This window comes from Pelophylax lessonae (genome assembly GCF_965119305.1).
Source record: "Pelophylax lessonae genome assembly, chromosome: 2".
NCBI lineage: Eukaryota > Metazoa > Chordata > Amphibia > Anura > Ranidae > Pelophylax > Pelophylax lessonae.
In genome coordinates, this window is record NC_138769.1 from 680,287,943 (window position 1) to 680,432,121 (window position 144,179).

Consider the following 144,179-nt stretch of genomic DNA (forward strand, 5'->3'; position numbering starts at 1 on the left):
ATACTGTGGGTGATCAAGGGGTTACATTTAAGCCTAGGGGAGTGATTCTAACTGTGGGGGGGGGGGGGGGGGGGCGTGGCTTGTGAAATGATCATAGAGACCTGTAAGCCTATATAGAAGGATCACAGGGGCTCTATGATGATTCCAGAGAGAAGAACGGTCAGCTGTGTTTACCACAGCAGACTGTCCTCTCTCGGCGGGGAGCGATCGCGGGTGTCAGGCGGCAATCGGAGCCGCCTGCCCCCTGCATCCAATCCCCGATGCTGAGTGGGGGCGGGAGCACGTCAGTGCGCGCTCACCCTCTAGCTGCAGGCGTACGACCGACGTATACCTACTTCGGTTTGCGCAGGAGGGGCTGCCTGCTGCAGTATAACTACGGCGGGCGGTCCTTAAGTGGTTAAGTAAAATCAACAAATGGGTGTAATTATGATGAATACCTGCATACAGCTAGAATGCATTACCATGGACAGCTGTAAGCTACAAACGTGTCTTTAGGGTGCCAAAATACACCCGCGGAGTATGGCCCCAGATACCCATGTACATGAGGCACACAGGTCACAGTAGTGGTATAGCGGACAGTAAGAGAAACCACAGCACTAAGTGGCGGATTTGCTCGCTGACACACCAGGAAAACGCCAGAACTTTTTTAGAAGTGGCCATACAGATCTTTTCATTTCATATCCATGGTCCCTATGTTGTGCCACCATATGGCTGTAACACACTTCTTGTTAAACTGAATGCACATCACTGTAGTATTATGAACAGAAGTATTAACAGAGAATGGTTTCGTACATACATCTTTCCCCAGTAGAGGCGTTCTTTTTCTTCCACCAGGCACTAATGTATGGATAATTTCAGTCCCAAATGATGGGCAGATAAAAAGTACTGTATAGCGGATTCTGTATTTGTATGGAAAAGTAAATAGAAATACATTCATAGAGATCGGTGGTTCTCTCCCTGAAACTGCCTAAAACCCAGACAAAATGGCAGATGCTTGGTGAGCCCCCCCTCACATCCATCACTAGATATGAAATAAAGTCATTCATATGCGGTATAGAGGGGGGGCATGTTCTGGAAGAAAACGGTCCCTGAGATGGAACAGGTTTGAGGGAGTCGGTTAGCTCCAGTGCAGGTCCTCCCGTTGTAGGGAACTCTGTAAAGTCTGCATGTCTCGTAATAACTGGAGGTTCTTCTTGCTCTTCTCTCCTGGGCTGCCTCTGCCCGGACGGATCTTTGCTGGTGGTTTATCCTTCCCCCGCTGGTGAGACTTCAAGGCTTGCGTAGATGGCTCTCTTTTCGGTCTCGATTCCCTCAGTAATTTTGCAAGCTGTGTAGGGGTAAAGTTGTATGAGTGAATAGTATTTCCAATATCAGTTTTATAACAAGATGGAAGCTGATCAAAAAAAATAAAAAAATCACATGAACCTTTCCTGCACTGTGCATCCTCCGAATGCTCCAGATGGGTAAGAGATATTGGGGGAATGCACAGCCTGTAAAGCTCTGCGGTTTTCCTACATTTTCCCCAGCAGGATTTCATACATGCCCTTTAAATGGTCAGAGCTGGTCGCTCTGCATTGACGTAACCCCCCCAGCAGGCCACAGAAAAATGATCAAATGTTGACCGGTCTGCGGCGATAAAAAGGTTGGGGAGCATTGCTTTAGGGGTTGCAATGAGGTTGGCGATGTTAAAGTGGATGTATAGTCCCAGATTTAATGCGAGCAGCCAGCATCTTTATTGCTAAGAGACACACAATAATGGAGATTTACTAAAACTGAAACTGGTACAGCTGTGCATAGTAACCATTCAGCTTCCAGGTTAAATAGTCAAAGCTTATTACCATGTTACCATGCAACCACTGCTAGGTTGGCAGTTTGCTGAATACAGTTCCAAGCCCTAGGATCACAAGGCCACTTTTTATTCACTCGGCTCTCATCAAGCAGAAACCCTGCTGTAATAAGATGAAGACTGTACCTTCTATGCTGTGATCCCCACATATTTCTATGTTCTACTTCTTTTTACTTCTCTTTGTTTCAACAACAAAATTAAAATTTTTGCAATGAAGAAGAAAAGTAAACCAGCTTTTGCTGCAATATTCACCATCAATCCTGAAATCCCAGCAGTACCTTTTTTTTTTTTGCAATTAGATGTCCTCAGTCTTATGGCCAGCCTCATTCAACCCACTTTCCCTGAGCCCAGGTTGTCTTAGACCCACCCAACTTTGGACAGGGAAAGGAGAAGCAGCACAGGTATGAACTCATCTCTGTCACTGCTCACTCCTATCAGCATACTTCTACTAAGCACATGAACTTAATGGCTCCTTGCGCTGCATCTTCCTCTCACACATCAGGATTGCTGTAGAAAAATTTCAAGAGGCTGATACCAGGTCCCATTCAGATGCTTGCATTAAAAAAAAAATCCAGATGTATTAAAGTACAATTCTGTGCAAAACATAACACAAGGCCATTCTGTTGTTGGCACTTCCTCCTTTTCCCTCCAGCAGCCACTATCTGACAAAGGGGAGACCGATCATGTGACCGGACCAGAGTGGCCTGAAGATAGGCGAGTATATACTGTGCATCCAGAAAGTATTCACAGCACTCAACCTTCCACATTTTCTTATGTTACAGCCTTATTCCAAAATGGATTAAATTCATTATTTTCCTCAAAATTCTACAAACAATACCCCATAATGACAACGTGATAGAAGTTGGTTTGAATTCTTTGCAAATTTATTCAAAATAAAAAGCGAAAAAAAAAATCACATGGACATAAGTATTCACAGCCTTTGCCATGACACTCAAAATTGAGCTCAGTTGCATCCTGTTTCCACTGATGATCCTTGAGATGTTTCTACAATTTGGAGTCCACACGTTGTAAATTCAGTTGATTGGACATGATTTGTCTATATAAAGTCCCACAGTTAACAGTGCATATCAGAGCATAAACCAAGCCATGGAGTCCAAGGAATTTTCTGTAGACCTCTGAGATAGGATTGTATCGAGGCACAGATCTGGGGAAGGGTAGAGAAAAATTTCTGCAGCATTGAAGGTCCCAATGGGCACAGTGGCCTCCATCATCCATAAATGATAGAAGTTTGGAACCACCAGGACCCTTCTTAGAGCGGGCCACCCAGGCAAACAGAGCAATCGGGGGAGAAGGGCCTTAAGCCTCGTACACACGCGTCGAAAATCGGCAGGGAATTTTTGTCCGACGACTGATCTGCCGATTTTCGGCTTGTTAGTATGATGCTTCTGACAACCGACTCCGACTTTTCGGCCGAAAAAATCCTGGTGTGCAGTCTATAAAATTTTTGTCCTCCGTCAAAACATGTCCGATTTTCGTGCAGTCAGTACAGATTTCGACAGGGAAAAAAATCTTATGAGCAAGACTGGGCGTGCTCAGTGAAGAAAGAACACAAAGAAAGCAAACCAACACATGACATCACTTCTGAAGTAGAATTTTGTCGGGCGAGAAAATTTGTGTGCAGTCTAGGCACCTTCCAACCAACAAAACACCACTCTGGACAAAAGACGGACGATCGGTCGGCCGATTATCGTTGCGTGTGTACTAGGCTTTAGTCAGGGGATGTGGCCAAGAACCCGATGGTCACTCTGACAAAGCTCCAACATTTCTCTGTGGAGAGGAAAACCTTCCACAAGAACAACCATCTCTGCAGCACTCAACCAATCAGGCCTGTATGGTACAGTGGCAAGACAGAAGTTACTCCTAAGCAAAAGGCACATGACAGCCCACCTGGAGTTTGTCAAAAGGCACCTGAAGGACTCATAGACCATGAGAAGCAAAATTCTTTGCTCTGATAAAACAAAGATTGAACTCTTTGGCCTGAATGGGCAAGCGTCATGTCTGCAGGAAACCAGGCACCGCTCATCACATGGCCAATACCATCCTGAAAGTGAAGCATGGCGGTGGCAGCATCATTAAGGTTGGGATGGTATTCAGCGGCAGGAACTAGGAGATTAGTCAGGATTGAGGGAAAGATAAACGCAACAATGTACAGGGACATCATTGATGAAAACCTCAGGACATCAGGTTAGGAAGGTTCATCTTCCAACAGGACAATGACCCTAAGCACACAGCCAAGATAACAAACGAGTGGCTATTGGACAACTCTGTGAATGTCCTTGAGTGGCCCAGCCATAGACCAAAGCTTTAAGCCCAGACTTGAACCCAGTAACATCTCTGGAAAGAACGGAAAATGGCTGTGCACCGACACTCCCCACCCAACCTGATGGAGCTTGAGAGGTCCTGCAAAGAAGAATGGGAGAAACTGCCCAAAAGTATGTGTGCCAAGTTTGTAGCATCATACTGAAAAAGACTTAATACTTTGTTGAATCACCTTTTGGCGCCAATTACAACCTTAAGCAAAGGCTGTGAATACTTATGTACATGTGATTTTTTTATTTTTAATAAATTTGCAAAGATTTCAAACAAACTTCCTTTACGTTTTTATTATGGGGTATTGTTTGAATTTAATTATTTTTTTCCTCAAAATTCTACAGTTTGGAATCAGGCTGTAACATAACAAAATGTAGAAAAAGTGACACGCTGGGAATACTTTCCGGATGCACTGTACATCTTTCTTAAATAGGTCAGCACAGGTGTTAGGAGGGAGGGAATTTTTTTTTTTTTACTATTAGGTAGACTTTGCCTGGAATTCTACCTAAATGATTACAAAACTGCAATGATCTGTGTCTTTTAGATCTATCAAAAAGTTATCAGCTTTGAAGTTAATCTCATTAAAAATAAACATTTTCACTTGACTTGAACAGTATGGCAGAAGTCTATCCTTAAGCCAGGCTATCCTGAACTAACAGAGCTATCCTGAGAGGGAATCAGACACTTTAAAATTCTACTCAGACTTTTTTAAATTACATATTTTGGTCCATCGTCAGTAGATGTATTTATAATTTGTTATTGATTGTACAAAGTGTGTGACCCACCCTTGCTTGGTGTTTGCGTACTTTGGTTATCTGGTCAGCTTTTGCTTCCATCCTCCTCACTAGAGCAGCCAATTCATATTCAAGATCCGTTTTAAGGTGATCGGAATTTGCTTTATGAATCTGCTTCAGAAGCTCCTGGTGGTCGCTGAAAAAAAATAAATAGATATTCATTTATGTTATAGAACAGAGTTGGTTCTTATCTGCATCTTCTACACAAAGGAGGCAAAAATGAAAACAATCCTATAGCAAATAACCAGCAGTACATCAACAATTAAAACAGACACAGCAAAAAAGAAACAAAAAAAAAAAAAAAAAAAAAAAAAAAAAACACACTCACCCCTCAAGCTGCAGACAGGGATGTAGAGCGGAACCCTAGAGCTGCACATACCATGTTTCCCAGAATACTAATTTTGGCTACAAAAAACACACTAGGGCTTTTTTCAGGGGATGTCTTATTTATTTACGGTATGTACAATAATCTACATTTGTTCAAATACAGGTATGTCATCATGACGATCTTAAATTGGTTGTAACCCTAAAAAAATAAAAATATCCAGATCATTTAATAGACAGCACAGTGCTTGTGCTGTGTCATTTACCCCCCTTTATGTTCTAAAAAACCTGGAATAAAACAATAAAATGTTTTTTTTAAAAAGTTCCTGTGTTTCCCGTCTTCTCTCCCTCTCTCAGCTCAGGAGTCAGCATTATGACATTCTGTAATCCCAAAAATAAACCTTGGTTAACGTATCGTAAAATGATGTAATCAGTTTTGTACAAAGATTACATAATGTGCAGCGTGTCTCCTTTTGTAACTTTATAGTGAAAAAGACCTTATTTACAGCGCTGCAAGGCGCTCACGTGACCCACCGGAGTGCTTCTTCCCCGTCCTGAGCACTGAAGAGGGAAAGGCCGTCACGTGAGCGCCCAACTGCAACCTGCATAGGTATGAACCAGGCCTAAGGCTCGGTTCACACCTATGCGAGTGACTGTGGGAATTGCTGCCATTCCCACAAACCACTTGCAGTGATAACACACGGGGCTGCCATTCATTCTGAATGAATATGGCGTGTTTGCGAGTCCAGGAAACGCAGGGAAATTGAATGGTTAACATGACCATGCGATTTCCCTGCGGGCCATATTTTGATAAAAGGTGTGAACCTAGCCTAAGAGGGGATTTCCCCCACTTCCCTCTGTGTCCACAGGACAGGAAGATATGAGAAATCTGCCTGTATCCAGATTTTAGGCAGAAATGTTTATAATGTCACCTGTATCATCTGTTACTCACAAGCTCATTTGGCCAAACTCATCTTCTAGAGTAAGTAAAAGTTCAGAGAGGTCCTGATGGGCTCTGGAATCTGTATCATTCTTCAATCTCACTCCGTACATTTCCCTGTCCATAGGCTGGTCACTGACCACACGATCATTACATAGGACCTTATTGTGCTGTTTCATGAGATGTAGAACATGTTGAACATTTGCCCCCACTGAATGGCTTGGAGCGGTTGACTGAAAGACAAAAGCACACAAAATGAACATACATAAGTGATCTCATTAAAATGCAACACAGACTAATCCCACGTTCACATTGGTACGATATGACATGTCAAATTGGAGCCAATTGCACCGTCCGAAATGGTGCGATGCCGACTTTGTGGCGCCACACTGATTCCCAAAAGTAATTTCTGTACAACTTTTGGTGACTTCCGGGGGCGATTTCAATAGACATTTGTGCAGGAACCCGCATAGATATCTGAAATCACCCCCAAAGTCGGACTGAAATGCCGGCTTGAAATTGTACAAGTTCAGCTAAACTCTCACGATTTTAAAAACGGCCTCAGTGTGATCCTAGGCTAAAGCTTATTTTCGGAAAGATGTGGTCAGGTTTTCATGGTTGTCCCCGCTGAGCTCCTCAAGTCCCGTTTGTGTCACTGATACAGGGAGTGAGAGGAAATCAGAACTAAGCTAAAATTTTTACTTAGCACAACACATACACTATATGACCTGACCAGACCATTACCCCAATAAATGAGCTTCTTAGAACATCCCATTCCAAAACCAAGAGGCAAACCATCAGCCCTAACATTAAAGATCACTGTGACCCAATAGAAGATATTGTGGTGCCACTCAGGTAGGAGGAAAAGTCCACGCTAGTCCGCCGTGAGTGCCAGCTGGGAAAGGAGGTTGTCCTAGCTCCAAGCTGCAGCAATGTCAAAAGGAAGATCCAGAAGCCGCACATCAGACAGCAGACCCATGGGAAGAGTGAATGCCAGTCTCAGCCCAGACTCCGACCATGGCCCCTCGGAGCCTAATCATGGGAAACATACGAAACACATTGGGGGCATGGCCCAGTCAGAGTCCAGGCTGACGCTGTCATTTACTCTTCATATGGGTCTCCTATCTGATGTACGACTTATGGGTCTCTCTTTGGCATTAAAGATCACTGACAGGTAAAGTGAAAAACATTCATTATCTTGTTACAATGGCATCTGAAAGTGGGTGGGATATATTACGCAGCAATGCACATGTCCATGAAGCAGAAAAAATGGGTAAGCGTAAGGATTTGAGCGACGTTTACAAGGGCCAAATTGTAATGGCTAGACAACTGGGTCAGAGCAACTCCAAAACTGCAGCTCCTGTGGGATGTTCCCAGTCTGCATTTGTCAGGACCGACCAAAATTGGTCCAAGGAAGGAAAACTGGTGAGTGAAGGGTGGCCAAAGCTCATTGATGCACATGGGAGTGAAGGCTGGCCTGTGTAGTCCAATCCAATACATGAGCTACTGTAGCTCAAATTGTGATAGAAAGGTGTCAGAAGACCGTGCATTGCAGTTTATTGTGTATAGGGTAGCATGCTGACCCGTATAGTTAATTTTCCCCACAATTCCTTTGGAAATGCAAAAATGAATTTTTTTTTTTACACAGAATTGTCATAATAACAAGTTATTTCTCTCACACAGTATATGCATACTTGCAATTACACCTCAAAACACATTCTACCACTCCTCCTGAGTATGGCGATACCACATGTGTGAGACTTACACAGCCTGGCTACATACAGAGGCCCAACATCCAAGGAGCACCGTCAGGTGTTCTAGGAGCATAAATTGCATTTCTAATTTCCGGATGACCTATCACATTTTTGAAGGCACGGGAGCACCAGGACAATGGAATTACCAACAAAATGACCCCATTTTGGAGAGCAAACACCCCAACATTTATTCTAGGAGGCATAAAACGTCTTTTGAACATGTCATTTTTTTCCTCAAGTTTTTGGAAAATGTAGGGAAAAAAAATGAAAACTTTTTTTTTTTTACACAAAGTTGTCAATTTTTAAGATATTTCTAACACATAGCATGTACATAGCAAAAATTATACCCCAAAATACATTCTGCTACTCCTCCTGAGTATGGCAATACCACATGTGAGACTTTTTTACAGCCTGACCACATACAGAGACCCAACATGCAGGAAGCACCTCAAGGCGTTTTAGGGAGCATAAATTACAATATATAATTTTCTGACTACCTGAGCACCAGGACAATGGAAATGCCCACAAAACTACCCCGTTTTGGAAAGCAAACACACCAATGGATAATGTAGGAGGCATGGGCTGCAGATAAGTACTCAGATATTCTGATGGGCTAGTGACAGGTACTCGGGTACGCCGATGGGCTGGTGACAGGTACTCGGGTACGCCGATGGGCTGGTGACAGGTACTCGGGTACGCCGATGGGCTGGTGACAGGTACTCAGGTATTCTGATGGGCTGGTGACAGGTACGCTGATGGGCTAGTGACAGGTACTCGGGTACGCTGATGGGCGTGGGCTGCAGATAAGTACTCAGATATTCTGATGGGCTAGTGACAGGTACTCGGGTACGCTGATGGGCTGGTGACAGGTACTCTGGTACGCTGATGGGCTGGTGACAGGTACTCGGGTACGCTGATGGGCTGGTGACAGGTACTCGGGTACGCTGATGGGCTGGTGACAGGTATGCTGATGGGCTAGTGACAGGTACTCGGGTACGCTGATGGGCTGGTGACAGGTACTCGGGTACGCTGATGGGCTGGTGACAGGTACTCGGGTACGCTGATGGGCTGGTGACAGGTACTCGGGTACGCTGATGGGCTGGTGACAGGTACTCGGGTACGCTGATGGGCTGGTGACAGGTACTCGGGTACGCTGATGGGCTGGTGACAGGTACTCAGGTACGCCGATGGGCTGGTGACAGGTACGCTGATGGGCTGGTGACAGGTACGCTGATGGGCTGGTGACAGGTACTCGGATTAGGAAGGGAGAGGTACTTGATTACTCGGATGAGCAAGTGACGGGTACTCTGATTAGGTAGTGACAGGTACTCCGGTACTCCGATGGGCTGTTGACAGGTCCTCTTTATTTGGGGGGCAATCGGGGCACATCACTGTACTGCTGCAACATTTTTATTCCTGGGCTCCTCCTCACACACTGAGGAGGAGAACCCGGTAACTGCATTACAGCCCTTTGTTGATGTTTGTGACCTGCTATGAGTGGACACTGCCGGTCACGTGGTAAAGAGCCAATTTTATTGGCTCTTTACCCTGATCGGGGATGGGCTGTGTCGGAGGGACATGACTCATTACCGATCGCCGTGCTACGCATTCCCGGGGGTGCGCAGGAGCGGCGAGAATGGGCAGACATCATATTATGCTCGCCCGGAGGGAGAAAGTGTTCCTGCCGGCGTCATTTTACTATACGCTGGTAGGGAACTGGTTAATGTAACCTATTCTGGTACAAAACTCCTTTTCTATTAGCACTAGCCTTGAAGTGATCATATTGTGAGAATTGCAGCTTACCTTGCCTGCCACAAACGGAACATCGCCAAGGCTCAGCCTGTAGTGGGGTTGTGTCTGTTTGCTATGGCTTAAGGAGCTGGCCTTCTATATTAAAAGACAAAGTGAGAACACTTATTACCACCAGCAGTAATAGCAGATCTCCCAATACATGCTGAATGCTGCCAGATTGTCTCATCTTCACATACTGGCCATACACTTTAAACCCAGGAGTTGCTGTGTGCTCTTTTAAAAAGTACCTAAACACACAAAAAAGGGTCACAGAGAACTCCCGTCGAGTGACATGGGTAGCAAGATTAAAGTTCCCCCCCCTTTTTTTTGCATTTACTGTTTAATGGGTGACGGGGTATGAGTTGCCCAGAGATGGGCTTTAACACCTTAAAAAAAACCAGCGTGATTTAACCAGTTTAAGACCAGAAGGATTTGCCCCCTTCCTGACCAGGCCCTATTTTGCGATTCGGCACTGCGTTACTTTAACGGACAATTGCGCGGTTGTGCGACGCTGTACCCAAATAAAATTTATGTCCTTTTTTCCCCACAAATAGAGCTTTCTTTTTATGGTAATTGATAACCTCTGCGATTTTTATTTTTCACTTTATAAACAAAAAAAGAGTGACAATTTTGAAACAAAAAAAAACATTTTTCACTTTCTGGTATGACATTCTCAAAAAAAAAATTTTTTAAAAAAATCAAAATTTTTTAAATTTTTTTTTGCCAATTTGTTTTCTGCTACATATTTTTGGTTAAAATCCCAATAAGCGTATTTTGATTGGTTTGCGCAAGTTATTGCATCTACTAACTACGGGAAAGATTTTTGTCATTTTTATTGTTGTTTCTTTACTAGTAATGGCGCCGATCTGCGTTTTTTTTGTGGGACTGCGACATTGCGGCGGACAGATCGGACCCCTGACTGACATTTTTGACACTTTTGGGGGTACCAGTGACATTACTACAGTAATCAGTGCTAAAAATTTGCACTGTTACTGTAATAATGCCATTAGCAGTGAGTGGGTTAACCCTGTGGGTGATCAAGGGGTTAAATGTGAGCCAAGGGGAGTAATTCTAACTGGGGGGTGTGGCTTCTGAATGACCACAGAGACATGTCATCCTATATAGAAGGATCACAGGGGCTCTGTGATCATTCCAAGGAGAAGAACGGTCAGCTGTGTTTACAACAGCCGACCGTTTTTCTCTCTCAGCGGGGAACGATCGTGGGTTTCAGGCGGCAATCGGAGCCGCCTGACCCGTGCATCAGCTTCCCCGCTGCCGAGTGGGGGCGGGAGCGCACCGTCAGCGGCTCGCGCTCGCCCCCTAGATTCCCGCGCGAGGTTTGCGCAGGAGAGCCACCCTGCCACAGTAAAAAGGCGGCGGGTGGTCGGGAAGCGGTTAAAGGAAAGTGGTCACCAAGTTCCAGAATTTTTTAAATGTTCTCTACTGCCTTTCCAAATAAATAATTGCACAAAAAAAAAAAATGTATGTATATTAATAAGGTAAATTGATATACACCCCCAATTCACAAAAATGTGGGTAAAAACAGAATGCAAGGATTTGCAAATCTCATAAGCCCATATTTTATTCACAATAGAAAACATATCAAATGTTTAAACTAAGAAAATGGACCATTTTAAGAAAAAAAATTAGGTCATTTTGAAATTGATGGCAGCAACACGTCTTAAAAAAGTTAGGATTGGACAACAAAAATCTGACAAAGTAAGTAATACTAATGCCTCGTACACACGCAACGATTATCGGCTGTCTTTTGTCCAGTTGTGTTTTGTTGGTTGGAATGTGCCTAGACTGCACACTAATTTTCTCGGCCAACAAAAATCTACTTCAGAAGCGATGTCATGTGTTGCTTTACTTTCCGTGTGTTTTTTCTTCTCTGAGCATGCCCAGTCTTGCTCATCAGATTTTTGTCTGCCGAAATCTGTACTGACTGACGGAAAATCGGCCGTTGTGTTGACGGCCAACAAAAATTTCATAGCATGTACACCAGATTTTATTCGGCCGAAAAGTCGGAGTCGGTTGTCGAAAGCATCATACTAACAAGCCGACAATCGGCCGATCAGACGTTGGCCGAAAATTCACGGCCAACAATCTGTGCGTGTGTACGAGGCTTTAGAGAGTCGGAGTGTCTCAGAAGTAAAGCTGGGCAGAGGTTCGCCAATCTGTGAAAAGCTGCGTCTAAAAATTGTCAATTTCAGCATAACGTTCCTCAACGTAAAACTGCAAAGACTTCAAATATGTAATCATCGATTTCCCAGTTTAAACATTTGATATGTTTTCTATTGTGAATAAAATACGGGTTTATGAGATTTGAAAATCATTGCATTCTATTTGCATGTAGATTTTGCACATCGTCCCCCTTTTTTTTGGAATCGGGGTTGTATTAATATATTATTACCTTCTCAGTATAAGATGTGGGCTTTGTGCTCTTTGCATCTTTTGCGAGTGATGTTAAAGATTTGAAAAGGATTCTGTTGGTTTCCAGACTTGATTGCAGCTGCAAAATACAAATCAACCGATTTAATGAGTCAATGCAAAGAGAAGGATGATCTCAAAAGTGTAGTATTCAAAAGCAACAGATCAGATTTTACTTTATTGTATTCACATCAGCTGGAGTTAAATCAGACCTAAATTCCCAGGTATACTCACCTCCACCTTCCAGCAATGGGGCGGTTGCATTGCTCGCCGGCAGCGGTCATCATTTCTCCTTGGGAGAGGGGGGGTGACGTCATTTTACACATGTGCACAGGGGTTAAGCATTCTAGCATAGCCAGTCTGTCGGGGAACGCTCGCTGAACTGCGCACCTCAATGTACATTCTGTAAAAAGCTGCAAGCAGCAGGTAAGTTTGTGTTATTGTGGATGAGACATTGCATGTCTTTTCTGCAATAAAAAGCTGCCTGCCAATTTCTAAAAGTTAGGTTTAGTTCCACTTTAACCACTTCAGTTCCAGAAGATTTTACTCCCTTCATTACCAGGCCATTTTTTGCTATTTAGCACTGCGTTACTTTAACCACTTAAGCCCTGGAGGATTTGGCTGCTCAAAGACTAGGCCCTATTTTGCGATTCTGCACTTTGATGGACAATTGCGCAGTCGTGCGACGCTGTACCCAAACTAAATTGACGTCCTTTTTTCCCACAAATAGAGCTTTCTTTTGGTGGTATTGGATCACCTGTGCGATTTTATTTTTTGCACTATAAAAAAAAAAAAAGCGACAATTTTGAAAAAATAATGTTTTTCACATATTTTTAAATTAAATTCTCAAAAAAAAAAATGTAAAAATCAAAATTTTTTTAACATTTTAGGCCAATTTGTTTTCTGCTACATATTTTTGGTAAAAAAAATAATCGCAATAAGCGTATTTTGATTGGTTTGCGCGAAAGTTATTGTGTTTACTAACTGAGGGAAAGATTTATGTAATTTTTATTGTTTTTTTTTTTTTTTTTTAACTAGTAATGGCGGCGATCTGCGATTTTTTTGCGGGACTGCGACATTGTGGCGGACAGATCGGACCCCTGACTGACATTTTTGACACTTTTGGGAGTACCAGTGACATTACTACAGTAATCAGTGCTATAAATATGCACGGTTACTGTAATAATGACACTGGCAGGGAAGGGGTTAACTTTGTTGGTGATCAGTGGGTTAAATGTATCCCTAGGGGCGTGATTCTAACTGTGGGGGGGGGGGGGGGGCGTGGCTTGTGGCGTAACCACAGAGACATACGATCCTACATAGCAGGATCGTATAGCCTCGGACAGACGGCTGTGTTTACATCAGCCGTCTGCATTTCTCCCTCTCCTGCGGAGGATCGTGAGTGGCCGGCAGACATCGGAGCCGCCGGTCACACGCGTGGGGATGCCTGTGGACGAGCGGGGGCGGGAGCGCACCTCGCCCCCTACAGGCTCCTGGGCTAGCGACGTAGCACTACGTCGCTTTGCCAAGGAGCGGCTGACTGCCGCAGTAAATGTACTTGCGGCGGTTGGCAAGTGGTTAACTTGTAATGGCACAGTTACATTTGGTATTAGATCACCACTGGGTTTTTATTATTCAAGTGAAAAAAGTTTGAAAACTATTTTTTTTACTTTCTGCTACAAAACATATCCAATAAACAAATTTAAAAATGTAAATTTCTTTATAATTTTTGGGCAAAATGTATTCTGCTACGTCTTTGATATAAAAAATTCCAATAAGTATATATTGATTGGCTTGCGTGAAAGTTATGGCGCCTACAAACTAAGGGATATATACTTTATTTTTTAAACTACTAATGGCGATTATCAGCCACTTATAATGGGACTGCGATAGTGCAGTGGACAATCTGACACTAACTGCCACAGACAGCCAGTGAGATTAATACAGTGATAATACTATACACTGTCACTGTACTAATGACAATGGCTTGAAAGGGTTTAATTTCTAAGGCAATCAAGGGGTTAAATGTGTGCCCAACTATGTGTAATATACGCAAAATGTGCTACTTTTACGAACCAATCTCTTTGCAGGGTTGAGAAACAGAGAGATCGTTCCTTCTGTACAGAGCTCTGTGTTGATTGTCCACACAGGGCTCTGGGCTGTGATTGTACACAGCTGATCAGCAGGTACAGGCTGTGAATCATTGGCTGGGACTTGCTGCCAGGCTCTGGCTGTGTACAATCACAGTGTGTGCCGTTAGCACGCGCCCCAAACCCCGAAGCAGTAAGTGATGCAGGAAGTGATGCATGGGTACGTCGCTTTGCCTGTGCAGGCCGCTTGTCCGCAGTACATTGTGGTTGGGGGGTTCGCAAGTAGTTAAGGTGAATCTCTACTTGTTTTAAATGTAAAAGTCCTGCCTCTACAAGGGGACTTCTATTGCCTCTTCGCTGTCCCTCTTTGATCTTGATTGCCACAATAATGGGACACGGATTTCCCAGACTTTATGGTAAACGCTCCAACAGCTGCCATCCCTTCTTTCAATACAACTTCATGGCTTTGTGGCCATATAAAAGGCAAATTGCAGTAACCGAGAACAACCAATTTATAATTTTACATTGGGCTTGGTGTAAGCAAGAGTTATGGTTGCCATGGGTAACTGTAAATCACTGGTCTTTGTGCAGATATTAACACAAAAGCCCACAAATCCGGAGAGAGGTCATGTGACCAGGTCATGAGGAATTGGAACATCTCAATCGTGCGCAGATCTGCAGGTTTTGCTGAACATACCTGCGTTGCTTTCTCTTCAATCCGTTTCCGCTGGCGTTCCTCTTCTCTTAATTTCTGCTCAATGTCCCGAATTTTGTTCTGGAAGGGAAAAATTAATGCATTTTGTGGTGTCAATGAGATCTTCATTGAAACAATGTTGAGTTGTATTATGTATTGTAGGATCCCCCCCCCCCCCCCATCTTTTCAGTTTATTTGCATTCTTTGATACTTCTAAGGAAGGGAGTAGAATTACAGAGTATCAATGCATAAATCCTTCACCCTTTTCAACCACTTTAATAGACAATGGTTAGACACGACTTACCTCTGACACAACTTGTATTGTAGTAAGCTTCAAGTATTCTTGTTCCAGCTTATCTAGCTTTTCTCGCATATTAATTTTCTCAAGTGCTTTATCACTTTCAAGGGTCACCTGCAGAAATAACAATGATGATAATATTTCAGGTTAGCATCAGGGCTCGGGTCCGGCGTTCCTGTAATTTTTCCACAGTAGGAACGCCGTTCCCGTTGACAGCCGTGTCCTGCATGACTGGCCTTTAAAGCATGCGAGCTGAGGTTGGGGGGGGAGGGCAGAAGCTCCAGTGGCACTGCCTGCTCGCTGCCTCCCTGGGCATGGCACACTGATGCCCAGGATCGGCCTTGCTGTGTGTGAAGGGAGGGCATCTGTGCTAATGGGGGGGCGTTCTGCCCCGGGTGCCACACATTAGAGGGGGGGTGGTGTCATCCCAGCATGCCCGTCTTCCCTTCCCTCTGTCCTCCCCTTCCAGCGGCCACTGTAACAAAGTCCCGCCTATTAGACCGGCTCCAGTCATAGGCGGAACACTGATCTAGTGGCAGCAAATTGAATCATGTGTGACGTGGTTTGTAGGAGCCGATCTAGGGGCGCGACCCTGTTACAGCAGCCCCTGGAGGAGGAGGACCGAGGGAGGGGAGGGGAGGACAGGCACGCCGGGATATTCAAATCCAAGAACCGCGACACAGCGGGAAATCGCCACTGTGTGTTACCCATCCAGACACTAATGAGGCTGCGTTGATGGGCACTGGCAAGGCTGCTGCATCTGATGGACATTGAAGAGTGAGTGGACCACACTTTGCAAAATCAATACAGGCAGCCTAAAGAAAAGGGCCCCGGGCCGACGCACTCAGCACTCCCGGCCTCACTCCTCCGCACAGACCGACATGTGTGCAGACACCTTGGGGCAGGAGGGGCCTCACATATCGGATCCTGCATAGAATCATAGTGCAGGGGGGCCCCCAGACCTCAGAAAGACTCTGCATAGAAACATAGTGCAGAAGGGGCCACCAGTCATTGCAACTTGCTTTAGAAATTCCCTGCCAGGGAACCATTATCACACATTGTGGTGTTTTTTTTGTTCATATACAGGTTAAATTATTTTGTGGTTACTTCTGTGGTCTATTTGTGTGTTTAATGCATGTGAATTTTGGAGGTGTCCTTGTAAACTGGCACAATAAATGTGTGTGTGTGTGCACACACACACATACACTTTTCTTATTTTTGAGGTGGGGGGGGGGATCTTGAGTGAGTTCCCACACTTTATTTCCCAGGACATGATATATTGTATGTGGGAGGTTCCATTGGATGGAGATGGAATAATCAGTGTGTGTTTGAGCAGTTAGATCATATGAAAGCAACTGGAGAAAACCCGGCCAAGCATGGGGAGACCATACAAACCACATGCAAAAAGTGTCTCATATTTACAATACACATTTTGAAAGCTATTCAGAAGGGTTTTTAAAGATTGCAGATAAGAAGTAAAAGCTATCAAAGAGTTGCTTCTATGCTATTCAGGTTTTGGATAGGGAAGGTGAGGAAACAGGGGTATTACTTTGATATCTGGGGTTGGGCTTTACAGCGTAACTTAGGTGTTATGGTAAAAGACTCTGTATGTCTCTCCTGCCACCAAATATCTTCGCTTTCTGTTAAAAATGTTTTATTAGTTGCACACGGATTACCGCATAGACGGGTGTTGGGACAATGGAGCTCTTGAGCACATGATGGCCAACCAATGGATAAAGATTAAATAGTCCAGACCTGGAAAAAGATCTGGAGGGGGGGGGGGGGGGTGGCAGGGGTGTCAATAAAGCAATGAGGGGGGAGCACAGACCTCGCACCCATGGCACCCTAAGAGCCGGTTCACATAGGCGCGACCCGACTTGCCGGGGCGACCTGTGAAGTTGCGGTGCGCAGCTCGCACCGCGACCTCGGAGAGACATGCACGGACTTCATATCATTGAAATCAATGCATGTCGCCCCAAAGTAGCTCAGGACCCTTTTTCTAGGTCGGAGTGACTTGTGTCGCTCCTATTAGAACGGGTCCTGTGCTAATCTATGGCAGGCGACCCGCGGCGACTTGTCAGGCGACTAGGTCGCCTGACAAGTCGCCCCAGTGTGAACCGGCTCTAAAACATAAGTCAGCCATAATAATCAAGCATGCAATATATAAGTATATGGGGCAAGAGATCAGGAGGCCCAAGTTCAGTACAGCTCTGCTTTAACATAGTTGTAAACCTCAGAAATGAAATAGGAACAAAGCATATCCCTCTATAGTGTGCATTTGATTTAGGTGTAATTTCTGTCTGTGGTCCCCTTCCTCTGCTATCAACATGAATCACTTCTGACAAGTTTCCCTGACAGACGAAAAAAGGTGACAGGGGAGGGATCTCCAGCATGCAGCCTGTGATTGATAGCCTCAGGTCTGTTCCTGTGTGCTACATGAAGGGGGGGAGGGGGGTTGCGTTCCTTCCCTCCAATCAGCTACCAGCACTCTACTCATTAAGCTCTCATTAAGCTCTGCAGTGTGTAATTTCTGCTCTCCACCCTTCTTTTTCTGAACTCAGAAACAGACAAGCTTTATCAATTCTGGACTTTAAACAGATGTAGAGAAAAGAAGACATAGAGATAAACAGGTACCACTTACGTAGGAGAATTTGTTTAATCTCTGTGTATCACCTGGGGCCACATCACTGGGGACATGTGAGGGTTTACATCCACTTTAAAGTGATTGTAAAGTCTCGTTTTTAAAAAAAAACAAAAAAAAAAAAAAACATGTTATACTCACCTGTTCTGTGCAGTTGGTTTTGCACAGAGCCACCCATATCCTCCTCTTCTCGGGTCCCTCTTCTGTGCTCCCGACCCCTCCCTGCCATTGAGTGCCCCCACAGTAAGCAGCTTGCTGTGGGGGAACCCGAGCCGAGTCACAGCTCCCTGTGTCCATTCAGACACAGAGCTGCGACCCGGCCCTACCCCCTCTTTCTCCTGATTGGCTGACTGATTTTGATTAGGATAAAAAAAAAAACCCTTCTGCCTTTACAATCCCTTTAAAGTGTATTTTCATTTTTAAATTGGGATATCACCTACTTTACATCTGTTACATGTTTTTAGTCACATGGCGCAACTTCTACTCCTACTTATATGTTTATGAGGGGACTGGGGAGCGGTGATTGCCATCATTAACCCTGTCTGTACTGTGCTGGCAGATCTCATCTTATCAGTTATAAACTAGATTTAAACACTGCCTGTCCTAACAAAGGGTTACAAATTTGGAAGTTGGGCTTCGCCATTGTATTTTAAAGAGGAAGTAAACTTCCATCTGTTGTTTGTGCCTATAGTAAGCCTTATTATAGGCTTACCTATAGGTACTGTAAATATCTCCTAAACGTGCACGGTATAGGAGATCTTTACTGTGCATGCAGCCAGTGATGTCATCCACGCATGCACTCTAAAAGGAACGGCCACCCGTGTAATTTCTTCAGAGCCCTGTGCCGTGACTGGCGGTTCCCACGTGCATGCGCAGGAGTGACGTCACGTGGCTCAAGCCAGTCACACAGCCGGAGTCTGCGGACCCAGAAGGAAGATGGGTGAAGATAGATGGGGCCTCCAGCGGTGACAATGAGGGCTTTGTTTGCAGGTAAGTTTGTACAGAACGTGCTAGTATGTGATGCATACTAGCACATTATGCCTTTACTTTGTAGGTCATAAAAAACAAAAAACATTGCTTTACTTCCTCTTTAATAAGAGGGAGTTCATTCTGTCCTCAGCTTGTCTATTGTGACAGACTTAAGCCTAGTACACAGGGGCCAAATGTCAGGCGGCTTTGGCTGGTTCAATAGAAACCAGCCGGCATTCGGCCCGGGTTTACTGCAGCTGGTCCAAAAGGGGTCTGTTGAAGGGACATGATCGAAAAAGGTCTGCCGATCAGCGCTCTCAGCCAATGGCGGAGAGTACGGACCAGAGTGTTCTGGTGGTGATGGGTGCCCCACCTGTCCGATCACAATAGAACAGCAGGGGAGATCGCTGTATTAACATTGCATAGTTCGTATAATTGGCTCCTACTGAGCTGTTTTTTTTTTCCAGCCTGCTGGATTGAAAAATATAAAAAAAAAAAAAAAAAAAAAAAAAAAAAAAAAAGAATGTACTGGGCTGTAAGCTGGCCATACATGGATCGGAATTCGTACAGGTTAAGCAGGGACAAGCTGAATTTTGATCCATGTATGGGCTAGCTGATTGTACACAAGGCGATCAATCAACTTGTGTACAACCAGCCTGTCAGGTTTTTTCCCAAACATTCAGTGCCACTGGCTGTAGCTGGCAGCACTGATCATTGTATTCTGCCCAGCAGGAAAGGCTGCCCGCCAGCAGAATATAATAGCTCAGTGGAGTGATTTCCCAATCCACATCGAATAAGTGGATGGGGGAAATCAGTTAATTTTTTTGTTTAAACCGCTAGTTCAATGAAAAAATGAATAAAATAAATAAATCGTGTATAGCCAGCCTTGCATTGAACTTGTTCACAAACGCTTGCAGTCAGCCATGATGCTTTCTCCTAAGAAACATCTAAAAAACATTTTTAAAAAGGTTTTTTTTTTTTTTGTATGTTGCGTGAATGGGAATACACAACAAATAGTGGGGTTTCCCCAATTTGGCAATTACTTTTTACTAAAGATAGCAAGGTAATACAGATTTGTTGATTTAACCTCCCTGGCGGTATGATTCTGTCAGGAATTCTGTACCAAAAGCGGTACAATTCTTTCCATGGAAATTTGGCGTTATGTATTAAAGGCCTACAATTCTTAGTAATTACTGACTTAAACCTTACCAAAACAAGACTCTAGTAGACATCCCAGATGTAATGAATTTGAAACACAAACACATGAATTATAATCCAATCAATAATAGAATTTTATTCAAGAAGGCAAGGAAAAATAATGAAATTTGTCAAAGAAATTCAATACACATCCTGAGTGTGAAAAAGTTTGAAGCAGGGCACTAGACAAAGTCCGACATTGCAATCTGGGCAATAGTACCTTGTTTCCTTTCGGACTTTTCTTCCATTGCCATCCTTTTTAGAACAGCAGACGACGCACATCCTGGTAGGCGCCAACTTTTTTGGGGTGGGCGGTACAAAGTCCACAAAATGACGGCCTGTCAGGCGCTCTGGATTGCCAAAAGTCAACAGCACGTCGTCCGGGTCTGTTAGCAGATACTGATGATGGTGTCGGGTGGTTGATGAAAATCTGCTCAGCCACCTTCCAGATAAAGTCCGAATGAACGAGGGGTATGGCAGTGTTGGCTTTGTAAAGAATATAGGCGTTCCTGTTCAAGGAGATGCCTAAAAATCTTTTTATAATACTTTTTTTGTTGCTTCCGCATCGCCGGGTAAAAGGTCATTGCCTGATCGGCTCGATCGACACCTCCCATCGTGTGATTGTAGTCGATCACGACTTGCGGCTTCTGCATATCTGTTCCATGTTTTGTGCGGACCATGGCAGTGGAGGTGTTGTGCACGGTGCTCATGAGACACACGTCCTTTTTGTCTCGCCACCGCATTGCCATCATTTTACCCTTTTGAAAGGCAACCATGTCTCCTTTTTTTAGCTTTTTCTTGCTAAACATGGATGGCATGTCCCGCCGGTTTGGCCTAACAGTACCATACCCATCTGTTTTGTTTCGGAGCAAAACTTCAAAAAGTTCCGGAGAGGTATAAAATGTATCTGTTGTAACGCAATATCCCTGGTTCAAAAGGGGGTCCAGCAGTGAAAGGACAGAGGATGTGGCCATCCCATAGCCGCTGTACTTGGGATCGAACTTTGTACCTTTCCCGGTGTAAATTACAGCATTCCATATATATCCTGTGGACGACTCACAGAGCATGTAAAATTTGATCCCGAACCGCGCTCTTTTAGATGCAATATATTGGATCCAGCTCAGGCGTCCCTTGTAGGCCATGAGACTTTCGTCCACACAAACATCCCTGTCTGGCACATAGGTCTGCTGGAAATTGGTGACGATCATTTGGCTCACCTCCCAGATTTTCTTGAGTTTGGGCGCAGGATGCGTGGCCTCATCAAACTCCTCGTTGTTGGCAAAATGCAAGTTTTTCATTATCAGAGAAAAACGGTACTCGGACATCACTGTGCCAAAAAATGGAGTGGCCAGCATCTTATTTGTGGTCCAATACCATTTTTGGAGTGGTTTCCCCACCACCCCCTGAAGGATGATGAGTCCCAGAAACTGCCAGATGTCCTCTTTACTGACCGGTTCCCATTTTCTGGAACGGGAAAATTTGGCGCGCAGCGTAGCGGACTGCTGCTCATGGTAGCGGTTGATTTCAGCGACTATTTTTAGAATAACCTCATCCGTTAGAAATAACTTGAGGTACGCCAGGGGGTTGTCTCCCTCCACGTCAATCTTCATCCCCGGAGATCCAGTGAAAGGGAATCTCGGGGGCACTGCCTGGTCCGCATCGCTGTCTAAAGGGCACCAAGTGCGCACATCACTTAGGTCAGGTGCGGGATCATCGGCGTCACTTGCGGGATCAGTGTCGGTGTCAGTCAGATGACAGATCTCCGCACGACTCACTGTCCCTCTGTTCTGCGAGCAGCTCCGTGTCGCTGCCGCTGTCGCTCATCTCATCCAAAAGCGCATATGCGGGACAGCGCTTTTTTGATGCCATTTTCCAATTATTTTTATTCACGCAAAGGACAAAGGCAAGGGGGCACTGAGAGGGCACTGTGTCTTTTACCACTTTTACCAAAGTGATACAGTGTAATCCTCTCAGATTACACTGTATCACCTCCCTTTTATATGTTTGTGTTTGGTGTTACTTTGATTTTTACTCCCAGTTCCGCTCCCATGCAGCATTGCTGCTGCAGGGAACGGAACCAGGAAGTCCTCAGACCGACAGACGAGCGGCGGAGATATTGCTGGCGGTCACAGCAATGAGAGCTCATCGCTGGATCGCCAGGATAAGGTAAGAGACGCTCCGCTGCGCTGTCTGCATAGCTCTGCCATTCACCCCGAGCGTGACTTGGGGATACCGATAGTAGCAGAAAATTCCTACCCCGAGTCACGCTCGGGGATACCGCTAGCGGGGTTAAGGACAAGCATAGCTTCCTTTTCATAATATTGTCTTCCAACAATCATTTTTTTCCCCTGCAATCCTTAGACAATAAAACGCAAAAAAAAAAAAAAAAAAAAAAAGCCCACTTTTTTATGAGCAGTGTTAGTTTAAAAAAAAAAAAAAAAGTCTTACTTTTATGTAAAATTTTAGTTTGTAATTTGTATGGTTTAAAATCACACAAAAAATTTAATTCTGGTATAAAGCATTGCAAAGTTATTTACGGATGAAATATAGAATTATTTCAATATTGCGCTTTTTTAAAAACGAAGAAAGCGGAGTTGAACACACGTGCTCTGTACAACCAGAAGTGGCTGCAGCTGCTCTGTCTGAGTTCTCTTCTTTCCAGTGCATTCTTGGATACAGGAACCTCCACTGTCTCTCCCCTAATGCCCAGCTAACACTTTATAAATGCTTCACTAACACGCCATAAATGCTATAGGTGCTGTTAAGGTACGAGGTTACTGAGCATTACCATTGAAATAAATGGAGGCGGCTGACAAGCATCAATACCTCATAAAAGCGATATACTGCTTCATTTTTAACACAACCGCTCCTGTGTGTACAGCACAATGTGGCGCTCATTGTAATATTCATGGCAGGCATTGAAAGGCAGTTATGAGGTTTTAAAAATGCTAAATAAATGCCGCATAAGAACACAGGGTACTTACACACACGTGAACGAGCCCTTAAAACAACCTGACAAGTAAAAAAATTATTTGTTAGTTGGAGTTGCTAATAATGTTTTTTTTTTTTAAAGTCTCTGCACAACAAATGCGTTTCCCGCACGAGAATGCGATTCCCTTGTTAGACACGCGGGGGTGCCATTACTTGCAAAAAAACATCTAGGAAATGCCCACACGCAGTGTGGACACCAAACTGTATGGTACCACAGTACCAAGCAGTTTAGTACGGATTGGTGCAGCACGACTTATAAAGTTTATATGCCGTATTTTTGCATGTTTGGCAGCTTGTTGAAATCAATGGGCTGTAGAGAATACGCAAAAACACATGCGTGTCCCTGTTTCGGTGTGAACTGGCTCTTCATGCAAAAAACGTAATGGCTTTGGGTGTTAAACTGATTCTAATGAATAAATAAAGCTATATATATATATATATATATGTGTGTGTGTGTGTGTGTGTGTGTATATATATATATATATATATATATATATATATATATAAGACACTAAAAGTTCCCTTAAAGCCCTTAGTACACATTTGGATTTACCTGTGTCTGGAGCACAGTTTTCCTTTCACTCTCAGCATTCTGTATCGCCTTTTTCATGTATTCCAGCTGTCTTTCCAAAAGGCTGCATCGGGACTGTGCTGTCAACAGCTGTCTGGTGAGATCTAGGAGGAGCACAGAGAAATCACGACCATGTATATGACCAGACTACAATGCATGAAAACTGAGGGCTTCTGGGGGATATTTGCTTGACCATTGTTCTATTACAGCAACTGTGTATACAAACTGCAGCGCTTACACCAGCATTTACTGGTCTAATTAGGTAAAAAGTATAGTGTAGGAAAAAGGTATTAAATTATAATAGGAGCCTATCAAATTAAAGGATAAATTAAAAACTTTAAAATAAATGCACATCTTAATAAAAAAAAAAAAAAGAAAAATGTACATTTATTATTTTTTCCTATTGGGAGCCTGGAAAGCATTGCACCCACGATCAGCAGATCATGGGTGTAATACAGGGCTCTTGCAGATAAGCTGTTTATTTGTATATCGCTGGAACCATCAATGAACTACCACAGCACTCAAAAGTGCCATGTTAGTTCATTGAGAACTACAAGCCGCCAGCTGCAAAGGCTGTCGGATTTTGTGGGGGAGGGGGGGGTTCTTGGGTTGGTGCATTTGTAACATGTTACACCCTTACTATGGGTATAACATTTTACAAAAGGTAATCTTATCCTTTAAATTTTATCTAGGGCCAAACACTTTTTTTTTTATTTTGGATAGAGTAAGGAAAGGTTGAAATCCCTGTCAGGATTTACTGCAGTCTGTGTCCCATTGGGAACATTTCCCTTTAAAGCAAAACAAAAGGTAAAAACACCCCTTACATCTGTACAATGCCTGCTGACTCCCTGGCCGGAATCTTCTTCTTGGCTTCTTCTGGGTGCCGGTCTACAGCCAACTTGATTGGCAGGCGTAGGATGACATAATTTGGGCGCATGTGCAGCAGTGCCGTCATCCGAACACGCAGGCAGTGTGCCGAAATGTAAACTGAGCTGCACATGAGCAGCTCAATGTACATTCACAAACAGGCAGGTAAAACCTAGTACACATGGGCCAAATGTCGGCCAGTTCAAAAGAAACTGGCCGAAGTTTGTCCCTTGTGTATGGCAGCCGGTTCGGCCGGCTTCTGTCGCAGGCTCATGACTGAAAAAAAAAGGTCTGCTGACTGCCTACAAATCAGCGCTCCCAGTCAATGGCTGAGAGGGCTGACCAGAGTGTTTTGGCGGGGGGGCCCATCACCCTGTCAGAACACAATAGCACAGCAGGGAAAATCGCTGTACTGTCATTGGATTGTTCTGCAACTGAATCCCATGGAATTTCTGTACCATGTGATCCTGCGCAGGCAAGCACACTGCGTTTGCGACCTGCATTTGGGGTGTTAGCATTGCATTGGCACCCACTGAATATTGCAAGGGGCGCATTCTGGTGTGAACTTAAAGTATGTTACACCACAAAGTAAAATTTAATAAATGTGTTTGGTTAAACATGTATTTTTTTTTTTAAATTTAACTTTCTAACTTTTAATTTATTCTACCTCTTTAAAAACCGTGCTGATTCCGCCATTTCCCCAGGGTCCCTGTTTCAAACTGACCATAGCAAGCACGAGAAGATCTGTGGTCAGCCTGTGTCCCTCTGATGACTGTCAGGCGTTACAGGACAACGCACCGACTGCTGGCGTGCCTGTATCTCCCATGGTCAGCTGTGTGGCCACGCCCCTTCCAATCTTTTAGTAAGTGGGTGGGTGTGGCTTACCTTACACATAGCGGGCGGGTTTATGAGCTTAGATCACACAGCGGTGGAATTACTTCCCCGTCTGTGTGCTGCATTGCAGGGCCAGCATCAGTTTTGACAGAGGGTCCAGCTGGAAAAGGCTGTTAAAACCAAACCTGGTTCTGCAATGCAGCACACGCACACACACACACACACACGGGAAGTCGCCTCTCTGCTGTGTGTATGTATTATGCCTACCCGCTTTAGCTCATAAGTTGACAACCAATGGACTAAGCCATAGATGGAGACTTTTCCACTGTGTCCACCCCATCTAAACAGACACACACCCCTGCCACAAAAGAGACTGGTGAGGCTTTGACCTCATATGCCAATCAAAATAAAATAAATACTCACCATAAAATCCTTTACTCTGGAGTTCATTGAAGGACACAGTGTCTTCTATTCTCAACCTCTAGGATGCCTGCCTACACATCCCCATCTGTGCTGGGCACCAGCGTTTCCACTGCGACTTTCTGGACGACCTGCTTCTGAGGGCAGAGTCTCGCTTGGCCTTGAGGAACAACATCGCAATCACAATCCGCACCTTGCAAGAGTTTAGGTGAACTTGCAGGAATCTTCTCTTCTTCTCTCCTCTTCTTGAAGAAGTCCTTTGGTGATAAAACCGGTCGGACGGAGTTACACATTTCTGTAATCGCGTTACCCGAATTGCCATCTGATGAATTGGAACATGTTTTTATGCAGATTTTTTTCTGGAACCATGTAAGTGCAATATTTTACAAAAAATATAGCTCATAAAGAGGGTTTACATAATTAGCATATATATCTTTATTGGGATTATTGACATTGATATGGACAGTTTGAGAACAGAGGACGGACGTTACCCTGCGGCCTGTTTGGAACTGCTTCCATTTGTTTTTCTATATGTAACCAGTGCTAGAGGAGACATTATAGCTTGTGTGACCTTCCATAATAGGAGGTCCATGCTCTTTGGTAAGAGTACATCCTTACATGTGGTGGCAGTGAACTTACATGGTGGTGAAATTTTACCTTGATTTTGGAAGGCAAGATTTCCTTTCAACTATTATCACTTATCTGGGATTCATTGTTTATGAATTGACTTAGACACTGACTTTTTTGTTAATTTGATTTATAGCGCAACACATGTACACAGAAATTCTGTCTGTCCTGTCCAGGAAACTGGACTATCTGGGCTTGACCCTCGCTGCGGCATTGGCCAAGGTGCTCCTACCACTGGACAAGCTCCAGAAGCATGAATCAGCGGGTCAACTGCTGCGTTCCACAGACGGTCCTCCGTTCACTGTTGCATGCAGGTCGTGGGATTGCTGGTATCTACCGTCGAGGCAGTTCCATATGCTTAGTTCCAAAAAGCACCCTTCAGAAGGAAATCCTGTGATCCTGTCCAAGTGGGACAAGTCCCCCAGCTCCTTGGACACCCTGATTTGCGGATTTCTGTAAGTTCAGGATCCACCCGAACTCTTGCAAGGTGCTGATTGTGATTGGCATTGCTGTCCCTCAAGGCCAAGTGAGACTCTGCCCTCAGAAGCAGGTTGTCCAGATAACCAATCCCCTGTTGTCTCAGCAAGGCCAAGACTGGAGCCAGCACCTTTGTGAAAACCCAAGGAGCGGAGGCGAGACCAAAGGGCAGCGCCACAAACTGGCAATGTTTCTTTCCCACCGCGAAGCTTAGCAAACGCTGGTGCCCAGCATAGATGGGGATGTGTAGGTAGGCATCCTAGAGGTCAAGAATAGAAGACGCTGTGTCCGTCAATGAACATAAGAGAAAAACAGTTTATGGTTTTTTTTTTTTAAATGTACTGAGAAATGTAATTCTATATACTAGAGCTGCACGATTCTGGCCAAAATGAGAATCACAATTTTTTTGCTTGGAATAAAGATCACGATTCTCTGTGTAACATCTTTTACATTATAAAAAAAATTGGCATAACTTTACAGTTTTGTTTTATTTTTTTATTCATTAAAAGTGTATTAATTGCGTTTGAAAGACTGCTGCGCAAATAGTGTGACATAAAAATTTACAACAATCACCATTTTATTCTGCAGGGTCTCTGCTAAAAAAAAAAAAAAAAAATATATATATATATATATATATATATATAAATGTTTGGGGGGTTCTAACTACTTTTCTAGGAAAAACAAACTGATTTAATTTGCAAGCAGCAAGTGTAGGAAAAAGTTTTAGTCTTTAAGAGGTTAAACTTCCTTCCTCCAGCAGAGGGAAAGAAAAGATACAATGTAATCATTTGTGTTTACAGTTCAGTGGGAGACTAATGCTGATAGGCTTTTGCGGGAGGCTCTGTTTTTTTTTTTTGACAGCTGCTCCCTCATGTAAAGAATCGAGCAAGTGTCATGTTAAGATCGTCAGGGGGAGTGATGTGTACTCACAAATACTTTCATTGGTGCTTTCATGGCAAGCAGAGCTGTTGCCAATAACAACATATATGTGATAAAAATAGGGTTTTTTGCGGTCTCTGTATCTTGAGGACACCAGTTTCCATCATTTAAAGTTCTTGGTGTCACTGGACTGAAAGTATATCCCCCTTATGGGAGTCACAGAAACAGTAACACTCTGAGCAGAGGTTCCCCTACAGTTAGCAGAATACAGATCAGGATAGCAAACGTGGACAGGTGGGGAAGAACCTGTGTTTTAGGTAGTGAATACACATTCTGGTGAATTTGCAGTCACCAGTAAATAACAATTTAAAAAATACACTCCGGCAAACGTGAAGGTGAGAGAAATGCTTGGTCTGCCCTCCGCAACCAATCCTGTGCTAATTTTCCCACTGTAAGCTAAAATAGAAGAGGGACCTGACTGATGGTCCATGGCAGGAGAACCTGTACTGTACCTTTATTCTTTGTAGACACATCATCCACCAGGCTGTCCTTAGACTGTTTTTGCTCATCCAGCTGCTGTCTATAATCCAAAGACTCCTTTGCCAGTTGGTTTATGTTCTCCTCTGCCTTCTGCCGATCCAGTTCCAGCTGCCGGAGCTTTTCCTGAAGATTCTTTAAAGCTGAGATTATTGCTGTAGAAATGAAAAATACGCAACAAAAATAAGAAGGGAAGGGTATTGGTGGTGGTGCCTTGTGCACACTGAATGTTTTTGCAGCTGCTTCTAGGTGCATCTGGCCATTTTTTTCCCCTGCATGTTAGCATATGGGTCTATGCACACATAGGCTTTTAGCAGTGTTAGTGGCAGGGGTTTTTAGAGGTAGAAAAAAAAACCCACTGCCGATGCGTCCAGGAGCAGCAGAGTTTTGGCAAAAAAATGCTTGACGCTGCTAAATGCATCTAAACACACCTAAACACTATGTGCATTTAACGTTGAGCATGAATTAATTTTAATGCCCAGAATAATCGGATTTTTGACTTACCGTAAAATCTATTTCTCTGATGTTCATTGACGGACACATCCGTAACCTTTGGGTTATACTGCCCCCTTCAGGAGTAGGTCTGGCTACGCCCATGGGCAGTCCCAGGGGGTATACTTCCTCTCTCTGCTATATACACTCAGTTTAGTTTCAAGCAGTGTAAGAAGAATTACAACTTTACAGGGGGTGCTGTGTTCATCAATGATCATCAGATAAATGGATTTTACGGTAAGTCAAAAAATCCCATTTTCTCTTTCGTTCATTACCGGACACAGCTCCTGATCTTCTAAACCATCGGGACGTCCCAAAGCAGTGTTAAACATGCGGGGTGGGAACCGCAAAAAAATTCAAGGCTAAACAGTAGCCAACCAGGCAACAGGAGCTCAACTAAAACAGAAGCCAAAATGAAAAAACAAAACAATACACCCTCAAAGAGGACCAGGCCCTCTCAACAGCAGCCTGCAAAACCTTGCGGCCAAAAGAAGCATTCGCAGATGCCAACACATCCACTTTATAAAACTTTGTGAAAGTGTGCACCGACGACCAGGTGGCCGCCTTGCAAACCTGCGTTACTGACACCTGATGATGGAAAGCCCAGGAGGCACTAAGAGCTCGAGTAGAGTGAGCCTTAAGAGGGAAAGGACGAACCTGACCCTTGATGGAATAGGCCTGAATCACCGTCTGTCTGATCCATCTGGAAATGGTCGCAGATAAGGCAAACAACCCTTTCCAAGGCCCATCCGTGAGCACAAATAGGGAGTCTGACTTCCTAAAAGACTCCGTAGCTGCCAGGTACACCCTGATCGCCTGGACCACATCCAAAGCAATTTCCTTCAGATGTTTAGGTCTGGGACACAGGGAAGGCAACACAATGTGTTCATTCATATGAAAATCAGAGACATTGGTGCTCACCGCACAGGGTAGGAAGGAACAGTACTCCAAGACATGGTCCTGCTGGAATATGTTCATATTCTCTGATGAGGGGTTGGCACCTCAGGGCAGGAGCCGTGATTGGCAGCGAGGTCACCCGCGCGGGAGGGCATCGGTGAAGCCCGACTGGCTTTCCCTGCTAATCCACACCACGTTCCGTTTCCCTGTCTCCCGGCATAGTGCCGGAGCTACCCCCACTGCTTTCTTTCTCACCCTTCCTCCTTTTACCCTAGATGCTTGCAATTATCCCTCTACTCTCTCTCTCCTGATGTTTGGTATAAAAACCTTTAGTTGTCTGAGATCCCATGTGCGTGAGGTGTGTTGCATTTCCCCAGTACACCTCGAGACGATCGCAGTGATTGTCCTGAGCTTGGTTGGTTATACTCTACTTGACTCGAAAAGACGGGAATGTTTACCTCATATGGATATTATACGGGTATGATGTTTTCCTCTGTAGACTCTATCTCCGATGTCATGCACTTTCTGGGATTGCTGTTTACTGATACCGTTGTCTGTACCTTGAAGTATTTTTTGCTACTTGTTTTGTTCTTTTGTATGACTTAAATAAAGAATTTGAAAAAAAAAAAAAATCAGAGACAACCTTTGGAAGGAACGACGGACAGGGGTGAAGAACCATCTTATCTCTGTGAATCACCAGGTAAGGTGATGGGACACAGATGCCAAAAAAAAAAAAAACTGACAGGGGTTATAACCCTCTCTTACTATCCAAAATAAAAAAAGGTTCTGCCTATAGTTCTACTTTACCAATGAAACACCTCAGAAAACGATAAAATAATGTGCATAATGTCAATTATCTGAAGAATTTCGTAAAAAAAAAAAAAAAAAAAATTTGTAATCAAAGTAAATAAAGCAGATCTCAGAAAATACTGTCTGCCATGCCTTAGGGAAGTGAGGCTAAGCTTGTATTTCTAAGTATAGTTTGTAACTCTCCTACACCCAGGCAGCCTTATTTGCATACATGTTTTATGCATTACTGCTCTCTCTCACATATCTACGAGTGTGCCAACCCGCTGAATAATAAAAATAATTAAAAAAAAAGTAATTACCCCTGAGGGCAAAATCATAGCAGTGGATGAAATATAAGGGTGTAGCTTTATCATGAAAAAAGTTAATTTTTTTTTATTTGTGTGCCATAATAATCGCACGGGTCTTTAGTGGCTGAGAATTACATCTATGGACTCCTTACAGAAACCTTGACAGGATCTCTCAATAATCCTTACAAATTCTACAGTTCACTGATGTAGGACAGTAGGCAGTCCGGGGATATCGGTTTCAATAAACACAGATGTTACCAACAAGGCAACTCATACATAATTCAATCAGTATCCAACCTCTGATATTATTTACACTGTTCAAGATCAAATGTAAAGTTGACTGGCAATCAATCTAATGGTATATAAAACTGGCAGGAGACAATAACAATTTTAAAAAAATATTATTATCTTAAATTATCATAGTCTATATGCATATTACTTTTATTTCAGTCAATCTCCAAGGATAGTGAGGAGTTCGTCCACCTTCAGACTGCTGATAGAGAGCAATTTTTTAAAAAAAACTGAAATTGCCACATGCAGATCACTCGAGCTGATGAGTTTTTTAAATATTGTGTTGATTATTTTTAATAAATTATTTAGCAGTAGATTATCTTCTTAATAACTCAGATCTTTTTCTTACACAGGATGTGCAGAATAGGTAGGTGAGAGGAGGGAACACTTTAGGAATAGTTAGTGTTTGGCTTTACTACCACTTTACCACCGGAGGATTTTGCTGTCTTACGTCTGGGCCACTTTTTGCGATTCGGCACTGTGCGATTTTAACTGACAATTACGCGGTCGTGCAACGCTGTACCCAAACGAAATTTACGTCCTTTTTTTCCCACAAACAGAGCTTTCTTTTGGTGGTATTTAATCACCTGTGCGATTTTTATTTTTTGCGCTATAAACAAAAAAAAAGAGCGTGAATTTTGAAAAAATAACAATATTTTTCACATTTTTTTTATATGAAATTCCCCCCCAAAAAAATGTAAAAATCAAATTTGTTTTAAATTTTTGGTCAATTTGTTTTCTGCTACATATGTTTGGTAAAAAAAAAAAAATCACAATAAGCGTGTTTTGATTGGTTTGCGCAAAAGTTATTGTGTTTACTAAGGGAAAGATTTCTGTCATTTTTGGTGTTTTTTCTTTAACGAGTAATGGCGGCGATCTGCGATTTTTTTTGCGGGACTGCGACATTGCGGCGGACAGATCGGACCCTTGACTGACATTTGACACTTTTGGGGGTACCAGTGACATTACTACAATAATCAGTGCTATAAATATGCACGGTTACTGTAAAAATTACACTGGCAGGGAAGGGGTTAATTTTATTGGAGAGGAAGGGGTTAATGTATGCCTGGTGCTTACTAACGTGTGTGGGGGGAGGTGACTGAGTGACACAGGGACAGATCGCGGGTTCAGCTATGCTGAACCCTGCAATCTGACCCTGCCTGTCACTTAGGAGATCCGCCGGCTTGTGTTTGTGTTTACACAAGCGGGCAGATCTCCACACTCTATTCCCTGACGATCGGGGAAGAGCAGCGGCGATCGCCGCTGCTCCTCCCCTGGCCCGACTCCCGCTGTGACTGAATACAGCGGGAGCGAGCTGTGTTTGGGGAGGTCTACGTCGTCAGACCTACAAGAGCCACTTTGCCGCAGTACAGCTCTATCGAGCAGTCGGCAAGTGGTTAAGCCCCAAACACTCAGGCCGAATGTCAGGCAACATCGGCCGGTTAAATAAAAAAACGGCCAACATTTGGCCCTTGTGTAAGGCAGCCGGTTCGACAAAAGTCACCTGTTTGGCCGGCTTCTATCGGACGAGCATGCTGGAAAACCAGCAGCCAACCAGGTCCCAATCAGCACTTGGATCAAAGAGCTCTGGCATGTCCTCCTGTCAGAGCACAACATCTCAGTGGGGGGGGGGGGGGGGGGGAATCACTGTACTAGCAATAGATTGTTAGTACAACGGCTCCGACCAGAGCTGAGTTTTTTTTTTTTTCATTCAACTCGCTTGTTTGAACGAAGACAGGTTGCCTTAAAGTGTTACTAAATACCAACAATTCTTATAAATGTTCCCTCCCCTCTCCTCTCTATCCTGCATACCCTGTGTGAAAGAGATCTGTGCACTTACCTTCTTTTATTCGGGTTCCCCTGTGTAAGGGCATGCTTGACAACAGATCTAAATGCTGGAAGCAATGATTGGACTCCCTTGCAGCAGCCGCTCACTGACACATGGGAGATGGAGCTAAGGATCAGGTGACCGGACCAGATTAAAAAATATGCACCGTATTTTCTGGCGTATAAGACGACCCCCCTATTTTTCAAGTTAAAACATAGGTTTTGGGCTATACTCGCCGTATAAGACTACCCCCCTTCCGAAGCAATGCAACACCATTGAAAAACATCAGATTTCTCATAGATCTCCAAGGTACCCCAAGTACTGTAATACATGTAATCTCTCATAATATCTCCAAGGTACTCTAAGTATTACCAGTAGATGTAATCTCAAGACGCTGGCTGTGCGGGAATCCTGTACCGGTATACCGTATGTCCCATAGCTTCGGCTACATACAGTATACCGCGCTGAGCCAATCACAGTGAGCGATGTATTCTATTATTGAATGCAAAGCCTGCTCGGATTGGCAGAGTCAGAGAGGCCGGCTGATGTTACACCGCCAATCCGAGCAGGCTTTGCATTCAATAATAAAATACATCGCTCTCCCTGATTGGCTCAGCGCGGTACACTGTATGTAGCCGAAGGTATACCGGTACAGGATTCCTACACAGCCAGCGTCTTGAGAGATTACATCTACCGGTAAAACTTATACTTAGGTTACCTTGGAGATATTATACTCGGCGTATAAGACGACCCCCAATTTTTGGGGGATTTTTTTGAGGTTCAAAAGTAGTCTTATACACCAGAAAATACAGTAAATCCACACACCTTTTTCCTTTTTATACAGAATAGGGAGATGAAAAGTTATTAAGAAAAACCAATGGGAAAAAAAAAAACAAAAAAAAAAAAACACGAAAGTGCTTGGGAGCAGCCGCTGTACTATCTGATGTTAGTATAGCGATCTCCCCCGCTGAGATATTGTGTTCTGACAGGGGGGGACCCCCCCTGCCCCCACCAGAACACCACGGTCAGCGATGAGAGCGCTGATCAGATGCCGATCGGCAGACCTTTTGCGGTCATGCTCCTTCAACAGAAGCCCTTCGAAGCTAAACATGTTAAAGGCTCATTAACACGGGTGTCAAAAATGCTGCGTAATGCATACAGTTTTGTACGGAGCAGTATAGAAGGCTACGGCACATTTGCACAGATTCTCTGTATAAATGTTGTTCTGTAATGAGCAGCATTAAAATACAATTTTTTTATATATACTGCATATATACACACACTCAATTTCCAAAAAAAATGTGACGCTGTGTAAAATCTACCACAAAACAGAATGCATGGATTTGCACATCTCATAAACCCATATTTTATTCACAATAGAAAACATATCAAATGTTTAAACTGAGAAAATGTATCATTTTAAGAAAAAAAATATGCTCATTTTTAAAATTGGTTACCACGGTATAGAATCCCCTCCTCTTTTACCCAATGTCTGGGAACTGAGGAGACCAGTTGCTGGAGTTTTGGGAGAGGAATGTTGTCCCATTATTGCCGAATATAGAATTCTAACTACTCAACAGTCCTGGATCTTCTTTGTCATACCTTTCGGTTCAAGAGGTGCCAAATATTTTCAGCTGGTGGAAAGGTCTGGACTGTAGGCAGGCCAGGCAAGCACTTGGACCCTTCTACCATGAAACCATGCTGTTGTCAGATGCAGTTTACCATTGTCCTGCTGAAATATGCAAGGCCTTACCTAAAGACACCTTCTGGAAGGAAGCAGATGCTGCTCTAAAATCTGGATATATCTTTCATCATTGATGGTGCCTTTCCGGATGTACTAACGCACCCCCATACCATCAGACATACAGGCTTTTAAACGGAGAGCTGAAAACAAGCCAGAAGGAGGTCCTTTCCTCTTCAGTTTGGAGGTACTCGGCACCCAAGGTTGCCAAAAACAATGTAAAATTTTGATTTGTCTGACCACAGAACAATTTTCCACTTTGCAACAGACCATTTTAAATGAGCTATGGCCCAGAGAAGACAGAGGCGTTTCTGGATCATGTTCCGATATGGCTTCTTCTTTGCACCATAGAGGTTTACCTTTACCTACATTTTTGGATGGCACAGTGAACTGTGTTCACAGACAGGGACTTTTGGAAGTATTCCTGAGTCCATGCAGTGATGGCCATCACAGAATCATGCCTGTATTTAAATGCAGTATCATCTAAGTTGCCTGAAGATATTGGGTGTCCAATATTGCATTTCTGTCTCATCCCTTGCACACACAGATTTCTCCATATTCTCTGAATCTTTTGATATTATGTACTTTAGATGGTGATATATTAAAAGTCTTTGCAATTTTGCATTAAGGAACATCATTCTGAAAATGTTCGACAATTTAGATGCACCTTTTTACAGATTGGTGAATCTCCGCCCATCTTCACTTCTGAGACACTCTGACACTCTAATGACCTTTTTATGCCCAATCATGTTACTGACCTGTTGCCAGTTAGACTAATTATTGCAAATTGTTCTTGCGGATCTTCCTTGTTAGTACCACTTAAGCCCCGTACACACGAGTGGAAATTCGGCCGGGAATTTTCGTCCGACGACCGATCTGCCGATTTTCGGCTTGTTAGTATGATGCTTCCTACAACCGACTTTTCGTCCGAAAAAATCCTGGTGTGCAGGCTATAAAATTTTTGTCGACCATCAAAACACGTCCGATTTTCATCTCATTAGTACAGATTTCGATGGGGAAAAATCTTATGAGCAAGACTAGGCATGCTCAGAGACGAAAGAACACATACAAAGTAATCCAACATATGACATCACTTCTGAAGTAGAATTCTGTCGTGCGGGAAAATTCGTGTGCAGTCTAGGCACATTCCAACCAACAGACACCACTCTGGACAAAAGACGGCGACCGGTCGGCGGACATTCGTTGCGTGTGTACTTGGCTTAACTTTCCCAGCTTTTTGTTGCCCTGTCCCAACTTTTTTGAGAAGTGTTGCTGCAATTAATTTCAGTTACCTTCTTTTCTCTTAAAATGGTAAATTTGTTCTCAATTTTATCCATTTTATATGTTTTCAATTTTCTATTGTGAATAAAATATGGATGTTGTGAAATGTCTTCAACACTACAGAAGACGTCCAGCTGATTATGACTAACTACTATTAGCTGACAGATGACCTGTACATCAAATATTACCTCTGCCATTACTCTCTGGATAGGCGTGACCTGGTCTGTCTGGAGACCTCTGGAAATAAGAATTTATGAATGGCCTGCCATCGGGGTAAGAGATATATGAAGTGCCGGACTGTGCACTTTTGGAAGATCCAGCCAAGGGCCTGTTCAGCTAAAAAGAGTAAAACAAATGAGAAGAATAATATTGCTTACTGGTGAAAAACAACAGAAGTAGAAAAAGTTAATGTATATCAATAGCCTTTTTATTTTGAAAAGCATACATATTGCTTAAACATTGATCAGGTTTTTAATTTTGCCATATAAATCCTATTCACTGCCTGTCTTATAAAAACAACAGGCTGTAGGAGAAAATCTCTCCATAGTGAGGCAAGTCCTGTCGTAGGTGATTGTCTCTAGAACAAGAGAACCCACTGGGAGATATTTTCAGAACAAAAATAGAGGGAGGAACCTAAAAAAACTGCATTCTTCCTTACTTCTACGGTTACCGGGAAAAAAGAGAGTGAATATCACTAAGAGGGACATAGCACAAAAGAAAACCTGATAGGGGCTCTAAATGCTCATTGATCTAGATAAAACTATTTAAAATATTATTTAAAAAACCCATACATTTAGTTCTCAGTAGGGATCGACCGATTATCGGCAATGCCGATATAGCGAGGGCCAATATGCACTTTCCCCGATACATTGGAATCGGCCCCCGAGGTTACCGATATTGCCGATATTTAGGAAAAGTGCTGTACTGGAGTGATGCCTGCAGCTAGAGGCATCACCCCGGTACCGGCGTCCATAGCCGACGGTCGGCTGTCTTGTAATGACAACTGATGCGGCTGAAAGGCCACTCGGCTGTCATTACAAGGAGCGGGAGGGGACGTCCTCCCCCTCCCGTGGCTCACCCGGGTTTCCTGTCCCACCGGGAGACCCGGACAACCAGCCTGCATGGCCTCCGAAGACCCGATCAAAGCCGCATTCAGCTCTGATTGGGTCTCCATGTAAAAACCCGGAAGTGATGTCATGTCATCACTTCCAGGTACTGGGCACAAAATTCAAACAAATTACAGCATTCAAAACAGCCAAACTTGGCATTTTGAATGCTTTTAAGTGCAGAGGAGGGGTTTGGGGTCTTTTAGACCACCCCAGATCCCTCCACCACAGTACCTGTCAAGAAAAAAAAAAAAAATACATTTTTTTTAAATGTACAAAAATATCGGCCAATACCGATATTCAATGGCCAAAATATCAGTATTGGCTTTAAAAAAAAAAAAAAAAAGATATTGGTCGATCACTAGTTCTCAGCAGCAAGTAATGGGAGGCAGAGTACACTGTATATAAACAACAGAAAAGACACAAAGAAATTTGGTATCAATAGAACGTTTTAGGCCTATTGCACGCGGGCAAATAAAAATAGGAAGCATTTTTTCTCCCAGAATTTGGCATCAAAAACACCTCTATTATTTGAATATGTAAGTGTGTTTATATAATATTGGCGTTTGAGCGTAAATGCATTCTGCTGGCTAGAATGGTAATTTTTTCCCGCCCACTGGAACACCTTTACATGCATAAGTGCCTGTTTAGGTGCATTTATGTGCGTTTTTTCTGCTCAAAAATACCTTTTACAATGGGCCTTAGGTGGGTTTTATTTTCTACTTGCAAATGCTCCTGTTCTATTTCTCCTGTAAATGTCTATGTATGCATAGACACATAGGATAACACAGAGGTGCTTTTACAGGCTGAAGAAGAAAGACAAACACTGAATACCTGTATAAGCAGCATTTTTTAAACTCTGTGCGCATGAGGCCTTAAGTCCCGTTTCACATATATGCAATGCAGGAACCCTGCAAATCCACTGCGGGTTCCCACATCGTACTCAACTCACAGACAGGTCACACTCCCATAAGTGAATCGCTGGGGGTGTCAATAGAAAGTTAACGACACCCCCAGATCAGTTCGCATACCGCAGTGAGAACGGTCAGTTCGGATATGAATCAGATCACATAGGTGTGAACAACCATGCTATCCGATTCTGGTGTGGACCCAAAAAAAAAGTCCTGTGCGAGCTGTCTCAAAATGTATGGCTGAATTTGCATCACACAGACATCGCATTTGATTTGCAGAGCAGTGCGCTACGAATCACATGCAAGGTCTGTCACTGCACATATGTGAACTGGGACTAAACAGCACAGGAGGTCAAATCACCACTTACATGTACAATAAGCTCACTACTGCGCGTAATCAGGTAAATTCTAGATATCAGAGAGCTTACACAGGGTGAACACTTGGTGAGAGGGTTCGCCAACTGTTTGGGGGAGGGGGTTTAAATGGACTCAAACCATACCCAACCCTTTATTTGGAATGGTGCATTGTGGTGACTTTCAACACATGCACAATAAAGCAGCAAGTTATTGTTAGGCAGAGGTGTGCTCCCAGTTCATGATCATTTCATAAAATGAAATAAAAAAAAACAGCAACCACTTCTAGGAAGTTGTGTATTAATGTGAAGAAATAAAACTACCCCCCCACAATCACCAGGCAGTTACAACCATGCCCGGTGTGTGTAAATAGGTCTGGTCTCCATGAGCATATGACTTCACATCTTACATGCAAGTACGTGTGCTGCCATTATTGGCTGATTGGAAAAGTGCAAGCTCCTCACCTATCATGCTTTTTCCTGTTTTACTGCTTAAACTCTTTCCCTAGATAACATGTGCTGTCTGCCTGTGCTGACAATCATCGTTCTGTTGCAGGGCTAAGCCTACGGAAAAATATCCTGTACTGGACAATTCCAGGAGAGTTGGGTGCCCGGGATCCCTGCTGGATGCTGTGGTTTCATCCACCACCCCTAATGTCACTACTGTGTCCTGTAGAGGTGTAGCAGTCAGCGGGAGAAACCACAGCTTAAAGAGGGGAGTAACAGGCATACGACACTCCTGAACGTCCTGTCGTGATGCAGAAGATTCCTCAGACAGTAGCTCTGTAAAAGAAAGAAGATCTGGTCATGACAGGTTAACTACAAAGTGCTTATATTTATGTCTAACCGGAGTTCCACTTTAGGACCAGAGCATGCCTTAAAATGCACAACACGTGCATTCACCTGCATGTATTTTTTTGAACTCACTCTTTTTTAATGCAGGTTTCCATGCATTTATTAGGACACCCACTTTTAACTCTATGCTTTTACCATGCACTGTGATGCATTGCATGGTATTGGTGCACCGAAATTTCGGCGGCCGAAAACGGGTCATATATGCCGAAAATTAATGGCCGCCGCCGCAGTATTCACTTTAACTTCTATGGTGCATGACTGGGAGCAGCCAGCACCCGGGACCCGCCGTTTGTACCTTCTCGCCCGCCCTGTGCTAGACTGGTTGCTAGAAACCCCAGCCGCCTGGTGTCTAGCAACCAGCGACGTCACGGTCCCCAGATGAAAGCGAGGCCGAGAAGAGGACCCAGCATGCAGAGCGGAGGAGGATCTTCCTTGTCCTCCTCCGCGCCTATGACATGATAGAAAATAGATAGAAATTATAGAAAAAACTATTTTAAAATCATTTAGGGCATGAAATGGAATCAGTATACAGAGGATTACTTCTTCTGAGAGATATTAAAGGAACACTCTAACCACCATGACCACTTCAGTGATTTGAAGTGGTCATGGTGGTAGGGCTCACATCCCCCCCTCCCCCCCTCCGAGGCAGCCTCTGACCCAACTTCCTTCCTCCCCAGCAAAAATAAAATTGTCAGGGGGCAGTGGGCCGCATTGCCTGGGGTTCTGGGCCGCATGTGGCCCCCGGGCCGCAGGTTGGACATGCCTGATTTAGGGGAAGAAAGTCATTTTCTGTTTTCTGCCAAGGGCATTCTGAATTTTCGGTTTCTGTTTCGGCCCAGAATTTTCATTTCGGTGCATCCCTATTGTATAGGAATGCGCTGCACAAAAATGCTTTTTTTTTCTCCAGCATACACCATCACTGCATTAGCATCAATTGAACCTACAGGACAAAAGGCTAAGTGCCTGTGTGTGGGAATGCAACCCAACACTGATGGTGTGATCGAGCCCTCAGGGCAGACTGACAATCTGCCATTCTTGTGCATTGTGTTATATACCTTATGTCATGTGGTAAGGCAACCCATTCCTTTTACCTGGACAACCAACGCACCAGAATGGACAAACACAAAACAAACATACATACATGACACCACAGCACCCTAATGCACTAACACACACATTCCTGCAGTGTAATGGTGTGAATCCAGCCTCAGTCAAACCCAAATGTGCAAAAAAGAGTACATTTAAGTTTTAATGAGGCTGGATTTGCAGCTTTTACTACGGGAATGTGTAGGTTAGCCCATTGGGGAGCCAGGCTGCCATTCATACTGAAAGCAGAACTAAACTCCCAAAAAGGAGTTAGTTACACTTCTGCTTGGGGGAGGACTGGGAGCGAATGTAAAACTGCCACTCCACCCCCCCCCCTCAATTTTTACACCCATGTCACTATTCTGGCCTAGGCCATAATGACATGTACCTGATCCAGCCTGATCCAGCAGCTTCCTGTGATACTCACATCACATCTCCCAGGAGGCTGCAGGACTGGCATACAGAGTAACCACTGACACTGGCTAGTTGCACCTGAAAAAGGTAGTCAGCTAAAGAGGACCAAGATGGTGGTGTGGGGCCCCACTGTGTGACACCTGAACAGTGGATGGCAGTGGGACAACACTGGATTCGCTATGTGGTGAGTGTGTTTTGAAAAGAACACTTTGGGGGGTCGTTGAGTACCTCTTTAATGGTACCCCAAAGCAGTTTACTCTTATGCCCCGTACACACGTGCAGATTATCTGCAGACTTTTGTCTGCAGACTTACCAAAACCATATAATATGAGGTCAAACCTAAACACTTTCAATTTGTATGCAATCCGGCAGGCCCTTGTACTACATAGAAAAGGTAAGTCTGCAGACAAAAGTCTTCAGATAATCTGCACGTGTGTATGGGGCATTACACACACTATGGTGCATTGTAGTGTGCTACCTAATAAAAACAAAAAGTACCAAACACTTATTGGTGCGTTTTACTTCAGCTGGGAGACATAGGCTGCTCAAGCACAACACATGAAGTAATGCATGTCAGCCCGCTTAGCGTTAACATGCCGCAGAGATGTGAAACCAGCCTGAAAATGAATATTACTGCAATGTGCCTGAATGTAACACACTGAAGTGTAAAGCCTCGTACACACGCAACGATTGTTGGCCGACCGATCGGCCGTCTTTTGTCCAGTGTTGTTGTGTTGGTTGAAATGTGCTCTAGACTGCACACAAATTTTGTCGGCCAACAAAAACCAACTGCAGAAGTGATGTCATGTGCTGGTTTACTTTCCGTGTGTTTTTTCTTCTCTGAGCATGCCCAGTCTTGCTCATCTGATTTTTGTCTGCCGAAATCTGTACTGACTGACGGAAAATCAGCCGTTCTGTTGACGGCCAACAAAAATTTTATAGCCTGCACACCAGATTTTGTTCGGCCGAAAAGTCGCAGTCGGTTGTCGGAAGCATCATACTAACAAGCCGACAATTGGCCAATCGGACGTTGGCCGAAAATTCATGGCCAACAATCGTTGCGTGTGTATGAGGCATTAGTAACAGGGAGTGAGTGACTAAAACTGGAGCACTCAGAATCTGGTGCAGCTGTGCATGGTAGCTAATCAGCTACTAACTTCAGCAATAAAACCGGATTGGTTTCTATGCAGAGATGCACCAGATTTTGCACTCTCCAGTTTTAGTAAATAATCCCCATTGTGTCCTCACGATGTCAGTTTTAGGCCCCTTTCACAAGGGTGCACCGCCCGAGGGAGTCCGTTCTGCTTAGCGGGGGATCGATCTGCCGATCCCCGCTGAGCAGGCGGATGACAGCTCCGTCTCCGCTCTATGTGCAGAGACGGAGCTGTCAGATCCCTGCTGTCCTCTATGGGGAAATCGAATGAGAACGGGCCACCTGTCTGTTCTCATCCGATCCTATCCTCGAGACGGATGGATAATAGGGTTTCCATCCGTCCGTATTTCATGGACAGGATCGGAATCGGATAGCAGTGGGTGTCAGTGGAAACGATCTGATCCTCGAGACAGATGGAAAATAGGGTTTTCATCCGTCCGGATTTCACAGACAGGATTGGAATCGGATAGCAGCGGGTGTCAGCATAGAGGTCTCCGCTGACACCCGCAGCCCCATAGGGATGCATGGAGCATCCGATCAGGTCCGCCTGAAAAAATTGTCAGGCGGATCGGATCGCCGTATAAAAGGGCGCCCAGCTGTGCTGTCCGTAAAGTCTCTGGCAGGCCAAAATATGCTGTAGCTAAATGCTGTCCTGAGTGGTTCTCGCTGCGTTCAGGGATGTACAACACTTACATTACCAGCTTCCATCCCTGAACAACAGTACACCATTCAGCCCACACAGAGCATGGCTTGACCCCGCCCCCTCTCTCTCCTCCAATGAATTAGAATTCAAGAAAAAGAGTGCCGTAATTGTTTATTGCTGATTAAAGCCTTGATCACACAGGGTGTATGAACCCGTATGCCCGTGTGAGGGGCCAGGTTTACCTGCAAAGGTGTTCTATGAATCCATGAGTTAATTGGGACTGCATGGACACAGCCACTGCTCCCAATGGGACATCCTTACTGGTGCGGGTGCACGACACCAAACATACCCTGGGTGGGATTGGGGTGGTGCACCTGCCTGGTTATCACATTGGGAGAAGCGGCTGTGTTGCAATGGGACTGCCTGCCTAGGGACACATGGAACTGCAGGGCATCTCTGTGCCGTAACAGTTTAAAACTTTCCATTCTATCATATAGAACGCTTTTCAGGAAGCTTTGTCCTGTGTAATCCCTGATGAAGGGGGGCATGTCCCTGAAACACGTCTGCTGACTACTATAGTCCGGTTATTTCCACTGAGGCCTCCTTCACATGGAGTGCATGGACCCTTACGCCTGTGTGATTTTACCGATGTTCTGTCAGAATATTATTATTATGGATTTCTATGGCGCCAGCAATTTACGCAGCGCTTTACAATATTAGAGGGAGACAGTACATATACAATACAATAAAATACAAGAGGATTTAGAGGGCCCTGCTCAGAAGAGCTTACAATCTAATGAATATCGCTGACATGCGGACTAGAACAACTTACTGCGCATGTGTTCCAACATGGCCGCTGTGCGTTTCAATGGCTTCCCTAATGTGACAGAACACGAAGCAGAGGCGGACATCTTCTTACACCCACACAAGTCCTACATTTTACATTTATTTTGGTAGTAAAATCACCTTATAGACTGAATCACAGTATTAGATTTCTATTATTATTGTATTCTAGTAAATAGAAGTAAAAACCTGCAGGTAGAAGGTGGTGACGGCCATCTTGGTACACCCAGCACTGCTCAGCGACAAACTGATTATATCGTGAAATAGACGTTTTCACTCGGTCGCTGTGATATAGTCTATAAGGTGAGTTTACTGCTAAAATGAATGTAAAATCCAAGACTTGCGTGGGTGTAAGAAGATGTCCGCCTCTGCTTCGTGTTCTGTCACATTAGGAAACCTATTGGATAGCATGGCGCATGCACAGTAAGATGTTCTAGTCCATACGTCACTTCCGGTAGCAGAATCTGATAGGTAGTGATATTCTGACAGAACATCGGTAAACTCACACAGGTGTACGGGTCCATACACTCCATGTGAAGGAGGCCTCAGTGGAAATACAAGGAATATAGTAGACAGCTGACGTGTTTCAGGGACATGCCCCCCTTCATCAGGGATTACGCAGGACAAGGCTTCCTGAAAAGCGTTCCATGCAATAGAATGGAGGATTATAGGGCACAATGGTGTAGGGGGGCACTCAGGAGTCAGTGATCTGTGTAGAAGGGATACAATGGGGGGGCTTTGTATAGAATACACAACAACCAGAGAGAGCAGAGCCCCATAATACCCTCCCCCGCCCGATGACAGCTCCCCATCACAGCACACATCTCACCATCCTAGGCTGTAGCGCAGTACTGCTCATCTCTTTTCCTCTAAGCAGGCAGAGACCCGCCCCCTCCGCTCACACAGGTTGGCCAGGTGACGTCATCAAAACACGGCCATCAGCCCGTTATTGACAATCACACCGACCAATCAGAAAACGTTTCCTCCACAAGGCTCCCTTTTTGCTGTCTACAGACAGATAGATAGATGACGGCCAGGGCTAATCCTGCTTCCTATATGGACGTTGGCTGAGCCATCACAGCGACACACAAAGGATTCCGCCTCCACACATTGCCGCTGACCAATAATAACCACATGTGGGTGAGGCCTATTGCAACCCGCCCCCCGTCGGCGATTTCATTGGCTTCAAAATCAGCCAACTGCCGTCCAAGCTGTTCGTTTTTTTCTTGCATCTTCTGATTGGGTGAAGAGCTACAGTCTCATTTAGCCATTGGCCAGCCTGATTCAAACGAGTGTTTCCCGCTCCGAGTCAGGGAGCTCCCATTGGCTAGCGCTGTCCTTCCTTTGTGGTGATGCAAGAGTGATCCGCATCCGGTTGTAGAGCTCCGTGTTTTTTTCTCTTTTCCACGCAAATTGTCTTATTGTGGAGTGTTGGAGTGGCGCCGGCTGACTGTTTACGGCGAGGACGGGCGAATACAGAAGAAGCTCAACCGAGAGGATAAAGCCACGAATCACCGCCGCCTCTCCCCGGGCTGGATTGTGTAACACGACGGAGAAAGGAGACGGGCGGGCGCCAGACACAAAAAAAGGAGAAAGACTATAGATAAAGGAGACGGGCGGGCGTCGGACGCTGAAAATAAAAAGGGAGAGAGAGGACTGTGCTGGGAAGAGACACGCGCGGAGCCCGGGAAAATCTTGTGGTTGACCCCCTGAGCGGTCGGCCAGATTCTCTTCCTCGCCGATTGATCCTGTGGTGTGACCCGGAGCGGTCGGGCAGTTTCTCACCTTTTCCCTTCTCAGTGAAGCGAGCGCCAGCGGATGATGGCCTCGGCTCTGTACGCGTGCACCAAGTGTCACCAGCGGTACCCGTTCGAGGAGCTCTCCCAGGGCCAGCAGCTGTGTAAGGTGAGTACGCCGGAGCGGAGGGGGCCTTGTGCGGCTGCGCCATCCTCCTCCCTATGGGGCCTGGTCGGGGAGTCGCAGTGCTGAGGCCTGTGGGTCACCAAGGACACTGCTACTCCGTAACTAGGGCCAACATGGCGCCGTTGCCTATAGCAACCTGTCAGACTTTACCCTTAAAGGTGCAGTTCATTTTTTTTTTCTTCTAACCACTGCCTTTGTAGGTGAGGGGCCTCTATAGATAACAAGCTGTACAGCTCTGACTAAGGATGAGTAATGGCCTTACTATAGGTGTAGGCCATTTACATATCCTGTGAGGCCTGACTGGAATACTCCCAGGATGTTGCTAAGAGAGGCCTAGCACTGTTCACCATCACAGGAGTCTCTGATTCAGACCCCCTCACATCCGCTTTCTCCCCCCTGAGTACCTCACTCCTGGGAAGGTGAACTGTAACAGCTAGGCCTCTCTATGCAATGTTGTGGGAGTTTTCCAGTCAGGCTTCAGAGGTATGTAAATGACCTACACCAGGGGTCTTCAGTTGTTCAGAAACTACAATTCCCATCATGTCTGTGAATGTCAGTTTTACAATGCCTCATGGGACGTATAGTTCTGTAACAGCTGGCGAGCCGTAGTTTGAGGATCCCTGGCCTACACCTATAGCAGGGGTGTCTAACTGGTGGCCCTCCAGTTGTTGCGGAACTACAAGTCCCATCATGCCTCTGCCTGTGGGAGTCATGCTTGTAACTGTCAGCCTTGCAATGCCTCATGGGACTTGTAGTTCTGCAACAGTTGGAGTGCTGCCAGTGGCGGTATTCCCGAGTGTGGCCCGGGGGTTTACTTTCAGTACCAACAGCAGTAACCCCGAGCCACACTCAGGATTACCCCCACAATGTTACTCACCTTCCCTGCGATCCCCCGGCATCCTCACACTCTCTCCCCGCTCTGTGAACGGCAGATTGCCGGCACTGCCTTCCGGTTCCCTTCCATGTGAGCGTTGTGACGCAGGGGGGTGGAACCGGCGGCAAATTAAAAAGTGTAAATACACTAAATGAGATGATACAAAGCTGTGATCCTAACGGATTACACTGTATCATCCCATTTCACCACAGGATTTCACCTGGTGACTTTTCCAGTGCCCTGCCTGTGCTTTTCCAGTGCTTTGTGTCTGGAAAATAGAGAACGACCATGGCATCCAAAAAGCGTTCTTTTTGCGCAAAAGCGCTTTTAAACGAACTGGAAAACAGCGTCAGCGAAACAGAGTAACTTGAAGAACTGAGCGATAGCGATTCGTGGGAAAATCCGTCATCAGGTACGGAAAGTGACGACAGCGAGGATTCTGATGTCTCTTTCTGGCAAATGGCTTGTGGAATTTGGGAAGTATATCAAATGATTCTTCAGAATTTCCAACGGAGCCATGTGCCAGAAAGACATCAGAATCGTCACTTTTCGTACCTGATGACGAATTTTCCCACTAATCAGTTCTTCAAGTAACTCTGTTTTGCTGTCGCTGTTTTCCAGTTCATCTAAAAGCGCTTTTGCACAAAAAGAACGCTTTTTGGATGCCATGGTCATTCTCTATTTTCCAGGCACAAAACACTGGAAAAGCACAGGCAGGGCACTGGGAAAGTCACCAGGTGGAATCCTGTGGTGAAATGGGATGATACAGAGTAATCCGTTAGGATCCCAGCTTTGTATAATCTCATTTAGTGTTTTTACGCTTTTGAATTTGCCGCCAGTTCCACCCCCCTGCATCGCAACGCTCTCAGCGAAGGGAAGCAGAAGACAGGTGCTGGCATTCGCCGAGTACACAGCGGGGGATTGCAGGGGAAGGTGAGTTTTAAAATGTAAAACAGATTTCTATGCAAAACAATGCACAGAAATCCTGATATAATCAGACCGTCAGGGAGGTTATAGCAGTTATATACCCTGAAAGAAAACAAACCTACAAGACAATAACATAATGTGCTAGTATGCATTGCGTACTAGCGCATTATGAAATACTTATCTTAGAATAAAGCCCACTCGCGGCTGAGGGGGCTGACATGTTTCTTCCAGGTTCGCAGGCTCCTGCGCTGAGAGTGGCCAGAGCTGCGGTGACGGACCTCGGTTCCCGCACAATATGCCGAACCTTCAGAGCGCCTTGCGCCACTGACCTCAGCGGCTGTTCCAAGGGTGAAAATCTCCTAAATGGTGCACGTTTTGGATATATTCATTTTACCTATAGGTAAGCCTTATAGGTAAAAATCACAAAGCGGGGTATACAACCGCTTTAAAAGATCAGCCAGGCCAAACCTAACTAACACTAAACCTGCTCTGTGCCACATTCTAAACCTAGAATAGTTCATATTCCCATCGCACACCTTCCTGGATATAGGCACATCAGTTGTGGGTGCTGCAGCGGTCACCAGCTAGACACTGGATCTATTCGCCAGCACACCAAGGATCTTGCACAGCAATCCGAAGAAACTTTTCATTGCAGAAGGATCACATCAGGATAGGTGCAGCGTTTTCTGAGTCGCACAGGACCCCTTCGTCAGGCACAAAGCGGTGTATACAACCGCTTTAAAGTGTCAGTCCAAGCAAAACTTACGCTAAGCCTGCTCTGTGCCACATTCTAAACCTAATCTATCTAACCCTGTAAAGCAAAAATCACTGTACTTTTACATTTTCTGCACCCGATCCGATCCCGCGCTGAGCTGTCAGAGGCGGGTGCAGGAGAGACACTCGACCAGATGCTCCACAGTAAGTCTATGGGTGATGTCACTTCCCAGGCATTTCACACCCATTGTCGGTCCTCTCCTGCACATAGCTTCCACCGCTGGAGACCGGAACGGGTTCAGCAAAGGTAAGTACAGTGATTTTTATTTTATAGGGTTAGAGAGATTATGTTTAGAATGAGTCACAGAGCAGGTTTAGCGTTAATAAATTAATTCAGCGCAATCCCAAAATAAACAAAACCCAATGGCAGCTTGCATATAGTGTTTTCCACTCAACACAAAGGAATAAAATAAATATAGCAAAATGCAGCGCCCATAAATCAGTGAATAAATGTATATATAACAATTGAGTGAATGATGAATAATAATCAATGATAACCATCTAAATACTCTTGTGCATTAAAATACAAGGAGTGATAAAATGTACAGACACCCCTTATCTGCATAGGCTTTTTGGTAAAGGTGAGCTAAGAGGAAGTGAACTTCCATCTTTAAATGTTACCTATAGGTAAGCCTTATCTGTAGGTAGTCTAAAATAAGTGCTCAGTTTAGGAGATATTTACTGTAAATGCAGCCAGTGGCATCACTGGTGCATGCGCTCTGGAGGAACGGCCACCTGTGCCGTTCCTTCAGAGGCCTGTGTTGTGACTGGCGGCTCCGTGCATGCACCGGAGTGACAATGTCATTGTGGCTCCGGCCATTCAGAGCTGGAGTCCACAAACCCGGAAGCAAGACGGGTGAAGATAGATGCGGTCTCCTGTGATGGCTTTGTTTTTAGGTAAGTTTTTTACAAAATGTGCTAGTATGCGGTGCAATTTACAGCACACGCTCATGTTGGTAGGACACATTTTAATGTGGAATGTTTGTTCCTTGCTAAAGAACATTATTTTTTTTATCAAGTTGTTATGGGTAAAGTTCCGCTTTGCGTATGCTTACACTTATGACTGTTTGGATTCTTGCACAAACCCAACTGTAACTGGTTAAACCTGTCAGTGCTATAAGGGTCCATTCACACTAGCGCGACTTGTCAGGAGACCAAGTCGCCTGACAAGTCGCGGTCGGTCGCTCGCCATTGATTAGCACAGGACCCGTTCTAATAGGAGTGACACAAGTTGCTCCCATTTAGAAAAAGGGTCCTGTACTACTTCGGGGCGACCTGGAGGCGACTTGCATTGATTTCAATTATATGAAGTCCGTGCAAGTCGCGCCGAAGCGTGCACCGCGACTTCACAGGTCGCCCCTGGAAGTCGGATCGCACCAGTCTGAATGGGCTGTAATGGTACTAAACAGGGTGCAATCTATTTAAACATTCCACTTTCTATTGGCTAGGACAGCATAGTGACAGGAAGGTATGGACCAGCTAAGTGTTGAGACTTTCATATTAGATCAGCTTGCAGCATGGCTCCTGCTAACAGCCAACCCTAACATAGGGCCAACACAAACCATTCCCTTGGTCCTAGCCATTTAGCTAAATGTATGTTTTGGCAAACCAGGCATACCTGTTAAACAGTATTGACTTCCAGTTACACATTCACAGGTTGGATCATGCTCTGGCTCTTTACCAACATGTTGTGCACTTGTGGGTTAGTTGCTTGTGACGACACTTGTTGTGACATTAACCTTTTTATGTTCTTCATTTTTAGGAGTGCCGAATTGCTCACCCCATTGTAAAATGCACCTATTGCAGATCAGAGTTCCAGCAAGAAAGGTAGGTACTTTTAGTGGTCATGATGGCGCAACACACCCAAAGTCCTGTTGCTTTTGTGATTTTATCCTTTTCCATTGAGTGCTGTCCCAATAAGATGAGTGGTTGTCAACATTCTTCCCCTGTTCATTGATTCCTGGACTTTGCATTATTTTACCAAGGATCTGAAAAAGCCATTTAAAGTACAGTTTTTGATCTGACAAGTTATATGTTAGAGATGTATAATGAATATGTAAGTTGTGTGTTTTCTACTGCCTAGCAATGCTAAACAAAGTAAAAACCTGGCAGCGTGGATGCTTTCTCAAACTAACAATTTGCCATTAAAGAGGAGCTCCAGTCTGGGGGGGGGGGGGAATAAGTCGGCAGCTATAAATACTGTGGCTGCTGACTTTTAATATAAGGACACTTGGCTGTTCAGGGATCTCGTGATGTCAACACCCCAAGCCGATTTGTCAATCGGCTTTAGGTGCTGGCAGTTAAGCTCTCAGGCTTCACAGCTGGTTTCCTACTTTCAAGTTGTGCTGCGCTATCTGAATGGTCCCCCCGTCTTCTGGGACCTGTGTGTCCCAGAAAGCCAGGGAGGAGGGGCTGGAAATGCTTAGGGGTAAGATCGCTGCTGCAACCTCCAAGTAGGAGCAGGTACCTGTCAAAACCAGGTGGGAGGGTGTGAACAAGTGGAGCTTCCCCTTTTGGGCGGAGCTCCACTTTAAGGAAATATGTACATGGGAGTAAAGTTAGGGCTGCTATTGCTGATCTATGTACATGTTATTTGCCTGGTGGCCTCTGGTTTTGGGGTCAGTTGACACCACATGCAGTCAGTCCAGTGAGGTTTTTTTTTTTTTTTTCTCTATCAAAAACACATGGAAAGTAGGTTATATGTTTTCCAATGGCATAATTCACACCAGTGCGATCAGTTCCAGAAAAAAAAGCGGGACATGCTGCAGTTTTCCGGCACTGGAACACAGTAAAATGCATAGAAAAATGCACTGGAACGCATCAAAAACACATTAAGTCAGGTCTCTTTACCTGCATACTCCAGGTCAGTAAATTGGGACACCTCAAAACAATTGAAATCACCGTAATAATTGGGCAGCTCAAATGTTGTGCAAAGGCAGACTACATATTGTGTTTGGAGCGTTATCTTGCCTTTTATTTGTTTTAAATCTAGAATAATACAAATATTTGAAGGGAACTTTACACCTAAGGCCCCTTTCACACTTATGCGATGCAATTTTAACGCGATTTTGCCACGATTTTGAAAGCAATGGCAAGGCTATATGCCTCAAAACGCATTAAAATTGTGGCAAAGTAGTGCAGGAACTACTTTGAAGTCGGTGCGACTTCAAAACGCACTGATATGAATGGGGCTCATTGAAAATAATGGAAAACGACTTGTCATGCGGTTTTGCGGTCCAAAATAGTGGGACAAGTCGCACTAGTGTGAATGGGGCCTTACATACAAATAGAAAAGTATAACACCTGCCACAGTCAGTGTTGCATGTCTCAGTTGTAGCCATGGTAGTGGTGTAACCATTGAGGAAATGGCTAATTGGATGTTTAGGCTGAGTTGGCCAAGAAGTGGCTCTGTTGCTAAAGCTTCCTACGTGAAGGCAGCAGCCATGTGACTCCCTAGCAGATACTGCAGCCAAGACCTGTATCCGGACTGAATTGTGCACAAGATGCTGGCTTTACTTGCATGTTAGAGGAAAATACTAGGTGGGAGGGGGGGCTAAACAAACAGAAAATCTGCAAAGAATCGAACTTGAGGAAAACCGAAACCCAAACTAGAGTGGCTGAAATTGCCTCTATTCAACCACATGTAGCACCTGATCAAAATTCTATTTCAATATGCAACTAACATTGTGTTTTTGAACTTGATGATTATCCTGTATGTGCCCACCCTGATTTCTTATACTTTTCTGTTTTTCCAGTAAAACCAACACTATATGCAAGAAATGTGCGCAAAATGTTAAGCAATTTGGAACGGTAAGTTTGGGGTTTGTTATAAATATTCACATTTAGGTCGGATACTCATCAGCAGCTTATTAATCCAACACAGCCTGGGGACTGAGATTTATTCAGATTTTCTGAATTTCATTAAAGTTTATCTCTGGACCCACAAAGCTTACTGGGGTTATATTAGTTGAACACCCCATTTCTCTAAATCCAACTGCAATAGGGTATATTTTCACTCCACAAATATTTCTTGTTTACATGCTGGTGAAAGTACACCTCCCAATGTACTGCTAAGCCTTCTCACCTGTAATTGCTGTAGCTGTCACAGGACCCAGGTCTGCTGTCACATCTCTGCATCCAGGGCATTCACAATACACCCTGAGGCTGTGTGTTCTTTTTTCATTGTGAAACATAAGGGAGAAGAGAGGTGGAGATGCAACTGGGGATTTGTGCTTGCAGTCAGAAAGTACTGAGGGAACTTTGCTTTAACCAGCATGTGAGACAGAAAACCTGCGGGGTGAAGAAAACGGTACCCTATGGCAGGTGGCTTTAGAGGAAATGGGATGTTCAACTAATTTCACTCTGGGGAGCTTATTATTTCAAGAGTTGGAATTGTAAACGCTCAGCACCACATAAGCCGACAGTCTACCAGACAGAGCATGATGCAATGTGTCCATTTGATAACCGTAATAAAGTTGAGTTTACAAATCGCTGTTTATGGAGTACTTTGTCTCTTCCATATTGTTATCAGACAACATTAACATTTTTTTTTTCAGCTCAGTCAGGGCACACTGCTTTTTTTTCTTCTTTTTCTTTTTCTTTTTCTTTTTCTTTTTCTTTTTCTTTTTCTTTTTCTTTTTCTTTTTCTTTTTCTTTTTCTTTTTCTTTTTCTTTTTCTTTTTCTTTTTCTTTTTCTTTTTTAAAAAAAATAAAAAATACCATGCACAGTGCTGTGATAGCTCCCCCAGCGCTTCCATCTTCAACCAGTTCTACCTCTGGGTTTGCGGGCTCCAGCCATTTGAATGGCCAGCGCCCTAGCCACGGCACAGCTCTCTGCATTCTGTGCCCTGGAATGCAGAACATCCCTGCGCAGTTGACGCCATTGGCTATTGCCAATGCACATCATTCTCTTAAAAGGTGCATGCACTGAGCAGCTGACCTCCTGTGTTCACAATGCATCAGGCTGTGCACTCAGCACGGGACCTGGAAGGAAGTGGAGCTCACTGAGTATTGGTGTCTTGCTTCAGTGATTTTTCAGCTTCCATGGGCATTGGCCAGGTATGGCATATACACGTTACATTGGTTTATGCTGTAAAGAAATATACCATACCTGGAACTCTTTACTGGATAGGGCTGCATTATTCTGTGTTTTTTTTTTTTTTTTTGTTTATCTACCAGAAGTTAGACTTTAATAAACAAGGTGCTAGAGATGAGCAGTGAGCTCTTAGATTAGATACCTACACATGTGCTAAGCAAACAACCAAATACATGAACTTTGGTTTGTGTGCAACCTTAATGAAAAATAACGATTCAAATTACACCATTTTTGTTAATTCTAGTGTCATTTTTTTCTTCTTACAGCCCAAGCCTTGTCAGTACTGTAACATCATAGCAGCATTTATTGGCACAAAGTGCCAGCGTTGTACCAACTCAGAGAAAAAATATGGACCTCCTCAGACCTGTGAGCAATGCAAGCAGCAATGTGCTTTTGATCGGAAGGAGGAAGGGAGACGAAAGGTATGTGAGAAGCGTGCATCCTGTGTTGTCAATGTATTCCTGTAATATGCCATTTTTTTTAACTGGCTTTAGTAGAATTTCAGCATTGAATTGCCTTTCCAGCTACCTTCTTTTCACTTCAGTATTTCATATCAATGTTCTGGCTTTGCTGCTTTCACTGCATTGTAGTGAAAGCAGCAAATAATGGCTACAATCCCAGTCTGCATACTCCTGGTTCAGTGATTGAAATTATTGAAGCCAACATGGCAGCCAGGTGACAGGCAGGTGCAAAAAAAGAACAATGGCCCATTAAAAACAATTACCTTTTACTCCAATAAATCTTGTGCGTCATAACCGAGGGAACAGCACATTTACAGAGGACATTTTTTTTGTGTACAGTGTCGCAAGACCGTGCAATTATCCGTTAAAGCAACGCAATGCACTATAGCAAAAAATGGCCTGGTGATGAAGGGGGGGGGGGTACATCTTCCAGATCAAGGGGGTTAATATCAATATGCAGATGACTTTAGTGATTAATGTGGCTTTTGGCAGAGGAAATTAGATTCCATCTAGTTTAAATGTATGTTAGATTTTGAGTTTTAAAATTACTTAGACCGAACTTCAGAGAAGACAATCACCTGTGGCCTTATTGAAGCGGTCACTGGAGGAACGCCATCTAGATATGGTTCCTTCTTGATATTTCTGCTGTATTAGCTGTACCAGTCACTTAAAGATATATATTTCATTCTTTATAGGTTGATGGGAAGCTCCTCTGTTGGCTTTGCACGCTGTCCTATAAGAGAGTTCTTCAGAAGACTAAGGAGCAGCGCAAAAGTTTGGGCTCCACCCATTCTAACTCCTCTACGTCTTCCCTTACTGAGAAAGACCAACAGTCTAAACATCACCATCATCACCACCATCACCATCATCACCGACACAGCAGCAGCCACCACAAGTAAGCTCCTTTCCTGTTTGTATTCTGGTTTACATGTGCTTTTTGCATATGCTATAAATGGCTTGTAGTACTTCTGTCCAGTTTAAAGATGGTTTGTCTTTCATATTTTATTTTAAATTATGGAAGCATAAAAATGTCAGTGTGGCTCCTAAGCATGCCCTTACCACTATTCTCAAGCAGCAGAATACATAGACCTAAAGTCTGACTGTCTGTCAAGTCCATTAGCTGACAGTCTGTCATCTGACAGATTGCAGGTTGTGCATGACCATGTCATAGTTTAATTTAATTTTGGCATGCATGCATTTTCTTGCTGGCGTTAGGAGCTGTAGTATATGTAAACTGATGTCTATACGGAGCAAGTGCCTGGACAGTTTTCTCAGTCTAGAGGCTGCCTGCTTAATGCTGTCTGAGGCTGGTTATATCAGACTTGTAGGTTAAATAATGGCTTTAGAAACTGGGTTGTGTTCCATAGCTATGGGCAAGCCAAAACCAAAAATTTGCAGTTTGTGAAAAAAAACTTTAATGCAGCCCTGTAAGTTATTATAGTCAAATGTACTCCTCCCTGCAATCCTGCCTCACAGTGCTTAGTGCTGAATAGACAAAGGCAATCGCTGTCATTTGGGAGGAATTAGCCCTATATAAACTTTGTAAATGTAGATATTTACATACAGTTTTAGGGGGTTCGTTTGAACAGTTCAGAGGTAATGTGGCACTGGAGGGTACTTTTTAGACTGTTATTGTTACATATGGGTTTAGTATGAGAACGCTTAGGATTTGCAGGAAATTTTGCATCTTGTAATATTCTGCTTCATATGCAAACTGAGAAGTCAAAGAGATAGATTTATACACTTTTTTTATTTTTCCTATCGCCTAAAAGAGCATGTGGAAAACTGGGGATCGGTATTCAGTTGTTACATTCACTAATAAATGCAGAACAGCAAGTGATAGTTATTCATTCCATTTGATAGATATGGCCCCCTAATTTATATTTTAGTGGGTGCTAGTGGACTGAATTATCTTCTGCTTCTTATTTTCCTGGTATCCTACTAGTGCTGTGGAGTATTAAACGTACAATTTTTATTATGTAAAATTATAAATCTTAAAAAGTAGTAAGGTAAACAGTGATGTCTGTGACAAATGGGTGGAGCTGTACGCCGTATAAAGAGACATCACTGAGAAAGTGAGGGCCATGATGAGAAAGGAAGGAGGGGGTTTTGCTAGTCAGGTGTTTTTGATTAAAAAAAAACAAAACACATTGATAGTAAAAAAAAAAAAAAATAGTGAAAAGGAATAGCACTGTGCAAGTAAGCATGTAAATTAATTGATTGTTCTTTGTTTACATCAAGTTAGTGACAGCAACCCCAACTCCAAAACATTAGGACACTGTGTAATACCTACATAAAAACAAAATGCAGTGGTTTGTAAATCTCATAAACCCAAATTTAATTCACAATAGAAAAAGGAAAGCATATCAAATATTTAAACTGTGAAAATGGACCATTTTAAGAGAAAAAGTTAGGTAATTTTTAAAATGATGGGAGCAACATGTTTTAAAAAGGCGCAGCATTCCATTTTCTTTTAATACTCTGTAAATCTCTGGGAACTCATGAGACTGGTTTCTGTAGTTTTGGGAGATGAATGTTGTCCCATTCTTTTCCTAGGATTCTTACTGCTCTAAGGTCTTGTGTCATCTTTGTCGTATTATCTGTTTTTAGGGTGCACCAAATGGGAGTTGGGGTTGTGGTTTGAATGAAAATGAACTTGAATAGCAGTGTGGTGATCACCACATTTGTTTTTCCTTTGAAATCTGCTTAGGTTTTTTTTTTCCAGCAACATAATTGTGTTTTTCTTTCCTTTAGAGTTGGCAGTCTAAGCCCAGAATCAGAGCAGGGAATTTGGAAACCAAGGTAAGGTTTATTGGACAATATACCCCTTTTTTTCTTTATCCTCCACAGGTGTACATACAGTCTACACAAGTAATGGTAATACTTGGAACTGTTTTTCACTGTGGGTATTTTAATGTTTTTCACTGTGGGTATTTTAATGTTAAGGTTACTTACCTTTTAATGCATTCTCTGCATTAAGATAAAAAAAAAAACCTATGTTCAGCTACCTCCCATCCTCCCCTATTTACCCATGGCCGAGGGCAACAGTGCTGCTCTTTCTTCCAGTTGGACATGGAGGTAGCCGTGGAAGCCTGTGGTTAATGCTGCTCACAATCCAATCCAGGGTGTGGGCTGAGCCATTGTGTGTGTGTGTGTGTGTGTGTCTGTGCTAATAGATGCCTATAGCCCTGGCACAGGATTGAGCCCACACATGTCACCATAGGAAGCTGCTCCTGTGGTGGCCCACTGAGGAATGGAGAGCACTTGCCCGGGACCAGAGAAGGAGGATTAGGGCCACTTTTTGCAAAACCATTACACCGATCAGGTAAGTATGACATGTTTGTCTGGAAAAAATTATTTTACAATCGCTTTAAAGAGAATCTATAGGTGCCCTGACAGAATAAATATTTTTCGAATAAAAAAAAAAAAGTGGCTTATAATTTAAGTAAAGTTTAAAAAAATACAATTTATTCTTGAATATCTCTATGCAGTGGTAAATACAAATAACCAGCATATGATAAGAAAATATATACCTGTGCTTAAATCCCAACACCTTGTACATGTATTTTAACTATCAGGTGCTAAAGGGGTGTGACCACATATTAACAATACAATTTCTGGATGGACCCTCTGCGCACTGCTACACCCTTTCCAGCAAACTATGCAATGAAAAATAGATTTTTTAGTTCACATATATTGCAATACATGTTTAAGCTAACCAACTGCGTCAAAGTAATCCCTCTTATGGCCAGTCCTACACTGCTTTGCCACTGCAAATGCTACGGTGGACAGTGGACACCATGCCAACATGGGGCATAAAGACAGAAGATGGGAGAGAGCTACTAGGTTCAGGTCTGGTCACTGACCTGTGTTACAATAGAGAAAATGTATACCTGTGCTCAAATCCAAATAGCTTGTACATGTATTTAAACTATCAGGTTCTATAAAGGGGTGTGACCACATATTAACACTACAAATTCTGGATGGACTATATGTGGAATAAATATCTGTTTTTCATTGTATAGTTTGCTGGAAAGGGTGTAGCAGTGTGCAGAGGGTTTCTTTCAGGATTTGTAGCTATATGGTGAGGGAACAAAATATCTAATCTGTACACATATACTAATGTTGCACCGGTATTGGTGCCAATACTAAGCATTTTCAATTGTGCAAATGCTCTGATAAAAACTATTCCTTTTTTGGGATTTCATTGACTTGCATTGACTTCTGTTAAATGAAGTCGCAAGCCGCAAAGAATTTAGAGGTCCAAATTAACACTGATTTGCGGCTTTAAAATCATGCTGAAGTAGCGCAATATCAAAGCCATAGAACTGTTCTTCATAATTGATAAACGGTAATAATTTTTTATTAGTCTAAAAACTGTCACGACAATAAAAATAGGTATCGGTAATTGATATCGGGGAGTACTTGAGAAACTATCAGTACTCGTACTTCCTGTTCTGGGGTGCCCTGTCAGAACTATTTGCTCTTCCTGTCCTAAGAGTGCCCTATAGCAAGCCGCAAAGTATAATATAGAGTTCCCCTATAGCCAGGTATGACACTACATGTCCCATAAGGCATTGCTCCTCACACATTCACAAGCTTACTGACATGTATGGAGGGTGTACTAAGCTTTGTGTGCTGCGCGGTGTATACTGACATGTATTGAGGGTGTACTGAGCTGTGTGTGTGCTGCACTGGGTATACTGACATGTATGGAGGGTAGGAATGGGCTCGGGCCTGTTCAGCATCCCGCCGACAGTGAGACAGATCTGGAAAGGTCTCACTGCCTGTGATTAGCCGTGTGCAATGTTGGCTTCCTGGTGAGATTGGGCAGGGAGGATCCCAAACAAGCACAAACCCATCTCTAATGGAGGGTGTACTAAGCTGTATGTGCGCTGCACTGTGTATACTGACATGTATGGAGGGTGTACCTGTTATGGTGTGAACTCCAAATTTTAGATTTTCCCAAAACTATGGGGGCAATAAAAGCAGTGAATTTATCTTTCATCAATTTCCTGCAGAGGAATTTACTGTAATTTAAACTTGTACTAGGAAGATTCACCTGCCGTGAAGTGTGTAGTGAATGTCACATTCGCTACTTTTTAAATATACCTCTTTGGGTCCCAGTGATAGTGGTTACCAGGACAAATGGTGCGAATCGCCAGAACAGGTACACGTGTATGCATCGGGTTTTAAACCTTAAAGAAAAAAAATTACAATATATCTCTTACAACAATTTTGGGATTTTAGATTGACAAACTTTATTTTTTTTTTTATCAGTCATAAATCCACTACAGCAATTCAGAATGAAACTCCAAAGAAAAAGCCCAAATTGGAATCAAAGCCATCTAACGGAGACAGGTATGCTTGGTCACCTTTTTATTCAGTGGTTCGTTGGGGGAGATTTGTAGTATACGTAGTTATCAACCTAATATACAGCAGTGCTTCAATTGTAACTCTACTGGGGGTCATGCCCTGCCCTCTGCTTCCAATTATTAGATGGGATTTTGCAGCATATTTTTGCCAGAAATTGAGAGCCAAAAATCCTAAATTAGGATCATTCTATATCCCTAAAAATGACCATGCTCCTAAATAGGTCATGTAAATGCAGCGTTTTTAGAGATCTTTATTTTTCATGTTTGCCATGAAGTTCTTTTTGCCAAACATGATCCATTCAAGTGGATATGGCTGTGCCACCACTACGTGCCAGGGCTACTTGCGTTTTTTTTTTTTTTTTTTTTGGACCATGGTAGAGAGTGGTGTTCATGTAAGGAAGCCCTTATGGCTATAAACTATTTACAGAAACATGGTTTTTAATGCTACTGATCGCATAAGCATTCGATTCCTGGTAGTGTCCATTTCCCTGCAACACATACTTTATTTACTCCCCTACCCCTCAGCCACCTGTAAGGAAGAAAATTGATACTTCCAGGTATAGAGGTGTGTGCAACTTGCTTCACTTTGTCTTTATAGGACAGGGCTGGCTTAGTCCCTATCACATAGGGATCGGGAAGATAATACCTTTTCCTAGTACAGCCCTGTGTCACTTTGGTCAGAGCTTACACAAGGTTAGGGTCTGTGATACTGGAGCAGTAATGCAGATCTGTTGCTTGGAGCTGTGTGGGAAACGCGCAGGTTTGCCTTTTACCAGTATTTTACGCACCTTTCGAAATGTAAGTTATTAAGTTCCCTTCAAGTGTTTCTAAACCCAGGAGCCTGCATTCGCTATATCCGGCCTCTCACAGTACACAGGACATGGAAATGCAATTATTTTAGTAAATATAAACTGCTAAATACCTTTTCTCATCATCGGCACTATATAGCAGTTGTTTTACTTCTATCGGTGTCTGGTCAAAGCTAGTAGGTGGCATATTCATTCTCCCCTGATTGTCCTATGAGACTGCAGGACAACTGACCCTCTGCCTGCAACGTGCTCATTGGCCTGTGCTGATCACATGTACATGCACATCCCCCCCCAAAAAAAAACAAAAACTCTAGCAATGCATACCAAACTGAGCATGTGCAAAGTGCCTCCAAGGCTCTGTACTGTCAGCAGATGGATTGATTTTGGACAGTAATCAGAGGATCAGAGAAGACAGAATCAAACAGAATTTTTACAGAATGCAGAGTATTGACCCCTTAGGTTTCACAGTGAGTATAACAAGCATGCTTTCCTGCATATACAGACTGATTTTACTGTTGTGTGTTAAATAACCCTTTATTAGTTGTCCCTGTGTGTCTGCCATGTTGCATTTAGAGTGGCAATTATGAGAGCCCTACAGGGGCTTGCCATTGTTGGCTTCCTTCTTGAAATGCTGTTGTCTGAATTGCTTAGGCAATTTTGGGCCCCCCAGAAGTCTTATGACAGTCTTGCCTTGCTAGTGATTTAGATGTTTGCTCTTTCATCGCCCGGTCATTAGTGCTTCAATCTTTGCCCAGTTTTCTGAATTTGACGTTCTCAATCTCTCTTGGTTCTCTTAATTGGCATTGCATAACTTAAATGTCTACCTGCCCAGTATATTTTTAAATTTACTTTTAAGTCACAGACTTAGAGCAAGACTGCTGTAAAGGAGTTCAGAGTTCCTGATATTTCTAGTTTTTCCTGGTTGGCAAGTTAGGCAGCCAGCATGACGGCCAGGGACCTTCTATTCTCAGAGTTCAGCAATGGCAGAACGATTCCCTTTAGGTAATCCATTTTCCTTTTTGTTTTTCATCTATAGGTCATAACTAAAGGATTTAATAAAGACCTCTAGCGGTGTCCTTTGCTTTTTTTTGTGTGACTTTCCCTTTACTCTAGTGTTTGCATGAAGTGTAAGTTTCCCCATTTCCTGTTTTTGGTAGAATGAGGCACTCAAACTATTGTTGCTGTCTGTCATCCCGGGGGGAGGATTCCTCTTGCTGTATTAGTGACAGGTGATCAGAGCAACAGAAAGTAATGGAGATTCTCTACTATTGGAAAAGAGGCAAAATCAGAAACCCGTTATGCAGTGTGTGAAGTGGTGAACATAGAAATTTACATCTTTACTGCTGTCTGTATCATCCTCTCATTCACCACCCCCACCCGCTCCCCCTTTTCTTTCTTGTACCCATTTCCCCTGGTTTTGAGCTTTAGGAACTGATGTCAATATGAAAAACAAAGTGAACCTTTCAGGCATTTAAAAGAATTGGTTAACCTTGTCAAAATGGAGGTACCTTGTTTGGTTTGTGCCTGTATGTATATTTGGCAGTTCTTCTGTGTAGAATACCCAGATCTCAGGCCCACACTATACATGGGGGGCATTTTTAAAGAGTCAGGACAGCTGTACTGCAGATATATCTATCTATCTATCTATCTATCTATCTATCTATCTATCTATCTATCTATCTATCTATCACTCCTCTATTAAGTACTGAAATGTGCTTTACAGAAGTCGACTGTAGCAATGACCTGATAGGTTCACTTTTAGTAGTATTGATGATGATAGAAGTTGTTGGTGGTATTATTTAAGTTTTCGTTGAAATGAAAAGCATGTCTGTGCTGCGAGAAACACACAATTCTTTGGTATTACAATAAATATTCAAATTCCAGCATGTTTTATTTTAGTAGTTCAATCACTCAGTCGACTGACAGTGGTGGTACAGACAACTTTGTCCTAATCAGCCAGCTGAAAGAGGAAGTCATGTCTCTGAAACGTCTCTTGCAACAGAGAGACCAAACGATTCTGGAGAAGGATAAAAAGGTATGTGTGAGTGCAGGCTCAATTTTCATAATTTTTCTTCCTTTTTGTAGAGATTTACCTGCATGCTGCATTCACAGGCTTCCATTAGCTAATATTTTTATTTTCTAAACTAAATATGACAATAAGGCCCCTTTCACACTTGCGGACCGTTCAGATCCGCCTGTCAGCTTTTCAGGCGGATCTGAACGGATGCCCCATGCATCTCTATGGGGCATCGGATGTCAGCGGAGACATGTCCGCTGACATCCGATCCTGTATGTCAAATCTGGACGGATGGAAACCCTATTTTCCATCCGTCTGGCGGATCGGATGAGAACGGACAAGCGGGGACCTGACCGCTCTGTCTCCGCACACAGCGCGGAGACAGAGCTGACTTCTGCCTGCTCAGCGGGGGCTCGGCGAATCGATCCCCCGCTGAGAAAAACTGAGTCCGTCGATGGAGCTGCAAGCGTGAAAGGGGCCTTACTCTGCAGAATGAAAGTAAAGTCTGATTAGGGCGGCGTAGTGGTTAGCACTTTCACCTAGCAGCAAGAGTGGCGCTGGTTCGAATTCCAACCACGACACTACCTGCCTGGAGTTTGCATGTTCTCCCTGTGCCTGCGTGGGTTTCCTCCGGGTACTCTGGTTTCCTCCCACACTCCAGACATGCTGGTAGGTTAATTGGATCCTGTATAAAATTGGCCCTACTATGTATGAATGTGAGTTGGGGACCTTAGATTTTACTCTCCTTGAGGGCAGGGACTGATGTGAAAGTGTAAGGTATATGTAAAGCGCTGCATAAATTGACAGCGCTATAGAAGTATCTGAAATAAATAAATACATTAAATTTATACCAATTCCTGCATAAACAAATCTTGCCACATTGTTTGTTTTTATATTTAATTTTAAAAAGACAAGCTGTGCCTTTTTTTGTTTCATATTTAGTAGGTATTTTGATCCAAATACCAGTAAAATTTGACTTTTCATTTAATTGGATGTAAGTGGATCTGTACTTTGCCCGTACAAGGTAATACAGGTTCTATTTTAATGATGGCCCCACCAGCAGCACATGTCCTTTGCTTGCTCTAGCCACAGTCGTTGAAGAGAAATAACTTTTACTTCTAAGCTCCCAGTTCTCCCATGAAGGAAAAGTGAGAGCTCTTAGCCCTATGTAAGCTGAACCTGGGGGCAGGTAGAGGGGTATTTTTGCCCCTGAGAGCCCATAGTCCTGTGTAAGCATTACCGGAGTGTGCAAAGAGAGCCCTTAGTCCTTGTAAGATTCACCTGGATTAGGCAACAAGCCCTTAGTCCTGTGTAAGCTGCAAGTCTTGACCTAGAGCTTCCGCATGGCATCTTCTGATCACTACCGCATCTCATTAGAGCAACAGGGAAGTGAAAGGAAAGAGCTGTGGAAGGCAGCAGTTAAAGCATTAAATAAACATGTTCTACCTCTTAATACCATTGCACAGACCTTTTCTGGGGTATCCCGCTGGTGCTGTCTGCAAGCCACTTGCTTTGGGGGCAGCTGTTCAGACTCGCTCTCGAGCCAGGCGCTGTTTGTGTCTCTATAGAAACACTGCTAGGTGTGGCTGGGCCTGCAGAGAATGCATTAAGGTAAAGGCTGCCTTCACACTGAGGAGTCTTTTTAAAATGCTTTTGCGTTAAACAAAAAAGAAAAAAAAAAAATACCAGAAAAGCTCAAGAAAAAATGCTTCCTTTTTAAATTGTGTGTGTTTTCACTGGGGGGTTGCGCTTCTGTTGCAGTGTAAAAAATCCCACTTGCTGCATTTTTTGAGCCTGCTTTGGTCAGGTAAACGCCTTCATTGAAAGCAATTGAAAATGCGACAAACGCACCCGCACTGCATTTTTGGTGCAGTTTGTGTCACATGTGCACCACAAACGTGGCAAAGATGCATATGGGTTTTTGTGGGGAATCGGTGTGAATGTAGCCTTAGGAACCACTTTTAGGTGGACCTGTAAACTTGGCTTGCCATGCAATACAGTACTTGTGTAGTGTTAAATCTCTTATGTTTTAAAAGATTGAATAAGAAAGTGATTATTCTACATGCAATTCAACCCATTCCATAAAAGAACCATTCTCTGACTTGTGCCATCATCTGTTTATTGTAACTAATGGATGGGGGGGAAAACTTTTTTTTTTTTTTTTTCTGCTTGATTTTATTTGACATTTCAGGCACTATTTGACCCACCAGTAGATATTTACTACATGGTGTTTACATCTGTGGATTTTTTTTTTTTAAAGCTGACAGAACTGAAAGCAGACTTCCAGTACCAAGAAAATAACTTGAGGACAAAGATGAACGGCATGGAAAAGGCCCACAAGGAATCGTTTGAGCAGTTGCAGGTAAGCATTTCTTGAGTTTCCTTCCTGTTGTATTAAATAATCCTATTCTTGCTTGGCAATAAAGTAATAACACTTTGGCTGTATTCATATAATAAAACTTTGGCTGTATTCATATACTATGTGTGGTGCAGAAGTGCATCCAATGGCTGGTAAGGCAGCTGTGGGGTGGAGAATGCAGAAGCTGTACAAATAGGCAACCATGCCTGAGGGGAGGGTTTAGGCATTATAAATCGATAAACAGCCATACCTTAACATAGTCTGTTTGTTTTTTATATTTTTGTTTTTTCTTCCACCGCAACCTCCAGTTACCAACCAACATTAGTTCAGGCAATTGGAGGTACTGGGAAGTTGTCAATCTGCTGAGTGTCCCATTGTTGTAGTTTGAACAAACCATGACTGAGTCTACTTTTACATTTTAAATCCAGAATAATCTGGATTTACAGAACAATTTGCGGAAAGACGCCCCCGGGCAACTCCAGTATTAAAGTGGTATTACATTTAAAAGCAAACCTCAAATATATTGCAGCTTACCAATTCTTAGATGTGATGGCTGCATTCATTTTCTCCCCCCCCCCCCCCCCCCCCTTGGTCTTTCAGGACAGCCACCTTAGAGAGAGGCCTGGGCTCCTCCCTTCTCAGGAAACACCGCTTCAGATAGAACCTCTAAGCCACACGCCCCACTGGCACTTGAGTTCTGGTGTTTCCTCCGGTGGGGAGACACCGCTAGGGGCCAGGGCCAAGCAGCTGAAGAGGCTGAGGCCGGTGTGTTCCTGGAAAGGAGAGGCGGAGCTCACTCAAGATGTGCTGCAGCAAGGGGAGGCTAGGGAGCCTGGAGGTACTTGAATGCTGCATCGTGGCACGTCCAAAAATGGGTCACGCACAGGGCTGGTGCAGACCTCCTTTGCTGTAGACTGCAGACGGCTCGAATTAACAGACCACTGAGCCTCACGGGGAGATGCAGACATAGAAGGCATCCCAGGCAGCTGCTGGAGTGCATTGAGGGTTTAGTGAAGGAACACTCAACAGAACAGGGTAAAGACTTGGCAGCGTCCAACAAGGAGCTTTCTAGCACCTTCCAGTCTTTAAAGACTCTCTTCCAGTTCCCGCACCCCTAGGGTAATCCTCTGCCAGCGCAGCAGAGCATTGCACCAGGCCCCCTGGTGGTTCTGTCCACTAGTGGAGGTGTGGATGTGGAGGAAGAACCTGATAGCATGCCCTCGGGCTCCCAGGAGCAGGGAGAAGGGGGTGGATGGGGAGTTCACTATAGCCTCTTGGTACAAGCTTTCCCTGGAGAAAGTTGAGGATCTCCTGGTAGCCATCTATACCACTTTGGGAATTCAGGAAGAGAAAAAGATGCTGTCACTCCATGACTAGATGTACGAGGGCCTGGGGGAGCATAAGAGGGATTTCCCGGTTCACAACATTCTGGTGGAAGCTGTTAAGGGAATGGCGAGGCCCCCGAAAGGAAACCCTTATTTTTTAGTGGTTTGTAATGTTGGTTTCCTTTTGCGGAAGATGACACGTCGGATTGGAACAAGTCTCCTAGGCTGGGCGCAGCCTTTTCTCAGGTTTTGTTTGTTGACTTCCAGAAATACGGACCTGGCCTTTGAGGACATGGGAGTGCTTGCAGTTGCCATGGACCAGAGGATGGACTCACTCCTGAAAAAGATCTGGGACCCTTTCCTAGGAGACTTCAAGCCCGCCATGGTGGTCACGGTGGCCCGCAACATGGAGTATTGGCTAACGCAAATAAAGGCGCAGGGGGAGCTTTTTTTTTTTTTTTTTTTTTCGCGGCTTTCCTCCCACAAAGGGAGTCTGTCACCTCCAATCAGTTTGTTCTGGGATTTGTTAGGGGGAGGTACCAGATGGAATTTTCAAAACCTCCCCCCGTCACAGGCTGCGCTGCCAAGGTTTACAGAGAAGGCGTCAGCTCTTCTATCCTCCCTGGAAGAAATGGAGCAGCAGGTGGTGTGGGTCCCAGCAGGGGAGAAAGGCAGAGGGTTCTACTCCCACATCTTTGTGGTACGCAAACCCTCAGGTAAGTTCAGGCTCATCCTAAACCTGATGCCTCTCAATGGCTCGGTAACCTACAGGAGGTTCCGCATGGACTCGGTCTTCTCAGTGAAGGCCTTGCTCCCTCAGGACTGCTACATGGCGTCCAAAAGCTTAAAGGATGCCTACCTGCATATTCCCATCGCAGAGAGCTGTCAAAAGGTTCCCAAGTTGGCAACAAGAACCTGGAAGGAGACGTTCCATCTGCAGTGCCGGGCTCTTCCCTTTGGCCTGTCGTACATCCCCCCCCCCCCCCCCCCCCCCGTATCTTATCGAAGTCATTGTGGAGATGCTGGCTTTTCTGCGACTCAGAGGCATTTCCGTGATTGCATGTCTGGACGATCTCCTGTTTGCTCCCTCCTCTGAGCAGTTATCCAGGTCTCGGTAAGAGAGGCTATGTCAGCTCTGGGCTTGCTGACTGCCGCACTCCCTACTGTGCAGGGGCAGGCCTACACTTTCGCCTGTTGCAGCTGTTTATCCTGGTGGTATGCAACCACAGTCATAGGTCTTTGGACTCCCTGGTACATTTACCAAGGCAGATAGAGATCTCTGGTGGTGGAGGAAGGCAGCAAACCTTTCTCGGGGTTTGGAGTGGGTTCTGCCGTATTCCAGGGCCACCGCGACAAATGCAAGCGGCACTGGTTGGGGAGCACACCTAGGTCTGCGACTGGTGCAGGGCTCTTGGAGAGGACACAAATGGGTCCTTGAACTGGAAGGAATTGCACTGGCGCTCAGAGCCTTTCAGAAAGAGCACCAGGCACAGCACGTACAGGTCTGCATAGATGACTCCTCCGTGGTTGCCTATATAAACAGATGGGGTCACCAGGAGCAGATCTTATTGAGTCCTGGCGGTGGCAATTCTCAAGTGGGCCGAAGCCCCGCTGCTATCCCTCTCGGCGGTGCCTTTGAAGGGGGGAGTTGAATGCGTTGGTAGACTTCCTCAGGAGGAAGACACTAAGGTTGGGCCACTGGGTATTGAGTCAGGACATCCCTTTTCACTTTGAGGGAGAATGCAAAAGCGAATCTTTCTCCCTGAACAGATGGGATTGGGCAATCTGGGTGGACGCGTTCGCTCAGAGCTGGCATTTTGCCAGGTGTTATGCCCCCCCCCCCCCCCCCGCACTATTGCCAGCAGTGCTTGGGAAGTTTCAAACAGAGGACCGGGTGCTCATTTTAATCCCACCACACTGGTCCAGGAGGCAGTGGTTCTCCATCCTGAAAGATCTGGCTGTTGGAGCCCCCCTGGATCCTACTGGTCCCGGAGGACCTTCTTTCTCAAGGTCCGATCTGTTGTCCACAGGTGGAGCAGTGGAATCTTGCAGTCTGGATACTGAGGAAATGCAGAGGGGTAAGGGTTTCTCAGACCGGTTAGTGGCGACCCTCCTAGGTTGCAGGAGGGAGACTCGTGCCATTTACCTAAAAGTTTGGAGACTCCTCAATAGCTGGTGTGCAGAAAGCTCCCACCGGTCCCGGATTATATCTGGGCCCATTCCAAGAGCTATGGCAGCATCACAGACATTTTGCTGGTGCTATGCCTGAGCAAATCTGTAGAGCTGTAACATGGTCCAGCTTTACCACCTTTGTTAACAACAACAGGTTGGACCTGTTATCTTCTGAAGACCAGGCCTTCTTCCAAGCCCTAGAGAAAGTGCTTGTTTATCCTCTCTAATGTGGCTGTCCTGTGTCCTGAAAGGGGGGGGGGGGGATCGAAGTTGCACTTTGGTAACGTTTTTTCCAGGAGTCTTTTAGGACAGTACCTGTACCCACCCAAATAATGGTTCGTCACTGGAATGTTCTGACAGAAAATCATCGGGAAGGTTAGGGTTGGTATGACATTTTCTTGTTTCTTCCTAGCTGGCGGGGGGTACTCTTGGAGAACTGAAGGGCCAGTGGGGCTTAAATCTTCTGAGGCTGTGTTTGCTGAGAAGGGAGAAGCAAAGGTCTCTCTCCCTAAGGTGGCTTTCCTGGAAAAGACGTTACCTGTTTAACTTCAATTTTTTTTTAGGCTTTCACCTGGTAATCCTGCCAGTAAGTCCGTTTTTTTAAAAGAACAAGCTTTTCAGCAGAATATCAGTTACAGAAATTCAATTTGTTACTGTAATTTTAATCTGCTAGTACATCTAACATTCCCCTCCCCCCAGACTGATAATGCTAATGTCCAAATGTGCCTCCTGTGCTCCTTCATCCAGAGTGGGGGCACTTGAATACAGGAGGTGTTACTGGTCAGATCACCAGGTGAAAACAGAGGGGGAAAAGGTCTAAGAATGCAGCCATCACTTCTAATGATTTGTAATCTACAATTTATTTTTTGGGGTTTAATACTGCTTTAAGTCAATTTTTTTTGGTTTATTTGTGTAATGCTTTTTAGTTACAAATGTTCATATCTGATACTCAGTTTCATGAAAAAAATCACACCTCTTAATCTGGGGAAGGCAAGTATAAAGCTGTGAACTGAATCCACCTTCATTGCTGCCATGCAGGGACCGTGCCTGCTGCCACCCTTTTGGTCTCTGAGTACATAATATCTGCAAAATGCTTGGCTTTGAGAAATCTACATCCTATGTACATGCAAAGCAGTGCTCAGAAAAGTGTGACAGAAGCTGAGATTGACTGTGGAAGATCTCTGAATTGCAAGTAGAAGTTGCAGCTTTACCTCCCCATAAAATTTTAAAGATGCATTCCAGGTATGGATATTTTATACAGGTTAAGTTGGTCCAGCTTGAACCAATGAAACTGTGTATGCCAAAAATTCATAATGGCTGGCAACTTAGTAACTTCTTCATAAATTCTTTATTGGTTTCGTAAATGTGGATGCAATGTCCAAAATCTAATGCATTTCGCTTACAAAGCCTTCCTCATAGCATACAAAACGTTTATAATATCAAAGCGTATATCATGATACAGCCCAAGAAACACAGGTGTGGGATTGCATTAAACAATTACGATCATTAGTACCTCTGGCCAGTGCCCCTGCAAGCTGGAAAAAATATACACTATTGGTATACACCACTAATCCAGTGATCCTCGCCTGCTTCCAGGTCCTATACTAAGCGGCTGGTCTGCTGCATTCTCAACACAGGTCGGCTGACTAGCACAGGTGCCATTCAGAGAATGCTTTATATTTTCTAACAGAATGCAAGCATTCTCGGATTTGACGAGGTTTACAGGCGGGCTCTGCAAAGCATTCTCTAAATCAGTGGTTCTCCACCCCAGACCTCAGGACCCACGAACAGGCCAGATTTTTTAGTATTACCTTGGGGAGATGCTGACTAGAATGCTGCAATTACTGAGGAGCAAATTATATCACCTGGGATAATCTTGCAAACCTGGCCTATTAGTGAGTCCTGAGGACAGGAGTTGAGAACCACTGCTCTAAATGGTGCTCTGGTTCAGAATGCAGCATCACTTTGAGTGGTGGTGTCTACGCCCAAGATTTCCAGCTTCAGGGGGCATCAGCCAGGTACGCAGTATGCAAAGTTTTTTATTGGTCTAAGCTGCACCAATGTAACTTTGTATAAATTATCCATACCTGGAATTCATCTTGAAGTTCAAGATGCTTTTGTTCAGTAACTGTAAAGTGCACCTGTTCAGTGATGGACACAAATTCTTCAATACTGGAGAGGGAGAGTGGTTACACAATTCACATACCTCCAAAATTATTTGTTTAAATCCAATTAATAATGAATTTTTATAGATAGAAAAGCAACAAAATAAACTTGCTAAATGTATTAAGGACAGGTTCTTGCCCAATCACATGAGGTTCAGGCCATGATGTGGAGATGGAAAACCTTTGTGTATGGCCACCCTTGAATTGGGCGTAAATTCCCATTTATGATTTTTCCCTTAGGCCTATGATGAGGCTTACCTATAGGTAGTGTAAATATCTCCTAAACATGTACCGTTTAGGAGATATTTACTTAACATGCAGCCAGTGACATCACAGACGCATGCGCTCTGAAGCAATGGCATACCTGTGCCGTTCATTCAGAGCCTTTCTGTAAAATTTCCTCCCCTGCACATTCATATGAAATGTAGACTGGGTGAATATGGAAGCGCCATCAGCCCTGGAGGGCTTAGTTTTCAGGCAAGTTTGTCCTATTGTGCTAGTATGCGATGCATACTAGCACATTAGGACTTAAACTGCCCGTGGCCCAATTTTTTTCTTTCCATATATGGTTTTACTACCACTTTAAGCCATGTAGACGTGGTCCGAATATCGGGCAGTATCCGTAGGTTTTTTATTGAAGCGGCCGATACTGCCTGATTATTCGGCCCACATATACGACAGCTGTTTCTGCTTCTGTCTAAGGAGCATGACCGAAAAAGGGCTGCCGATTGGCGGCCGTCCCCCTGTCAGAACACAAAAGCTCAGAGGGGGTGATAGCTTGAACTATTATTGGATTGTTAGTACAGCGGCTCCTCCTGAGCTCTTCAGTTTTCTTGGGGGGGGGGGGGGGGGTTTCAGCCCACTTGGTTGAATGAAAAAAACACTGATAGTGTGTACCAGGCTTTAGTCAATAGTGGAGATAACACTGTTTTAAAGTTTTTTTTTTTATATTACATTGGCAGTTGATTGGATATTTGTGGTGTCCTAAATAATTTTTTTTTTTTCTCTTTTTTTCCTTTGGCGTTTAGGGCAAAAACCGGGAGTTACTGAAACAAGTTGCAGCTCTGTCAAAGGGTAAAAAATTTGATAAAAGTGGCAGCATCCTGACCTAACCTTGAGGACCTGTTTACCAGGAGGACGCAGTGTTAGTCTGTGAAGCCCTTAAAATGGTTTTAGTCACAAGGGAATCTTCATTTTTAGCCTATTTTATAGTCAATACTGGACTCTTTTTAATTATAAACCGCTCAGATGCAACCAACTTCAACTGGCTTGAAGACGCCTCCAATCCACTTCAGCTGTGGAGGAAGAGCATCACTAAGATAGAAACAAAAAAGCAGAAGGCAATAAAATAAAAACTTAGATCAGCAGCTGGAGTTTTTATTGGTGCTCACATTTTTATGAGCTCTTTACATCTGCTGTGACAAATTACTTTTTTGGGGTTTTTTTTTTTTTGTTTGTTTTTTTTTGGAATTAGGTGTTTTAAAAATATTTGTTTTTAATAATGCGGCAGGATTAATGATGGTGCTTATACCCTCTGCTGTCAGCAACAGGTAAAATGCTATGGAAGATAGTGCTACTGGTTTCCCTTCATCATAGAAAGGGTTAAAGGGGGACTCCACCCAAAATAGCTTGGGCAGAAAGGTTTGGTAAAGCAAATATTTGAAGACCACTCCTGCTTCTCCCACAATTTATTTCGGGACAGAGCAGCAAAAACCAATTATGTTTTTCAGTGATTTCTGATCTTAAATTGCTAATGAGGCAATGGCCCCGGAGCGCAGTGCTTATTTAAAACCTACTGGGTTTTAATGGTCAGGAAGTCTATCAGGGTCAGAGTCTGATATCAGGGTTCTGAGGGAGGAGTTGACCTTTCCAAATTATTACATGGAGAGGCCTCAGTCCGTCAGGTTTCTATTCTTTGGTCATCTATTCTGTAGTAAAAGGAGAATCAGCCAGACTGCACTCGTCTCTCTCGCTTTTTGGAGTTCAGTGCAATGCCTGCATGCCACTGGAAGAAGCATTGGACAGTTTTCTCCAGTACTATTACTCTTGATTTTTCCATCTTTGCTAATTTATTATAGCTATATGTTATCATTGTTTGTGTATAGGTCAACTGCTGAGTGGCTACAAAACTTCCTATTCAGTTATGTGAACAATCCCAATTGATATTCTGATTGCATCTGAAAAATTGACCAGCCTGTGAGGTTCTGTTTGACCACTCAAATATTGCTGATCATGTCTATAGGGCAATTAAGGAAAAGATTATTGCTTTTTAATCAATTTAAATGTTTGAGTTTATATATTGCTGATTTCATGTAATTTTGGTCTCATTACTTGTCTCATTTTAATCATGTATTATAAAAAAATTAATTATCACACTGTACTTTTACAATACAGCGTTTGTAAAATGTGATCTGCTCTGCCCCTGCATATAGAAAATCCAGACAGGCACAGTGGCCCTTCCTCTGAAACATTTAGCTGTGTAGGTGTAATGTGATGTCCTGCTGTCCAGATCACCCACTGGACATTTTGCAACACAGTAGTAAAAAGGTGCTTGGGTGGTTCTTGTCACCATGCACGGCTGCTTGTACCAAGTGATGTTTTTATATGCAATATTTAACTAAAATAATAAAAGAAAAAATACAAAAAAAAAAGAAAAAATACTTTTTGGAACTTACAAATGTTTTATACAAAAAAAATGTACGTTCTCTTTTAAAAGTGTATTATAGTATTACATGTTTGCCTCAGTCTAGTAAACGTATTTTATAATCGTAAGGTCTTTTTTTTTTTTTTCCCCTAAAATTAAATTTTAGTTCAAAATGTGGTCAGTCAAAAATGTTACCCCATGTCCATTTTAACTTTTCTAGAATTGATGTGACCAGCATGGGGGTATTGGGATGTGGGGGCTTTAATTGCCAAACACTCTCAGCCTAAGCTTCTGGGTGGAGTTCTTCTTTAAAATAAAATCTGCTGTGTAAATGACTTCAAAGATTTATCTATATATGTAATCTTAAGAGAAAGGAAACTGCTCATTTCTCTCTTGTACAGTGCCTGCAGGAAAACTAAAGGTGTGTGTGTGTTTTCTTTTTTTTTTTGTAATATCTGTTGTGGATTTTTACTTGCAAGTGCCTTTGGTGTTCTCTCTTAATTTATAGGAGTGTGGGGGAGCTGTGTGTGTATATATGATTCTTAAATGTAAGGAAACCTTTTTTTATTTTTAATTTTTTGTACATACCATCAAATCTAGTACACTAGCTCATATTTGAAGTTAGACTTTCCTCATAGAGGAAGGTTTTTTTAGTGATTTACAGCTTTGGAAGGAGCTTGGTCTGCAGGTAGTGTCAGCCCCTATCAGAAATCAGCTGTGTTGCGATGGACTGGTTTTTGTAGAGGTTAGTGACTATTCAGTTTTATGAATACTTGTGACAGTAAAGAGGCTTGCTTACATTTCCTCATACTTCAAAGCCCTTGGCTCTTCTGTGGAAATTAAGAGTAGGGGTTGTAGATCACTGAGCAAATCTCCTTCATGAAAAGGTAGAGATTAAGGCCTCATTTTCACTCTCTGTCTTTTATCAAAGCAGGAAAAGTAATCTGGGAAGTATAAATTACTTGCCTCCTAGATCACTTTTCCTGCTATGTATTACCATTTCCCGCTTTAACCCCTGCATGCCGACATAACTCATATATGGGGCTTCGCTGGACTGCACTGGACTTTTTGCTGTGGGGCCGCATATATGCGCATCTGTCTTTGTGCTGGAGGCACGCTGCACAGCGGGCCCCCAGCACAGAGACTGGAGTCTCACGGAGCGCCCCGGGTCCTGTTATGACCCGGAACTCCTGATTCAGGGTCACCTGATCGCTGGGCTAGCCTCTGATTGGCTACTACAGTGATCAGTCACTGTGAAGCCTGCCCCTGTGTTTCTCTGTGAATGGAGAGGAACGATGCATTGTATCTCTTTCCTTGCAGAGAGAAAGCGTGTGTGTTGTAAGAGGCCTTTCACACAAGCGATCCAATCAGATCCTCCTGTCAGTTTTTTAGGCGGATCTGATCGGATCCCCCATGAATCCCTATGGGACAGCGGAGACATGTCCGCTGCCATCTGCATCTGATCCTGTCCGTGATGGATGGAAACCCTATTTTCCATCCGTCTGTTGGATTGTATGAGAGCGGACAGGTGGCCCGTTCTCATCTGATTCCCCCATAGAGATGCATGGGGCTCTGACACCTCCCTCTCAGCACACAGCGGAGAGGGAGCTGTCCCCTGCCTGTTCAGTGGGGGATCTGTGTGAAATAAGCCTAAGGGGGGGGGGGGGGGGGAACCTAGATTAAGGTTTCATCTAGGGATCTATATGTCAGTGCCAGCCTTAGTATTTGGATCAATTAGGGGGTCAAAGGTCAGGGTCAGTATATTTTTGCACACTATCTTTTTTAAAAAAAAAAAAGTTTTTAGGTAGGACAAAAAAAAAAACCCCGCAAAATGAGCACTCTTGCTTCTGGGCTGTACTATGGGTACTAACGACGAATGTACACACATGGTATCGCTGTGATCGTCGGGCAGGAGAATTTTTAATTTTTTTTTTGTGGGGGGGTTTCTTTGGTGGTAGGTTATAGTAATAAGAAATGTACAGCTACATTTTTATTTTTTTTTTTACTGTTTTGTGCCAATTTTCCTTTGATAAAAAGAAAAAAAAATCAGAAGGTGGTCATTATCATTTACCACCAAATGAGCCCAATTTTTTCCTGGAAAAAAAGGCAGTATAATCCACCTGGATGAACAAAGTAGTTGTGATCATATGTACGTTTTTACTAACAAATGTTAGTTGCAAAATTGTGGGGTTAAAGCAGGTTTAGGCACGTTTGCAAGCATTTATGTTACATATATCCAATTGGATCCTAAACACAGTGACACCTACCATAATGCATAATTAGAGAATATTCTGTTCTGCAGCACACCCACATATTGGGAAAAACCAGCCTCCATAATGCAGGTAAACACAGTGTGAATGACAGTCTAAGCAAGTATAAATGCAGGTTTGACCATGCCATTGTGACTGGGGCCTTGGCCTTATTTTTTTTAATATATACCTATGTGTTCCAAAGGACCACGCAAACCATTTGTTCATCATTGTTGGCTCTTTTCTGTTGCATGATGAGGAGGCCTAGCTGTGATGGAAGTGATGAACCTCACTGATGCATACATTGGTTTCTCTTAAGGCCCGTACACACGTACCGATGGTCGGCTTACAAATGTTCCTCTTTTCTCCCCGGGATGTCGGTGTCTGCTGAAAAGTGCAAAGACAGCACAAGGACAGCACAAGAATTTTGTCCGCCGACTGCAGAAGTGATGTCATGTAATGGTTAACTTTCGCTGTGTTTTCTATTTTCTGAGCATGCCCAGTCTTGCAAATCTGCGGTCTGTCGGCCGAATTGTGTACTGACAGGCGAACAATCGTCCGTTCTGGTGTCGGCATACAAATATTTTCATGTTTGCACGAAAGACTTTTGTCCGCGGATTGTGCGCAGACATCTGTCGGAGGCACCATACTAACACGCGTACAATCGGCAGATCCTTCGTCCACCGACGTTTGTATGCCGACGATCGGTACGTGTGTACGGGCCTTAAGTGGTTATAATATTTATTTACTTTTTGTCCTCCCGGAAACTTTTTCCACACCATAGAGAACTTTAGAACAAAACCATACTAGTGACTTTCTCTAGAGCTAACCATGATGTCAGTGGTTGCAAATCCCTCACAACAGACTGCTGTTTGGTTATAGCATCCTGTTTATTGTATGTGTTTGTTTTTAGGTTTGATGCATTAAGAGAAAAAAAAATCCGCCTGCTGCAACTTGATGCGCTTTTATAAAAACCTAAGTTTTTTTATATATATATATATATATATATATATGTGTGTGTGTGTGTGTGTGTGTGTGTGTGTGTGTGTGTGTGTGTGTGTGTGTGTTCAATGGTAACGCACCACACAGATGTGAACCTTAGCCTTTGCAGTGTCACATTTGTGTGGTATAACTACAGCTTCACAAAGAAATGACTGCATCTAAACTGGTTCATATTTGGAATGGGACACCTGTTCTATGGGCTCCCTATCTGTAGAACAGCCAAATATGGAAGAATTAAAATTAAATAAATTAAAGCATGTAGCTATGCCTCCTTAATGTCTGTCAGCAGACATAACAAAACAGGCTTATACTTACCTGCTTTGTGCAATGGAATTGCAGAGTGGCCCTGAACATCCTCTTCTCTGGTCCCCTGCCAGAGTTGCTGGCCCCTCCCCTCTGCCGAGTGCCCCAATAGAAAGACACTATTTGTGGGGGACACGTGTGCGGCTTGTTCTTGAGCTTCACTTTCTGCGTCTATTGACACAGTGGGACTTGGCCCTGCCCCCTCATCACTGGCTTTGGTTGACAGCAGCGGTAGCCAATGGCTCCCACTGCATCAGCAAAGACTGTGATCAGGAAGTGAGGGGAGAAAAGAACTGTAGACATTCACCGCGCTGAATGGAATGAGGGCTCAGGTAAGTAAGGGGGAGGGGCTGTGAGAGGGGGAACTGATGCCTAAACATTTTTTAGCTTGTTGCAAGGAATGCATTGGGGTAAAAAAAAAAATAGGCTTTATAACTGCTTTAAAGTGGAACTATACTCTCCTCCGCTACAGCGATATGGTGTCCCTGAGCTCCCCGCCCAGTCATTGATATCTTCATACTTTCATTGGCTGGGCAGGAAAGATGTCACTTCTGTGCATGTGTTGGGGTTCAGTCTGGTTAGGCATTGCCCCAACCCCCCCAATTAGCAGTCGCTGGTAATTTTCAGTTGTGTAGTTTGGAAATGGCTCATTGGGTCCTTGTCACACTAGCAATTTTGTTGCAGCTCCATAATCGCTCATTGGCTTTTGTGTTGCTAGGAAAACAAATTGATTGCCGTCAATGACAGGCCTGTGTCTCATACCTAAGCAGTTTGTATTTCTGATGCTGAGAGGCTTTTTTGCAGCTTTTGAAACTAGCATGAGAGTTGCCAGTTTTAAACTGAACTCCAGGCACAACATTGTGCATAAATATATTCCTCAATCACAAAGGATATAAATCTACATTGCCTTGTAAAAGTAGTGGTGACCTAATCACTGTGCTGTGTAAAGAGCAGAGCAGGCGCCTCCTATAGGCTGACTGTAGTGGGTGGAGGAGACGAGACCAGTCACACTGTACAAGGAGAGGGCATCTGTGATCTGTCTTTTTATTACAGCAAACTGTCTCAGAGGCAACATTTCCCATAGGATTACTGTGTAGATCTGGTAGAAATCTGCAAGCACCCGCGATCAATGTATGAATACACACGACTCTTGGATTTAGAGTGTTTTCTTATCCTGGAGTACAGCTTTCACTATTGTGTAATGGAGTGCTGCTGACCATGGCACACCAGGGATTGTAGCTGCCTAGGTATATCTTGTAGTTGGCCACAGCAGCAAATCTATTGCCGCTACAAACCTGATAAGTAGCTAAAACAAATCTCTGCTACAAAGTTGTTAGCGTGACATGAGCCCTAAGCCTTGTTTACAACTTTGCTAATGAAATGATATACAGCAGGGTTGTCAAACTCTATTTCATTTCGGGCAGCATCAGCATTATGGTTTCCTCAAAGGGCCGGTTATATCTGTAAGATTAGATGTCCAGAGCACCCCACGCCCCCTTACACCCTTACATGAGATGTCAAGACCCCCCCCACCATTAGAAGCAAGAGTCACCCACCCTTCCTTACATTACAATGCACCCCCTTACTTTGTGCTGCTACCAGGAAGAAGATGCGGGTGGATCTGGGAAGAAGAAATTGCAAGGTCTGGAGGACTACCAGAGGAGGGCTGGAGTCAGCTGACAGTCTGCTGAATGCTGAGACCAGGGGAGACAGACAAGGTGAAGTTGTGGCTGCACAGAGAGGTGCAGGATCTGTTGGAGTTCTGCCCTCCTCTCTGCTGCAGACTGCTAGAAAGAGGGGGTGGGCCTTTCTGCAGCAGCACAGAGAAGGACAGGATCTGGCAAAGGAGTTCTGTCCTCTCTGCTGCCGACTACTGAGACAAGGTGGGGGCAGAGACAAGGGGGGTGCTGCAGGACAGGTGCGAGGACCACATGAAATGGCCCGCAGGCCTTGTGTTTGACACCTGTGATATACAGCATCATTGCTGTTATAGGTGTGCTTGAAAGTTTTTTTTTTTGTTTTTTTTTTTAACTCCTTTTTTGAGTTAAGAATACACAAAAGCTTGATGCATGTTTGTTTTATTATTTTTTCCTATAAGCCTAAAAGCATATGGTCAAACGGCAGCATGTGCTGTTTAATGCAATGCAGCCCAATATTGTGATCTACCTCCCGTGACCTCAGGTCATTTCCCCGGTGTTCTGCAGGTTACCTCTGGTGGCCGCTGTGTTTGATTGCAGAGATTGAACAGGCCGCCTAAATCTGTGTTTTTTCAGTTATAAAAAAGGAATGCTTTTTCTATAATCCACCGGTGTTGTGCATTTTTTATTTTTGTGTTAAATCATGCTGTTTAGAATGAGGCAACATATTATGTAATCAATGTCAGCATGAAGATTTGTGGTATATATCAATAATGTGAAAGGTAGTTAGGTGTAATCATGTCTACATTGTATTGCATGAAGGGAATGTATTGCTGATTCTTTTTTCGGCTTTGCTTGAGCCAATAAGAGATCAACACTAGTAGTTGGCATAGTTGTGTTGTCTCACTCTTGTTCTACTTTTCTTACCTATAGGGGTGTCGTGTCTTTTTCTATATCTAACTGCAGCGTGTTGATTCCTAAAAGGGAAACTATAGTCTTGGTAATCGTATACCTTTTTTTTTTACGTTGCGTTCTGAAGAGCGATCTGCTTTGTGATCGCTAACCAGAGCATTTGGCTTTTAGCGGTGAGGCAATACTCCTCTCTACTGCCTGTCAGACTACTGCACCTCCGCTGCTTTCATTGCGCATGGTTGCAGTGTGCCCCTATTAACGTGAATGGGTCACATTGGATGAACGGTAGTGCCCACCAAATGCAACGGGGGGAAAGGGTTATTCCTGTAGTGAAGCAAAGCACCATAGCATGTGTACACCCCTGGCCACTGTCTTTCCAGCTACAGGAGGGATGATTGAGGGGCTGAAACTGCATGGTTTTATTGCCCCCAACCGCTAGTGTAAATGAGCCAATAAGGCTTTGTTTTTTTTTTATTTGTGATTGATGACCCTCACCCTGTAAAACAAACCATTCAGATTTAACTAGAAATGAAAGGCAAAACATTTGTGTGGTAGATGTGAAAAAAATAAATAAAAAATGATAAATACCTTATTTTCCCTGTTTTATAAGTGATCAGATTCCCTTTGTTTTCTGTTGCATGAGAGCTGGGGGGGAGGAGAAGCAACAGCACACTGATCTTCCTAGTGAATGGCTGTGCAGGGGGGAGGGTGTGTCCGGACAGGTCTGATCATTGGAGATCAGGCTGGTTTCCCAGCATCGCCAGAGACCTGACCACTTGCTTAGTGTGGTCAGTTTTTAGGAAAGCAGAGGGACTGGCAGGAACACCAGGGATTTCACACAAAGGAAGCAATACAAAGAGAACAGGATACGTTTTCATACAAGTATATGGTACAGTAGGCACATATCTGGAATATTAAATGTTGGCTATACATATTTTTGAAGCTTATATACTTACATGACCAAAACTTGGGACCTCTGACCGATCCCATCTATATGATCTGGTAGGACATCCCATGGCCATTTATTTAGCATTGGTAGAGCTGCACAGTCATTTCACTGCACGGTTCCTCCCATTGCAAATCTGACATTTTTATATTTGGCTGAGGCTTTAACTCAGCAGTTAATACGTATTTTTGTGTGTGTGTAATATATATATATATATATATATATATATATATATATATAAAAAAAAAATCTAGAACCACACACATGTGCACGAGTTGCATCAAAATAACTTTTTACATTTTAAATATTATGACGAAATGTGTTTTGAAATACTGTAGTTTCCCTTTTACGGAAGCTCTCCAGAACATTACAGAGCTATCCTAACTCCATTCCTTTTACTACTATTTTTAACTATTCGGTGGCCTGTTGAAGTCCTTCTTTCCAGTAGTTGCTGCTATTGTAGAATATGTATAAAGCAAAACTCTCTAAGTAAGCTGGGCTTCGGTGATGGTCACCTTTTTAAAAAAAAAAAAAAACTGGAACTGAGTGACTTTTTAGCATAGGGCCAGTTTACACTACATGCTGTCCAGTGCGTATTTTATTTATTTTTTTTCCTCCCCTGCATGGAAAGTAGGTTAAATAGTTTTCAATGGCATGTTTCCCTTACCACTCCTGCTGACCAGGATTTGTAGGAGAATTGCGAAAGGAATTTGGTGCTGTAAAGCGGTGTTCTCTTACGGCTTGCTTCCGTTACCCTAAAGTTGGCCGTATACGGGTGACATTTCAAGAAAATATTTGTTAAACTGGTGTAACTGAGTGACTTTTAGCATAGGGCCAGTTTACACCACATGCTGTCCAGTGCGTTTTTTTTTTTTTTCTGCATCAAAAACGCATGGAAAGTAGGTTAAATGGTTTTCAATGGCATGCTTCACATCTGTGCGGTCAGTTCCAGGAAAAATAGTAGAACTTGCTGCAATGTGTTAAAACTCATCAAAAATGCACCTGACTGCATAAATATGCATCAAACCGGAAAAAAGAAATCTGAAAATGCATTAAACACACAAGCAGAAACTCATCCGGAACAGATGTAGAGTGCGTTGTTTTGTGGTGTGAATCGGCCCTAATGTGACTTCTCTGCAGACCAGCATGGGACTTGCTGAAGTTGGTGTTTTGAATATGGTGACTTAAGCCTCGTACACACTCGTCGATAATTGGCCGTGAATTTTCGGCCAACGTCCGATCGGCCGATTTTTGGCTTGTTGATATGATGCTACCGACTCTGACTTTTCGGGCCAAAAAAAATCTGGTGTGCAGGCTATAAAATTTTTGTTGGCCGTCAACACAACGGCTGATTTTCCGTCAGTCAGTACAGATTTCGGCAGACAAAAATCTGATCAAGTCTGGGCATGCTCAGAGAAGAAAAAACACACGGAAAGTAAACCAGTAAACTTCTGAAGTAGATTTTTGTTGGCCGAGAAAATTAGTGTGCAGTCTAGAGCACATTCCAACCAACAAAACACCACTCTGGACAAAAGTCGGACGATCGGTCGGCCGATAATCGTTGCGTGTGTACGAGGCATTATCTGTTTTAAAGTGACCCTGTCACCTTGGGGGGATCACTTCTTTAGGTGTTCTCCTACAGTCCCGGATGCTATTGGTTATGCCATATGTACAATGATGATCACTGAAGAGATTCCTAGATTAGGCATTGAGGGTTTAAATAAAGGCACTTCGTCCTCACTCATTTTTAATTACTTTTTATGGTTTGTTTTATAGAACACCCCTTGTCCCTTCTTAACCCAACCTTTTCTGCACAATCTTTCATGACTGAACAATATTCAAATATTTACACACACACACACACGTGTGTGTGTGTGTATGTATGTATGTATATGTGTGTGTATATATATATATATATATATATATATATATATATATATATATATATATATATATATTTTTTTTTTTTTTTTCTTTTCTCATTTCCCACAAAGCAAACATTTGTAGAGGGTGGCAGTTGAGTTGTGTAAAAAAAAAAAAAAAAAAAAAAAAAATTTTCATCTTGAAAGCCCTATTTATCTCCAAAGCTATAAATTATTGCTGGTGATCCTCTTCCCTTACCACTCCTGCTGACCAGGAGTTGGAGGAGAATTGCGAAAAGGAATTTGGTGGTGCTGTAAAGCAGTGTTCTCTTACAGCTTGCTTCCATTACCCTAAAGTTGGCCGTACACGGGTGACATTTCAAGAAAATATTTGTACGAAAAAGTCTCACCTGCACGTTTAATGCCATCAAAGACAGAACAAATGTCGTTCGAGTACTTCAAAGTTTGTTTGAGTTTAACATTAAGGAATTTCCTGAACGAAAACCACATGCACTGTTAGAAATGTGTTCATTTGAAAAAATGTCCATTCTGCTCCTTAGAATTTTCTTATCACTGTGGTTAAAAAGAAACGTCAGTTGGACCCCCACTAACCATTAGATTGAAGCAATTTTCCAAAATGAAAACGAGTCTAGTAATGTATGGCCAGCTAAAAGGCCTATTTACACCAATGGGCCTGCATCCTGCTCTGTAGAAACCGCGCCTGCTGGTGTGTGTAGGGGCTGAGCAAATCGTTGTACTGTTTTTTGTTTTTCTTTTTCCTTCCAACTTTTTACCTTACAAAATGACATTTCATATTTCATTCAACGTTGTGCTTCACCTCATGTTTTGCAGCATTTCCGACCTGTGTAAAATCCAATCTGTCCTACTTTTGTCAGTGTACATCAATGTGCAGTGTATTGGTGTGGACTGAACCAGTGGGACTTGAGGCAAAATACTGTGACGTTTATTTACTAAAACTGAAGAGTGCAAAATCTGATGCAGTTCTCCATAAAATCCAATCAATGTCCAGGTTTTTACCAATGTACCAGAGTGCAGCAGCTTTAGTAAACCTAACCCCTTGTCTATACATTGGGACTGTGCTGAGCAAAGCTGCCCGATGGAGCTGGTGATAAGGAGCCTTAAAGTCAGCCATTCATGCATCAAAATTTCAGCAGGGACCCAGCCCATTTTAGATCCATGTATGGGCAGGCTGGTTGTACACAAGTCTGTATATTGATCGTAAAACCAGCCTGTTAAAAAAAAAAAAAAAAAATGTTCCCTCGCTAAGCGCCGTCTGATATAGCTGGCAAAGCTGATGACTCTATTCGGACAATGGGGAAGTCTCCCTACTGTCAGAATACAATAGATCGGCAGGAGGGATCCCCCATCCACATCGAGTGTGGATGGAGGAATCGAGTCCTTTTTTCTAAATTGTTCAACCTACTGGTTGACTGACAAAAACTTGTGTATGGGCAGCCTAGGTCTTGGACAAATTAATAGTTTTGAGTTGCATTATTATTTAATCAGTTGGCTTGAATTGGTGGGATTATCGGTATAAAAACCTACTATGGTTCTATTGCTACATGCCCATTCAAAACAATTGCCAGCAGCCGTTTCCATTAGCTTTGGTGATTTTTTTATTTTTTATTTTTCTTAGCTTTTGTGATTTTTTTTTTTTTTTTTTTTCTATCTCTTTAATGCTGCCTGATTTTAGCCTTTTGCTTCACCTTTTTTTATTTTAGTAAAGCCAGAGTCAAAATCAAAGTAGATTTTGAATGCATCCCTGAAAGCAAGTCTGCCTTTTTATGCGGTTCTTAATCTTAGTGGTAAACTGGATTTGTCTGAATTATTATATTTAGCTTATTTAAGAGATTTCAAAGCTGCAGTACATTATAAATTTGTATATTCTATATACATATGTATATTTTATTGAAGACTAACTTAAGATGAAGTTAGATTTTTTTTTTTTTTATCGCTTTGGTGGTTTTATTATGATCTGTAGGTCAAGAGGGTAAAGTAAGGTTTAAAAAAAAAAAAAAGTTAATACATATATATTTTCATCAGGTATTTTTTTTTTTTTTTTTATTTAATTGCATTACTCCACCTTTTTATGCTGGTAGAAAGGAGAGCAAAACCAACCTTGTATTAGCTAATCTGTTAATTCTGTATGTACAGTGTTGGGAATTTTCCCTTTTTGTATACAGTGTAAATTGCTCGCTTGTTGTCACGGCACGAGTCTACAACTGCCTCCATTTCTCCATTCCAGCAAACAAAATTATTAATTTTTTTTTTTCTTTGGGTACAGTAGATAATACAAGAGCCAGTACAAACCTAACTGAACAAGACAGCTAATGTGTACTATTCACAAAGTTGATTTTGCTGCCCTGCTTTTACACTAATTTGCTAAAAAGGTGGAGTAAGGCTCTAAAATCTTGTTTGCTTTTGTTTTAGGGGCTTCACAGTATTAGTCCACAATAAATATGACTATATTAACCTCATTTTCTAACTTAAAAAAGAAAAAATGTAAAAAAGAATGGAAAAAAAATCTATTTGAATGATATTCTTGTTCTTGGGTCTGTAGTGAAACGAATGACTTTCTTTTCATGTGGCTCAGATAAGACGTACTGTATTGTGCTTACTCCCGGGATATTTTTCAGATGTTTAGTGATATTACCCAGTGAGATTTGTTTGTGCATTCAGAGCTTGTGAATACGCTTTGTTCCTACCTACATTATGTATATTTGTCCAGATATGCAGTGTCAACATGACGCAGTCAGCTTTTTCACCTGTATAGATTATTGGGATACTATACTTGCACATCTTACTGTTGGCATTTTGTATATTTTTTTCTAAATCCAATATTTCACAATAAAATAAAACCTGATTAAAAAAAAAAAAAATTGTCCTTGTTTTGTATTCTAACAATTATGATTTTACATGTTAGCCTTTTTATGATAGACCGGACTGTAAACCTTTCCACTCACCTAATAGGAACAGGAAGCACAACAAATTTAAGCTAAATTCAAGGCAAATATAATCCCACAAATTACTGCAGTTCTGCGGTAAAGCGGTAGTAAACCAAAGCCTCAAAACTCCCCTGCAAGGCCATGTCATAATGTCCATATGCATATGGATCACATACTAGCACATTATGAGAGACTTGCTCTAAAACAGGCATTTTCCTGCAAACAGTTTTTTTTTTTCTTTTTTTTTTTTCTTTTGGCTATAGCTGTTTCTAAGGGATCGCCACGGGTGGTGCAGTTTGCGGTGGGGGTCTGCAGGAACCGCCGTTTTAAAGGGCCATTGCTCCAAAAATTTATTCCAAAAATGGAGTTCCAGGATAGCAAATTCCCCACAGACCTGGTTGGTGCTTCAGGAACCCCTGAATCCTCTTCCATGGCCTCATTATCTGCTGCTCTTGCGACTTTGGCGTCCAAAGTGGATCTTCTGATGTCTGAATGCATTTTGCAAAAACAGCCTATGCCCTCCCAGTCTTCTTACTCCGAGCCTGATTTGGTTGCCACGGACAACGTCCCCCCGGAGGGGTCCCAGTCCTCACATTCCGATGGGGAAGAGGAAGAGTCTTCCTCAACCGTGGCGTGAGCGCGCAGCAGTGGATGCACTTATTGGCTCCATTTAGGAGACATTAAATCTTGACGATGAGCCCTCTCAGTCAATTAAGCGGGCTGCCTTCAGGTTCCGCAAAGCCCAGAAGTCAGGTTTTCTCCTGCCCCGAGAAGTTTCACGAAATGGTGAATGACCAATGGCGTTGCATCAAAATTGCTGGTAGTACCTAAGCAGTTTAACTACCGTTATCCCTTTGCGGATCCTGTAGACAAGCGTTGGACGGTGTCTCCTAAGGTTGACCACATTGTTTCCAGGTTGAATAAATCTACCTTGATGCCTGTGGAGGACTCCCCGGTGTTCAAGGATCCGGTAGATAGGCATGTGTAGACACTTTCCCACCACATGTACTTGGTGGCGGGCTCCCTGCTCAAACCTGTATTTGCATCAGTAATTGTTTCTCATGTCACAGAATGGTCCAAGGTGCTTCGGCACACCCTGGTGGCGGAATCGGCCTCTCTGACTGCCCTTGACATGGTGGGTCAAGTGACCAGGCCGTAATGTACCTGTGTGATGAGGCTCCCTTGGTTGCACAGCTGTCTGCGGTCGGGGTTGCGGTCCACCGCATTATTCTGCTGAGAAGCTGGTCGGCTGACCACGCTTCCAAAAAGACTGTCTGATGTCCCTTTTTATGTGGGTAGCCATCTTTTTGGGGACATTCTGGATGAGTTGATCAAGGGGCTTACGGGGGGTAAGAGTACCCTTTTGCTCTGAGCCTCTAAGCCCCTAAGGGAAAATCCCCCGTGCTAGGCTGGGCCCCTCTTTTTAAAGCTCATCGTGGGCCCTTTTCGTGCCTTCGGGGCACAGGATAAGGGAAAATCCTTCAAGACCTCGGGTTTACCTGACCACGGCTTCTAGTGACCACCTAAGGCCGGTTCAGCCACCCAGCCTTCCTCTTTCTGAAGGGGCGCCCTCACCCATTTCAGGGGCAGGGGGGACATCTGCGTTGTTTTCGGGAACCCTGGTTGTCCAGAATTCAGGACCGATGGGTTCACGAACTTGATTCGTTCAGGGTACAAGATCGAGTTTCGATCTCCCCCCGCAGACAGGTTCTTTCCATCAAATCTCCATCTGTCTCCTGATCGTTTCAAAGATCTCATGGTGGTGGTACAGGATCTTCTCGCCCAAGGTGTCATTGTGCCTTCACGGGGCAGGTTTTGCGGTTTTTATTCCAATCTGTTCACTGTGCCCCGAAAAGAGGGCAAAGTGAGTCCGTTTCTGGACCTAAAGTCTCCGAACCGTTTTGTAAGGGTACAGAATTTCCTGATGGAATCCATCCGGTCGGTGGTGGCGTCGTTGAGTCCAGGGGACTTCCTGGCCTCCATGGACTTGAAGCAGTGTATCTGCACATCCCTATCTACTAGGGTCATCAGAGGTATCCCCGCTTTGCGCTCGCAGAGGAGCATTATCAGTTTGTGGCGTTGCCCTTCGGTCTCGCTTTGGCTCCCAGGGTGTTCACCAAGGTTTTGGCTCCGGTGCTTGCTTTACTGCGTTTTAAAGGGGACTGCATTCCTCAGTTATCTGGACGCCCTCCTGTTAAGGTCGAGCTCGTGTGCCACTTTGACGAGACATCTGTCGGTCATGGTTCAGACGCTCCAGGAGTTCGGGTGGACCATCATTTTCAGAAGTCGGCTCTGACTCCTTCGGTTCACCACTCATACCTGGGGATGATCCTGGACTCCGCTCAGGCAAAAGTCTTTCCCCTGGAGGACAAACTCCGGACCCTGCAGGGCGAGATCAGGTCCCTCAGGGACAACAATCTCTCCCCTCTACGGGACAGTATGCGGTCCCTGGGTCTGATGCTTTCGAAGCCATTCCGTTTGCTCAATCTCACACGAGAACTCTTCAAGCAGAGATTCTTGCCAGGTGGGACAGAACACCTCAGTCTTTGGACAGGAGGATTTCTCTGAACCACCTCGCAAGGTCGGATCTTTTGTGGTGGCTCCTTTCACCAGCTCTGACAACAGGGCAAGTCCTTCCTGGCCTCTGCTGTGTATGGTACCAGCCTGTCGGCTTCAGGGTTGTCTGGTTCGGATGGACAATGCCACGGCAGTGACTTGTATCAATCATCAAGGGGGCACCAAGAGTGCTCGGGCGGCCAAGATCCTGTCTTGGACTGAGACGCACGTTCCGGCCATTTCGGCTGTTTACATTCCGGGTGTGGAAAATTGGCAGACTGACTATCTGAGTCGCCAGACCTTGGACCAGGGAGAATGGTCCCTGCATCCGGAGGTGTTTTGCCTCCTGTGTTCCTGGTGGGGTACTCCGGACGTGGATCTGTTTGTGTCCCGTCTCAACAAAAAGGTGGGAAGGTTTGTGGCCAGAACCCATGATCCTCTAGCGGATGCCACGGACACGGTGGTGCCTTGGCACCGGCTGATTTATGCCTTTCCTCCGATTCAACTGTTATCCAGGTTCCTCCGCAGGTTGGCCTTGGAACGGGTGCAGGTAATTTTGGTGGCCCCAGACTGGCCACGTCGGTCTTGGTACACAGACATCGTGCAGATGATCGGCGAGCCTCCCTGGCGGCTTCCACTGAGAGACGATCTACTGTCTCAAGGGGCGATCTTCCATCCTGCTTTACACTCTCTGGCTTTGATGGCGTGGCTGTTTGAAAGCCAAGTTTTGAGAGACAAGGGTCTCCCGAGTGCTGACATTCCTACCTTTTTATTGAAGGCTAGGAAGATTTACCATCGCACCTGGAGGGCGTATAGTGCCTGGTGCGAGTCGCAAGGGTTTCATCCCCGCTCCTTTTTGCGGTGGCAAGGGTTTTGGCCTTCCTGCAGGAAGGTGTGGATCAGCGCTTGGTGCTGACCACGATAAAAGGTCAGTTTCCTGCCTTAGCCATTCTTTTCCAGCGTCCCTTGGCGACTAATTCCTTGATTCGCACCTTGATTCAAGGGGTGTGGCATCTGGCTCCCCCGAGGAAGGCTCCCTTGCCTCCCTGGGACCTGAATTTGGTGTTTATCCGTTATGCAACGGCCTCCCTTTTGAGATCATCAGAGACATACCTCTGCCTTTCTGGTAGCTATCACATCTGCTCGCAGGGTGTCTGAGTTGGCAGCTCTGTCTTGCCGTTCACCTTATCTGGTTGTTCATAGGGATAAAGTGGTCCTGCGACCCAATCAGCCTTTTCTCCCAAAGGTGGTGTCAACTTTCCACCTCAATGAAGATATTGTGTTGCCTTCGCTTTGTGCGAAGCTCAAGCATCCCAAGGAATATGCCTTGCATTCCCTGGATGTGGTCTGGGCGGTCAGGGTTTACCTGTCTGCCACGGAGTCTTTTAGGAAGTCTTGATTCCCTTTATTATCCTTCCTTTTGGAAGGGTTCAGCTGCATCTGCAGCAACCATTTCTAGATGGATTAGACAGATGATTGTTTAGGCCTATTCAATCAAGGGTCAGGTTCCTCCTTTCTCTGTAAAGGCACATTCTACTAGAGCCGTCAGTGCCTCTTTGGCGTTTCGCCTTAAGGCCTCTGTGGCTCAGGTGTGTAAGACTGTGACCTGGTTGTCTGTGCACACTTTCACAAAATTCTAAACTTGATGTGCTGGCATCTTCGGATGCTTCCTTTTGGCCGCAAGGTTTTGAGTGTGGCGGTTGTTTGAAGAGACGTGTTTTTATGTCTGTCTGGGGTGTTTTTTGTTTTTCTGGTTTCTTTTTGCTCAGTTGTTTTTTTCCTGCCTTGTTGATACGTTGCCTTTTCGGTAGGTTGTCTTCCCATCCCTCACACCTGCACTTCTTTGGGATGTCCCACCATACTTGTGAAGGCTGTATGAGGGGCTGCAACTGTCAAAGGACGTAAGGGAAAATAGAGTTTGTAAGAACTTACTGTAAAACTCGTTTCTCGGAGTCCTCCGCCAGTCGCAGCTCCTGCCCCTCTGGTTTTTTGGGTCTTGGGGTTATTGCCTTTCCGGTACTGCTTGCTACAAAACTGAAGGACAGTGGTAACTGGGTCAGGATAATGGCTGAGGGACGGCCCCTTGGAGGTGTGCCTAAGTTTTTTTTTTTATTAATATTTAAAACTGCCTAGCTTGCTCCTGCAGAGGGCTCCATTACCCATTTGTGAAGGCTGTATGAGGGGCTGCGACTGTTGGAGGACTCGGAGAGAAAAGAGCTTTATGGTAAGTTCTTACAAAAACTCTATTTCTCTTACGTCCTCTGACAGTCGCCGCCTCCTCATATTCGTCACAATGGGGTTATTGACCTTTGCTCCGTAGGAGTAGCTAGGCAACAGAATATGTTAATATCAAAGCTTTTAGCATATCCCACCCCTAGGGGGTGGTCCCCTCAGTCAATACCCTCCTGCTTCCTGCATTCCTACCTCAGTTTCATTTGTCTAGCTCAGGAGTTAGCAGGCTTTACCTGTGCTGGGATTTCAGTCTCAGCCTCTATTCTCTTTTTGATTTTATTTCGTGTATTTTCTCTTCTTTACTTGGCTGTTATTTTTCAGCATTAGTTTAGTTCTTCGGATGAAGATGATCATGCGGAGCTGGGTCTCGGGCTGGCCTCCCTGGGTACCCGGGGTTCAGGGCCAGTGGCTTCCCAGCCTGCCATCGAGCGTTCAGCTCAGGTTTCCCTGGCATTTGTGAACGACCCATCCCTGTTCGCTGCAGGGATGCTGCGGTGAGGTGGCTACCTCACCGGACGCCATTTGCGGTTTTGCACCGCAGTTCCACTGCGTCCTGGCTGCGACTCTCCCTGTCCTTAGTGCAGCGGTTTGATCGCTTGTGCGGGTTCCCCACGCCATCCGGATGGTAAGTGTATTCTGTGTGGGGACCTGTCTGTTTTGGGTGTCAGTCTGGGACTGTGGGACCCTGCATGTCTGTGAAAAACCTTTGAGCTCCCTGTCAGTAATAGCTGCCTTTCTGTGGGCTGAAGAGGGGGGGGGGGGGCTCTCCTGCTCTGCTCTGTGTAACAGGCTGAGAGTTCTGTGAGACATGCTGTATGCTGTGTGTGACATGCTTGTGCAACGTTTTTGGAGCATACTGTGCGGCGACCGCTGCTGCGGTCCTCCATTTTTTTGCAGCGAGCTATGGTGGCCGGTCCTGTGTGAAAAGAGCGGCGTTTTTGGCGCCAAGCGCCGCCATTTTGGCGGCGATCGATCCGGCCTCATGTCAGCGCTGTTTCTGTATCTGCCTATGGAGCCTCAGCCAGCGGCCATGTTTGTGTAGCCTTTACATAGGCTTCATAAGGGCGGTCAGTCTTGCATCACTTCCTTTTCCTCTGGGACAGCGATCGGTGCAGCAGCCTGTGTGATCCCTCCAGGTTTTACCTTTCCATATTCCTGTATTCCTATCCTTGTGGGGGTCAGTGTATTCTGTGAGTGCGGTGGGCTACGCTCGCCGCGACCTTAAAGGGGCAGTACTCCTTTTTTTCCTAAGTTACTGGGGCATGGATTCTCAGGAAAGCAAGTTTTCCCCCTCCTTGGTAGGGGGCCAAGGGGCTGCTGCTTCCCCCGAGGGGGCTGATCTGGCTACTATTGTGGCTAACCTAGCTGCTCAGGTGCAGATGCTGTTGGCTGATCGATCCACAAAAAGGCCCAGAGTGTCAATTTCCTCTGATTCAGAGGGCGATGGGGATGCTATGGCTGGAGTGCCCTTCTCAGGGTCTCGCTCATCTCTAGACCTTGCGGGGTCTGAAGGGGAGGCTGAGGTGGAAGGGGTTGATAATTCTCCCCCTGGCTCGTCTGAAGAGCTTGCACTCATGGATGAGTTGGTTGCTTCTATCAAGCAAACGCTACATTTGGAGGATGTCCTTGTACGGGACGCAAAGGAAACGCACAATGTCGCAGGTTTTCTCTACGGAATTTCAGCGCGCTGTTGATGAGCAAATGGCGCAACATAAAAGCCTTTTGCTGTGCCGAGTAGGTTCAAGCTGCGTTATCCTTTTACACCAGCTACTGATGAGCGTTGGTGTGTACCGCCTCAGGTGGATCACGCGGTGGCCATTTTGAATAAATCCACTGCGATCCCTGCTGAGGATACCCCGGTGTTCCGGGACCCGACGGACAGGCGATTGGAGTCTCTGGCCCGTCACTCTTATACGGTTGCGGGCTATATGCTGAAGCCTATTTTTGCTTCCATTATGGCAGCCCAGGCTATTGCGGATTGGACGCAGGTGCTCAGGCGCACCCTGGTGACTGACTCTGCTTCGCCGTCAACCTTGGCTATGGTGGATCAGGTTCATCAGGGTGTCATGTATTTGTGTGATGCGGACCTGGATATGGTTCCTTTGGCTGCGCGTCTGCAGAGTGTGGCGGTGTTGAACCGTCGGCTGATCTGGCTGAAATGTTGGTCTGTTGACCAATCTTCTCGCAAGACTTTAGCTAATTTTGCCCTACGTGGGCTCTCGCCTTTTTGGCGAATCTTTGGATACTCTGATAAAGGGTATTTCTGGGGGTAACAGCACTCTTTTGCCCCAGACTCACAAGTCTAAGTTTGTTCGCGGTAAGAAGAATACTTCGTTTAGACCCTCTCAGGGGTCCTTTCGTGCCTTTCGGTCGCACTATAAGGGCAAGCCCTTCAAGGGACAAGGCTCCCAGAAAAAACCGTGGGCAGGTAAGCAGAAGTCCGGCCAGTCCGGGTCCGCTGCCCATAACAATGTGGCCTGAAGGGGCGCCCTCACCCAGTTCTGGGGTGGGGGGACGTTTGCTCGGTTTTCTTCAACCCTGGCTGGCCCGCGTTCGGGACAGGTGAGTTCAGGAAATCGTTCGATCTGGATACAAGATCGAGTTTCTCTCTCGGCCGGCGGGCAGATTTTTTCCCTCAAATCTTCAGCTGTCTCTGGAGCGATTGCTGGATCTGCACCTGGTGGTGCGGGACCTGCGGGCTCAGGGAGTGGTGGTTCCGGTGCCTCATCAGGACAGATTTCGGGGGTTCTATTCAAATCTGTTCACTGTGCCCAGAAAGGAGGGCAAGGTACGTCCGATTCTGGACTTGAAAGCTCTGAACCGCTTTGTGCGGGTTCCCAAGTTCCGTATGGAATCCTTGCGATCAGTGGTGGCTGCCCTGGTTCCGGGGGAATTCATGGCCTCTATCGATCTGAAGGATGCGTATCTTCACATCCCCTCTTCGAGGGTCACCAGCAGTACCTTCGATTCGCCATTGCGGAGGATCACTACCAATTCGTGGCGTTACCCTTTGGTCTCGCTTCGGCTCCGCGGGTTTTCACCAAGGTGCTTGCGCCGGTTCTGGCTTTACTGAGAGCCCAGGGCATCTCGGTCCTGGGGTATCTGGACGACATTCTGGTTCGGTCTGCGACCAGTCAGGGTCTGGTGAGCGACCTGTCCGTCACGATGCAGACTCTGCAGGAGTTCGGTTGGACGATAAATTTTCCAAAGTCAACGCTGTGTCCGTCGGTTCGTCTTCCTTACCTGGGAATGATCCTGGATTCTGTTCAGGCGAAGGTCTTCCTGCCGGAAGACAAGCTCCGGAAGCTTCAAGAAGAAGTCGGGTCCCTCAGGGACGTTCCGTGCTCGTCCCTCCGGACGTGCATGAGGTGTCTGGGGCTGATGGTCTCAGCTTTCGAGGCGATCCCCTTTGCCCAGTTTCACACGCGGGGTCTCCAAAGGGAGATTCTGGCCAGGTGGGACGGATGACCGCAATCTCTGGATCTCCAGATTTTGTTGAGTCATCGCACCAGAAGGGACCTTCTGTGGTGGCTCCAGTCCCCGGCGGTGTCGGGGGGCAAGTCCTTTCGCCCCTGCTCGTGGACAGTGATCACCACGGATGCCAGCCTGTCGGGCTGGGGTGGTGGTCTGTCCGCCCAGGGAACTTGGTCGGAGGAGGAGTCCTCCCTTCCGATCAACATTCTGGAATTGCGAGCGATAAATCTCTGCCTTCGGCGTTGGTCGGACAGGCTGCAGGGCCGCCCGGTTCGGGTGCAGACGGACAATGCCACAGCGGTGGCCTACATCAACCACCAAGGGGGCACCAGGAGTGCCCGAGCGGCTCGTGAAGTAGCCGACATTCTATCTTGGGCCGAGACGCACGTCCCGGCGATATCTGCTGTTCACATTCCGGGGGTGGAGAACTGGCAGGCGGATTATCTGAGCCGCCAGACCCTGGACCAGGGAGAATGGTCCCTTCACCCGGATGTCTTTCTGATGTTGTGCGAGAAGTGGGGGTCCCCAGATGTGGACCTATTGAACAACAAGGTGGAAAGGTTCGTGGCAGGGACGCGCGGTCCTCGGGCAGACGCCTCAGACGCCTTGGTGGCGCCCTGGCATCAGTATCGTCTGTATGCCTTTCCACCGATTCAGCTGCTGTCCAGGTTCCTTCGCAGGTTGGCCTCGGAACCGAAAACGGTGATTCTGGTGGCACCAGACTGGCCTCGCCGGTCTTGGTACGCTGACCTCGTGAATCTGGCGGTCGAAGCTCCGTGGCGTCTGCCTCTTCGAGACGATCTCCTGTCTCAAGGGCCGATATTCCATCCTGCTTTACAGTCGCTGGCTTTAATGGCCTGGCTGTTGAGACCCAGATCCTGAAGGATAGGGGTCTTTCCCCTGAGGTCATTCACTCTTTGATCAAGGCTAGAAAGTCCTCTTCGGGGAAGGTTTACTACCGTACTTGGAAGGCCTATTTTGCTTGGTGTGAGTCCAGGGGGTATTCCCCTCGCTCATACTCGGTATCAAGTGTGTTGGCTTTTCTTCAAACGGGCGTGGACCAGCGTTTGGCGTTGGCCACGATTTAAGGGTCAGATTTCTGCTCTGGCCGTTCTCTTTCAACGCCCTGTGGCGTCTAATTCTTTGGTTGGCACCTTTGTTCAAGGGGTGCGGCATTTGGTCCCTCCTAGGAGGGAGCCTTTGCCTCCATGGGACTTGAATCTTGTTCTGTCTGTGTTGCAACATGTTCCCTTTTGAAAAGATCAGGGAGATCTCGTTGTCTATGTTGTCCAAGAAGGTCGCCTTTTTGGTGGCAATCACCTCAGCTCGTAGGGTGTCGGAGCTGGCTGCTTTGTCCTGCAGATCTCCGTATTTGGTGGTTCACTTGGATAAGGTGGTCTTGCGACCTAACCCGTCTTTCCTTCCAAAAAGGATTTCGGAATTTCACCTCAATGAGGACATTGTCTTGCCTTCGCTTTGCGCAAAGCCAAAACATCCAAAGGAAATGGCTTTGCATTCCTTGGATGTTGTTCGGGCGATCAGGGCAGTGTTAATTTCGTCGACTAAAACCGACTAAAACGTTTTCGTCGACTAACACAATTCAGATGACTAAAATACGACTAAAACTAAAATGGCATTTTAGTCTTAAGACTAAAATACGACTAGAACTAAAATGGCATTTTAGTCAAGACTATAACTAAAACTAAATCGAAATTTGCTGCCAAAAAATTAACACTGGTGCATGCTCAAAGCATAAATAACATATTAGATTTTTCACTCCAGGACCAGCAGTAGTATATAATGAGTTTGGAAATTGTAGAGAAATGCTTAAATAATGCATTATAAATTACAATTGAACTACACCCATTCGATTATAGATGACTAAAATGAGTTTTAGTCGACTAAAATGTAGGGCGTTTTAGTCGACTAAAATATACTGGAGTTTTAGTCGACTAAATACGACTAAAACTAAAACACTTGCAGAAGACTAAAATAGGACTAAAACTAAAATGCCATTTTAGTCCTAAGACTAAAACTAAATTGAAATTTGCTGCCAAAATTAACACTGGATCAGGGTTTACCTGTCATCGACTAAATCCTTTCGCAAGACGGATTCTCTATTTGTCCTTCCAGAGGGGCCTCGGAAGGGCATGGCGGCGTCGGCTTCTACCATCGCCAAATGGATCAGGCAGGTCATTGAACAGGCCTATGCTTTGAAGGGGAAAGTTCCCCCCATGCCTGTGAAGGCGCACTCTACAAGATCTCTGAGTACGTCTTGGGCCTGTCATCATCGGGCTTCTGTGGCCCAGGTGTGTAAGGCGGCGACTTGGTCGTCCGTTCACACCTTCTCCAAATTCTACAAAGTGGATGTTCAGGCATCGGCAGATGCTTCCTTTGGCCGCAAGGTTCTTTGTGCGGCAGTGCCTTAGGGTTCCTTGTTTTTTTCTTGGACCCTTGGCCGTTGGGATGTTTTTATCCCTAGGTTATTTGTTTTCCTGGGTTGTTGCTCCTGTTGAGCAAGTTTTTTTCATGTTGCCCAGTTGGTTTCCTTCCTTTGGTAAGGTTCCTTTCTCTGATGTGGGTATTGCGTTGCCTTAGGCGCGGCTGCTGGTTTCCCACCCCTCATGTCTACACTGCTTTGGGACGTCCCCATTGTGACGAATATGAGGAGGCGGCGACTGTCGGAGGACGTAAGAGAACTGAATTTTTGTAAAATCTTACCTGTAAAATTCCTTTCTGAGTCCTCCGACAGTCGCTGCCCCCGCCCCTCTTTTGGGGTTTGTTTATGTACTCTACTGCTATACTACTGAAACTGAGGTAGGAATGCAGGAAGCAGGAGGGTATTGACTGAGGGGACCACCCCCTAGGGGTCGGATATGCTAAAAGCTTTGATATTAACATATTGTGTTGCCTAGCTACTCCTATGGAGCAAAGGTCAATAACCCCATTGTGATGAATATGAGGCGGCGACTATCGGAGGACTCAGAGGAATTTTACAGGTAAGATTTTACAAAAATTCTGTTTTCTTTTCCTAGAGATTCCCAGGTGCATCCCTGTAGATTGGCTATTGGTTACCTGCCCTAGGTGACACTTATGAGTTTCCAGGACTGGGTGAATGGCTGCTTGTCAAGCTTGAGTTGCAGTGTAGGTTCTTTCCTCAATCCTTTTTCCCTGGTGAGTTGGATCCTGTAAGTCTTGGTATTCATTAGCTGCAAGTACACCATTCAAGTACAACATTTTAAGTACAGTGAAGAGATATTGCAGGAAACTTTAGAGATTGAATAGATACTGCAAGAGATTGGCTTGGAGTTTGCAACTGACTCATCTGTATTTTTTGCTGGCTATTGCTTGAGAAGGGGAAAGAAATTTGGTCAGGTGTTTGCTATTTGCATTTGCTAATGAGACTAGCCCATTGAGGTGTTACAATTGTTGCTGGGGGAGGAGCTGTGAAGGAGTGTATATATAGAAATACTAATTAGCTGGCCTAATTTATTAGCTGCAAGTACACCATTCAAGTACAACATTTTAAGTACAGTGAAGAGATATTGCAGGAGATGGTCAGGAGGTAGGCTGGAAGGTGGAAAAAGAAAAAAAAAAAAAAAAGGTAAGATTTGTTTGACTTAAATTTACAATTTTTTTTTTTTTCTCCTCTTTAAAATGGCAGACTTGGTTCAGTGCAGAAATTGTTGTGCATTTATTTCATGTTCCACTCTTTGGAGATTCGGATGCTGTCAGATCTGTAGGCAATTCTCCTTACTGCAGCAGGAAATTGCATTTTTGAAATCAGAGATATTTAAATTATCTGTTAAACAAACTCCAGCTGGGACTGCTGCAATGCCACTGCCACAGAGGACCCCCAGAAATGGCAGATGGGTTACTGTAGGTTCTGGAAGACTTAGAGTGGTGGATAGAAGACAAGTCCCACAGTCCGTGGTTCTCCAAAATTCATTTGCAGCACTCTCAGAATGTAAGGACAACATGGATATGGACTCAAGCACAGAGGGTGAGAAACCATCGACTCCTATGTCTAATGTATGCAAGACTGCAGCCAAGGACAAAAAAGATAAAGTGAAGTCTCAAAGGAAGCGGCTGTTGCTGGGTGATTCAATCCTAAGAAGTGTGGAGCTTAAAGAAAATGGTTTTGTGAGATGTCTCCCTGGTGCTACTGCTAGGCGAGATAGAAGACGTATTATTAATATTGTTAAGCAAGCAAAGCAGGAAGGGGACATGGATGTTCTTGTCCATCTAGGGACAAATGACCTGGCTTGCAATGAAGTGTCAGAGGTGAAAAAATCTTTTATCACACTTGGAAATGACATACAGGATTTTGCATCCACCATTTCATTTTCTGAAGTTCTGCCTGTGCATAATGTTCAGAATGATAGGCAGAGGCGCATAAAGGAGTTCAACATATGGCTTAGTAAATGGTGTCAAGAGCAAGGATTTGGCTTTGTTTCTCATGATAGCTCTACTTGGAATAGAAAGGAACTGTACAAAAAAGATGGTTTGCATCTTTCTCTCAAAGGAACAAATGTACTTAGTGAACAACTCCAAGAATTTGCGAAAGAGTATTTAAACTAGGAAGGGGGGCAAAAGAGTGAAAATACAAGAGTCCAATTGCCCCCCGAAACAATGCCAGAACAGGTCAGAAGCACAGAGGTTAAGAAATGATAAGCTCAGAGTCCTGTCTACAAATGCTCGCAGTTTAGGTAAAAAAATCAATGAACTTGGGTCAATAATGGCATCTGAGAATGTAGATTTAGTGGCTGTTACGGAGACATGGTTTAATGAAAGAAATGACTGGGACATAACCATACCAGGGTACTCTTTTTATACAGAAGAGACAGAGAAGGGAAGAAAGGAGGAGGAGTGGCCCTGTATGTGAAAGATAGCATTAAATCTAACCTTATACAAGTTGGTGAGGCCAACATAGTCAGTTTGGGTTACGTTGCAGTTTGCTAATCATGCAGTAACTCGTGTAGGTGTGATTATATAGACCACCTGGTCAAGTTAAAGAACTAGATGATCTACTAGTTGAAGAAATAGCTAAAATGACAATGAAAGGAGAAGTTATCATTATGGGAGATTTCAATCTTCCAGATATAAACTGGAAAACCAAAATAGCAAGTTCTACCAGGAGTACAGATATTCTAAATTCCCTACTGGGGTTGTCTCTGCAACAAGTGGTTGAGGAGCCAACCCGGAGGGAGGCCATTTTGGATTTGGTATTCACAAATGGGGATTCGGTATATGATGTCATTGTAGGCGAAACCTTGGGATCTAGTGATCACCAGTCAGTGTGGTTTAATATAAGAACTGTGAAAGAGTCACACCACACAAAAACAAAAGTTTTAGATTTTAGAAAAACATACTTTTCAAAAATGAAATTAGTCATAAATGAGTCCTTATCAGACTGGAACGGATTACATGGAGTCCAGGAGAAATGGGACTACTTAAAAGGTGCATTATTGAAGGCAACAGAAAATTGCATTAGACTTGTCAGTAAAAGCAAAAAAAGGAAGAGACCACAGCTAGCATTTTGTAATTATAAAAAAAACCCAGAGCAATGAAGATAAGGAAATCTACAAGATTAGGCAGAAAGAGGCCAAGCAAGTTATAAGAACTTCTAAAGTGCAGGCAGAAGAAAAACTAGCTCAGTCTATGAAAAAGGGGGATAAGACATTCTTCAGATATATAAATGAAAAAAGGAAATTAAAACAAGGAATAACTAAATTAAAAACAAAGGACGGAAGGTATGTAGAAGAGAAAAAAGGGCTAGCCGACTGCCTTAATGAATACTTCTGTTCAGTTTTTACAGAAGAAAAAGAAGGACTTCCACTTGAAAGGATGACTAATGAATCGTTTGATGCATGTGTCTTTACAGAGGAAGACGTTCTAAGATTGCTGTCTAAAGTGAAGACAAATAAGTCACAGGGTCCTGATGAGATACACCCAAGATTATTAAAAGAGCTTAGTGGTGAGCTGGCAAAACCGTTAACAGATCTATTTAACCAATCATTAGTAACAGGAGTCGTCCCGGAAGATTGGAAATTGGCAAATGTCGTGCCCATTCACAAGAAAGGTAGTAGGGAGGAATCGAGCAACTATAGACCAGTGAGTCTGACATCAATAGTAGGCAAATTAATGGAAACCCTATTAAAGGATAGGATTGTGGAACATCTTAAATCCCATGGATTGCAAGATGAAAAACAACATGGGTTTACTTCAGGGAGATCATGTCAAACAAATCTTATAGATTTTTTTGACTGGGTGACTAAAATAATAGATGGTGGAGGTGCAGTAGACATTGCATATCTAGATTTTAGTAAGGCTTTTGACACTGTCCCACATAGAAGACTTATCAATAAACTGCAGTCATTGAGCATGGACTCCCATATTGTTGAGTGGATTAGGCAGTGGCTGAGTGACAGACAACAGAGGGTTGTAGTCAATGGAGAACATTCAGAACAAGGTCATGTTACCAGTGGGGTACCTCAGGGATCTGTACTGGGACCAATTTTGTTTAATATCTTCATAAGTGATATTGCAAAAGGCCTCGATGGTAAGGTTTGTCTTTTTGCTGATGACACAAAGATATGTAACAGGGTTGATGTTCCTGGAGGGAAACGCCAAATGGAAAAGGATTTAGGAAAACTAGAAGAATGGTCAGAACTCTGGCAACTGAAATTTAATGTGGATAAGTGCAAGATAATGCACCTGGGGCGTAAAAACCCAAGGGCAGAATATAGAATATTTGACACAGTCCTGAACTCAGTATCTGAGGAAAGGGATTTAGGAGTAATTATTTCAGAAGACTTAAAGGTGGGAAGACAATGTAATAGAGCAGCACGAAATGCCAGCAGAATGCTTGGATGTATAGGGAGAGGTATAAGCAGTAGAAAGAGAGAAGTGCTTATGCCGCTGTACAGAACACTGGTGAGACCTCACTTGGAGTATTGTGCGCAGTACTGGAGGCCATATCTCCAGAAGGATATAGATACTCTAGAGAGAGTTCAGAGAAGAGCTACTAAACTAGTACATGGATTGCAGGAAAAAACTTACCAGGAAAGGTTAAAGGACCTTAACATGTATAGCTTGGAAGAAAGAAGAGACAGAGGGGATATGATAGAAACTTTTAAATACATAAAGGGAATCAACTCGGTAAAGGAGGAGAGCATATTTAAAAGAAGAAAAACTACCACAAGAGGACACAGTTTTAAATTAGAGGGGCAAAGGTTTAAAAGTAATATGAGGAAGTATTACTTTACTGAGAGAGTAGTGGATGCATGGAATAACCTTCCTGCAGAAGTGGTAGCTGCAAATACAGTGAAGGAGTTTAAGCATGCATGGGATAGGCATAAGGCTATCCTTCATATAAGATAGGGCCAGGGACTATTCATAGGATTCAGATATATTGGGCAGACTAGATGGGCCAAATGGTTCTTATCTGCCGACACATTCTATGTTTCAAGCCAAGTTGAGAAGTAAGGATTCCTGGATGGTTCACCACTGTTTGCCAGAAAGAAGACTGGTGTTGTCGTCCGATATAGCTGGAATGCAGTGCTGGTCTTTTACTATCTGGTACAATAATTTGGTACTTGTCTGGGGGTTGAGTAAGTGCCTCACAAAGTGTAAGGGCTCTTTCACACGGGCGTTCCGTATTGTCGTTTTTCATCCCATCCGTTTGCGGATGAAAAACGGACATAATGTATCTCTATGTAAATACGGATGTCATCGGATGATCATCCTCTGACATCCGTTTTTTGTCAGTTCAGTTCAGTTTTTTTGAACGGAGGAGAACCCTATTTTTTCTTCCTTTCAAAAAACGGAACTGAAGCAAAAACGGATGTCAGTGGTGTCATCCGCAGACATCCGTATTTACATAGACATGCATTATGTCAGTTTTTCATCCGCAAACGGATTGGATGAAAAACGGACATACAGACCGGATGACACAAGTGTCATCCGTGTCCGTTACAAAAAAAAAAAAAAAAAGGGACCTGATCGGGCAAAAAAAAAGGAACGCCCGTGTGAAAGAGCCCTAAGGGTCTGCTTCTTGTATGATGGGTCTCAGGATGGACCAAGTCATGGTGTGGTGATTTGAACTTCACGGTAGCGTAAAAAGCTATTTAGGGCTTTTCTTGTGTAATAAGAGGAATATTAAATGATTCTATAAGCTTGCCCCCACCTGTCCCCATTTGTAGTACTTTAGTACTCAAAAAAAAAAAAAAAAAAAAAAGGCACACATCTTTCTTTTCCTGGTACAAAATTTTGCAGATTCTTTTCCTGTAGTGCGAGAGGATCCTAAAGGCTGCAGAGAGTTGTGCAATGTAATGAATGCCAGCAGCATCCTGTCCAGTGGGAGTGGAGCCTTGATGCGCTGCATTAAAAGAAAGTGGACTACTTGTTCAACCTCATTAGGAGCAATGCCACATCCACTGGATTGAGGGCATGTTACTGGATTTTAGGTGAGTATAGCAGTCAGAACGGATTATTTTTTTATTTATTTTTTTTTATGGCTGCTATTGTTTTTTTATTTATCCAGGTAGGTATTGGGTTGTATTAAAATGAAAAAAAAAGGATCCATTGTATTTAGCTGAGCTTGATTGCTGTACCTAGATACTTTGGAGGTGGTTTATTAAAGGAATAAAGGCTGAATGAATGTCGAAAGAAAAAGGCAACTTTTCAATTCTATTATACACTCCTGTGCAGGAAATATAGAAAAAAGGGTTTTGCTAGCACAGGATTGCAGGCTAATCCTTTGCAAACTGAACAGCCTTCCTTAGTGACCTGCTTACCCCATTTGCTGTATGCAACGGGATTTATTGGCATTTGTTGTATGTTACCACAAATAGATGGGTGTGAATGGGCTTTTTTTTTTTTTTTAAATAAAACTTATTGTATCTGTGTGTTTACATTTTAACAGATGTTGACGAGGCACAGCCCCCTCTGCCAATCAGCAGTCCATAGGCCGCTAACGTCAGCTATAATACGTAAACCAGGATTTCAACTGTCAAACTCACAGCAGATCTTGGCAGTTGTGTGTGTGGTCTGGACTGAGTAGGAGATGGACTTGGAACATACCGTATACAACCTTTGTTCCTAACTTGTTAGACATAAAATGTAATCCTTTAAGTCCTATATAGCAAACGACATCCAGAACCCATAGTTCATGCTAACGCATACAGCCTTCTCACACCGGGTTTCATGCCTCGCAACAATGTATTTTTGTGGAATATTTAATGATTTACAGTGGTGTCACGATTTGCCACGGCGACTAGCTAACCGAGATGTGGTTTCGTGACTGGGGAGTATAAGGGAAATTCCTACTGAGTAATAAGACTGGCTGCTACACTCTCACAGCCTGCACTGCCTTTGGTCACCACTAGAGGGAGACTCCACTCCAATCCAGTTGGCTGACCACACACAGGCAGATACAAATCTTACATACAATCTGGTGCACTGTAAGGGTTGGGGAGCAGTCTAGCAATTATCACACACTACTAGGATTCCTCCAGCTATCCTACCCTGTGTTAATCACTCTTCCCGCTGTCCCCACACACCACAAACGATAGCCTGCCACCACCCAACAGTTTGTCCGCAGACTTGTCTGCTGGGACACACACACACACCCCCCCCCCCCTCCGTCTGGTTTACAATCTGCATGCAATCTGCCAACACACAGTGCAATTGCATACAGATTGGCATGTAGCGTAGACCAAGCAATTAGGCACTAAAATGCAACAATCTCTTCAGAGATGTGAGTCCTAGCTTAGTATACAGAAGTCACTTATTAATTTTATAATTTAATATCCCAAAAGGGGGCAGTGCATAAAATATATATACAAAGCAAAAGGAGTTACCAAAAAGATAAGAAGACACACAATTGGCAATTCGCTATGAAAATAAAAAGGAATAAAAACAGAAATAAACTTTACTGTAGCTTATCCCTCTCACTGACTCCCTGCGGATTTCCGCAGCCAAAGTGACCAGCAGCTCTCTTTGATGCTCCCGGAAGTGACAATTCTCTTGTTTACTGTCATGGGAGACTTTAATTGGCACCCAGGTGTCAACTCTATCCTAGAGAATGGCCCTGTCTTTTTCAGATGCTAATAACAGGACATATGTGTGTGACTGATACTACATTAATTAACCCAAAATGACACTACATCTACAATTCACTATTTCTACAGATCACTTCATATTTCGCTAATGCAAAGCTACCCTATATCTGACATTTATGTTACAAGTGAGTAAAAAAAAAAATCGCACCCCTTGTAAGGTAATTATATATATATTTTTTTTTTTTTGCTTTGCAGCCTGAAATGATGACAGACCGTTTTTGTTTTATCCAGCTGTACTCAGTACAACTTCTAACATCCAAGTGAAAGAGATAACCCCAACATGTCAGAAAAAAAAATCCAAAACTGAATTACTGAGTTATAAAAAGGATCACTACCCTTCTAAAATGGTTTTATAGACTCAATCAGGTGTAACTAATTACCTTTGCGATGGCACACAAAGGCATTTAACTTTTACCTGTGATCAGCTGTGGTAATTTTTATTGGCTCAGCATGAAAAGAGCTTTCCAGTCCCTGGTAGTGCAGCTGAAGCAAACAATCAACTAGGAGTGGCAAGGCACTGTCAAAAGATCTCTGGAATAAAGTTGTGCGCAGGCACAAGTCAGGATATGGATACAAAAAAAAATAAAATAAAAATTCAAAGGCTTCATTAATGCCTAGACGTACAGTGAGGTCTATTATTAAGAAGTGGAAGGTATTTGGTACAACACAGATCCTCCCTGGATCAGGATCTTGCTCCAAGTTGGATGAAAGAGCAAGGAGGAAACTGGTCAGAGGCTACCAAGAGGCCTACAGCAACTCTGAAGCAGTTGCAGGAATTTATGACAGAGTGGTCATTGTGTGCACGTGACAACATTATCAAAAATTCTCCACAAATGTGGCTTGTATGGGAGGGTTGCAGGAAAAATGCCACTCCTCAAGGCCACATGCAGTCACAATTGAGCTTCGCCATAATGCACCTTGAAGATTGTGAGGCCACATGGAAAAAAGTGTTATGATCAGATGAGTCTAAAATTGAATTTTTTGGCCTCAACACCAAATGATAGGTCTGGCAGAAATCCAATACTACTTGCCATCCAAATAACACCATTCCTACAGTAAAGCATGGTGGTTGTAATATCCTGTTTTTGGGGGGGGGGGTGGTAATATATGGTTATGGGGGTGTTTCTCTGCAGCAGGGATTAGATCACTTGTCAGGATAGAAGGGAAAATGGATGGAGCAAAATACCATCATATTCTTGAGGAAGATCTGCTGCCCTCTGCCAGAAAGTTGTTAGTGGGAAGAAGGTTTACCTTCCAACATGACAATGACCCAAAGCACACAGCAAAAATGACCACACTGTGGTTAAAGGAGAAAAAGGTAAGTTTCCTTGCGTGGCTTAGTCAGAGCCCAGACTTAAACCCATTGAAAATCTGTGGAATGACTTGAAGACTGCGGTCCACAATCACCATCAAATTTAACTGCACTTGAACAGTTCTGCAAAGAATCGTGGGCACATATTGCAGAGACATATCCCAACAGACTAAAGGCTGTAATTAAAGCAAAAGGTGGTTTAATAAATACTATACTGACACAAAGGGGTGATCCTTTTTCCAACTTTTTTTTTTTTTAATGACATGTTGGTGTTATATCTTTCACCTCAATGTTATAAGTACAGCTGGATAAAACAAAAACTGTCTGTCTTAATTTCAGGCTGCAAAGCAAAAGCGTGACTATTTTTAACCACTTACGGACAGCCCGCCACAGTTTTACGTCGGTAATTTGACTTTAAATATTGGTGCTATGGCAGCAGATAGCTGCCATAACCCTGATATTTTTTTACAGGGCGGGCAGTCCTCTTCCAGCAGCGGATTCGCCACAGGATCACCTTTATGGGCGATGGGAGAGGTGCGTCCCCCGCCTTCCTGGTCATTTTCCCTGCTTACTGGAGCCGTCGGTAGTGGGAAAAATGATCCGGTCCGTCCATGTCCCAGGCAGGAAGTTGCGTGAGGGCAAGATGGCCCCCACGACTCTATGGCCTTGGAGGACCGCAGCGACATCATACGTTGCTTCCTCCAAACGGCCTTAACCACTTCCATACCGAGTCATGTAAAATGACGTCGGCAAAGTGGTTGTCTAGATCCGGGCCGACGTCATATGACGTCGGCCCGTTCTAGCTGCTACTGCGCGCCCCCGGCGGCGCGCAGCGGCGCGATCAGGGATGAGGCTCGTCCCTCGGACATAGCCCATCCCTGATCAAGGTAAACAGCCAATAGAAATTGGCTGTTTACCACGTGATCGGCTGTGTCAATCACAGCCGATCACATGAGCGGCTCCAGCACGAGCCGCTCGTTCTCTCTGCAATGCGCGCCCCCGGGGGCGCGCAGAGCAGCGATCGGGGACGAGGCTCGTCCCTCGGACAGAGTCGATCCCCGATCTAGGTAAAGAGCCAATGAAATTGGCTCTTTACCACGTGACCGGCTGTGTCCAATCACAGCCGGTCACAAATGTCAACAGAGAACACGGTAACTAGCTGTCACCGTGTTCTCCTCCTCACACACTGATCCTGTGTGAGGAGGAGATTGTGGTAACAGCTAGTTACCAACTACAGTGCACCCTAAACACACTGATTGCCCCCCCCCCCAATAAAGAGCACCTGTCACTAGCCCATCAAAGTACCCGAGTACCTGTCACCAGCCCATCAGGTACTCAGATGACAGGTACTTGGGTACTCTGATGGGCTGGTGACAGGTATTCGGGTACTCTGATGACAGGTACTCTGATGACGGATACTCTGATGACAGGTACCCGGGTACTCTGATGACAGGTACTCGGGTACTCTGATGGGTACTCGGGTACTCTGATGACAGGTACTCGGGTACTCTGATGACGGGTACTCGGGTACTCTGATGACAGGTACTCGGGTACTCTGATGACGGGTACTCTGATGACGGGTACTCGGGTACTCTGATGACGGGTACTCGAGTACTCTGATGACGGGTACTCGGGTACTCTGACAAGTACTCGGGTACTCTGATGACGGGTACTCGGGTACTCTGATGATGGGTACTCGGGTACTCTGATGACAGGTACTCGGGTACTTTGAGTACCTGTCAACGGAGTACCCGTCATCAGAGTACCTGAGTACCTGTCACCTACCCATCAGAGTACCCGAGTACCTTCCACCTGCTCATCAGAGTACCTGACGCCTGAAGTACCCAAGTACTTGCCGCCTGCTCATCAGTACCCATCACTACTCATCAGTACTCATCAGTACCTATCACGTATCAGTTCTGATCATCAGTACCCATCAGTACAGTATCACCTATCAGTCAGTGAGTACTACTCATCAGTACCTATCACCTGCCTGTCACCTGCCCATCAGAGTACCCGAGTACCTGTCACCTGCCTATCGGAGTACCCGAGTACCTGCCACCTGCTCATCAGTACCAGAGTACCTGTCACCTGCCCAACAAAGTACCCGAGTACCTGTCACCCTTCATACAGCCACCATGTCCAAGTCCAAAAAGGTTTATATACGTCCTCCGTTTAAACCTAAATACCGGTGTTATGGCAGCAGATAGCTGCCATAACCCTGGTATTTTTTTAAACGGTGGACGGTTGGCTTTCCGATAAGGGTGGTCCCAGCGGCCGTGGGATCACCCTTCCGGGATGGCGGAAGAGGCGCCCCCCTCCCGACGCGTTCCGGTCCTTTTCCCCGCTTACCGGAACCGCCGGCAGCGGGGAAAACGATCCGGTCCCGAATCCTCACAGACAGGATGTCGAGTGAGGGCAAGCTTGCCCTCACTTGACTCTATGGTCTTGGAGGACCGGAGCTACGGAAAATGTTGTTGCCTAGCAACCGGTTTAAAGGTCCTTTTTTTTTTTTTTTTCATTTTAGATTATAATTATTTTATTTATTTTTTTTTTTTTTCTATCTTTTAGTGTACTTGTGAGATCTGAGGACTTTTTGACCCCAGATCTCACAAAAAAGAGGTCCTGTCGTGCCTATTTCTATTACGAGGAATATTTACATTTCTTTTAATAGAAATAAAAATGATCAATTTTTTTTTTTTTTAAACGGTGTAAAAATAAAAAATTATAAATAAAATAAGTAGTAAAAAAAAAAAAAAAAATTAAAGCGCCCTGTCCCCGTTAGCTCGCGCGCAGAAGCGAATGCATACAGAAACCCCGCCCACATATGTAAACGGTGTTCAAACCACACATGTGAGGTATCGCCGCGATCGTTAGAGCAAGGGGAATAATTTGAGCCCTAGACCTCCTCTTTAACTCAAAGATGGCAACCTGTAGAAATTTTTAAATTGTCGCCTATGGGGATTTTTAAGTACCAAAGTTTGTCACCATTCCGTGAGCGTGCGCAATTTTGAAACATGACATGTTGGGTATCTATTTACTCGGCGTAACATTATCTTTCACATTATGGAAAAAAATTGGGCTAACTTTACTGGTTTCTTATTTTTTAATTAAAAAAAGTGAATTTTTTCCAAAAAAATTGCGTTTGGAAGACCGCTACGCAAATACGGTGTGATAAAAAATATTGCAATAATCTCCATTTTATTCTCTAGGGTCTCTGCTAAAAAAAATATATAATGTTTGGGGGTTCTAAGCAGTTTTCTAGCAAAACAACTGATTTTAGCTTGTAAACACCAAATGTCAAAAATAGGCCTAGGCAAGTGGCTAGGATGCATGATGATGCTCCTTGGATGTTAGGCCCCTCTATATGGCTAGGCTGTGAAAAAGTCTCAGACATGTGGTATTGCCATACTCAGGAGGAGTGGCAGAATGTATTTTGGGGTGTCATTTTTGCTGTGTACATGCTATGTGTTAGGAATATCCTATAAATTGACAACTTTGTGTAAAAAAAAAAAGTTTTCATTTTTTTCCCACATTTTCCAAAAACCTGTGGAAAAAAATGATATGTTCAAACGACCCATAATGCCTCATAGAATATACGTTGGAGTGTTTGCTTTCCAAAATGGGGTCATTTTGTGGACTTTTCCATTGTATTGGTGCTCTAGGGCCTTGAAAAGTGTGATAGGTAGTAAGAAAGTTTTATGTGTATTTATGCTCCTAGAACGCCTGAATGTGCTTCTTGGACGTGGAGTCTCTTTTTGTGGCCAGGCTGTGTAAAAGTCTCACACATGTGGTATCGCCATACTCGGAAGGAGTAGCAGAATGTATTTTTGGGTGTAATTTTTGCTGTGTACATGCTATGTGTTAGAAATAGCTTATAAATTGACAACTTTGTGGGAAAAAAAAGAAAAAAAAAATTTTTTCTTCATTTTCCCAAGAATTGTGGGAAAAAATTACAACTTCAAAAAACTCACCATGCCTCTTAATAAATACCTTGGACTGTCTACTTTACAAAAAGGGGTCATTTGGTCGGTATTTGTACTGTCCTGACATTTCAGGGCCTCAAGAAAGGAGATAGGCAGTCAGTACATCTGGTGTGATCAATTTTCAGTAATTGGTACCATAGCTTCTAGGCTCAATAACTTTCACACAGACTAAATAATATACACTAATTTGGGTTAATTTTACCAGAGACATGTAGCAGTATACATTTTGGCCCAAATGTATGAAGAAAAATTTATTTTTTGCAAAATTTCATAATTGAAACAAAAAAAAAGTGTTTTTTTTTCAAAATTTTTGCTCTTTTTTTGCATATATCACGAAAAAAAAAAACCCCAGTTGTGATCAAATACCACCAAAAGAAAGCTCTATTTGTGTGAAAAAAATGATAAAAATTTTGTTTGGTTACAGTGTAGCATGACTGAGCAATTGTCATTCAAAGTGTGAGAGTGCTGAAAGCTGAAAATTGGTCTGGGCAGGAAGGGTGTCTAACTGCTCTGTATGGAAGCGGTTAAAGGGCCATTTTTTTTTTTTTTTGCTTTTATGTGTAAATGTGAGATCTATGGTCTTTTTGACCCCAGATCTCACATTAAAGAGGACCTGTCATGCTTATTTCTATTACAAGGAATGTTTACATTCCTTGTAATAGGAATATAAGTGATCAAAACTTTTTAAAAGGGACTGTGTAAAAACAAAAAGGTAAAATTAAAAAGGAAAAAAAAAATTGAAAGCGCCCCGTCCCTCCGAGCTCGCGAGCAGAAGCGAATGCATCAACAAGTTGCGCCCACATATGTAAACGGTGTTTAAGCCACATATGTAAGGTATCACCAGGATCATTAGAGCAATTTTGAATCATGACATGTTGGGTATCTATTTACTTGGCGTAACATTATCTTTCACATTATAGAAAAAAATTGGGCTACCTTTACTGTTTTCTTATTTTTTTTATTAAAAAAGTGTATTTTCTCCAAAAACATTGTGTTTGTAAGACTGATGCACAAATAGTGTGACATAAAGTATTGCAACGATCTCCATTTAATTCTCTAGGGTCTCTGCTAAAAAATATATATACAATGTTTGGGGGTTCTAAGTAATTTTCTAGCAAAAAATACTGATTCTAACTTGTAAACAACATAGGTCTGGTCCTTAAGTGGTTAAATGGGGGGGGGGGGGGGGTTTGTTTTCTAACTAACCCACTAAAAATAGCTAGAGCTCTGGGTGGAGATCTACAAAACCTACAGGATTGGGGCAGTACATATGCTGGGACATTTTTTTTTTTTTACCTTAACCACTTTCCGACTGTAGGTCGTATATATACGGCCTGGGGTTGAAGTAGTTATACTAGGATCATGGTAACTACAGCCATGATCCTGATTAGAGTTGAGCGGACACCTGGATGTCCGTGTTTGGCGGGTTCGGCCGAACTTGAAAAAAAAGTCCGGGTCCGTGTCCCGGACTTTTTCCGAACTTTACCCGGACACCCCCCCCATTGAAGTCAATAGGGACCCGAACTTTCAGGCACTAAAATGGCTCTAAAACACCAATGGAAAGGGCTAGAGTGCTGCAAATGGCAGCAAAATGTAGTTAAGAGCATGGCAAGTGCTCTGCAAACAAATGTGGATAGGGAAATAACTTAAAACAACAAAAAAAAAAAAACAGAAAAATAAAACAATTTTCTTCATCTGTGAAGGACGAGGCCCATATGGAGTAGGAGGGAGGTTGAGGTGGCGGTGTAGGTGGAAGTGGCGGTGGAGGGGGACGAGGTAGCCAACACTGCTTTTTTTCAGTCATTTTAAATTAGGGTACACCCCAAAAGAGTGAGAAAGATCAAAAATATAACAATGGCTGGGTAAGGTCGGTATCCATCTCTATTCAGCACAAGGTACGGAAAAGTCCTGTGGGATTCATGCCTGGTTAATTTTAATGAACGTGAGCTTGTCCACACTGTCTCTGGAAAGGCGGCTGCGCTTGTCTGTGATAACGCCCCCAGCTGTGCTAAATACACGTTCAGATAATACACTGGCTGCAGGGCACGCCAGCACCTCCAAGGCGTAAAGGGCAAGCTCAGGCCATGTGCCCAATTTGGAGACCCAGAAGTTGAAGGGGGCAGACCCGTCATTCACTACATGTAGGCGTGTGCACACATACTGCTCCACCATGTTGGTGAAATGCTGCCTCCTGCTAAGACCTTCCATATGAGCTGCTGGTGCTGCTGTTTGTTGTGGCGTGCTGACAAAGCTTTTCCACATTTGCGGCCATGCTAACCCTGCCTTCTGAGGTGCTGGCGGTGCCCTGGTTGCGTTGGCGACCTCTTCCTCCTCCTCTGCCTTAGCCTTGTGCTTCCACTGTGGCCCCGCTGTCAGGTGGGAATGCCAGCAGCATCGCGTCTACCAGCGTGCGCTTGTACTCGCGCATCTTGCGATAGCGCTCCAGTGAGTGAATTAAGGATGGTACGTTGTCCTTGTAACGGGGATCCAGCAGCGTGGCCACCCAGTAAGTTAGAATGTGGGCAACTCGGCGGTCGTTGTGGAGACACTGCAGCATGTAATCGCTCATGTGTGCCAGGCTGCCCAGAGGCAATGAAAGGCTGTCCTCTGTGGGAGGTGTATGGTCTGTGTCCTCTGTATCCCCCCAGCCACGCACCAGTGATGGCCATGAGCTGGCCTGGGTGCCACCCTGCTGTGGACATGGTTCCATCTCCTCCTCCATCTCCTCCTCCTCATCCTCCATAAATGTGCCCCTGCTGGACAATTGTGTACCTGGCGTTTGTGTGTGCAGGAACCCACCCTTGGAGCCACTTGCGAATGACTGCCCTGAAAGCCTTGGAAATGTTACCTCTTCATCCTCCTCCTCCTCATCCTGTGCCACATCCTCTTCCATCATCGCCCGAATCGTTTTTTTGAAGGAGGCATAGAAGTGGGATAGTTAAGTTGACAACGGCGTCATCGGCACTGGCCATGTTGGTGGAGTACTCAAAACAGCGTAACAAGGCACACAGGTCTTGCATGGAGGCCCAGTTATTGGTTGTGAAGTGGTGCTGTTCCGCAGAGCGACTCAAGCGTGCGTGCTGCAGCTGAAACTCCACTATGGCCTGCTGCTGCTCGCACAGTCTTTCCAGCATGTGCAAGGTGGAGTTCCACCTTGTGGGCACGTCTAATATGAGGCGGTGAGCGGGAAGGCCGAAGTTACGATGCAGCGCTGACAGGCGAGCAGCAGCAGGGTGAGAACGCCGAAAGTGCGCACAGACGGCCCGCACTTTCTGCAGCAGCTCTGACATATCGGGGTAATTTTTAAGGAACCTCTGCACCACCAAATTCAGCACATGCGCCAGGCAAGGGATGTGCGTCAAACCGGCCAGGCCCAGAGCTGCTATGAGATTTCGCCCGTTATCGCACACCACCAGGCCGGGCTTGAGGTTCGCTGGCAGCAACCACTCATTTGTCTGCTGTTCCATGCTCCTCCACAACTCCTGCGCGGTGTGTGGTTTTTCCCCCAAACAGGCAAGTTTTAAAACTGCCTTCTGTCGTTTACCCCTGGCTGTGCTGAAGTTGGTGGTGAAGGTGTTACGCTGACCGGATGAGGAGGCGGTAGAGGATGAGGAAGCGGAGTAGGAGGAGTTAGGAACAGGAGGCAAACTGAAGCGCCCTGCAATCCTCGGTGGTGGAAGGACATGCGCCAAATTGCTATCCGCCTCAGGCCCATCCGCCACTGCATTTACCCAGTGTGCCGTTAGGGAGATATAACGCCCCTGACCGTGCTTACTGGTCCACATATCGGTAGTTAGGTGGACCTTGGCACAGATGGCGTTGCGCAGTGCACACCTGATTTTTTCCCCCACTTGGTTGTGCAGGGAAGGGATGGCTTGCCTGGAAAAGTAGTGGCGGCTGGGCACGACGTACTGTGGGACAGCCACCGACATAAGGCTTTTAAAACTGTGCGTCTCCACCAGACGGAATGACAGCATTTCAAAGGCCAAGAATTTTGAAATGCTGGCATTCAGGGCCAGGGGTCGCGGGTAGGTAGGGGGGTACTTCCTCTTCCTCTGAAGTGTTTGGGAGATGGAAAGCTGAACGCTTCCACGGGACATTGTGGAGATGGTTGGTGACCCAGGTGGTGGTGTTGCTGACAGATCGTCTGTTTGCGGGGTGGCAGGTGCCGGTATCACTACAGAGGTGGATGAAGAGGCCGAGACTGCAGCAGAAGAGGAAGAAGGAGGAGCCAGAGACCTTTCTTGGTTTTGAAGGTGTCTACTCCACTGCAGCTCGTGCTTTGCACTTAGATGCCTGATCATGCAGGTTGTGCTCAGGTTGAGAAGGTTTATGCCTCGCTTCAGGCTCTGATTGCACAGGGTGCAAACCACTCGTGTCCTGTCATCAGCACATTTTCTGAAGAACTTCCACGCTAGAGAACTCCTTTGAGCTGGCTTTGGTGCGCTCGGTCCCTTGCTGCGTTGGGCAGTAGCAGGCGTAGTGTCTAGGGCACGGCCGCTCCGCTTCTGCACCCTGCTCCCTCTTCTGCTGTGCTGGTGGCTCTGTGCGACCACCGCCTCTTCCTCCAAACTACTCAGGTCACCTGCATGACCTTCATTCCATGTGGGGTCGAGGACCTCATCGTCCTCCACATCATCTTCCACCCAGTCTTCACCCCTGCCCTCCTTGTCGGTCTCCACAATTCTGAGTGCCGCAGCAGTTGGCACCTGCGTTTCGTCATCATCGGAGACGTGCTGCGATGGTCCTTCCATGTACTCATCTTGAGAAATAAGTGGTTGGGCATCGCTGCACTCAATCTCTTCCACTTCTGGGGCAGGGCTAGGTGGATGGCCCTGGGAAACCCTGCTGACAGAGTCATCAAAAAGAAGAAGAGACTGCTGCATGACTTGGGGCTCAGACTGCTTGCCTGATTTGCAAGGGGGTGAGGTGAAAGACGGTTGGACATCGGCTGCAGGTGCCAACTCTGACCTTTCTGCAGTAGACTGGGTGGGAGACAATGTGAAGGAACTGGAGGCACTGTCAGCAGCAAACCAATCTACTATCGCCTCTACTTGTTCTGGCCTCAACACTAGAGGCGCATGATGCCCTACCAAATACTGCTGCAGGTTCTGTCGCCTACTCACACTTGAGGAAGGTGTTTCACTTGTGCGTGTAGCTGGCACAGATCGACCACATCCTCTCCTTGCAACAGGAGCTCTACCAGCAGCACCACGACCCAGGCCACGGCCCCTATTTGACGGTCTCCTCATATTTCTGTAATTTATGATCTTGCCCTAGAAAGGTGTTTATTGAATAGCGGAACAAAACAACAACAGTATCGCACGGGTGTATCTCACAGTCAAATATGCAAACTATGCCACAATTAATTTTTTTTTACCCCAAAAGGGTGTTTATTAAATAGCGGAATAGAAAAACAGCATACAAATACAACGGGTGTATCTCACAGTCAAATATGCAAACTATGCCGCAATTTCATTTTTTTCACCCCAAAAGGGTGTATATTGCATAGCGGAATAGAAAAAAGGATATAAAACGGTGTATCTCACACGTACAAACACAGACTAGGCGCCGATTACAATTATTTGTACCCAAAAGGGAGGATGAGGAAGAGGAGTAGGAGGAGTTCGGAACAGGAGGCAAACTGAAGCGCCCTGCAATCCTCGGCGGTGGAAGGAGATGGACCAAACAAATTTAAAAGGTGTATCTCACACGTACCGATACAGACTATGCCGTAATTTAATTTTTTACACTCCAAAAGGGTGTATATTGAATAGCGGAATAGAAAACATTTTATAAAGCGGTGTATCTCACACGTACAAACACAGACTAGGCCCGATTACAATTTTTTGTACCCTAAAGGCAGGATGAGGAAGAGGAGTAGGAGGAGTTCGGAACAGGAGGCAAACTGAAGAGCCCTGCAATCCTCGGCGGTGGAAGGAGATGTGCCAAACAAAATTAAAAAGGTGTATTTCACACGTACCGATACAGACTATGCCGTAATTTAATTTTTTACACTCCAAAACAAACACAGACTAGGCCCCCGATTACAATTTTTTGTACCCTAAAGGCAGGATGAGGAGTAGGAGGAGTTCGGAACAGGAGGCAAACTGAAGCACCCTGCAATCCTTGGCGGTGTAAGATGTGCCCAAAAATTTGAAAGGTGTATCTCACACGTACCAATACAGACTATGCCGCAATTTAATTCTTTTTACCCCAAAGGGTGTAGATTGAATAGCGGAATAGAAAATATGATATAAAAAGGTGTATCTCACACGTACAGACCCAGACTAGGCCCCAATTACAATTTTTTGTATCCTAAAGGCAGGATGAGGAGTTCGGAACAGGAGGCAAACTGAAGCACCCTGCAATCCTCGGCGGTGGAAGATGCGCCCCAAAAATTTGGAAGGTGTATCTCACACGTACCGATACAGACTATGCCGCAATTTAATTTTTTTTACCCCAAAAGGGTGTAGATTGAATAGCGGAATAGAAAATATGATATAAAAAGGTGTATCTCACACGTACAGACCCAGACTAGGCCCCGATTACAATATTTTGTACCCTAAAGGCAGGATGAGGAGTAGGAGGAGTTCGGAACAGGAGGCAAAATGAACCACCCTGCAATCCTCGGCGGTGGAAGATGCGCCCCAAAAATTTGGAAGGTGTATCTCACACGTACCGATACAGACTATGCCGCAATTTAATTCTTTTTACCCCAAAGGGTGTAGATTGAATAGCGGAATAGAAAATATAATATAAAAAGGTGTATCTCACACTGTCAGGAACGCTCCCTGTGCACACTAAAGTGCTGTCATGAATCTGCCACCTAAGGGTTAACCTAGCTCAGACTAATTTCATTAATTGGCAATAGGCTGCCTTATTTAAGCACCTCAGAAGCACAGTGTCTTTGCTGTCTGATCTGAAGCTTCTCCTGTGTTCCTGAACCTGAAACCTGTTGTATCCAGTTTGATTCCTGTTTGACCTCCTGGCTTGTCCCTCACCTCGCTTGTCTGCTGCCCGCCCTGACCTCGGCTTGTTTGTGACCACTCTTTTGCTTTATCCTTGTCTGTTTATCTGCCACCAGATCCGGACCTGTTCACCTCCTGGCAGGGCAACCCCGAGGACCGCGACCTGGTGCTATACACGCAGCAAAATCCAACCTCACCATCTGAGGCTCTGGTGAAGACCGGTTGGCACTTAGATTCCGCACCTCGGGTTAGCCTGCGTCTACTGCCTGGGTGACTCGTCTGTGCTCCATCCCTCGGTGAGCTAGAGGCTACCCTCTGCACGTCAGGCTCGCCTCCAGAGTCCTGACACACACGTACAGACCCAGACTAGGCCCCAATTACAATTTTTTGTACCCTAAAGGCAGGATGAGGAGTAGGAGGAGTTCGGAACAGGAGGCTGACTGAAGCACCCTGCAATCCTCGGCGGTGGAAGATGCTCCCCAAAAATTTGGAAGGTGTATCTTACACGTACCGATACAGACTATGCCGCAATTTAATTCTTTTTACCCCAAAGGGTGTAGATTGAATAGCGGAATAGAAAATATGATATAAAAAGGTGTATCTCACACGTACAGACCCAGACTAGGCCCCGATTACAATTTTTTGTACCCTAAAGGCAGGATGAGGAGTAGGAGGAGTTCGGAACAGGAGGCTGACTGAAGCACCCTGCAATCCTCGGCGGTGGAAGATGCGCCCCAAAAATTTGGAAGGTGTATCTCACACGTACCGATACAGACTATGCCGCAATTTAATTATTTTTACCCCAAAGGGTGTAGATTGAATAGCGGAATAGAAAATGTGATATAAAAAGGTGTATCTCACACGTACAGACCCAGACTAGGCCCCGATTACAATATTTTGTACCCTAAAGGCAGGATGAGGAGTAGGAGGAGTTCGGAACAGGAGGAAAAATGAAGCACCCTGCGATCCTCGGCGGTGGAAGATGCGCCCCAAAAATTTGGAAGGTGTATCTCACACGTACCGATACAGACTATGCCGCAGTTTAATTTTTTTTACCCCAAAAGGGTGTAGATTGAATAGCGGAATAGAAAATATGATACAAAAAGGTGTATCTCACACATACAGACCCAGACTAGGCCCCGATTACAATTTTTTGTACCCTAAAGGCAGGATGAGGAGTAGGAGGAGTTCGGAACAGGAGGCAAACTGAAGCACCCTGCAATCCTCGGCGGTGGAAGATGCGCCCCAAAAATTTGGAAGGTGTATCTCACATGTACCGATACAGACTATGCCGCAATTTAATTTTTTTTACCCCAAAAGGGTGTAGATTGAATAGCGGAATAGAAAATATGATATAAAAAGGTGTATCTCACACATACAGACCCAGACTAGGCCCCGATTACAATTTTTTGTACCCTAAAGGCAGGATGAGGAGTAGGAGGAGTTCGGAACAGGAGGCTGACTGAAGCACCCTGCAATCCTCGGCGGTGGAAGATGCGCCCCAAAAATTTGGAAGGTGTATCTCACACGTACCGATACAGACTATGCCGCAGTTTAATTTTTTTTACCCCAAAAGGGTGTAGATTGAATAGCGGAATAGAAAATATGATACAAAAAGGTGTATCTCACACATACAGACCCAGACTAGGCCCCGATTACAATTTTTTGTACCCTAAAGGCAGGATGAGGAGTAGGAGGAGTTCGGAACAGGAGGCAAACTGAAGCACCCTGCAATCCTCGGCGGTGGAAGATGCGCCCCAAAAATTTGGAAGGTGTATCTCACATGTACCGATACAGACTATGCCGCAATTTAATTTTTTTTACCCCAAAAGGGTGTAGATTGAATAGCGGAATAGAAAATATGATATAAAAAGGTGTATCTCACACGTACAGACCCAGACTAGGCCCCGATTACAATTTTTTGTACCCTAAAGGCAGGATGAGGAGTAGGAGGAGTTCGGAACAGGAGGCTGACTGAAGCACCCTGCAATCCTCGGCGGTGGAAGATGCGCCCCAAAAATTTGGAAGGTGTATCTCACACGTACCGATACAGACTATGCCGCAATTTAATTATTTTTACCCCAAAGGGTGTAGATTGAATAGCAGAATAGAAAATGTGATATAAAAAGGTGTATCTCACACGTACAGACCCAGACTAGGCCACGATTACAATATTTTGTACCCTAAAGGCAGGATGAGGAGTAGGAGGAGTTCGGAACAGGAGGAAAAATGAAGCACCCTGCGATCCTCGGCGGTGGAAGATGCGCCCCAAAAATTTGGAAGGTGTATCTCACACGTACTGATACAGACTATGTCGCAATTTAATTATTTTTACCCCAAAGGGTGTAGATTGAATAGCGGAATAGAAAATATGATATAAAAAAGTGTATCTCACACGTACAGACCCAGACTAGGCCCCGATTACAATTTTTTGTACCCTAAAGGCAGGATGAGGAGTAGGAGGAGTTCGGAACAGGAGGCAAACTGAAGCACCCTGCAATCCTCGGCGGTGGAAGATGCGCCCCAAAAATTTGGAAGGTGTATCTCACACGTACCGATACAGACTATGCCGCAATTTAATTTTTTTTACCCCAAAAGGGTGTAGATTGAATAGCGGAATAGAAAATATGATATAAAAGGTGTATCTCACACGTACAGACCCAGACTAGGCCCGATTACAATATTTTGTACCCTAAAGGCAGGATGAGGAGTAGGAGGAGTTCGGAACAGGAGGCAAAATGAAGCACCCTGCAATCCTCGGCGGTGGAAGATGCGCCCCAAAAATTTGGAAGGTGTATCTCACACGTACCGATACAGACTATGCCGCAATTTAATTCTTTTTACCCCAAAGGGTGTAGATTGAATAGCGGAATAGAAAATATGATATAAAAAGGTGTATCTCACACGTACAGACCCAGACTAGGCCCCGATTACAATTTTTTTGTCCCTTAAAGGCAGGATGAGGAGTAGGAGGAGTTCGGAACAGGAGGCAAACTGAAGCACCCTGCAATCCTCGGCGGTGGAAGATGCGCCCCAAAAATTTGGAAGGTGTATCTCACACGTACCGATACAGACTATGCCGCAATTTAATTTTTTTTACCCCAAAAGGGTGAAGATTGAATAGCGGAATAGAAAATATGATATAAAAAGGTGCATCTCACACGTACAGACCCAGACTAGGCCCCGATTACAATATTTTGTACCCTAAAGGCAGGATGAGGAGTAGGAGGAGTTCGGAACAGGAGGCAAAATGAAGCACCCTGCAATCCTCGGCGGTGGAAGATGCGCCCCAAAAATTTGGAAGGTGTATCTCACACGTACCGATACAGACTATGCCGCAATTTAATTTTTTTTACCCCAAAAGGGTGTAGATTGAATAGCGGAATAGAAAATATGATATAAAAAGGTGTATCTCACACGTACAGACCCAGACTAGGCCCCGATTACAATTTTTTGTACCCTAAAGGCAGGATGAGGAGTAGGAGGAGTTCGGAACAGGAGGCTGACTGAAGCACCCTGCAATCCTCGGCGGTGGAAGATGCGCCCCAAAAATTTGGAAGGTGTATCTCACACGTACCGATACAGACTATGCCGCAATTTAATTATTTTTACCCCAAAGGGTGTAGATTGAATAGCAGAATAGAAAATGTGATATAAAAAGGTGTATCTCACACGTACAGACCCAGACTAGGCCACGATTACAATATTTTGTACCCTAAAGGCAGGATGAGGAGTAGGAGGAGTTCGGAACAGGAGGAAAAATGAAGCACCCTGCGATCCTCGGCGGTGGAAGATGCGCCCCAAAAATTTGGAAGGTGTATCTCACACGTACTGATACAGACTATGTCGCAATTTAATTATTTTTACCCCAAAGGGTGTAGATTGAATAGCGGAATAGAAAATATGATATAAAAAAGTGTATCTCACACGTACAGACCCAGACTAGGCCCCGATTACAATTTTTTGTACCCTAAAGGCAGGATGAGGAGTAGGAGGAGTTCGGAACAGGAGGCAAACTGAAGCACCCTGCAATCCTCGGCGGTGGAAGATGCGCCCCAAAAATTTGGAAGGTGTATCTCACACGTACCGATACAGACTATGCCGCAATTTAATTTTTTTTACCCCAAAAGGGTGTAGATTGAATAGCGGAATAGAAAATATGATATAAAAGGTGTATCTCACACGTACAGACCCAGACTAGGCCCGATTACAATATTTTGTACCCTAAAGGCAGGATGAGGAGTAGGAGGAGTTCGGAACAGGAGGCAAAATGAAGCACCCTGCAATCCTCGGCGGTGGAAGATGCGCCCCAAAAATTTGGAAGGTGTATCTCACACGTACCGATACAGACTATGCCGCAATTTAATTCTTTTTACCCCAAAGGGTGTAGATTAAATAGCGGAATAGAAAATATGATATAAAAAGGTGTATCTCACACGTACAGACCCAGACTAGGCCCCGATTACAATTTTTTTGTACCCTAAAGGCAGGATGAGGAGTAGGAGGAGTTCGGAACAGGAGGCAAACTGAAGCACCCTGCAATCCTCGGCGGTGGAAGATGCGCCCCAAAAATTTGGAAGGTGTATCTCACACGTACCGATACAGACTATGCCGCAATTTAATTTTTTTTACCCCAAAAGGGTGAAGATTGAATAGCGGAATAGAAAATATGATATAAAAAGGTGCATCTCACACGTACAGACCCAGACTAGGCCCCGATTACAATATTTTGTACCCTAAAGGCAGGATGAGGAGTAGGAGGAGTTCGGAACAGGAGGCAAAATGAAGCACCCTGCAATCCTCGGCGGTGGAAGATGCGCCCCAAAAATTTGGAAGGTGTATCTCACACGTACCGATACAGACTATGCCGCAATTTAATTCTTTTTACCTCAAAGGGTGTAGATTGAATAGCGGAATAGAAAATATGATATAAAAAGGTGTATCTCACACGTAGAGACCCAGGTTAGGCCCCGATTACAATTTTTTGTATCCTAAAGGCAGGATGAGGAGTTCGGAACAGGAGGCAAACTGAAGCACCCTGCAATCCTCGGCGGTGGAAGATGCGCCCAAAAATTTGGAAGGTGTATCTCACACGTACCGATACAGACTATGCCGCAATTTAATTCTTTTTACCCCAAAGGGTGTAGATTGAATAGCGGAATAGAAAATATGATATAAAAAGGTGTATCTCACACGTACAGACCCAGACTAGGCCCCGATTACAATTTTTTGTACCCTAAAGGCAGGATGAGGAGTAGGAGGAGTTCGGAACAGGAGGCAAACTGAAGCACCCTGCAATCCTCGGCGGTGGAAGATGCGCCCCAAAAATTTGGAAGGTGTATCTCACACGTACCGATACAGACTATGCCGCAATTTAATTTTTTTTACCCCAAAAGGGTGTAGATTGAATAGCGGAATAGAAAATATGATATAAAAAGGTGTATCTCACACGTACAGACCCAGACTAGACCCCGATTAAAATTTTTTTTACCCTAAAGGCAGGATGAGGAGTAGGAGGAGTTCGGAACAGGAGGCAAACTGAAGCACCCTGCAATCCTCGGCGGTGGAAGATGCGCCCCAAAAATTTGGAAGGTGTATCTCACACGTACCGATACAGACTATGCCGCAATTTAATTCTTTTTACCCCAAAGGGTGTAGATTGAATAGCAGAATAGAAAATATGATATAAAAAGGTGTATCTCACACGTACAGACCCAGACTAGGCCCCGATTACAATATTTTGTACCCTAAAGGCAGGATGAGGAGTAGGAGGAGTTCGGAACAGGAGGCAAACTGAAGCACCCTGCAATCCTCGGCGGTGGAAGATGCGCCCAAAAATTTGGAAGGTGTATCTCACACGTACCGATACAGACTATGCCGCAATTTAATTCTTTTTACCCCAAAGGGTGTAGATTGAATAGCGGAATAGAAAATATGATATAAAAAGGTGTATCTCACACGTACAGACCCAGACTAGGCCCCGATTACAATTTTTTGTACCCTAAAGGCAGGATGAGGAGTAGGAGGAGTTCGGAACAGGAGGCAAACTGAAGCACCCTGCAATCCTCGGCGGTGGAAGATGCGCCCCAAAAATTTGGAAGGTGTATCTCACACGTACCGATACAGACTATGCCGCAATTTAATTCTTTTTACCCCAAAGGGTGTAGATTGAATAGCAGAATAGAAAATATGATATAAAAAGGTGTATCTCACACGTACAGACCCAGACTAGACCCCGATTACAATATTTTGTACCCTAAAGGCAGGATGAGGAGTAGGAGGAGTTCGGAACAGGAGGCAAACTGAAGCACCCTGCAATCCTCAGCGGTGGAAGATGCGTCCAAAGATTTGGAAGGTGTATCTCACACGTACCGATACAGACTATGCTGCAATTTAATTCTTTTTACCCCAAAGGGTGTAGATTGAATAGCGGAATAGAAAATATGATATAAAAAGGTGTATCTCACACGTACAGACCCAGACTAAGCCCCGATTACAATTTTTTGTACCCTAAAGGCAGGATGAGGAGTAGGAGGAGTTCGGAACAGGAGGCAAACTGAAGCACCCTGCAATCCTCAGCGGTGGAAGATGCGCCCCAAAAATTTGGAAGGTGTATCTCACACGTACCGATACAGACTATGGCGCAATTTAATTCTTTTTACCTCAAAGGGTGTAGATTGAATAGCGGAATAGAAAATATGATATAAAAAGGTGTATCTCACACGTAGAGACCCAGGTTAGGCCCCGATTACAATTTTTTGTATCCTAAAGGCAGGATGAGGAGTTCGGAACAGGAGGCAAACTGAAGCACCCTGCAATCCTCGGCGGTGGAAGATGCGCCCAAAAATTTGGAAGGTGTATCTCACACGTACCGATACAGACTATGCCGCAATTTAATTCTTTTTACCCCAAAGGGTGTAGATTGAATAGCGGAATAGAAAATATGATATAAAAAGGTGTATCTCACACGTACAGACCCAGACTAGGCCCCGATTACAATTTTTTGTACCCTAAAGGCAGGATGAGGAGTAGGAGGAGTTCGGAACAGGAGGCAAACTGAAGCACCCTGCAATCCTCGGCGGTGGAAGATGCGCCCCAAAAATTTGGAAGGTGTATCTCACACGTACCGATACAGACTATGCCGCAATTTAATTTTTTTTACCCCAAAAGGGTGTAGATTGAATAGCGGAATAGAAAATATGATATAAAAAGGTGTATCTCACACGTACAGACCCAGACTAGGCCCCGATTACAATATTTTGTACCCTAAAGGCAGGATGAGGAGTAGGAGGAGTTCGGAACAGGAGGCAAAGTGAAGCACCCTGCAATCCTCAGCGGTGGAAGATGCGCCCCAAAAATTTGGAAGGTGTATCTCACACGTACCGATACAGACTATGCCGCAATTTAATTCTTTTTACCTCAAAGGGTGTAGATTGAATAGCGGAATAGAAAATATGATATAAAAAGGTGTATCTCACACGTAGAGACCCAGGTTAGGCCCCGATTACAATTTTTTGTATCCTAAAGGCAGGATGAGGAGTTCGGAACAGGAGGCAAACTGAAGCACCCTGCAATCCTCGGCGGTGGAAGATGCGCCCAAAAATTTGGAAGGTGTATCTCACACGTACCGATACAGACTATGCCGCAATTTAATTCTTTTTACCCCAAAGGGTGTAGATTGAATAGCGGAATAGAAAATATGATATAAAAAGGTGTATCTCACACGTACAGACCCAGACTAGGCCCCGATTACAATTTTTTGTACCCTAAAGGCAGGATGAGGAGTAGGAGGAGTTCGGAACAGGAGGCAAACTGAAGCACCCTGCAATCCTCGGCGGTGGAAGATGCGCCCCAAAAATTTGGAAGGTGTATCTCACACGTACCGATACAGACTATGCCGCAATTTAATTTTTTTTACCCCAAAAGGGTGTAGATTGAATAGCGGAATAGAAAATATGATATAAAAAGGTGTATCTCACACGTACAGACCCAGACTAGGCCCCGATTACAATATTTTGTACCCTAAAGGCAGGATGAGGAGTAGGAGGAGTTCGGAACAGGAGGCAAAGTGAAGCACCCTGCAATCCTCGGCGGTGGAAGATGCGCCCCAAAAATTTGGAAGGTGTATCTCACACGTACCGATACAGACTATGCCGCAATTTAATTCTTTTTACCCCAAAGGGTGTAGATTGAATAGCGGAATAGAAAATATGATATAAAAAGGTGTATCTCACACGTACAGACCCAGACTAGGCCCCGATTACAATTTTTTGTACCCTAAAGGCAGGATGAGGAGTAGGAGGAGTTCGGAACAGGAGGCAAACTGAAGCACCCTGCAATCCTCGGCGGTGGAAGATGCGCCCCAAAAATTTGGAAGGTGTATCTCACACGTACCGATAGACTATGCCGCAATTTAATTTTTTTTACCCCAAAAGGGTGTAGATTGAATAGCGGAATAGAAAATATGATATAAAAAGGTGTATCTCACACGTACAGACCCAGACTAGGCCCTGATTACAATATTTTGTACCCTAAAGGCAGGATGAGGAGTAGGAGAAGTTCGGAACAGGAGGCAAAATGAAGCACCCTGCAATCCTCGGCGGTGGAAGATGCGCCCAAAAATTTGGAAGGTGTATCTCACACGTACCGATACAGTCTATGCCGCAATTTAATTCTTTTTACCCCAAAGGGTGTAGATTGAATAGCGGAATAGAAAATATGATATAAAAAGGTGTATCTCACACGTACAGACCCAGACTAGACCCCGATTAAAATTTTTTGTACCCTAAAGGCAGGATGAGGAGTAGGAGGAGTTCGGAACAGGAGGCAAACTGAAGCACCCTGCAATCCTCGGCGGTGGAAGATGCGCCCCAAAAATTTGAAAGGTGTATCTCACACGTACCGATACAGACTATGCCGCAATTTAATTCTTTTTACCCCAAAGGGTGTAGATTGAATAGCAGAATAGAAAATATGATATAAAAAGGTGTATCTCACACGTACAGACCCAGACTAGGCCCCGATTACAATATTTTGTACCCTAAAGGCAGGATGAGGAGTAGGAGGAGTTCGGAACAGGAGGCAAACTGAAGCACCCTGCAATCCTCAGCGGTGGAAGATGCGCCCAAAGATTTGGAAGGTGTATCTCACACGTACCGATACAGACTATGCTGCAATTTAATTCTTTTTACCCCAAAGGGTGTAGATTGAATAGCGGAATAGAAAATATGATATAAAAAGGTGTATCTCACACGTACAGACCCAGACTAAGCCCCGATTACAATTTTTTGTACCCTAAAGGCAGGATGAGGAGTAGGAGGAGTTCGGAACAGGAGGCTGACTGAAGCACCCTGCAATCCTCGGCGGTGGAAGATGCGCCCCAAAAATTTGGAAGGTGTATCTCACACGTACCGATACAGACTATGCCGCAATTTAATTATTTTTACCCCAAAGGGTGTAGATTGAATAGCAGAATAGAAAATGTGATATAAAAAGGTGTATCTCACACGTACAGACCCAGACTAGGCCACGATTACAATATTTTGTACCCTAAAGGCAGGATGAGGAGTAGGAGGAGTTCGGAACAGGAGGAAAAATGAAGCACCCTGCGATCCTCGGCGGTGGAAGATGCGCCCCAAAAATTTGGAAGGTGTATCTCACACGTACTGATACAGACTATGTCGCAATTTAATTATTTTTACCCCAAAGGGTGTAGATTGAATAGCGGAATAGAAAATATGATATAAAAAAGTGTATCTCACACGTACAGACCCAGACTAGGCCCCGATTACAATTTTTTGTACCCTAAAGGCAGGATGAGGAGTAGGAGGAGTTCGGAACAGGAGGCAAACTGAAGCACCCTGCAATCCTCAGCGGTGGAAGATGCGCCCCAAAAATTTGGAAGGTGTATCTCACACGTACCGATACAGACTATGCCGCAATTTCATTCTTTTTACCCCAAAGGGTGTAGATTGAATAGCAGAATAGAAAATATGATATAAAAAGGTGTATCTCCCACGTACAGACCCAGACTAGGCCCCGATTACAATTTTTTGTACCCTAAAGGCAGGATGAGGAGTAGGAGGAGTTCGGAACAGGAGGCAAACTGAAGCACCCTGCAATCCTCGGCGGTGGAAGATGCGTCCCAAAAATTTGGAAGGTGTATCTCACACGTACCGATACAGACTATGCCGCAATTTAATTTTTTTTACCCCAAAAGGGTGTAGATTGAATAGCGGAATAGAAAATATGATATAAAATTGGTGATTTTTCAATAGCACATGTGAACACAGCAGTGTCTTATGTTTTATGTCACGGTCAGCTCAGCAGCAGGCTATGAAGGGGAAAAAAAAAAATTCCCCTTTAACTTTGTAATTTTTAAATAGCAGATTAGTACAGACTATGCCACAATTTAATTTTTTTTAACCCAAAAGGGTGTATATTGAATAGTGGAATGGAAAAAAGTATATAAAATTGAAAGTCACTCAATAGCACATGTGAACACAGCAGTGTCTTATGTCACGGTTAGCTCTGTAGCAGGCTATGAAGGGAAAAAAAAATTCCCCTTTAACTTTGTAATTCTTAAATAGCAGATTATTACAGACTATGCCACAATTTAATTTTTTTTAACCCAAAAGGGTGTATATTGAATAGTGGAATAGAAAAAAGTATATAAAATTGAAAATCACTCAATAGCACATGTGAACACAGCAGTGTCTTATGTCACGGTCAGCTCAGCAGCAAGCAGGCTATGAAGGGAAAAAAAAAAATTCCCCTTTAACTTTGTATTTTTTAAATAGCAGATTAGAACAGCAATCTGTAGTAAAATATAGCTGAACGCTGCACACAACAGACTGATAAAAATATATTTTTTTCTCCCTCCTCCTCCTCAGTGGGCTCAAGTGAGGGCAAAAAGATTGTTCACTGCACCACCCCCCACACTGCAAAATCTATGTAGATCGCTAACGGACGATTGTTCTGTCCCTGCCTAATCTCTCCAGCCTGTCCCTAAAATGCTCAAATAACTTTCCCTGCCTACACTCCGACCTGTCCCTGCATTCTTTTCGGGCACAATTTTTCACTGTCTGTCCCTAAACAACAGCCAGCACGTATGATGTGTACTCTCTCCCTACACTACAGCAGAATGACGCACCGCGCTGTGTCTCTCGAACTTATAAAGACATGGGTCACATGCTTCAGATGGCCAATCACAGCTACTAATACATTAGTAGGCATGGCTGGGATGGCTTAAGGCACACCAGTTAAACGCTTGTTGATTGGCTGTTGAAAGCCCGCCATTAAAAGCACGCCATTACATACAAAACAGGAAATAAAATTACCGAACACAGATGTTAAACCCGAACATACAGTAAAGTTTTCGAGTCTGTGTCCGGGTAGCAAAAATCCAATTATCCGGTACGAACCCGAATAATACAGTCCGTGTTCGCTCAACACTAATCCTGATACTTTTCTGTCAGCAAAATGATCTGATATAAAAAATAAAAAAACTTCAAGATCTACCTTTTTTTTCCCCCCTCTAGGACCTCTGCTTGATAATATTTGAGGGTTCTAAGTTGTTTTATAGCAAAAAAAAAAAAAAATGCAGATTTTTTACATGAATGTCAGAACTGGCCAAGGGTTCAAATGGTTATGAATGTAGGGAATGCATTAAGATAAAAAAAATGTAATAAAAAAAAAGAAAAGTCATGCCCTTTTAACCATTTTAATATAACCTTTACTGAAGTAAAATTTGCATTTGATAGTATAACCACTAGATGCTGCTGACACAACATGAATATACAAGTGTAACTCATAATGGTATCTGCACAGCCTTTCATCACCCTCTTCCTGATGATACAAAATGCAGGACCTAGAAGCAGGGAGGGTGTCTATAGCAATATGTCAGATTTCAGTTTTCATCTTTCTTTCCTGGTTATATAAATAAAGCACCATTATTTCTCCCCCGTTCTTTTGTGTATATTATATTTATACAAGTAAATATGGATAAAGTATGTGGCTGTAACATAAAATAGACGTGAAACTGTCTATAGTGCTGGCTATGCTTACTCTTCAGGATTACACAAAACTGAGATTAAAGCTAAACTCCAGGGAGTTATAAAGTACACAAGTTAATGCAGCTCTATACTCACTAATACATCTTTAAATACTTTTTTTTTTAAATTCAAGCAGTGTAAGCTACTTAAAAAGGCATCAGCCTCCTGGAGTCCCTCTACAGCACAGCTCAGACTGGGGATGGGAAAAGCAGCAGCACAATAAGTCAATCAGCTGTGCTGCAAAATCAGGAACACGCTGATAGGAGGAGAGCAGATTGAAACCGCAATCAACACATACACTGTATTGTCAAAAGTATTGGGACGCCTGACTTTACACGCACATGAACTAACGCTAAACCTGCTCTCTGCCACATTCTAACCCTATAAAGCAAAAATCGCTGTACGTCTATTCTGCAGCCGATCCGCTCCAGTCTCCAGCAGCGGAAGGTCTGTGCAGGAGAGGACTGACAATGGTAGTGAAATGCCTGAGAAGTGACATCACCCATAAAGTTACCATGGGGCTTCCATTGTCGCCTTGAAAAAGGAGCACGCTGTTTTGGCCCAAGCCATATGGCGCATGCTCCAAAATGCATGGCATTATTGGGACGTCAATGGCGCAGTTTGCGGTTCAGCCCTTGGTTTCATACTCACTCTCCGGGAGCCGGCTCAGCATCCTGGAGGAAGCAAAGAGGAGAGAATACACCTAACCTGGAAGCACAAAAGACCCACCGTCCAGGACTCACAAAGGGACTCCTTACCCTCCTATTTCAGGCTTCATTCACTCATGCTAAATGTGAGTTTTTAAGAACCTGTGTGTTTTTATTACATTTTCTACAGTCTGCACTTAGAGGCGCCTCTGTGTTTCTTTTTTTCTTTGCATATTTTGGGAATATTGCTTCAGTCATTCCCCCCACCTGCTGATGGCTGCCTAGAAGACTTGTGGACTAACCTTCTTATGGTGCCCCTTATACTTCAGGACACTGTAAGTTCAGAATAGACTTGATAAAGCCCATGAACTAGCACCGATCCATCTAAAATTGTATTGCTTCCATTGTCGGCTGCCTCTCCTGCACCCACCTCCACACTGAAGCTGATGCTAGGACTGGAACAGATCGGCGGCAAAATAGGTAAGTATAGTGATTTTACAGGGTTAGATAGATTAGGTTTAGAATGTGGCAGAGAGCAGGTTTTTGCCTGAACTTCTGTTTTAATGGTATCCCAGTCTTAGTGCGTAGGGTTCAGTATTGGGTTGGCCCACCCTTTGCAGCTATAATAGCTTCAACTCTTCTGGGAAGGCTGTCCACAAGGTTTAAGAGTGTGTCTATGGGAGCGTTTGACTATTCTTCCAGAAGCACATTTGTAAAGTCAGGCACTTGATGTTGAACAAGAAGGCCTGACTCATAGTCTCCACTCTAATTCATCCCAAAGGTGTTCTATCAGGTTGAGGTTAGGACAGTCACGTTCCCCCACCCCAAATGCCCTCATCCATGTCTTTATGGACCTTGGTTTGTGCACTGGTGCGCAGTCATGTTGGAACAGGTAGGGGCCAACTCCAAACTGTTCCCACAAAGTTGAGAGCATGAATGATCTAAAATGTCTTGGTATACTGACGCCTTAAGAGTTCTCTTTACTGGAGCTAAGAGGTCAGAACCAAACCCTGAAAAACAACCCCACTCCATAATTCCCCCCCGCCAAATAATTTGGACCAGTGCACAAAGCAAGGTCCATAAAGACATGGATGAGTGATTTTGGGGTGGAGGAACTTGACTGGCCTGCACAGAGTCCTGATCTCAACCTGACAGAACACCTTTGGGATGAATTAGAGCAGAGACTATGAGCCAGGCCTGCTCTCCAACATCAGTAAATACAGAGGATAGCACACACATACAAAATAAATAACTTTCAAATATAACAAGGCTACTGAGACCTGATCAAAATGAGTAAAAATGGGGATTTAGTCCCACCATATGGCCATATCGTGCTCAAGCCCACCACTGCGTCAAAGTACCCCATTATCAGTGGGTCCTACACTATCCATAAAATGAAAGGTAAATCCAACCTCTCTTAACCATAGGAGATACTTACTCCTTACATGGGAGAGATGTGCTAGCTGCAGAAAACACTGCTTGAACTGCACTATACAGGGACTCCTCCTATATCTGTTTACTAGTGTCCACCTCTAATTGGTTTCTATAGGCATTAAAAAAATTTCTGCTAGCACACTTCATGGGCACGTTCACACATGTGCTGCCCTTTGAAGAGTTATCCATGTTTAGATCACTTTTCAGAGGGCATTTGACAGGTGGGGAGTGTGCGTTTATATCCTCTCCTTGCCACCTGATTTAAAGGCTAAGTTCACCTTTTGTAAAAAGTGTCTGGTGTACCGCCCGTACAGGCAAACAGTTCCTGAAGAGCAGGAATAATCAATGAGCTATATGGATACTCAATAGCGCCCTCACAGTTCATTGAGAACTACAAGCTGTGCAGTGGTGGCACTTGGTGATACTTGTAGGTTATTCATTCATAGAACAATGACTGATGCTGCTGTTTTTAAGAGAGCATTCCCCGCCCACTGTCATGGGGAGTGAGGGGGGGGGGGGGCGGCTGCTCCAAAGCAACATGTTACACCCTAAATGCGAGTGCAACGTGTTACAATGGGTGGACCCATCCTTTAACCCTGTAAATGTCGCACTGTTGTCCTGCAATCGCCTGCATTACATGCAGTTGTGGGACAGTTCCGACGTGGCCCCATAGACCTGCATTGGTCGCATTCAGCAGTGGTAAATGCCTGCCGAATGCATCATGCTGTTAAATTTTTGCCGCTGCCATGAAGCACAGCATTGCAGCCGTAGCATGTCAGTGTTTAGGTGTGCGGTAAAACTTTGATTCAACAGCCTGGTTTTACCAACCCCTCGGCCCTTGTGTGAATGAACCCTTCATGTAACTGCCTGTTTGAGAAGAGCATTTGGCCTGGCCACCTGTGCATAGGTGCAAGACGCTCTATCTGGAGTCATAAATAGGAGCACGGTCTCTGCGTAAGGCTCCATGTACACGGGACGCTGGAAATGGCCGTTTAGGAGCAGTTGGGCGTTTTTTTCAGAAGCCCCTGAACCCATCTACATTTTATCTTATCTGTCCATGTACACCAGGTCGTTTACAGTCATTTGCAGGCAGTTGCGTTCAGGGACTGTTTTTAGAACGCAATTATTTGCGTTCGAACGTGTGTTTCCCGGCGCTTCAAACGCACGAACGCGTACGAACGCGATGACCCGCGTTTAGCATTCGCGTTTTTCCATTTTAAAGGGGAATAATTTTTTTGACCTCTAGGAACGCTTCTAAACGCAAACGCCCACAAACGCCGCTAAACGCGGGTACAAACGCGACCGAACGAACGTTTCAAATGTCCTAAAAATTCCAGCATTCAAAGGGACTTTTAACAACGTCCCGTGTACATGGAGCCTAAGAGTGCATGCATTTGCGCGTATGTTTGCTCAAGCTTGGAATTTAACCGTCTCAGACCTGTGAATTAGCTGAAAGAAAGCTACAGTGCATCTTGTATGGACGTCCTCCCAGAACCGTGCATCTTGCGCGCTCTGTGATTGCTGTGTCCTTCGGATCATGTGATCAACTGTGACCAATCAGAGCGGATCACATGTAAACCAACTTGCCGGTTATCAGCATTCCTTTCCTCACGTGCTGTCATAGCATGAGGAGAGGAGATCCGTCAACTGGCAAGTGTGATGGGACATTTACACCGATCATCAGTGTGGCCCCATCAGTGCCTCCTCATCATCAGCGCACATCATATTATAAGTATATGTATAGCCAAAATATTTTTTTATAGTTTTGTTTAGAATAATGAAATAAAGACTGCAATAAAAGCTTAACAAAAGGTCTAAACTAAGTTTTGTCTAGTCATACACTTTGAGGCCCAGCATGCCTCAGTTGCATTGTCCCTGATGATGTCAATTATGATGAAACGCGCTGGGATGAGCTAATGCACGTGACTTCACCACACTTCCATGCAATCTCTGGAATATTTGGATTAGTTTACTACTATGTTTTATATACTCAGCACTGTTTTTTATGATCTTTATGTGAGTAGCATTGCACTTTACTTTTAACAAATGTGTTTTAGGGATTCACAGTATGTGGGCATACGAGGGAAAAAAGTATTTGATCCCCTGCTGATTTTCTACGTTTGCCCACTGACTAAAGAATGATCAGTCTATAATTTTAAGGATAGATTTATTTTAACAGTGAGAGACAGAAAAACAACAAAAAAATATCTAGAAAACGCATTTCAAAAAAGTTATAAATTGATTTGCATTTTAATGAATGAAATAAGTATTTGATCCCCTATCGATCAGCAAGATTTCTGGTTCCCAGGTGTCTTCTATACCGGTAACGAGCTGAAATTAGGAGCACTCTCTTAAAGGGAGTGCTCCTAATCTTGGCTTGTTACCTGTATAAAAGACACCTTTCCACAGAAGCAATCAATCGTATTCTAAACTCTCCACCATGACCAAGACCAAAGAGCTGTCCAAGGATGTCAAGGACAAGATTGTAGACCTACACAAGGCTGGAATGGGCTACAAGACAATCGCCAAGCTGCTTGGAAAGAAGATAACAACAGCTGGTGCGATTATTCGCATATGGAAGAAACACAAAATAACTGTCAATCTCCCTTGGTCTGGAGCTCCATGCAAGATCTCACCTTGTGGAGTTTCAATGATCATGAGAACGGTGAGGAATCAGCCCTGAACTACACGGGAGAACCTGACAATGATCTCAAGGCAGCTGGGACTATAATCACCAAGAAAACAATTGGTAACAAACTATGCCATGAAGGACTGAAATCCTGCAGCGCCCGCAAGGTCCCCCTGCTCAAGAAAGCACATGTACAGACCTGTCTGAAGTTCTCTAATGTACATCTGAATGATTCAGAGGCGAACTGGGTGAAAGCGCTGTGCTCAGATGAGACCAAAATCGTGCTTTTTGGCATCACCTCAACTCGCTGTGTTTGGAGGAGGAGGAATGCTGCCTATGACCCCAAGAACACCATTCCCACTGTCAAACACGGAGGTGGAAACATTATGCTTTGGGGGTGTTTTTCTGCTAAGGGGACAGGACAACCTCACTGCACCAAAGGGACGATGGACGGGGTTATGTACCATCAGATCTTGGGTGAGAACCTCCTTACCTTAGCAAAGGGCCAGGGCATTAAAAATGGGTCGTGGATGGGTATTCCAGCATGACAATGACACAAAACACACAGCCAAGGCAGCAAAGGAGTTGCTGAAGAAGAAGCATATTAACCACTTGCCGACCGCTCACATTGAGCGCACTGCGGCAAAGTGGTTCATTATTGTGCAGCGACATAGGTCTACGTCGCTGGACTCCTCCCCTTGTGGGCGGCGCGCACGCGCCGCCGGAGGCTCGCTCCCGCTGTATTCAGTCACAGCGGGAGTCGGGCCAGGGGAGGAGCAGAGGTGATCACCGCCGCTCTTCCCCGATCATCGGGGATCGAGTGAGGAGATCCGCCCGCTTGTGTAAACAAAGCAGGAGGATCTCCTAAGTGACAGGCAGGGTCAGATTACAGGATTCAGCATAGCTGAACCTGCGATCTGTGTCTGTGTCACACAGTCCCCTCCCCCCACACACGTCAGTAAGCACCAGGCATACATTAACCCCTTGATCACCAATAAAAGTTAACCTCTTCCCTGCCAGTGTCATTTTTACAGTAACAGTGCATATATATAGCACTGATTACTGTAGTAATGTCACTGGTACCCCCAAAAGTATCAAAAATGTCAGTCAAGGGTCCGATCTGTCCGCCACAATGTCGCAGTCCCACAAAAAAAATCGCAGATCGCCGCCATTACTAGTTTAAAAAAAAAAAACAATAAAAATGACATACATTTCCCGTAGTTATTAGCTGGGATAACTTTTGCGCAAACCAATCAAAATACGCTTATTGCAATTTTTTTTACCAAAAATATGTAGCAGAAAACAAATTGGCCTAAAATGTTAAAAAATTTAGATTTTTACATTTTTTGGGGGGAATTTCATATAAAAAAATTGAAAAATATTGTTATTTTTTCAAAATTGTCGCTCTTTTTTTGTTTATAGCGCAAAAAGTAAAAATCGCACAGGTGATCAAATACCACCAAAAGAAAGCTCTATTTGTGGGGAAAAAAAGGACATAATTTTAATTTGGGTACAGCGTTGCACGACCGCGCAATTTCACCTCTGTCTGGCTCACTCAGGCTGGAGAAGCAAGAGTAGGCGACCTTACCACTCTCATCAGCTGCATGACACCATCCCTATGAGAGAGAAATAAGAGGCATTTCTTTTACAGGTGCCTGTAGGTCTTTTATAAACTAATGATATTCTTTTGGTCGGTATATAACACCACATTGCAAAATGTTGACAGAGGAGCGTTTCCAAATCAGAACAGGATCCAATTTAATGACTATGTGTGATTACTTCACTCTGCTCCACCCAAATAAAGGAAAACATGGATCACACCAGCCTTTAAACTCATCATAAATTAATCATTGTCCTCTATGTCATCCGTACACATAGGACAACCTCATTGTTTTTTTCCATCCATTTAAAAGGTCAAAATCTGACTTGTACTGAATCTGTTTTTGTTTTATTTCAGGGTATACTGTGTTACAGAAAATGTATAAATATGACTGCTCTTCCATTTCAGCTTTTACTGTACAGGGACCTCTTTTAAGCAGAACTGAACTCACATTGACTATTTGTAATTCCTATGCTGCTAGCATTAGTAAAAAGATAGGAAGAAATATTTTATATTTGTTTTAATTGTTTTTGTTTCTTTCATTTCTTCAGTTCCTTCCTGGTTTCCAGGCCTAGGCAATTGATATCCTACTTCCCAGGGGTCTTCAGGAGGGGAGTAGAGGTTTTCTCAACTAAGCACATCCTCCTGCCTGCATGCCTGAGCTAAGGGCAGAGGGATTCCAGAAATGCAATGCTGCAGGAATCATCTGCCCTTAATCAAGACGGCCATGCCCAGAATTGCTAGGGGGTGTATATGAAAGTGATATCTCAGCAAAATGAAGCATGGAGACATGAGTGGATGGGTGAGTTTGCTTTGAATATCAACCCCTTCCCGCCCGGCCTATTGTAATAATATGGCTGAGGGGAGGAGCCCTATTATCCAGAGGGGACGTCATATGACATCCTCTCAGGATCGTGCTTCACGTACACCCCAAAGGCAGCCTTCTGGCGCAATCTGTCATCTGCTGTGTCCTCCGGACACGGCTGATGACAGATCACTGTACTGGCCTGCTGCCAGTACCCTGTGCTCACTTTGATCAAACACAGTAGATCACATGACGATTGTACACGAAGAAAGGCTTTGATTCATGCCTTTCATTGTGTACTATTTGGATGATCTCAGTGACTGGTTACAGTAATCACATGGTACAGACAGGGCCAATCATAGCCCATCTGTACCATGTGATTAGCTGTTGCAATGATTAAGCACTATCGTGTGAAACGCGTCTGCTGATCGGTGTGTTGTCCTCCTGTCTAGTGTCGGATCTTTTGATATACAATAAACAACACGTTTTCCTGTTATCTGTTACACAGTGGTGTAGTGATTAGCACTTTCACCTAGCAGCAAGAGGGTCACTGGTTTGAATCCCAACCACGACACTACCTGCCTGGAGTTTGCATGTTCTCCCTGTGCCTGCGTGGGTTTCCTCCCACAATCCAAAGGCATGCTGGTAGGTTAATTGGATTCTGTATAAAAAATTGGTCCTACTGTGTATGTATGTGAGTTAGGGACCTTAGATTGTACGCTCCTTGAGGGCAGGGACTGATGTGAATGTGCAATGTATATGTAAAGCACTGCGTAAATTGACAGCACTATATAAGTACCTTAAATGAATAAAAATAAAATCTGGAAGTGCGGCATCTCCTTTCTTATTACTGAACTTTCCGGGCCACTGACCTCAGCAAACACCCTATTACAGGTCAACTTCAGCCTTTCTGGGATCATTGCATTGTAGGCTGCTTTGGAGCGGTGGGTTTGTTCCTTTCACCCTTCCTCTGCTTGTTCAATCACAACAGTAAACACTGAATAAATAGTTTTCATTCAGAAAAAATGGTTATAAGCAATCATAATGCTGCAGGTACCATGTGGTCGCTGTGGCCAATCACAGAAAATCACATACCAGTTGTACACAGTGAAAGGCTTTGATTCATGCCTTTCATTATGTACTATTGGGGTGAGCTCTGTGATTGGTCACAGTGATCACATGGTACAGACAGGGTCAATCATAGCCTCTCTGTACCATGTGATTAGCTGTAGCCAATCAAAGCTAATCACAATAGTAAACAATGAATAGTTTACATTTATAAAAAATGCATATAAGCAATCATGGTGTGTAAAAAAATAGAAATCCTAATCACCTCTCAGATTAGTACAGTGTTATTATGTTATTACTGTATTGCTCTGGTCACTGTAGGTAAAAAAAAGAAACAATATACAAATTCAAAAATGTTTATTTTACTTTTTTTACATACTGTCACCAGTCAGTTTCTCTGATTGCAGCCATACCAGTTATATGATGGTGCTGAACTGCACTGGTGACAGTAATTTAAAACATTTGAAAATTAAAAAAAAAAAATAAAAAAAGTTTTTACAATTTGTAATTTTCCAAAAAACTGTGACAAAAAAATTACAACTTAAAAAAACTGGCCATGCCTCTTACTAAATACCTTGGACTGTCTACTTTCATTTGGGGGAATTTTGTACTGTCCTGGAATTTTTGGGCCTTAGGAAATGAGGCCGTCCATACGTCAAGATTGATCGATTTTCAGATATGTATACCATACTTTGTGGACTCTATAACTTTCCTACAGACTAAATAATATACACTGATTTGGATAATTTTCAACAAAGAAATGTAGCAGAATACAATTTGGCCTAAATTTATGAAGAATGATTATTTATTTGCAAAATGTTATAACCGTAACAAAGGATTATTCGTTTTTTTTTTTTTTTTCAAAATGTTCTGTCTTTATTTAGCAACCAAAAAAAAAACGCAGTGATTAAATAACAATGAAAAAAAGCTTTGTTTGTGTGAAAAAAAAAAAACAATAAATATTTCTAAAGGGGACAGTGTTGCATGACCGTGCAATTGTCATTCAAAGTGTGACAGTGTTGAAAGCTGAAAATTGGCCTGGGCAGGAAGGGGGTAGAAGTGTCTGGTATTGAAGCGGTTAAAAATGAATTAAATAGCAGTTTTGGTTTATGGTGCTTAGATGCAGTGTAGTTCCACATTAAAATGCAGGCAGATATGAAGTGTTATACAACACTCAACATGCTCACCATACGTCCATCGCCCCTTTGCTTGATGTGGCAGACAGCATTTTATATATGTAGTACTGTCCCCCAAGGGCTTGCGGAGTGATGACTTCTTGGGTTCTCCTTTGATTACCTGTAGACAGCCACTTAGGGACAGTTCACACATCCATCCTTACCCCCAGTTGCTCGTTACTCAATAAACAGTCCAGGGGTTTTGGTTTTATATTTATTGTGGAACTTGGATGGGAGAAGGGAATAGTGGAATACTCCAACTGGCACTATGTACATTTGATAAGCACAACTCTCACTTGGCCTCACCAGGTTATTTGTAGAAGCAGACACACTGCATTAACCATGCTGTCACTTCTATGGAAGAATTAAGTCTTATTGCTCTCTTTAGCAGTAGACTAGATGCAACAACATTATCTTCAGGACACTCTCTAGCATCTTCTTGACTGAAGCCCGTCCACTGACTCTTCTAGCTGAAGCGATGGCCCTTACAGGACAGGCCCCATGACACAGATTTGTACTCACTATATGCAGAATCAGATCCTTTCCAGTGTCTCCCCTTCAGTCAGCTCTGCAGGACCTCCGGGTTCATCTCCTCTCTGACTCTCAGGCCCTCCCGTAAACCACCTGAGGCCACATAGCGGCTTCTACAAAGGAGGGGCAGCCTCCCCCTCCCTCCAGGATCCCAGCTGAAAGACCTCGAGCACATGTGCCCTTGGCATTTATACAGTATCCCAGCATGCACAGAGGCACTTTCCTCTTCCAATCTCCAGGGCTGTACTAAATGCCTGTGCACTCATTTGTCAGGTTTTCTTCCCACTGTCCAATATGCCTCCCTATTGGACCAGTGTGAAACACTTCAGACAAACTGAGCTGCACCTGAGCACCATGAGCAGACCTCACTAGCAGATCCTGCTCTCTGGTAGGCAGAGAACAATATAGATTTACCTGGTGATCTTTCTGGTAAGCAGAAAAGATCCAAAACTATACTCTCTCTAGCACCTACCTAGGAGGGTGCTGCATATACAGTAGGTTCCATTGATGTAAATTGCTGCTTGGTTCCTGATAAACCCCACCCCGACATGTGACACCACAACTTGTATAGGTAGCAATGCTGCTCCATCTGACATCAAGAATAATAGATCTTTGTTGTGTGGCATACTGGTAAGGGATCTTCACCAAAAGTCTTGTAACCAGTTCTGTTGAATCCCTCTCTATTCTTCTAGAAAGGACATTATTCATTGTAACGGTGGATGGCTGTTCCATGGGTAGACAAAGCACAGCCTGATCAGGAAATCCTAAATAATGATGAAATTGTGGTTTTGTAACAAACAACAAAGCAAAAATCTTGGAAGATTGTGGACAGACTTGGTGGGAGGGGGGATTTAAAGGCAAAATTTTATATTTCACTGCAGACGAACTTCTTTTCTGCAACCATGGCTTGCAGGAAAGAAAGCTGCTAGATTCCCCTATCAACACAGACAGTGTTGATGTCGGAATCCCTCCTGCTGGGCCATTGTCTTCTCCCGCTGGGAAAGGACAGTGATTATCGCTAGCGGATATATGATCCCCTAGAGATAATGCTCCCGCCCCCGCTCGTTCTCGGACACTCCAGCGCGAGTGACCGGCGGCTCGGATGTCCGCTGCAGATGGAGAAAGGCAGGCGGCTGATGTAAACAAAGCCGTCTGTCATTCTCCCTGGTGTAACTGCAGAGATCATACGATCCTGCTATTTAGGATCGTATGTCTCTGTGGTTACATGATAAGCCACGCCCCTTTACAGTAAGAAGCACGCCCCTAGGGACACATTTAACCCCTGCCTCTCCAATAAAGTTAACCCCTTCCCTACCAGTGTCATTTTTACAGTAACAGTGCATATTTTTAGCACTGATTACTGTAGTAATGTCACTGGTACCCCCAAAAGTGTCAAAAATGTCAGTCAGGGGTCCGATCTGTCCGCCGCAATGTCGCAGTCCCGAAAAAAAAATTGCAGATCGCCACCATTACTCGTTAAAAAAAAAACACCAAAAATGACAAAAATCTTTCCCTTTGTTAGTAAACGCAATAACGTTTGCGCAAACCAATCAAAATACGCTTATTGCAATTTTTTTTACCAAACATATGTACCAGAAAACAAATTGGCCAAAAATGTTAAAAAATTTTAATTTTTTTTTTGGGGGGGGGGATTTCATATAAAAAAATGTGGAAAATATTGTTATTTTTTCAAAATTGACGCTCTTTTTTTGTTTATAGCGCAAAAAGTAAAAATCGCACAGGTGATCAAATACCACCAAAAGAAAGCCCTGTTTGTGGGAAAAAAAGGACGTCAATTTCATTTGGGTAAAGCGCTGCACGACCGCGCAATTTTCCGTTAAAGTCATGCAGTGCCAAATCGCAAAATAGGCCCTGGTTAGGAAGGGGGTAAAATCTTCCGGGCGTTTCAGGCTGGAAACCCCCCAGAACTACCGTGTTTGAAGAGGAGTCTTTCAGCTGTAAAAACGTTATAACGCTGTTAAACGCAGCAAAATGCGTTTTTGAGCCTCAGTCTTTTGTGGGAGTATAGTTTTGTTAAAAAGTGCAAAACGCTAATGCAAAAACGTGTCAAAAATTGAATTTTTAATGCGCCATTCTACAGCTAACTCTACTGGCGTTTTTAAAAAGTCCAGTGTGCATGAGGCCTAAAGATACAGGTGCAGCATGTTGATGATACATTCAGAATGTTGTCTCCTGCTCTCAGCTTGGTGGACCGCTGTCTTGGAGGTGCTTGCCAGAAATAAATAGGTATGTATCCTAACAAATTGATGGGGAAGAATAAAGAAAGATAGGAAAACATAGTATAAGCAAGAGAAAAGGAGAAAGAGAAGTTGGAAAAATCTAGAAGAAGGAAATACCACGTGGGTTGCAAATGGGGAGAGATATAACCGGTATGGGAGTAGGGATGGGAAGAGGGTGTGGGGTCCAGGGTGCATTGGATGGAGGGTCAAGCCCAAGACAGTTTGGGCCAGACTACAGTTGGTATGTCCTAGGTCTAATTGTCCTAAAGTTGTCATAGGCCTAGGTGGTCAACAGCTGTTTGAAGTCATTTGTGGAGAAAAATTCAACCAAGAGGCCAAAAATGTAGGCAGCCCATACATTATTATTTTTTTTCTTTTTTCGTTCAACCAGGGGGTTGAATGAAAGAAAAAATGACCTGTTGGCCCCTTCCACATATTTGATGTTGATGGAGCAATTGTTCCTTCTAAGTTATTGTATTCTGACAGCAGAGAGACTTCCCTGCCATCAGAATACACTGATCAGGGCTGCTGGCTACAGCTGGCAGCACTGATCGTTTGGGAAAAACCACAGCAGGGTGGTTGTACTAAAGTCGATTGATAGACTGACATATTTACAACCTTCCAGCCCATACATGGATCTAAATTTGGCCGATCCCTGCTGAAGCTGCCAAGTTTCGATCCATGTATGGCCGACTTTAAATTGCGTATTCTTCATAGCACTAGTGAGAATCCCCCTCTTTTTTTATTGAGGTTCTTCTTTAAGGCAGAACCAGACATAATGTTAGGCGTCTGTCTATTTTCTGTGCAGAGAAAGACATGTAAGAAAAAATTATCCTGTGTGCGGAGAAATACAGTATGTACCACTCACCGGCCATTTTATTGGGTACACCTGTTCAATTGCTTGGTAACACAAATTGCTAATCAGCCAATCACATGCCAGCAACTCAATGCATTTAGGCATCTAGATGTTTGTATAGACGACTTGCTGAAGTTCAAACTGAGCATTAGAATGGGGAAGAAAGGGGATTTAAGTGACTTTGAACGTGACATGGTTGTTGGTGTCAGACGGGCTGGTCTGAGTATTTCAAAAACTGCTGATCTACTGGGATTTTCACACACAACCATCTCTAGGGTTTACAGGGAATGGTCCTGAAAAAGATAAAATATCCAGTGAGCGGCAGTTGTGCAAAAGTTATCTACAAACTAAGTCGTCTACAAACTAGGGAAAAGATTTATGTAATTTTTATTTATTTATTTTTTACTAGTAATGGTGGCGATCAGCGATTTTTAGCGGGACTGCGACATTGCAGCGGACAGATCGGACCCTTGACTGACATTTTTGACACTTCTGGGAGGACCAGTGACATTACTACAGTAATCAGTGCTAAAAATATGATCTGTTACTGTAATAATGACACTGGCAGGGAAGGGGTTAACCCAGGGGTGATCAAAGGGTTAAATTAATAATTATAACTTTACTGTTTATTTTTTTTTTTAATGCAGTGAAATGTATTTTTTTTTTTCAGAAAATGGTGTTTGAAAGACTGCTGGGCAAATACTGCGTGACAAAAAATAATGCAACAACCGCCATTTTATTCTCCAGAGTTTTTGCTAAAAATATATATACACAGTGCCTTGCGAAAGTATTCGGCCCCCCTTGAACTTTGCGACCTTTTGCCACATTTCAGGCTTCAAACATAAAGATATAAAACTGTATTTTTTTGTGAAGAATCAACAACAAGTGGGACACAATCATGAAGTGGAACAAAATTTATTGGATATTTCAAACTTTTTTAACAAATAAAAAACTGAAAAATTGGGCGTGTAAAATTATTCAGCCCCCTTAAGTTAATACTTTGTAGCGCCACCTTTTGCTGCGATTACAGCTATAAGTCACTTGGGGTATGTCTCTATCAGTTTTGCACATCGAGAGACTGACATTTTTGCCCATTCCTCCTTGAAAAACAGCTCGAGCTCAGTGAGGTTGGATGGAGAGCGTTTATGAACAGCAGTTTTCAGTTCTTTCCACAGATTCTCGATTGGATTCAGGTCTGGACTTTGACTTGGCCATTCTAACACCTGGATATGTTTATTTGTGAACCATTCCATTGTAGATTTTGCTTTATGTTTTGGATCATTGTCTTGTTGGAAGACAAATCTCCGTCCCAGTCTCAGGTCTTTTGCAGACTCCATCAGGTTTTCTTCCAGAATGATCCTGTATTTGGCTCCATCCATCTTCCCATCAATTTTAACCACCTTCCCTGTCCCTGCTGAAGAAAAGCAGGCCAAAACCATGATGCCTCCACCACCATGTTTGACAGTGGGGATGGTGTGTTCAGGGTGAGGAGCTGTGTTGCTTTTACGCCAAACTTAACGTTTTGCATTGTTGCCAAAAAGTTCGATTTTGGTTTCATCTGACCAGAGCACCTTCTTCCACATGTTTGGTGTGTCTCCCAGGTGGCTTGTGGCAAACTTTAAACTACACTTTTTATGGATATCTTTAAGAAATGGCTTTCTTCTTGCCACTCTTCCATAAAGGCCAGATTTGTGCAGTATAGGACTGGTTGTTGTCCTATGGGCAGAGTCTCCCACCTCAGCTGTAGATCTCTGCAGTTCATCCAGAGTGATCATGGGCCTCTTGGCTGCATCTCTGATCAGTCTTCTCCTTGTATGAGCTGAAAGTTTAGAGGGACGGCCAGGTCTTTGTAGATTTGCAGTGGTCTGATACTCCTTCCATTTCAATATTATCGCTTGCACAGTGCTCCTTGGGATGTTTAAAGCTTGGGAAATCTTTTTGTATCCAAATCCGGCTTTAAACTTCTCCACAACAGTATCTCGGACCTGCCTGGTGTGTTCCTTGTTCTTTATGATGCTCTCTGCGCTTTAAACGGCCCTCTGAGACTATCACAGTGCAGGTGCATTTATACGGAGACTTGATTACACACAGGTGGATTCTATTTATCATCATTAGTCATTTAGGTCAACATTGGATCATTCAGAGATCCTCACTGAACTTCTGGAGAGAGTTTGCTGCACTGAAAGTAAAGGGGCTGAATAATTTTGCACACCCAATTTTTCAGTTTTTTATTTGTTAACAAAGTTTGAATTATCCAATAAATTTAGTTCCACTTCATGATTGTGTCCCACTTGTTGATTCTTCACAAAAAATGACAGTTTTATATCTTTATGTTTGAAGCCTGAAATGTGGCAAAAGGTCGAAAAGTTCAAGGGGGCGAATACTTTCGCAAGGCACTGTGTGTGTGTGTGTATGTATGTATATATATATATATATATATATATATATATATATATATATAATGTTTGGGGGTTCTAAGTCATTTTCTAGCAAAAAAATACAGATTTTAACGTGTCAGAAATGGGCTCGGTCCAGAAGTGGTTAAAGATCTCTTGTTTTGGGGTTGAACAACAGATACTACCCTGGGAAGCTCATACCGAAATCTGGCCTTGTTACTGGCGCTTTAAAAAAAAAAAAAATTCCGTGTTTCATCGCTGTTTTTCCTGCTGCACAAAACAGCCATTAAATGTGTTTTCAATACGAATGTTAATGACACCGTATTGAGTTAGTAAACAGTAATAGGAAACATAATCTATACACCTTATGTTGCAAACAGACGCCGGCTGGGAACAACCCCAGAGAAACACATAAGACTTTAATCCGGCTGCTGAACACTCTATTCCATGCTTTGTTAAGCAAACACTTTTAATGAAGTTCTGCAAGTTGTATTGTGCTTGTTCTGCAGCCCCAATACAGAATGCGTTGGTCAAGTAATTACAGGATTGCTTCATCTTTGGCGCTGAGCCTTGTTTTATCATGCTGAGCCAGGATCTGGCACAAGCCCGTGTTTCTTGTTGTGCACCAGAAATCAGTAAGCAATGCATTCTGAGTCACTTATTTGTATTTCTTTTTTTTCCCCTCTTCAGAGGTGTGAGAGGCGTGAGGCCATTTTGGTAACATTAACCCTATTCATGACTGGAGGTCATTGAAGTCTACATTAGCCGCATCAGTATGCATTGGATAATTTGACAGATGATTTGTGAGTAATTTGTCTGCCTGAATATTTTTACATTATGTTTTAAGAACATATTAAGAGGCTTAAAAAATTCACAATGCTCGTTTTCTTTTTTATTATGGGCTAACAAATAGGCAAAAATGTGAAATTAGTTTTTTGTTTAAGGGTCCTTTCACATAGAAAAGAGTCCGTTCTGCTCAGCGGGGGGATCGATCCGCCGATCCCCGCTGAGCAGGCGGATGACAGCTCTGTCTCCACTCTGTGTGCAGAGACGGAGCTGTCAGATCCCCGCTGTCCTCTATGGGGGAATCGGATGAGAACGGACTGCCTGTCCATCCTCATCCGATCCCATTCGATCTGATCCGCCAGACGGATGGAAAATAGGGTTTTCATCCATCTGGATTTCACGGACAGGATTGGAACCGGATAGCAGCGGGTGTCAGCGGAGATGTCCCTGCTGACATCCACTGCCCCATAGGGATGCATGGAGCATCCGATCCGGTCTGCCTGAAAAACTGACAGGTGGATCAGGGCTGGCCCAAGACATTGTGCTGCCTGGGTCCAAGAATGAAATGCTGCCCCCCATCCCCCCCCAAAAAAAATTCACGCCCTCCAAAAGGCCCCCACATTCTATAGGACTATGAAAGCAGTCAGAGGAGTGTGAATGTGTACGGAGTGACAGCAGGAGCAGGACAGAGCAGTAGACAGTGGGCAGATGAGCGCACCAGGCTTTCTACTGTCTATAGTGCCACAGTGCCCTGCAGTGCTGCGGGCATGGTACAGGAGAATGCAGTGCTGCGGGCACAATACAGAAGAATGCAGGGCTGCGGGCATGGTACAGGAGAATGCAGGGCTGTAGGCATGGTACAGGAGAATGCAGGGCTGCGGGCATGGTACAGGAGAATGCGGGGCTGTAGGCATGGTACAGGAGAATGCAGGGCTGCGGGCATGGTACAGGAGAATGCAGGGCTGCGGGCATGGTACAGGAGAATGCAGGGCTGCGGGCATGGTACAAGAGAATGCGGGGCTGCGGGCATGGTACAAGAGAATGCAGGGCTGCGGGCATACTACAGGAGATGCAGTGCTGCGGGCATTGTACATGGCACTGCATCTTCTGTAGTATGCCCGCAGCCCCGCATAACAGCAGGTAGTGTGGCTGTGGAGGAGTGTCACTTACCCGTTCCTGAGGCTTTAGATTTGAAAATAGTGCCGCTCGGCGCC

The 144,179-nt window shown here is 44.1% G+C and overlaps 2 protein-coding genes across 5 annotated transcripts; one reads left to right on the top strand and one right to left on the bottom strand.

Annotated features, from left to right (window-relative positions):
• Window positions 1-910: 910 nt before the first annotated feature.
• On the bottom strand, window positions 911-44,289 carry CEP57 (centrosomal protein 57). 3 transcript variants are annotated; one of them, XM_082246831.1, is made up of 11 exons: window positions 44,123-44,289; window positions 36,118-36,265; window positions 28,278-28,457; window positions 23,644-23,765; window positions 15,299-15,406; window positions 14,998-15,075; window positions 12,194-12,292; window positions 9,793-9,876; window positions 6,248-6,468; window positions 4,984-5,107; window positions 911-1,327 (listed from the first exon to the last, which is right to left on the bottom strand). In XM_082246831.1, exons 1-11 carry the CDS (start codon window positions 44,150-44,152, stop codon window positions 1,118-1,120), a joined length of 1,404 nt encoding a protein of 467 aa, XP_082102957.1. In that variant the 5' UTR covers window positions 44,153-44,289; the 3' UTR covers window positions 911-1,117. The 3 variants fall into 3 exon arrangements, with proteins under 3 accessions (XP_082102957.1, XP_082102956.1, XP_082102958.1); XM_082246830.1 differs by having other exon boundaries at window positions 4,963-5,107; XM_082246832.1 differs by lacking the exon at window positions 12,194-12,292 and having other exon boundaries at window positions 4,963-5,107.
• Window positions 44,290-44,982: 693 nt separating this feature from the next.
• FAM76B (family with sequence similarity 76 member B) lies at window positions 44,983-70,912 on the top strand. 2 transcript variants are annotated; one of them, XM_082246531.1, is made up of 10 exons: window positions 44,983-45,198; window positions 49,554-49,618; window positions 51,547-51,601; window positions 53,153-53,308; window positions 54,043-54,242; window positions 56,102-56,149; window positions 58,628-58,708; window positions 61,416-61,566; window positions 63,809-63,910; window positions 70,598-70,912. In XM_082246531.1, the coding sequence occupies exons 1-10, from the start codon at window positions 45,112-45,114 to the stop codon at window positions 70,679-70,681; spliced, it is 1,029 nt and encodes a 342-aa protein (XP_082102657.1). In that variant the 5' UTR covers window positions 44,983-45,111; the 3' UTR covers window positions 70,682-70,912. The 2 variants fall into 2 exon arrangements, with proteins under 2 accessions (XP_082102657.1, XP_082102658.1); XM_082246532.1 differs by having other exon boundaries at window positions 61,431-61,566.
• The last annotated feature ends 73,267 nt before the right edge of the window (window positions 70,913-144,179 follow it).

Coding starts and splice junctions, on each gene's coding strand:
- CEP57 (XM_082246830.1), bottom strand. CDS start 44,152: ATGAGCAGTACTGCGCTACAGCCTAGGATG. Junction 15,407..23,643: donor AAACTGTGCTCCAGACACAG/GTAAATCCAAAT, acceptor TTATTTCTGCAG/GTGACCCTTGAAAGTGATAA. Junction 5,108..6,247: donor GAGTTTGGCCAAATGAGCTT/GTGAGTAACAGA, acceptor ATTTTTTTTCAG/CGACCACCAGGAGCTTCTGA.
- FAM76B (XM_082246531.1), top strand. CDS start 45,112: ATGATGGCCTCGGCTCTGTACGCGTGCACCAAGTGTCACCAGCGGTAC. Junction 45,199..49,553: donor AGGGCCAGCAGCTGTGTAAG/GTGAGTACGCCG, acceptor CTTCATTTTTAG/GAGTGCCGAATTGCTCACCC. Junction 51,602..53,152: donor ATGTTAAGCAATTTGGAACG/GTAAGTTTGGGG, acceptor TTCTTCTTACAG/CCCAAGCCTTGTCAGTACTG.